Source organism: Haliaeetus leucocephalus, unplaced genomic scaffold (genome assembly GCF_000737465.1).
Source record: "Haliaeetus leucocephalus isolate CR32 unplaced genomic scaffold, Haliaeetus_leucocephalus-4.0 Scaffold536, whole genome shotgun sequence".
NCBI lineage: Eukaryota > Metazoa > Chordata > Aves > Accipitriformes > Accipitridae > Haliaeetus > Haliaeetus leucocephalus.
The window spans coordinates 4,676,362-4,820,540 of record NW_010972972.1 but is presented as its reverse complement, the minus strand read 5'-3'; the positions used below and the strand labels follow the sequence as shown (position 1 = coordinate 4,820,540).

The following is a 144,179-nucleotide window of genomic DNA, read 5'->3' as shown; positions in this document are numbered from 1 at the left end:
GGGTCACGATTTTTCTCGTAGGCTCCTGACCGCTGTTGAAATGTCCTAAGACCACCAAACGCAGGCCAATGAACCACGTCCAGATGATAATACCATTTTCTTACCACTGGCTTTCTCGTAAAACCCACAGCTCGTAGCACTGGTAGAGCTAGGTGTTATTTGGGTTCAGTCTCTGGAGTTGATACCATTTGTCCCAAGTCTCAGATCCATGGGGTTTTGTCAAATTCCCATTTCTCCTGCCAGGAGCAGTCCAGCTGCTCCACCGCTGATTTGAACTCAGAAGTGCAGCAGTAACTGTGGGAAGGAAAAGTAACACAAAAGATAAATGGCAGGATATTTTGGGTCAGGTTTTCCACTCACGGCGTTTCAAGCTTCCATGCTTTGTGCAACATATTGTAGGATGTGAGGGCACTTGCATCACCTGTATGCCTCGTACACAAAGCATGAGCCTGATCCCCCACAGATCCCCCAGAGTTTTCATTGTGGCTGGCAATCCTATTGCAGCAGAAAGTTGCTACATATCCTGTAGTCCACAATGTATTGACTTCCTGTTGCTACAGAGATTTAAAAATGACAAATAACGGGGTCTGAGTCAGATAAAGTAGTCAGCCCTTAGACCAGAGTGCTGTATATATATATATTGACATATATATTTTATTTTATTTTATTTTATTTTATTTTATTTTGGTTTGGGTTTTCTTGTTTTGTTTTTATTTTATTTTGTTTTCATTTATGTTAGTTAAAGAAATGTCATTTTGAAACGAGCTTCAGACTTTGCTGCAATAGCTAAATGACTGTCAGGTCTTGGACAAGCCACAGAAGATGTGAGTCCTCACACACGTCTTCAGTTGCATGTTGTGTCGATGTCTATACAGGGTCGAGTCAACCGTGATGCCCTTTACAGTCAGTAGAGAGAAGTGGGCACTTTTAGGTTGCGATTCATCTGACTTGTTCTAGACATCTGCTTCCCAAGAAGGTGAATCGCACCCCGGGAGTTACAAGGAGAGACCAGGGCGACTCAAACCCTAGGATGCTTTTGGTCAGACTGATCCCAGCCTTGTCTCTGCCTCTATTTCCCATCTTTAAAATGGGTCCACCTTGCCCCCCAGGTCAATGCGGTCAGCTGGTTGATGTCCACAGTCCTTGAATGCAAGGAGTGACTTACAAGTGACAACTGCTGTTTTTCACTAACAAGGCCCTGGGGTGTTCAGAAGTGGTATGTAATGTGTCAGGTATGGTTATTTATTAGTAAATTTGTGGTAGTGCTTAAGAAGCCAGAAGGATGAACTATGAAACCATAGGAACGTACATCTGAGAGGTTCCAGTGGTACTTGAACTCTGATATCCACCTTAATCATTTCAAATGGGGATGGAGAGAGATTTAGGGAGCCCCATTTTTCAAGTTTCTTTCAATAAACATGCCCTCAGGTTTCTCCAGAGAGCCTGTCTTGCTGTCCTTACACTTGTTGAGCTGCAGATATAGAAACGAAGACCAAAGATCAGGCATTGGACTATCTGCAGTTCACTATTGATAACTTATTTCCTGCAGTGTTTCCCAGGACAATTTGCTGGGATTTATTTAAACCATTTAAAGCCTTTCTTCCTATGGAGTAAGACATGTCGAGGCTCGATAGCACTCTATTGGTGAAATTTCTCTCTCAGGCTGATAGAAGTGTGGGTTAATCATGGGTAAATCCAAAGCCCACCTGAACCGGGAACCTGTCTAGCTGAAAGGCGATCATTACATCAGGAGGTTTTGAACCGTGTCCTACCAATACTGACCCAGGGTGGAGTGGTGGTGGCGGGGAAATCTTGTCCTTTTTCTGCTCCCAGCAAAAATATACCTCGTCATGCCACTGGAAAGGTAAAGTCGATACAGGCTAACTCTGTGCAGAGGAGAATCACTGCATGTGAAGTGCTGACTTCAGACTAAAACGATGACAAATCATTAAAAAAAAGGTTTAGCAGGCGTTTACTTGTAGAACGCTCAGAAAAGAAAAAAAAAAGATGTTGAGATATTGCTGTGCTCATTCACTCCCCAGGAATTTCCCTTCATGTGGTGTTAGATTCATGACTAAGACTTCTTTTCCGACTCGTCTGTGCTGTAATGGAGTAAATGAAAACAATCTTGACTGTGTGGGGCAATAATTGTTTGCACCAAGGCTTTTTTTTTTTTTCCCAGAACATGAAGATGATCTGATTATGAGTGGAAAAAAAAATTATGTAAGTAAAAAAAAGTACAAATACACATACTCCCAAAATATCCCCAGGCTCAGAATTACTAACTGTTCCTGTTGAATAGTTGGAGAGGATATGAAAAACACTTACACATCTGCAGTGTGTCCAGACTGCTATTGGCAATACCTTTTTCTGTTGCTCAGGGGATCTTGATCTCTTCCAGTGAACTTTAGAGCAAAGGACCTCAGGAGTCTGATGTCCTCTGCTCCAGACCCATACAACAGCAAGAAGAGGCCTCCACTATTTCCTATAGGTTACCTACCATAACCTACAGACTTTCAGTATTTCTGAAGATATTTTTGCACTCAAATAGCTCACGTCATTGGGAACTCCTCATTGATATTCTAGAATTTATTTTCCCTAAAATGTCATTTTTGTTTAGGTCCTGCTAGTGTCTGAAGGCTTCATCTATGATCAGGGCTTTGCTATGTGAGATGTTCTACAAACATGGACTAAACAGGCATAACTGACATGAGTGGTTAAAAATAGTAGGCAAAAAGGATTATTCTTCTGTATACGGTGTGGGAACTGAAGTACAGAGCAAAATCTCACAAGAAGGACATAGCCAGGAACTGAACCATGTCTTCCAGGTCCATGTATATTGATTTGCTTAGAGGTCAAGGCCATAATAAATACATCAGTTGTAGGTAGGATCTGAACTTTTAGACCCAAAACAAAAAAGACAGGGCAAGCATAACTTGAAAAGAAACCTGAGGTAAGAAAACCAGCTTGGTTTTGATTATAAGCCAAAAAAGAGAAGCCAATGTTAGTGTATAAAGTTGGGAGAGATGGTTAAAATGATTTTAAATGATTTAATAAGTGGCAAGACATCTTTGTTTTGTATTTGTCAGAGTGAGAGTAAAGGAAGTTGCAATAACTGAAGCACCAAGATGTTGAGAACACGGTACCTGTAAGGACGGTTAGGAGAGGCATGAACGTGTGTAACAGAAAGAATGTGCAAAATGACCTATAGCCTAGATGGAAAAACTCAGAGAAAGTTTGAAACTGAAGAAGACACTATAGGAAGATGATGATATCTTCCAGGCTTTCAGGTCATCCTGACCTCATCCTTTTTACAGCCTCAAAAATCTCTTTTGCGTTTAATGGAATTTAAGCGTTTTATGCCTTTTGGCCACAGTCCTGGGCTGGTGGGTAGATGGATGATCTCGCTTATTTGGTTGCAGAACCTCAGAGCAAGGTAGGCAGGTGGGTTGTGCTCCCCATCCTGCGTTGGGTGCCCCAGTCTGTGCTGGTGGGTGCCCTCAGGACGTCTCTTTGTGTGTTCGTTCACGAGCTGCTTATCTGTAAAGGATGGATGATAAGGATTTTTTTCCTTTTTTTCCCCAGGTTTTTGGAGATTTGCTGATGCAAAATGCAGGTTCCACATTTGTGCGTTTTCTTGCTCCTCCTGCTCCTGTGATGCTGCTGCCTCAGGAGGCTGCAGCCTGGAGAGCAGGTTGTTGGCATCTCCCTTCTTCCTTGCAGGCTCTAGCAAGTGGTATCAGACCACACAATGAGCAGCCTCTTCCATGGGCCTTGGCCCCTTAACTAAAGTAAATAGCATCTGAATATGTGGAAATTAACAACATGTGTGTCCCATGCTAATGCTTACTTAGCCATTCCCAATATGTTTTTCTAATCTGGGTTCACTAAAGGGACAAATATTTCTTGGTTTATTCTCACAGCCTATACTCTGAATAATGTACCTATCTGATGACTTAGGTCAGCAGTGGCACAAACCATAATCAAGAAGAGAAAGCGCAAAATCTGAGCTGTGACCCGCTCCACAGAACGTGCAACCAGCTGGAAATATACCGTCTGTCATTCTCCAACGTGGGTACTGGATAATGCTTGGATGAGGAGGCCTCCAATCTGTTGCTACAATAAATGCCAGTCCTGAGCCAGGGCTATAATATAAGGTTTTTCTCCAGTAGCAGGCTTCCTCCAATGCTCACACCAATACTTTTAACTGAACTGTTGCGAAGAAAAAAGTTTTGCCATTAGGCAGAAGTTGGCAACTCCTCCTCTTTTGCTGCCACTTCACTCCTGGACGTCTGAATAATAGATCACCCGTTCGGCATCCGCTTCTGTGGTAAAGCATGATACCCACGCCTAGTTAGGTGATCATATTCGTGTGTGGTTTTCTATCATTGATGAATTTATTTAATTGTCTGCTCATATGAAAGTAATAACATTAACCATGAGATGGTGATAAATGTTGTGACAAGAGAAATACTGCTGATAAATACAGATCCTGCACTACCTGGAGCTCTTGTTCCCTCAAACAGACACTGTTGCTGGAGCAAAGGCTAGAAAATCAAGCACTTGGTTACTGTCCTAATAGCTCACCTTTTTTTCTGACTCAAACAAATTTGTTATATGATACTAAGTATTGAATTTTTCATAAATCAATGAGATAAATCTGTGGTGGTGCTATGTTCAGACAATAAACTTTGAAGTCTTAATTAATATTCTGAGTACTTCATAGACCTCAGTTGGTCCATTAGTAAAAGAAAAGGAAATAGAGCCAGCAGCAAGAAATATGACAGTCACATTTGGCTCGAAACCACAGGAATAAGCATCTGGATTGGTATGCCTGAAATTAATTAGTCACCACTTGAGCAGACCCCCAGAAGTTTTTTCTCATTAAAGTCACCAAAACACTAAGTACGTACTCAGTGTTTCAGATTTAGCAAAGCAGGGAGGCACATGTTAAATCCCCTGCACTTCAAATGGAAGTTAAGCTCTTTGCTTACTAAAAATGGGCTCTTCAGACAGGATGTGCTCTACAAGCCACGGAGCAGATGATCAGAAAGCATATAAAATATTCCCTCCTGGCTTGAGCTTCTCCTTGAAGATCCCAGCACCCTTTTCCTAATGAGGGCATCAACCACAGCCCACATTGCGTGGTCACATTTCTAACTGCACTAGAGAAAAGCCATTTCCTCCACGACATCCTCTGGGGACCATCCAGTACATCCACTGCACAATGGCAAAGCTCTTCCGAGAAGTTATTTCTCTGGTTATAAGACCCTTTGGAGCGAGGCGGTGCCCTCTCACCCTGGCCAAGTATTCATGTCTTCACACAGAAGACATTCCAGAAGCTGCCCACAGCGTAAGCCAAATATTTATCCAGTGGTCTGAAATTTGAAATACAGAGGATCATAAAGGCATGATGTTGTACTGGCCTTTCCAAATTCCCAGCAAACCGTCTTCATAGACTACAGAGATGGTGCACATTTGCTCCGTAACACATTCAGTTACCGGTCTGAACATGAGAAAAAGTATGGTGTGTGAGTGAATAGGCATACGTGGTGATCTTCTAGGAAGGAGATGTGCAACTCCCAGAAGGGTTCCTTGTCCACAGTGAGACCAGATGCTGAAGGATGTCATTTCTTGGTCCAAATGTTCAGACAAATTTGGGATATTCTCAGTTCTTTTGCCAAGATGGGCAAACCAGCCAGGCTGTGAGCTGCTGGCTCCTGGAAATTTTAGCAAACTTGGACACTGGATATCCAGCCTGGGGTTGAAAAGGGGCAGTAATAAAGGACTTGGGTGGGCTTTTGGCATGCAAGGCTTCTGGAGATATAACTAGATGTCGACACACTTTCAAAATTCTAGCCTACCTTGTGCCATACCTTTCTCTCTGACTGCAGGAGACAGGGGGATTGTCAATATAATCGCATAACTTAGCTCCCTGAATCATTCCCAGTCCTGCCTCCCTGATCATCCAGACTAAAGAAAAGCTAATTTATCCTTAGGAATGAGCCAACTCTATAGCTTTGCACCCTTCACTCCACACAGTCCTCCAGCACTGCCCGAGAAACCTTGGACCCACGGTCACGTCCAGCACACCCCATGTGCGCCCGAAGATGGACACATCTCCTTGCCACCACAGTGTAAAACACCATTCTGGGGCTGCAACACAGAGCTGGTGAATTCAAACACTTTGTATGAGAAGACACAAACACAAAATACACATATATGGTGCCAAAAGCTATGCATTTGAAATACAGAAATAAGATGCACCGTGCCCCACCCCGAGGCCTTTCTCCTTGGGGTAAACGCCTTTAGTAAAGTAGTTGTGGCTTTTGATGCCTGCTAAGGGCTTTAGTGGTCAGGCAAATGGCCTTCTTGATCCTGAGACCCACTTTCAAAGACAACTCGATGGCATGATCATGTTCGTGTGAGTTTGTGTCTTGTTTCTCAAGTTTCTGTAGCAGAAAGCTAAAAATGTGGCTAGTCCTTATCCCCAGAACGGAACATGACTTTAATGCAATGGGAATGTGTGTATCTGAGAATGAAAACACATAATATCAGCCACGAGGGGTTCATCAGGATCAGTGGTGGAAAAGGCAGCTGGACTGTGGTCCACCGAACAGCAACTGCCGCAAGTTTAATAAAATGCTGACATTTGAGCGGTTGATTCAAACCATGTATTTCTAACTGGATAATGGCAGCAGGAGGAAGATCAGGGTAGGAATGTCTCTCTAGGAACACAAAGCATTTCCTTGGCTGCTTGCACGTTGCACACTCTTTCAAGATCTGTTTATTATTTGATACTGCCAGGGAATCTTTCTGCACACAAGATGCTTGAGATAAGCTCATCCCAAGACCTATCTGTCACGGCAGCTGCAAAGTGGAGAATTTTTTGTCTCGGGAGGACATGGTGAAAAAAAAACCTTTGCAATGAATTACGCTCTTCCCCGGGAGAGAAAGGAATGCATGGAATGATTTAGCTGAGCTGTGTATAGCCCAAGGCTGTGTGCCAAGAGACGAGGGAAGATAGTCAGATCCCTTTTATAGCTTAGCCCCACCCGGCTGGAAAGACACAGAGCAGAGTGGCTGAAATAGCACAGACAGAAAATGCCGAGTGGGACAGCAAGAACCGGGAGAGCATCTGAAACAGTGTTTGTGAGGAGGTTTGCTCCCCACAGAAGGCAAAAGGTGCTCTGAGTTCCCGCAGCAGACAGGTTTGGACAAGTGGGAGTACAGGCTGGGGGTCCCCGAGACAGGAGCCTGCAAGGGCATGGAGCAGCAGCGTGCACGATTTGTGCTTCAAAGTCTCTATTTCTGCAAAGGCATGAAGGCTTGGGAGACAGGAGGAATATCAGCTGTCCCTGCTGGTTGCTGATCTTTGTCTGTAGTTGATTTAACTCTTGGGGGAAGGAGGGATTTGAAGAGGGCCTGGTGGGAAGTCATAGAAAAGGTTATCACGATGCTTGTTCCTCATGGAGGGGCAGCAAATGCAACGGCGAACATGATGACAGTCACCAGGGCAGTGACAAAAAGTTGTGTTGCTATCAGTAGGACTGACAGAAGGTGTTTAGATTAAACACTAAGTAACAAAGCCTGTGGCTCTTTGTAAGGATGCAATACCTAAGGGCTTGGGGTAGTGAAAAGCAGGTAAAGCGCAGATTCCAGTGTCGAACCCGCACCAAGACAGAGATGGCCATTTCACTGGCCATAACTTTCAGGTTCTTCAGATCTCTGTGGTGCTCCCTGTTTTGCTTGAGCTTCTTTCTACCTACCAACATCCCATGGCCAACCCTGCTTAATTTAGGGGATCTGTTGGTCCCTAGCCAGGAACAACAACTCCCCAGCCATCCCGCAGCCCTTTGGTGCTCAGGTTGCCGTGTTTCTGGAATGCTTACCTCTTCTGCAGACAGCGGAGACACATTGTGTGAGGGACCAGCATGTTCATGGCCTTATCGCTGAAGCCCCTGAAGTATTGACTTGTTCCTCATGTCTTGGAAAACTTTTGCTGTAATCTAATGGCATAAAACCCTACTTGGATGAAATCCCCAGTACCATGGTTTAACTGAATAGATTTATTACTGTACTTAAAATTCCCATCTCACGATCTTTGTAATTAATGAACACCCAAAGAACATATTTTACAGAGACTTAGATCAGGAGAGGCTTTAAGGACCATGAATCTGCTTTTTGTTCACTGCAATAAGCATTTGGAAGGGGTTTTTTTTTTCCTTATGACCAGCAACAAATTAGGTATGAAAAATACAGTAGAGTTCATGAAAAGGGGGAGTAGATAACACAACAAAACATATTGGTGTGGTTAAAGCACTAGACTGAACCTCAAAGGGTCAGATTTTGATTCCAGCTCTGTCACAGAGTCGTCTGTGATCTTGGCTAAGATGCTTTGCCAGATCTGGACTAGTTACATTAGTAATTGTCTGTCACTGTTGTGGTGGACATGGCAGACAAAACTGCTACTCAACCACTGTCTAGACCTGAGGATGCGACATTTCTGCTGGCTGGCACCAACATGTTAATATCTCCTGCAGCCAACAATTTGATTAGACTTTATGCCAAAGCCCTAAAGAGGAGCCTGATGTTGGTCCCTTCTGCTACCTGATCCTACAGAAAAGCTCTGAGCCTGAGCTGAATACATCCTGCACAAGACACAGCCAGGTGACAATGTGCATGTTTGCATAGGTCCTTCTTCACGCAGGTGACCCAGGACCTCATTCTTGCTCCACTGGGTATGAAGAAGACGCTTGACTTCAATTCCCTGCATATCCAAGGCTTCTATCACTCTTCCCTAGAACACAAGCTGCCAAGCTCCTTACTATCATGGGATGGGAAATGTTCTCTGAACAGAAATATTGGGCAATTGAATCTAGCAGCAAGGATACAAAGACTGGTGCTGAAGCAGAAGGAGGGTCATGTCTTGGCTAGATGTGCTTAAGCCATGTTCCCTTTTTCCAACCTGGCTAGCGGAGGAAGGTCTCTGTTCCCCTGCATTTGGAGATCTTGTCTCTGCATATACTATCTCTAGAAAGGAGGCACCTTGCACCCTGCAGACCTGAGGATTTCATCATCTGGCAAGGGGCAAAAAAAGCCATAGTCTACAACAGTCACCAAATTCTTTTGCAAGCAGAGCATGAAGTCCTCAGAAGTACATAGCTAACCAGGTCCTATTAATTTCCATAGGATTTGGGTCCCCTTATGCCACATTAAACTTTCTATGGTCTTCAGCTGTAAGGTGGAGGTGACAACACATGCCTCCTTTGGCTGGCGTATATGGGACGCTCTTTGGGAAAGGTGAATCTCTTACCAAATGTTTACTCAGTGTTTGGAGCAGGCTACTGTAGTACCACCTCGCACCTCTTGGTAATGCAGCTGATGATGCTGCCAGGAGTCTGTGTGAGTGCCACAAGCCCTTAGAGAGCTGCCAGAGCAATCAGAGGTGCTTTGTGAAGGGCTTGTCTGGGTGACTCCCATATCACTGTCATCTTTCCCCTTATTGTCATCTCTCCCCTTCAGATTTTTAAGGAGTATGCTTGTCCTGAGAGCTATCTGGATGTAAATTTGGGGTCTTCACTTGCCTTGAAGCTTTCACTGTGTGTGAGGGTCTGCAGGGTCAGGGGCAGGAGGAGGGGTTTTTCCCTAACAGCAACTTTCACACACACCATGATGAGTATTTCTGGGGAGCCGTCACAAACATTCCCGGACCACAGAAAAATATGATCATTTGGCAGCTCCAGAGATGACTGTAGGATATAAAAGGAGAAAGGGTGGGGCTGGGGGAGATCCCAGAGGACAGACAGTAGCCTGTTCCCACACAAGGACTGGAGGGTGTGATGCCAATCCCAGCCATTTGCTCAGGGTAAACCAAGGGCATGTTAACAGAAGTCAATGACATGAATTAAACTGGGTGGTTGGGAGGAGAGCCATTTCCAGAGATGGCATCAGTCGCAGATGAAGTCCTAAAGGGACCAATATGCTGAGAACTTTGTAGACAGCAAATCCCATACCAGTGATCCAAGTGCTGGGGTAGAGTACAAAAATCCACCAAAATCAGAAGCTGAAGCATTAGTCATCATCTGTAGAAATGAAAGCTGACAAGGCAGCAGCTGCCTTGGTCAGAGCTGTTTCCTATTTGAATGGCCCCATATAGAGAAATTTTGAATCAGAAATCCAGTGAAGCCAAGAGGGAATGAGACATTAAGCCACCACAAGGGATAAAAGGGAGAATATTTCAAGATGTAAATAATCAGAAATCTCCCGGGTAGCAGAGATGAATATTAACTTAGAGCAAGAGGGCAATGGCCAGCGATGACACAGAGTCAGAGGGGTCGAAGCAGAATTAGATTCACTGTCTGCTCTAGGTTTTACATGCAAGTGCATTGGAAGGTCAATGAATAGGCATTTCCTGGCTGAATCCTCATTGTTCAGCCACTCCTGGTTTTAGTTTAGTGTAGAATCAGCATTAATTACTTGCAGAGCACACAGATGTATCATAGAGCTGCAGACAGCAAGGCATGGGATCAAAACTTGCGAAACTGGCACCAAACTCCTTCCTGTACTGTTCCACCTTGTAAGGTTTTTGGCCAGACTGCTCAACTGGGTCTGGGACTTTGCTCCTCTACAACAGAGACGAAAATCTGCCCCGACCTGGCTTGTTTGCTAAGATATCGGCACTTTGTGCCAACATTATTGAAGGAGTGCCTTGGGTTCCCCCAGCTTTCCAACCTTCCTGGGAAGCAGTTGAGTTTGCAAGGTGCAGAAAGAAAGCAGAGGTTTGCGTCCCTGAGCAGATGATTCTGCTGACTTGGAGTTGGCCAGAGACCTTTCCAAGCTGTTTTACAAGCATGTAAGGGCATAAAAGTGACTGTGCTGTGTCAGACCAGGTCTATAGCCTTTCCCCATCCCTCCTGGGGTGGAAGCTTAGGAAAGGAGCATACAAACAACATCAGAGGGTAGCGATACTGCCCCGATACCTCCTCTGTGCCTACAAAGCTACAGCTTAGGGACTTGCCAAGGCACAGGTTGTACATTTGTGTTGAAGAGCCTCTGATGAACATTTCTTCCCTTAGCTATGCAATTGCCTTTGGGATATGTATAAATGTTTGGTATTCATAATACCTGCTGACAAGGAGGTCCATAACTGAACCCCAGACTTTGTGAAAAGGAAGAATCTTGCAGTTTTTTTCTAAGCCTACTGCCCAATAACATCATTTGATGACCCTAATTCTGCTATTATTAGAAAAAAAAGAATAATTATTCTCTATGCCATTGTGTGCCTGTAGAGATATTTATCGTGTCTCTCTTGTATAATCTCTTATGAGGCTGAACAGTCATATTTTATACACTTCTTGTGAAAAACATTTTACACCTCCAATCCTTTTAAAACTTTTCTAATTCTGCTATATCCTTGTTCAGAAGCAAAGCTCAGAGAGCAAAAGAGCTTTCAAGACTTGGGTACTCTGTGGTTTCTTAAGTGACGTCATCCTGTAGTTTTCTATCCCTTCCCAAGTAATGACTTCCCTATAATAGCTTTTCCTAAATGTCATTTAGCTACAACTGAGTGTTCAGTTAACATTTTCATAGAACTCACTCTTATGACATCAACATTTCTTCACTGAGTGCTGAAGGGTGGTTCAGAGACCGTCTCTTTGTAGGAAAATAAAAGTTGTTTATGTTAATCTGTGAAACGTAGCATTTGCTGCCTTTGACTTTTATCCCTCAACCACTCTTTCCACAACTTTTCACAGTTATTTTCCTCTTTAGGATTCCTAATAACTGAGTGTCCTTCACATACAATGTCCTCTCACTTTTCACTCCCTTTTTAAGATGATTTATGGATGTACCGCATAGTGCAGACTGTATCCTAGATCCTGTGGATGTCCCCCGGTGATATACCTCCATTATGGAAACAAGTCATTTATTTCTACTCCTCAAGAGATATCAAACCCTTAGACTTGTCTTGTTTCATGAACTTCTTCATCCAAAACTAGTATCAAGCTAAAGGTTTGTATGAATTAAAATCTTCTATTATTTCCCCCCTTCCCACCTTCTCAAGAAAAGACACCAGAAAAAATATTATACAGTCTTTCTGATCCAGCCCGAAATCCCATTAGACCCAATGTAGCCATCATGGGAGTTATGTACAATTTAGATACACCTGAGCAAACACTTAGTTGAGCACAATCTTCAAGTCTTTGTAGATGCCATGAGGGGTCTTTTCAGGTCTTCTGTTGATGCAGCTGTGTTTGGCCATTTCTGTGGTCAAATGCCTGTTGATGGGAAGTGACATTTTGATACCAGTCTAGTCATGGAATTCTACATGTATGCAGTACCAGACAACACTAGATTTTTTTGGGCTTGGTATGGCTGCTATATGAGCAAACCACATTGGTCTTGTGACCCTTTCTAAGCAATCATTGGCACACTGGCCAAAACTTGCTGTTCTTCCAGGCTTTCTTATGCCTCTGTCTTGCTACCTCGTCCAAAACTGGGGAGCTAATACTTGCCTAGCTCTCTTTCCAGCAGAAGGGAGAAAGAGGGTCCAGAAATGGGGCTGTGGTCCTTCTCGCTGCCTCTGCTTGGCAATGCCTCAGCTCTGGCAACACTGCTCCCTCTGCCCAGCAGCCTCAGAGCCGAGCAGAGCTAACGCGCCTCTGGAGATACTTCTCCTGGAAGGGAGAATCCAACAGTGTTTCCCATCTCTTCCCTGTTCTGCTGGGAGTGGCAGACCTCTGGTTTAGTCCTAGCTCTTGCCTTGTGCCCTCTTTCTTATTGGGCCATAAAGAGTCTTCCTTCCATGATCCAGGTTGGGCACCAGGGGCCAAACTCCATACACACCTGCAGCGCTGCAAACCTTCAGTCTTTCCACTGAAACATCATCAAAATCATTCTACATTTTCACCAGCAAGAACATGGGTGACTTCACTCCACTGGTACCAGCACTAAGACCGTTTCACCTTCCTCCACTGCCACAGCGTATTGGCACGCAGAAGAAAAAACTAAAGAGTGCCTGAATTTCTTTACCTGTACATTATCTCTCCTAAAGTATGTAAAAGTGGAGGTTCATTACAAACTTTCTATCTGCTCCTGTTGTAGTCAGTAGTCTTCTAGGTCTTTACGATTCACTTCTTCTACTTCTTTTAGGGCATTTTTCATCAAGGACCAGTCATCTGCCTTTGAAGTCTCCTACTGACTTCAAGTTTTCTCTTCTGTGTTAGAGGAAAATTAATCCCTGACTGTAAAATCAGCTTTATTCCTCATGGACTATGAGAACACAATTTCAAGCTCTTTGTACAGCGATGCACAAAACGTTGATGAGGAATGCACATTGCACTGTATTTTTCTCACTGAACTTACTGTCCCCTTTACATGTCAGTCTGTAAAGTATCCCTCTGGAGTTTTCATTTCTAGTCATCTTTGTGCAATGCAAAATGAAACATGCATTGGAATTATTTATACCATAAGACGACTCAAAATTTTTCTACAAGAGACACTAGATTTTGAAGTAGCAGATGATGAATACAGTAAATTAAGGGCATATTGAAGGATATTGTATCAGAGCCAAGGGCAGCAGGCAAGATGTTGGAAGGCCCCTAATTTGCATTAATAGATCTGCAGCCTTCAAATATGAAATTAACCCAAGGTTAGATTCAGTCATCCTGCCTGGAAAAAAACCTGTGTTACAGGGATTTTATATGGCTTCTGTGAACTTCGATTTGGAGGCACTGTAAAAAGGGCACAATATCTCTGTAGTCATCAGTGTTTCTGGGTCTATACTTTAAAGAAAGAAAAGGTGGTGAATTTTGTTGGTAACTGGATAGATCCAATCCAGGTTTGTGGCCGTTTCCTTTAGTTAGTAGAAATCCCATTTTATGTGATACCTGACAGTCCCTCTATTGCATTTTCCTGCCTCTGGCAGTGGTCAGCAGTGAATGCTTAGAGAAGGGGAGTGTAAGGGATTTCTTCCCCAGCAAACTCTTCTCTGCCAGCAAGAGCTGGCTTGGCAAGCGGATGAGCAGGTACTGGGACTAGGGCAATTCCACAATTGTAATGAAGTGAAGCAGAGGCACAGCACTTTCTAATCATGCTTTTCTGTCCTGCCCAGGACTTAATCCGCCTTTTCTTCGCATGCATCAGAAGAAATCTCATCCCCTTTATGACTACTATGAACCATGGCCCTCCAGGTGAATCACAAAGAAAGCTCTTACCAGCAGGCGGGGAGCCTGATCATTTCTTAACTGCATCTCTGGGAAGAGTTCAATTATAACCGTTTCCTAAGTGTGGAAATAAACACTTTGCGTGGGTTGCTCCAGCGGTGAAGAACCTCCTACCATGTCCTGACTTACAGACCAAGAAAATTGTCTTCCTGCTAGGTAGGATTAAAACAAAAAATGTGTCTTGTTTTAGCCCTCCTAAACCTGAAAGCTTCTTAAAAGTCTCAGAAAAACAAGAAAAAAAAAAAACCAAAACAGCCATCCAAATCTATTCCTCTGTCTCCTCTCATCCATGCTCCTATGTGGAACAGCTGGGAGCAGCTTGTTAGGAGACACCAACTTATGGTCAGCCCATCCTCATTCACAGAGAGTGAATAGCAGCTGAAAACAAGAGTGCTTCCGACGACAGCCGCCATATAAACAGACAGCTAACAAGGGGAACACTGGATAAGAAAGCTGCTTCCCTCTCTGTTCTTCATAGAAACTCTCACTACCTAAATGGAGCTGGTAAACCTCATTCTAGGTATCTTGACAGGTTAATTTATTACTGTTCTTCTTCTACCAGAAGGGCTCAAAGCGGAAAAAAAAAAAAAAAATTGGGGGGTTTGGCTTGAAGTATATATCCAGGGATCCAGGGCCATTTATCATTCCCATCCTCTTTCCAGTGTGTATGATATGGATATCTCACTTCCAGTTGAATTTTGGAGCAATAAGCTTTATTCGCCATAATCACAGGAGCTGCTTCATCAACATGGAGCTTGACTTGAGCTGCCTTAAAGCACATCATTCAAGTCATGTCAAGGGCCTGATAATATTTTCCTGCACCAGGGCTCCTCTTTGAACTTTGTGGGATGCCAGTCACCCCAGAGCAGTGGGGTGGGCTGTGTTAGGACATGGGGAGAACTGACCCCCCCCATCCCTTCGGAGGCATGGGCTTTCTCATGAACCCCAGAAGATACCAGGACCTGACTGCCCCCATCCTGATACAAAGTCCAACAGGCGGCTGGATTTTGTAGGTTGTACAACCCAAGGGAGGCAAAGCTCTGGCTGCGGGAGGGCTGTCTCAGAGTAGCTGGAAGCGATATCAGAGGTGAAGAACATAAACCAGCCCCAAATCTGCCTCCTGAATGACTAATCGGGCTGAGTCTTGACTGAACATCAGATGGTGTCTCATCTACAGCCAGACTCTGCTATCACGCTCCACCAATGCTAAAGATGAATAGTGTGATAATCGCCTCTCTGGGGGAGAAATGGTTTGCAGTGTAAAAGGTGCGTCTCAAACTTTTTGAAACCCCAGGAGTTCTGCAAACACTAGAAATGATAAAGCCCAGTTTCCTACTGAGCTGTGGCTCTTGACTGATTGCCTTCAGTGCCTGAAAAGCCCGTGAGCTCTAACTTATATTTTTCTTGCTGTGGGGTCATTTATAATCTCAATCTCTCTCTTATTCTCTCCCCCCATGTGAGTTCTCACATGAGCATTTGTAGGATCTCCATCTCCTGCCCAGCTGATGGGAACGCAACACAGCTGAGACATGGGATAGACACAAGCACCCACTCACGACCCACAAAAGCCTTCTTTTGGGGGATTATACATAGACAAAATGGCTTACACCCAAATACAAATGAATTAGAGAAAGTTAATAATTTCCAAGGCTTTGGGGCTAGACAGGACCTTTGAGATAATCTTATCTGGCTTGTACAACTCAGGCCAAACAACTGCACTAAATGGCTTCTGCGTAAAGCCCTTATCTTTTTTTTTTTTAGCTGACAGGCATCATCTTTCTTATAGAAGAAACAGTAAACTGGGATTCGAGAGATCAGCATTCAGTATCTAATCTCCTGTTTCACTTTGTGTTGCTTAATTAATTCTGTGCTTCAATTCCCTCTGGGCAAAATATAAACAACAATACTTCACTGTTTCACAAAATTATTGTAGCTGTTAAATGTTTGTAAAGTCATTCAGATACCACAGTGGTGAGAGCCATGGAAAAAATCTATACATAAATCAGAGCTGTTTATATTTCTGCTGATAGCAGAGATATCACAGAGTTTTTCTCGTATGGGGTTTTTTTTTTTTAATCCCCAAGTGTGGAGAAGATGTCATATTACACACTGAAAAAAATTAAGCTCATCAACATCATAGTACAAAAAAGAGGAATAAATACTTCTTAGCAGCAGTGTCGTACTTCACATCTTCAAAGCACTTTGCAAATATCTGCCAGGAAGCTGACTTTCCACTCTGATGTTCAGATTCCCAGGGTATTGTTTCTATTTTGGTGAAATGTTTGTTATGACAGCATGACCTTCCTGAAAGAATAGCTTCAACATTTGAGAACCCATCCCTGGCAGAACTACATGTCAAACTCCATTTTTAAGTGGCTCTTCTAAAATATATCTAAAAGCATGTATCAATAATCCCATTCTTTCTTATGAATTGGTGGGGAGTTGTCCGTACAGGGGACAATGAACCAAGCCTTTCTCCTGCAATGTGTAATAAGGAGGTTGGAGGGCTGCCTTCATGGGGGGAGTTGGGATTTAACATCATAAACATAGTTTTGGGGGAAAAAAGATGAAAATTGAAATGGCATGTGCTAGGGAGACCATCATCCTGCCATTCCCCTCTTCAGAGGTGAGGAAGGGCACAGAGAGCTGTGGGGCTGCTCCTGGGACAGTGAATTGCAAGCAGACAGCAGAGCTTTGGATGAGGTGCTCTGGAGGACCTGGCCCCAATCCTGGGTAATTAAGGTCAGTGGTCGTAGGAAGGAGTCCTCTGTACATCATTGCTCCTGGAGAGCTCAGAAACGGAGTTGCCTGAGCAACTGAGACCCCAGAATTCATGGTAAGGACCTCACAGGATGGCTCCTCCAAGCTCAGGGGTGGGAATGCCCGCTCTTCGCTGTAAGGGAGCAACGCAGCATGGTCACCCTTGGGTTTTGGGCTGTTTTCTAGGGCAGCGTGGCTCTGTGAGTTGGCATCTATGTGCGGTAGGAAGGGTCTGCTTGCCAGACCCTTCTTTATAAACCCAATAGTGAAAGGCATCCAGAGGGCTTTAAGACAGTGTCATGAAAATGGACTGCTCGGAGAAAGTCCTGAGGGAAAAGCTGTAGCATGAGCCCAGGCTTTCTTTGATGGCAGGAATCACCTGCATAACCTTACTCTGGAGGAGACCATGGGCTTCTTTTGTTTTGAATCCCAGATTCAAGGTAGAATTTGCTCACTGGGAAGGAGGGAGTAGAGTAGAAGAGAAGAGTCTGCTCACCAGAGAGATTTCAACCTTGATGTTTTGCAGTGGTTTTTTGGCTTCCCTCTCCCCACCTAATCATTAAACTGCACTTTTTCTTGCGAGCAAAGGCAGCCAAGACTTCCAGCTGCAGCACGGGCACTGGGATCCACCACGTTGCAGAGCAGGCTTGCTGCAGCCTCCTGTCACTCTGGCATGATGCAGAGCAGCAACAAGCAGGGTAAACAGATCAGCCTGGAGAAATAAACATTAGGCTAAAGATTATTTAATGACTGTTTTTAATTAAGTAATTTACTGACTAAGGTCGGCGGCATGGGGTCCTGCCTCCCATGAAGACCTTGAGGATTGTGGTCTGCAAGAGGTGTAAATCAGGGGAATTTCTTTGAAGTGCAGTGGTTGTGCCAATTTACACCCAGATAAGGATCTGACCCTCTGAGTTTTCCACTTGCTTTGGTTGGAATAAGGGCAGGCCCAGGTTTTGCAAGACTAAAAAAGATCAAAGAGGTGCAGTTTCTTGGAAACAGCGGAGGCGGGAAAGCCAGTCTCTAAAGATTTCCTGCTCCTTCTGTAGGAGAAATGAACAAACAGCCAAACAGAAAAAGCAAGCAACAGGGTTCCTGGTATAACCAAGCCTCCTTTTAAACATTTTTCTCCATCTGGGATATGTATAATTGCTATCTTCCGGTTCAAGCCACAAATAAAAGGCACTGTAAACATTTTAGAAGGGCCTGGATTCATCCTACCTAAATATAGGCAATGAGCTGTGCTTTCCGGGTTACAAGCACGTCACTCTAGGCTCCCTCTATAATTAATAGAAAGTGTATACTTTCTACGCCACTGAGCCAGAGGGACAGTGACTGAGACCTGGTCTAAGGCTGATATTCATTGCTTAGGGTTCTCACTCTCTAGAGTCAACAGTTTGCACTGAATTTACACAGCCTTGACTCTGCTCTGGACTCGGTGGCTCCAAGACCTAAAGAGCCCAGAAAGCCAATTGCATCCTGGGCTGCATCAAAAGAAGTGTGGCCAGCAGGTCGAAGGAGGGGATTCTCTGCTCTGCTCTCCTGAGACCCCACTTGGAGCACTGTGTCCCGCTCTGGGGTCCTCAGTATAGGAAAGACATGGACCTGCTCGAGTGGGTCCAGCAGAGGGACACGAAAATGATCGGAGGGCTGGAGCACCTCTCCTGTGAAGACAGGCTGAGAGAGTTGGGGTTGTTCAGCCTGGAGAAGAGAAGGCTCCGGGGAGACCTTATAGCAGCCTTCCAGTAACTAAAGAGGGCCTACAGGAAAGATGGAGAGGGACTTTTTAACAGGGAGTGTAGTGATAGGATGAGGGGTAATGGTTTTAACTGAAAGAGGGCAGGTTTAGATTAGATGTAAGGAGGAAATTCTTAACTACGAACATGGTGAGACACTGGCACAGGTTGCCCGGAGAGGTTGTGGCTGCCCCATCCCTGGCAGTGTTCAAGGCCAGGTTGGATGGGGCTTTGGGCAACCTGGTCTAGTGGAAGGTGTCCCTGCCCATGGCAGGGGGTTGGAACGAGATGGTCTTCAAGGTCCCTTCCAACCCAAACCATTCTGTGATTCTATGTGTGTTTCCATTCAAAGTATCTGAAATAATGTAGGCAGTGCTGATCCCACCAGCACAGTGTGGCGATGGGATGAAACCACAAAGTGTTGAACGCTCTTGGGTGGTGAATCAGGGCATTTGGGGGATGTTTGAAGGTGCAATGCTTGCTGAACCAGTATTGGAGAACTGCATGACTGGTTCTTCTCCTGGGTCAAGCTCAGGCCTGAACAGAGCCAGGGAGGCAGGGAAAAATGAACAAGGATGGACAAGCCAGAGTTGAGGTCTTAAGCCTGTCTCTGACATACTTTTGTTCAGCACAGTATGTAGTACACATTTATTTAGGAGTGCATCGATACACACAGATAGATGCTTTAAGATCTGATGTCCAAGGACATCTGTTCATATTCATAGCTATGATGGCACAAAAGATACACATGATTTAGTGATTATTTTCCTACATATTAGCATAGTGTCTGTCATCAGCTCATCTCATCCCCTTCTGATGACTCACATGGTCACCATCCCAGCACAAGTGTGGCATAGAGAAGGTCTTACATCCTCTTAGGACAGTATGGCAAAAGGATGCTGGTTGCTGTGTCCCAGGAGAAGAGGAGCACTCATATGGGATCCTCATAGGAGCTAAACGTGTGCTCATACTCCTTTCTCATACACTTGTTTATAAGTTTTGTTCCTCATCACTTCAAATTCTTACATGATTTCTTGCATTAGGCTTCAATAAACTCATCCTGGTGTGGTTAGCCTGCCCTGTTGGACTCGCCAAGCGTAAGAAAGGAAATAATTCTTTATCCCTGACAGAAAATAACGAGCCATGTTTTAATGTCATGTTCATAGAGACAAAAACTGGATGATAGAAATTAAGATTAATTGGAGAAAACTAGTCAAAGAAGATAACATATTGGTGGATCATGCTCTAGACCTGGCAGTTCTGATGGGCTGGACTTCTTGTCAAGCAGCCTGCTGATTCATGATCTGCACTCCTTGGGGGTTATGTTTGTGATTGTACCCAGATGTTCACCAATGGGAATGAACACTGTCATGTCTGTGATAAAAATGGAGAAACTGTTGGTAGCTCTGTCAGCCGCAGCAGAAAAGTGAAAGGGCTCTTGCAGCATTTACACACCAGGGTGAGTTCTTGGGAAAAATGACTAAAAGGTGATGTGGCCTGTCTGGTTTCTTGGTGTTTGTTTCCTAGAGACCTACTCAGTCTTTTGGGGAAACATTTGGATTAACAAGAATTTTGCCTGTGGGCCAAAGTGCTCTACGTTACCCCCTCTGTATGCTGGCAAGCCAGGAGTTTGATCCTGCAAACCTCCAGAGGGACATGAGACATCTCCTTTAGATCATCTTTGTTTAGAAATTTGGAGTTACTTGTTATTTAGTGTGATGTTCTTCTACCTGAGACTTCACCATACACATAAATGGTGCTGCTGAGGAGGTTAGGAAACAGGAGAGCCACCTCTTCAAGCTAGAGGAGCATTCAGGTTTATTTTAGGACAGCATATTTACCGCAAGTGAAAGGAGATGATCTGATGTGGCATACAGCACTTTTGTACCAACACAAATCTCAATGGTAGTTATTACATCGGTTTGTTTTTTTGGAAAAGAAAATTGCCCTCTAAACCAAAACAACAATAATGGTAAGAAATTTGAAGATAGTCCAACCCTAGACCAACAGACGTATTTCAGCATCACAAGTTGCCATGCAAGGGCGTGCAGGGAGTGGAATAGGTGGGACACACATCGTCAAAATAGCAACAGCAGCAAGCCTTATTAGATAGGCTGAATATGGGAAAAATATGTGACTTTCTCCCCTCACAGTGGTTGTCAAAGGGAATGCGTGTTGAACCAGATCCTAAATGTCTCACAATGTTTTTAGGCACCTGTAGCATTAACCCAGAGTAAAGATCCCCCTCCTCACCAAACTGCAAGGAGCTGCACCCTGAAAAAACCCACAAGCTAAAAATTCAAAAAACTCTCCCAGATATTTGTTGTGACTACGACTGTCAAAATCCCATCACTGTTATTTGAGCAGAGGGGTAGCTGCGAACCCAAATGTAGCTTCTTGTTGCCTGGAAAATTGTGGACCCTGGGAGCTTGAGAAATCTTATTGAGGGGGATTTCTTCTCCAAAACCCCACAGGGCTGAATGAGACAACTTCAAAATAACTGACGCCTCTGCTTGTATTTCTTTGAGCAAGGTTGACCTCACATAGGGGCACAGAAAAAAAGTAGTAATTCTTACCTAAAATGTCTCAAGCAGTGAAGCCTGCAGAAATTCCGAGGAATCAGGCTGAGTTAAAGGAGAAATGAATAATACTCAACTAATGGAGCCAGAAAGGTTAGGCTGGTCAACAGAAAATAGTTTTAAATCAGTGAAGATCGTTACTCCCTCCACATTTTTGTCTTGAAGAGGTGTGTAGAGGGAGCTGTCGGTTTAATGTAAGCAACTGCAGATAAATGCCATCAGACACCGATGCTCTGGAGGAAAGATCAGCTTTATTTCATGAAGCAAAACCAAACAGCAGTGACAACAAAACTGCCAGGGACAGGACCTCAGCCACACTGAGGAAAGCTCTGCCAGGTCCTCAATCTGTCATCCACGAGGATGGAGGTTTCCTCCAACCTTTGCTTTGAGGGAATTTATTTTGTCGGGGGGGGGGCAATACCTCCTGGGTCTTGGACTGGGAGGATGCTGTGGTACCACATTTGTTTCCCTACCTGACATTTGGTCTTGTCAAAGGCTTACGTTGCTAACCTGGGTGGATCTGCTACAAGTCATCTGTTTATTGTCCGGTTAATGCCATTACTTGGTTGTTCAAGTCCCAGTTCTGCTTTGCTTATCTCATTGCACCAGGCAGAGGGAGAGACAGGCTGGGTCGCTGAGCAGGACAGCAGCAGTACTCACTCCCAGCAATTAGTAGATAGCTAATTGTCTGATAGCTTTTTGTCTCTAAAAATCCTTTTTGTTGCCATTGTCCAGGTCAGAAGAGAAGGCAAAGTAGGGTGTTACTTTTGACATGTTATTTTTTCACTATTGTGGTCTCCAGGTCAGAGAAGTGTCATACTTTTCCAGGCTTCAGTGGGGACTCCATTAGGAGAAAGATATCCCCTTGCTTAGAAACTACAGGTTTTTTCCCCTTCACTCTTCCGCTGCATATTCTCATGGGGTTAGCTGATCACCCCATGGGTGTGGTAGGAGAAGCAAGACTGATAATTATGCATACCAGGACACATATTCAGAAAAATATTCTAATATTTGGGGCAGATGAATTGGAAACATATGTATCTCCACAGAACTGAAAGCCAAAACAGAGCTGTTTATCTGCTGGATTTTATGTACTACTACTGGCAAAGAAATCAATGATGAATATACACTCTTGAAAAAATGAAGTGCTACTTCAGGATTGTTCTTAAAAATGCCCTTTCTTCTCCAATGCAATTATCTGAATGGCACCGACCTCTGAGCAGGCAGATGGTGAGATTGCTTTATTCATGCAGCTGGGTGATGGTCCCAAGAGTTTGTGAAAGGCTCGGTGGGAAACGCTGATTTCAGATGCCACAAGCTTTAAGCACCTGGACAGAGATATTGTCCACAGGAAGAGCCTAGCTGTCACCTTCAAAGCAAGAATTTATCATGCTTGAGACTGGGCACTCCCCGTCAGAGGCAGCTTGGTTGCCCATTTGAAATCCTTGGCCCAGAGAGCTGGAAAGGCAGGTCTGGGATTAAAGGAAAGATCATAGGTTCTGCATGAGAAATTGTGACATGTTTGACGTGCATCCATGGTCATCAGCTCACACTTGGAGAGCAGGTCTCAGTGCTCCCTGTGTCCCAACCTTGAGCCATGACCTGACCCAATGTGGAGCAGCCAAAGCAGAGAGAAAAACAACACGCAGGTGATTTTTCATAAATGCTCCCATTTTCTTCAGTTAGTTCCTCAGAGGATAATAAATGGGATAATAAGTGGTGTCAGGACATTTGGATTTTGTGTCCCATTCCTCTTTTTATGTGAAGCTATGTCTCTTCACTGAGTCGAACACTCTGTTATGAAGACAGCATTTTTCAATTCAGCAGCCTAGGGAAAGGGTCTGGTCCCAGGGCAGGCTTGGGAAAAGGTTAAGCCATCACCAGCACTTGTGTAACACAAACATCACACCTACAGAGATAAACCCTGAAGAAGGTGATTGCAATGGTGGTGGTGGCAGTTGGCCAACTGACATTATATATATATATATATGAAGTATAATTGAATTCAGAATCAACAATATAAAGTATATGTGATATACATGCATATAAAAATTTAAGTGCCATATGTGCCACCAGCAATATCTCCTTGCCAGTGTTTGTTTTCAATTCTGTCTTCTGATTTGATTCCCCTTCCTCATTTTTATTGTCAACCATGTCTGGACATTTTTGTCAAAGTTTCTAAGACCTGAAAGCTTTTTCTTCCAAGCACTAAGTTCACAGACTGTCCTCCTGATAAAGCAGATGATAAACATCTGAAGCAAAGAGGCGTCTACTTGAAAACAGCCCAGCCAGCCTGGGGACCTCTGAGACCAACTTAGCTGGATACAGCTGGAAAGTCTGGGAGAAAGGGACAGTCTTAGTTCAGATAAGATTTTTTAACCCTCTGAAACAAATCTTCAGCTGGAACATACAATCTAAACTTGACATCTTTTGGGGATGGAAAATGTACAGCTATGACTAATTGCATGACTATCTCATTTTTCCTCCTTACTGATTCTATTTGGGTGTTTTTTTCAGAGAGAACCTGTGAGAAACTGAGGTCCTGTTCTCAGTGAAGTGTTGAGATCACAGGGCATGTGATTTTTTTTTTCCTTTTTTTTTTCTTTTCTTCTGGTCTCGAAGCAGAGAGAGAAGACAAGCGGCAAAGGGGGAGGTTAGTAATGAAGTTATTTTGCACACATGCAAACACACACTTTAGATCTCAGTGATGCAAACCAGATGTTCACTGTCTGACTCTTAGGAATATTCTAATTTAACTCATCCTGAGTTGTAGAAAATATGGAGGCTTCTATCAAAGTGCTGCCAAAAGAGGATTTAGCTGTTTCTAGTAGGAACTATGCACTTATTTCAAATATAGTTGTTACAAATTAATCCTTGATTGGTTGAAGTGTTGTTCCTTAATCAGTTGAAATTTCTGAGACTCCATTATTATTTGTAAGAAAACAGTTTCACTGAAAAATTTTTGTTCTGTGGCAAGAGTTCCCAATTTCTCCTCATGTGGCTCCACTTCTGAAATTTAACTCCTTTTTAATCAGCTTGATGTCCTCAGTTAAAAAATAATTGAATTTCCACCAGTCTCATAACCCCGTTCATAACTTCATTGACCTCTCAGTTGGGAGCTGCTGCTGGATGCTTAGTTGGTTTTGTGCTGTTCATTCCGGTCTGTACTGTCTTCTGCTTCTGTTTTTGGTTTTTTTTTTTTTTTTTTACATATACCTCATATGGTATCATTTAAGCTCCCTGGTTGCACACAACTTAAATAGGAGGATGACGGCTCCAAAATACAGTTTCAGTGATAATTTTTAAGTCAATAAATGTTACAGTTCATTTCAGGATTCCCAAACTTCCTCTCATAATCCTCCAATAACCAATAAGAAGACCTTGCCAGTCAAAGTGAACCAAAAGCTGGGTTTTAATTTAAGAGCATATTTACCTTACAGCTCTGGTTCAAGGTTAACATTCTGCTCTCTGGTTACCAATTGCTATCACACTGCTCTTCAGAAACAGACCACTGTTTAGTTAGTCTTTTAATGTTGCTGCAGCATTTTAGGTGAAATTCATCTCCCCTAATTTTGATGCGTATGTAGTGGAGGCATCCCCAGGAGTTCTGGCTGCCTGGATTCCTTTTATAGTCAATGAAGAGAAATAGGCACTTTGGAGACTCATCTGCCTTATTTTACATATATTCGTGAGGAAGAGGTGGTTTTTTCCCTATCACTGTGTAAGTCTCTTTAGATGAGTATTATCAGCTCAGCTGATAACTCAGATATCTGCATTGGGTCAACTGAATCTTGCCCTTTCTGTCTCTATGGAAAATTCAATTCACATTCAATGCCAAGTTCAAATGCATTAATTCAGGAGTAAGTGGTGTTGTCTCCTCTCTTTGAATACCATGTAGTGGTCCCTCATTAGTCCTCTCACTCCTTGTCCACTCTAGCTAAAGGATCTACTCTGTTTTAAACAATTGCAACCACCATCTTGAAGTACGACTACCCTACCTGAAGGCAGAGGTACAACCTTCATGCCACTACTGTTCTGAAACAGCTCTAAAATCTGCTTGAAACTTCAAGGGAAGTTCGTCCAAAAGACATCGGTCTGTTCCAGCCTCTGAAAGGTGGCTGGAAGGAGGCCTTTCAGATGTCCTTCATGCTTCGTGTGGTCCGTGGTGGGACTGGATGAAGACAGTTTAAGCAGAGCTTTACTTGCGCCCCTTTCCCAAGCTGCAGGTACAGCTGTGCTCCACAGCTGTGGTGGGTCTCCACGTGTCATTCATTTCTGGGAACCCTGTTCCTGGATAGCTAGAGATGTGTGAGAAAGGATTAAAGAGGTTGATACGTAAAGCTTGGCACGGAGATAACTGAGGAGGACCGTAGGGTAGGAGTCAGCTGAGATGTGAAGGCTGTGAACATAAAAGGAAGTGAGGGATTATTTACTGAGCTTTACGAGGGGAAATAGCACAAATGGGACGAGGCCCAAAAGAAAACGTCAGCGTGGCTTTCGGGAAACTGGATGCATTTTTAGGATGCCCGGAGTGAGGATTAAATAAGCAGTGCGTTATCAGATAAGATGCTGAATCATGTGGGATAATCGTGATAAAACATGGAAGAGAGCCCTAGCCTGGCAGCTGGGAGCCAGGGTCCTCTCCCTGGCTTTTTCATCTGTTTGCCAACCTTGGGAAACCTGCTTCTTGCCTTCACTTGTCTCATTAATCTGTAATCACTTTGGGAAAAGACTTTTGGGGCTTGTTTTGAGTTTCTTTTACAACACCTGCCCCGAGGGAACTATTTTCTGGGTGCTATTTTAATAGCATCATAAGTAGTCTTCAGCAGGGTCAGACTTCCAGGGAGGATTGCTCAGTGTAGTGGTGTTTTAGGTGCCTAACCTCTCCTGGGCAGCTCATGCTGGACTTGGATTTACCATAAAATGTTGTGCACCAAGGACAAGGTTTATGCTGCTGAGCAGAGAGCTACCTAAGATAGCAAACAGAAAATGTAATGGGAGGACAGGGCTTTGTCTTCAGCCTCCAAAGAGGACCAGTCCTCTCAGCGCAGACCTGGTGGAAGGAACTTCTCGGGATTCATCAGCTTGCTTCTTGTGCTACCTAAATCCTTTCTCATACAATATGTTGAAGGAATAAAGCTTCTCCCTTTTAACTCAAGGTCACCTTGAAGTGATCCATGACACCCTGGATCCAAGTTCTTCCTCTTCCTCAGGAGACTTGAAGACAAAGCTCCTTCGCCAAAATAAGAATGTATTTGCAGGATGGTAAAGGACATCCCAGTGCCACATTTCCCGCTGTTGTTTTGTGGGGCAGGTCAACATCTGGATGTCTTTACCAGACCAGACTGTGAAGAGGAGACAGAGAAACATCTGGTTTATGAGCTCCATTGGATTTTAGGAGAAAGCTGGGTATTGAAAAGTTGATGCCAGGACTTAGGCAGTCCTTTTCATACCACCAAAAGACTATCGTAGACTTCTATGGCGTGCTACTACTAGGAACACAGACAAATGGGATTTAGGGATCTTTAGGGTTAGAGGGCAGCTACTTGAAGGGTTTTAGCATTACACTGGTGCCAGAAGTAACAACTAGATGCTAAGTCTTTTGGTGGAATTTAGCATTTAAGCTTTGAAAGCTGCTTCTTCCAATTTCTTGAGACCTAACAGGGTAATGACCTTCCAGCATGTTAAAAGAAAATTCCCAGTGAATTGAGAAATTTTAGAAACAAATCAAAACTGAAACAAGAGCAGGATGTGATAGTAGCAATAAATACAACAGTGCTTTCTTTTCCTCTCACAGCAATAGTCCTATGCTGGGAACTTTGCCTTCAAAATGCCTGCTGGGAGGTTCCCTGGCAGAGACTGAGCAGGTGAAGTGCTTCCAAGCTAATGAGCTCCAACAGATAAGAGCAGGAACTTGTCTGGTGAAGACATGAATCCTTTCTTTTTTCTTCCAAAGGAGCTTTCAGAGTAGCATTGTTGGGTAACCACAATTCACATAAAATATTTGCTCTTTGGGAAATGAAGCTGAGATAGTCTCGAGTCTGGCAGAAAATCCCCATAATCCCCAGAGAATATGGAACGTGAAGGGGAAATACCACTGGCTCCGCAGTTCAAAGCAGAGATAAAAACTCCCCAAACTCTGATTTTTCTTCTAAACATATTTGTGGGCTTTAATGTAAACTCTTTGCGTGCAGTCTCCTTGCTCTGAATTTCTCCCCCACACATGCTGTTCCTGTCTTTTTGCAGCCCTTCAGTGGCAGAGAGGACAGAAGGTCACGTTCCCTTTGCTGGGTGCATGCATGTGTGTGTAACCTGCTGGCAGAGCTGCAATAACATCGGCCACCGCATTGTATAGACGTGTATTGAAACTGGATCCTGTAGGTGCTGTGGAAAGATGTAAGCAGTGGCATTCTTTCTTCAACAAGGTTACAAATGATATAACAGATGGATGAGACAGATAAATATTATGGGGTGAGAGGAGACAAGATGATCAACAAATATAATAGGGTATGTTATATCATATCATCTGCTGAAAGGCCCTTCAAGGCTAAATGTGGTTCTTGGCGGTCTGTAAGAGAGCTGTGCCTTAGACCTAATATTGGAAACCAGACTCCAAGTCCTGAGCTCGGGTCCTGCTGGCACGCCATGGGTGGAGTTCTTATTATGCACTGCAAGCACTGAAATGGGGAAACTAATATTATCAATAATTCTAAGCACCAGACAAAATTATTTTGTTCATCTCCAAACCTACCCTGCATTTTAGCAGAATTTGCCAAATAGTTTCAGCGGGAAGCTTTGGGGCAGGGGATGAAGGTAAGGATGAGGAGGCAGTACAGCAACAGCCCTGCCCAGGACTGTCCAGTAGTTTAGGCTGGATGTGAAAATAGAGACTCAATCTGTGCTTTGACCAAGGGCATCAGACCCCCTCAAGCTCTTCTGACACAGCAACACAGCAGCTTTTTTGCCAGCGCTGTCGCTGGGTGCTCCAGACTTGCAATGGTATATCCCCCCCTAATTCCTGAACTTCATTGTGGCAGATTTATGATTTTTTTTACCCTTTCATGGCTGTTAGAATTATAGCATGTTCACCTCCAGATGAAATACATGATATAAAGTACTAAGGAAATGTTTGAAGCTAATAAAAGCAGCACAAAGCCCTCCCAATTCCTCTATCCTGCTGACTTAAAAATACACTGGTTGGCTCACATTGACCTAAGAATGACTGCTGGGACAGGCAAATGTATGGGATATGCAATATTTCCGGGAATAGCTGCTAAGATGCAAGCCAAACATCTTATATTGGGAATCACATTCATAAATCAGGAAAGGGGAATTGGGAACCCATTCTGATACTCACTCCTGATCCTGGAGGAAGGTCACCACAAACTCAAGGATGATACGGACCAGTGTGTCCTTGCTTCTGAAATTCTTGAATTCTCTAGTGTTTCAAACAGGATAAACATTTTGGCCCAGATCATGAGCTAGCAGCATGTTTTTCCCCAGAAGGAACAAACTGTAAGTTGTAATCTTAGATCTGAACATTCCTTATTAACCCTTTTTTTTTTTTTATCAGTGATAGCACTAATTAAAGTACACATTGCTAACAGCATGCGGGAAAAAACATATCTATTGTAACATGTTTAATCGAAAATTGAATGTTTTTCTTTCAAATACTCTTTTGTGCAAATAGAAACTTGCCCAAAGATGCCTGTTCCCTGCATTATACAGGCAATCATGCTGAAAAATCAAACTGATCCACTCTGGTCTTATAACCTGGGAATCAAACTCGATTTTCTTAGTGTGAGAAAGAAGTCATTTCTGGACAGCAAGCACCACCAGGCCATAAACAGATATCTGTCCTTTTCTGCAGCCCATTAGACTAGTCCTCTTGGACAAGTAGGCAGAGACAACCCCTTCCAAGCAAAGTAGAGGTGGACCAGTTACTTTCAACCATTGCTTAACATAGCTAATAAAATATTCACAAAAAATAGGGCAATGATTCAAAGGTGAAATCCTGTAGAAACCTCAATTCCTGGCATTGCCAGGGAAGTCCATGGTCTAACAGTGGGTGTTTTCCAAATATAATTTCCCCAGGAACCCATCATCCTATAAGGAACAGAGAACAATCTGTGATAGCGAAGACAAGTAGATCTGAGGAAGAGCACTACACAATGGGCTTCCTCTTGGCATTAAGCACAGCATCTGGGATTTCAAGGAACTGAAGAGGCAGATGAGTCAGATGGGTCTGGGCTGTAGGCGTCAGTTATGCTCAACACCTCCATTTCTGGCAAGCCCATGGAGGAGCTTCTGGAGGGTCCTTCTGACCTCTTGGGGTTGAACTAGTATAAATGAGAGTAAAATTTGACCTGCACGTGTCTTAGATGTCTCTCCTTGTAATGAGGAAAATCAGGAATTAAAGCCAAGAATAATTAAATATTCTGAATCAAGTTCTACAACCGTCTGGTTTCCAAATGCAAAAACACTGCCTCCACTTTGGCTCACAAAAGCAATTCACATGCTAGACCCTCAGGGCCACCATTCAAGCTCCCTGTAATATTTTTTTCAGCTGGGAACTGCCTTTAAGTTTTTATCAGAACTCAGCTATCTGCCTGCGTTATTTATATGTATACACATGTGTACCAGATCCTCGGTTAACTGATTTATAGCCACTGAGGAATGCAAAGAGCAGCATACCACTATTTGTAATTCGAGCTGATTTTTTTTAACAAAGTTTGTCCTTTTTTGAGACCTGTGACATTGTTCTCAAATTAAGCGCGCGCGCGTGTGTGTGTGTGTGTATTTCAGGGAGGCTGGTAATTTTGGTTCTGTTCTCCTTCATTGCTGGGTCAGACACCAGACTCAGAGTATGAAAATCTTTGTTTTGGGACATTCTCACGTGATTGTCTGCTTGAAGGGGCTGACATTAGTTGTCTCTTCAATGCCCAAGCCAGTGGGTTGGTTTTGAGGTCAAAGCTAAGTGTGTGCAAGAGGGCTTTGTGATAAGCCAACTCATATAAAAATCTCTAGTGGTTTGGGATCAAAGAAAGTGGTGGTGTTTGTACTAATGTGGAGAAAGATCTGTGCACAACATTTGCTGGAAATGAGCTTGTGAGGAATATGAGGGTCCTGCATTTGACATACTCCATGTTTTTTGTTGGTTTTTTTTTTTTTCCTTGCTTCTAATCAATGCTGTAAGTGTTAATGGCTTGCTTTGTGCTAGCTGAACTTGATAAACTCTTTAAAGAAGGCTGCGGGATGATAAAGTATGAGTCAGGTCCCATAGCAGAAGGAGAGGTCCTTGTTTTGCTTTGGGTGGAGCTAACAGCTGCTGGCATGGTTGATGGTTGAAAGGGGAGTGAAGTAGATCTGGGACCTTAGCAATCACCTAAACGCTTCAGAGACCTGGAGAAGGCCTGGATTCTGCTTCCAAGTGGCCAAGACCCCGGAGGAGGGGGTTATGCATCCAAAAGGCTGCCTCCTTCCACCGCTGATGGGGTGCTAAAGCTGTGTGTCCAGCTGGGGCAGTGTGGACCAAGGTTATCGGTGGGGCTGTTGGGTCTGCAGCTCGAGGACTTTGCTCGGGAGCCTGCAGTATCATTCCCACGATGCCTGTGCTCCTGGGAACACACCCCCTTGGTGAATATCCTCTTGAGTTTCCAGATGACAAGTCTGGTTTAGGCAACCTCAGGCTCATGCCCAACTTCAGATCAGCTCACAAATTCCTCTCCAGCTGAGGAGAGATCCAGAATCAGCAAGGAATGAAGGGGCAGCACTGTACTGTCTCCAACACCTCTGCACAGCCAGCAGAAGAGCTGAACTGAGTGGACAAGAAAAGAACTCTGTGGTTAAGAAAAACCACAGGACTAGGGACAACCCTTGTGCAAAGAGGGGACTGTGAACAAACCGTTGGGCTTTTGCCCAGAGAAGGAAACATGTCATGTTTCAAGTGGTGATCTATCCAAGCCTGAAATAAGGTATCCTTGATGCAAGCTTGATGTGGAAAGGTAATGACACCAGACAGCACTTATGTTCCATGTAACACAAAGTTAAACAAAGAACCTGCGTGTGCATTTGAAGAATAGCATCAGTTTCCAGAGACAGTATTCATAAATAGGTAGGCTTAATAGAAGCAAGCCTTTCCATATTCTGCTACTTCTGTTCTCATTCCATGCTCATTTCCTTAGTGAACACCAGGTCCTGGGGGGAGATGTTCTTGACTGCATGCAGTTTGATAGCCCCATCAAAACCCTGGTGTCACTAAAAATCATAATCAGTTATTTTCAGATGACACAAACACTGGGAAAAAGGCAAAGGGTAACGGGGAAAAATTATGACATAAGAAAACATAAAATCTTATATACAGGATCAAAACTGAAAGGCACACTTACAAGATGAAGAAGATTATGGAAAGCAGCAAGGCTGGAAGAGACTGGGGAGGATGCTGCTCAGGTGAACATAATCATCTGATGGCATCTCAGAGTGCGTAAGTGTGGGAACTGTGAGCTTTGTTCTGTTTCCATTCAGCAATGACTGTCTCCAGAATGAGGGCTCATAGTCAGTGTCTATTTGAAAAAAACAAACAACAAAAAAATACCAACAAAAAAACAAACCAAACAACCAAGCTTGGAAACATTCAGGCAAGAGAACCAAGGATAATTAAGGTGCTGAAAAATTTGCCTTGTAGTAGAAGTCTGCGTAGCTGTCAAAGCTAGAGGAAAAAAAGTGTCTTGATCAGATTCTTACAGTACTTACTTTGATTTAGGACAATTTTCAGTCTTAGACACAAAAGTAGAATGAGACCTAAAGGCTGGAGGTTGGACCTAGACAAACTGGGATTTAAAATAAAGGCGTGTAACAAGTCATTGGAACAGCTTGGAACAGGGAATGTGGTTGAATTTCCATTGCTAGCAATTCTCTAAATCACCACAGTACATTTTTCTCCATTTCAAGCATGAATTAACTGCCAGAAGCCTAATGGCCTCTTACGCAAGAAGTCAGACAAGACGATCACCATGGTCTCCTCTGAACCTACAGCCTATGACTAATGTGTCATGTGTTTGTTCTCTCATTCTCTCTGGGGGAGAAGGAGATGCAGTGGGCTGTTTTGTTTTGAACGGATTATTAGGAGTTTCTAGTGTGCTGTACTTACTTTAGAGGAGGGAGGACAGAAATGTGTGTTGTAGTTGGAATAGAGAGTTGCAATGTTTGTGGGGGTTCTTTGTGGGGAGCTTGTCCCATCCTGGCCCCTGAGAATGCGTTGTATTTCATCCCTCTTCTATTAGATAGTGTTGCAGTGCCGGAGGATTGAGATGTTCCCAGTCCTGGAGCTGTGGATGATCTTTTGCCAACGCCACTGAACCCTTAAGGAGTGGGGTTATGACTCTGAGCTGTAGGAAACTACTGTGCACAGGAGAGTCATTGCATGCTTCCATGTCTGATTCAACTTGCTCTGGTGTTTTGGACCCCACGGAAAGATAACCCGCTGCTGATTCAGAAGACCTGTGTTGCTCCTCTCCTCATGCGCAGCCTTCCTTCATAGCAAATGAGCGATGTACAGCGCAGCAATACTTGCCAAAGGGTTAGCGTTGGCCCTCTGAACTATGTCAAAGGTTCAAAGATGAGTGTCAGGGCTTCTGAGTCACTTTTCAAATATTAAGATAGGTCATAATATCACTTGCAATCAGCCAAAGATAACTGTCTCGCTCTCATATATCCAAGCTGTGACTAATCAAAATTATTTTTAAGGGAAAAAAATATTTATCCGGGACAACAGCTTTTACTCTGATTAAAAAATGTCATTGCTTTACAGTGTTTAATGAAGCATGCAGTATCAGCCTTGCTGTTAGTGTCTTCTGCAACAAGAAACTGTGCTGTATATACACTATATACTATACTCAATTCAAGAAACACTGAAGAAGGGGGGAAGGCCAAGTTTTGTAAATATACAGCAAATCTTTAGTATTGAGCAAAACATTATCATCACTCTATAAGACAGCATTACAGACCACTGAACTAAGGAGAGAGTTGTTATCTTACATGTAAAGAGAAGAGGGACTATGGACCAAATGCACAGAAGGAGTCAGGTGCCTCAGTCCTCTGAAGCAACAGGGACTTTGGTTTCTAAGAGCCTTTTTTAGGTCTGACCACAACTAACTGGTCCAAAGCCACAGACAAAAGAATATAATCCCTGTTCATTCATCCCAGCCTGTAAATAATAACTGCTGAACTATTTTGGTTAATAAGACCTCAGCTTTCTGTTATGGAGGCTTTGTAATTTATCCAAACCAGAGCACAAGAGCTAACAAACCTGAATTTGAAGTAAGTTTGGATTCTTATTTTAGATTTGAGCTTCTTATTTTGGTGGCCAACAGTAGAAATAGGTAGGCAGTGAGCATCATTGGTAGCATTTGCAATTCAAGGCATAGGATTTAATCTGCAACCTCTTGCTGAACAATCCAACCCTCAAAGCTTTGATGAACAGGCAGAAGTTAACCACCAGGTTGAGCCCTGGTTCACTATTTCTATAACGAAATCATCATTTGCCTCCAGGCACATACATACAATAAGACTTTCTCTGAAAATCTCACACCCTGTGTTAGTAACGAATATAGAGGCTGAGAACATAGGGTGAAATTAATTGTTCAATAAGAGCAGCGGAAATCAGGATTAGAAACAAGATCTTTTGAGCTTTATCATTGTGAGACTGCTCAAGGAAGAGGAAATCCTGTTCCCTTCATTTCAACAGCAAAGTACCAACCTCTTCCTGGAGGTTACACACTCATGAACTCATTCTTGACAGGTACTTTTACCCTCCTCACCAGAACTTTTCAGCTCTCGAAGCAAGGGGTTTTTTTTTAAGAACGCTCAATGAGAAAGTGCAGGTTCCTACTTATATATGGCAATTTGTTAAGATGTTGGTTTGGGGCTGAACCCTGTGGGATCTCCCATATGTCTCAATCCTGCTGCAGCCAACTGCAGTTGGGGTGCTGAGCTCTATTTTGTGGGGTTTTGAGAGTGCTCAGCCATTCATGATTTTGCAGCTTTGAGGAAGGAGAGAGAGAACTGGTCCTGGTAAGTCTGAGTGGAAATCTAAACCAAGAGACCAGATCCAAGCTCAGAGCATCACGTGCTCGTGTTCAGTTAGATGTGACGCTTAGAGCATCACATCCTCTTGGGCAGTTCAGACCAAGGTAAGACCTTCCCGAGACCCATTATGAGTGTTTTGGAGCAATATTTTTTTTTTGTATCTCCCATGCTTTGCAATGCTCTTTTATAGACATGTTATGAGATTGATCCTGACACAGACTGGTGTGCGCTCCCTGATAGTGCCAAGAACTCTAAGTGTTTTTCATTTTCTTCCTCCCAGAGCACTCCTGTGTTTCTGACGAATGAGCTATTGTAATTCACATGACTCAGGTTTATTCAGCACGCTGTCAGACCTGGAGTGCTGTCAGATATGTTTGTTGGTTTTATGTTCTTCCAGGCCTTTTATAGGAAATCACAGAAAGCTGCTATTTCACCCTGTACACCTCTCGCATCAACAAACCGCTGACTAACACAGTCCTCCTTCCTCTGCATGATAGCTTGTCCTATAAAAATTCACAGGGCTTACTCTCATTTCTGAAGCTAACTGGTTTTACCCGCACAGATGAAGTAGACCCAGACAAGCTGACACATTTTTGTAACACGTCTTACATTCAGATTTGATAGTTCGCATACCATTTCTCAATTTTGGGACTGCAGAGAGGCAACAAAAAAGTGATTTATAAAGAAAACGTTCTTAAAATGCCTCTTTTAGATTTTTTCCAGCTAGTCAAGAGTCACTGTGTTTGGGGCAAATGCTTCTGAGCAATGTCAGTAATCACTTCGGCTGTGCAAATCTGTTGAGTGTTGCTCCTTCTCGAAAGAGACAGTGTTGAAATAAAGTAAAGATTTACTTTTCAAGGGGGGTTACAGGACCTTTCCCCAAACTTACAGCAAGATTTGGGCAGCTCCCTGAGCTAAAAGGGAAACACACTCCTCACCCCCTGCACAACCCCTCCTATCACTTGCAGGAATGACCTTTGAAAAGTGGGTTTGAAGAAGGGTGGCTCAGAGGTTTGGCAGCACATCTCTGCTGACCTTTACCAAAACGCTGCTCGCTGTTGAGCTGCCCTCACTGTGCATGTTCCTGCTTTCAGTCTACCTCGGCTGCGTAGCAAAACGCTCGCGCTTAAATCTCTCCTCCACCTCTCGTGTCGAAGCGGAGTTGTGCTCTTGCACATTAAGAACGTGCATAAACCAAGTACTAGAGCTGAGCTGACAAGCTGTAACTTCTTAACCACCCACTTGATTATATATAACTGTTTGCTTAAGGGCTTTCTTTTACTTTTCGACCCCCCGTGCTGATAGTATTTATACACATATTTAACTTTATGTACACAAGTGTCTGATGTCAATTAGCCCACTCTGATAAATGAAGCGTAGCACATATGTAAATGTTTGCAAGAAGGAAGCTTTGATCCTGTTTATATCTTTCATATCTCTAAAGGAAAATAATCTATGGTCTGTAAATCCAGTGTCTATAAAAAACTCATCTTGTCACATCATTTTGCTATTGGCCAACACTATTACTACTGCTGTGGGACACGAGCACTGCTAGAGGACGCTGTCTGAGGGCTTGAGCCAGCCAGTCCTAAGTAAAGCTCCTTCCAAACCCTTTAAATCTAGATCAAAAATGTCCGGAGTGAGGGAGAGGTGTCCAGAGTTCAGACATTGGGGGAAACTTTTGCCACATTCAAATCAAAACCCTTACCCTTACTGATGCCAGAATTTTACCACTGGCATTTGGCTTTGAGCTTGTTAGAAAAAAATATAAGTCAAGTTGCCAACTTCTACTACAGAGTAGAGTTAACATGGCATCCAACTTTGACGTGAGGTGGAATAAGGGCTATATTTCTGTTGAACTACATTGAAGCGTAGTGAAGTTCTGCTGTTCCCAGAAATGGCTGGGATTTGTAACCCAAGAGGTACCATCCACCCGAAACTGTGCAAATGGTCACCTGATTTCTGATGAGACTGATCTATCCCATCCCTGCTCCTGTTGGAGAGGCCCATTTAGCATAACACTGCAGAGGACAGAGAGAGAAGAGGATCGATGTCTGCATTAATTCCTGATTTGGCATTTTGATGAATGGGTAGTCAGGATTTTAACTCCCTTTCCATGCACATAGGAAGAAATCTTTGCCTTCTCCAAAGACTAATTCTATGAATTGCTTTGACTATTATATGCTGCACTCATTTATCCATTCAACTTGATTGTAACAATATGGTAAAAGGAGATCTTCAGTTAATTTTTTGAATTCATACTACCTTGAAATGCAAATACATTTGCTTTCATCCCACCAGTTAACTCCTGCTTGTTCAAAGCCAGACTGTAACTATTCTCACTCCTATAAATGTTCATTTTGATGGAGGACGTACGTGGAATTTGGCTCCTGATGTAGTTTGAAGAAGCCCACCGTGATTTATAGTCACATAAGATTCTGGAGAATGTACAATTTTCAGTTCTACATTATAATCCTGTCCTCAAACCTTCCGCCTACTCAGTGCTCATCATCTTCTTGCTGAAACATCTGGTCTTTAGACAACTAGAAAGTGTACTGAATTATAAACTGTGAGGTTGCTCTTCAACCTCACACATTATCACTCAATAGCAGATATCAGAGACGCTTTACTTCTAATAAACATCATATGCAGTGCAATGGCTTTGGAGATCTTTCTCCTTTGCTAGTAAGTAGGAGATACCCAGCTGCACTATCAAAACTGCAAATATTTGAGACTAAATTGCACAAGATGTGCTTTGTATTTGAACCATATTGGTAGGATTTGCTAGATTAAACATAGACGTATGTGATGTAGATGTTTGTGTCTGAGCTCCCTTTTTTGCCAGCGGAGAGATGGAGGCACTGTTAGAGACTGATTGTAGAAGAATCTTATCCAGCAACTGGTCTTGATTCCATACAGTCTTACAGAAATACAGGTTGGGAAGGTCCTGAAGAGGTCACCTGTGTCCCCACTCAGTCTCCTAGGGTGGATCAAACACTTCTGGACCTTCCCCAGCAAGTGTTTGTCTGCGCTGTTTCTAATAAAATGGAAAGACCAGGTACCGTGTTGACTTCCATAGAAAAGACATGCACAGATGGCTTAATCCTACCCTAATTGATGAAGCGTTAATGGTTTGATCTGACACTTTTTATTTCAGGTTCTGAAACGTTGTGTACCTGCTCTAAGTTACTGTTCTACTAGGCTGTGGAGAGAGAAAAGAATCTCTGAAAAACATCCTTTCTTCCCCAAAATATGTAAAATCACTTCTTGGTGATGTGATTCCTGTGGAGGTACCTCTGTCTCTCTGTGGGCTATAGACCAACACCTCAAATTATCTGCCCAGCTTTAAGTGTGATGGATTGAGATGGGATGAATCTGACAATCATCAGGCCAGCAGTCAGAGCCCAGGCCTGAAAAAAGATTTTCGTGAGATGATCTTGAAGGTGTTTTGATTCCAGACCAAACTAGTGCCAGGTTAAAAAAAAAAAAAAAAGAAAAAAAGAAAAAGAAAAAAAAAAAGAAAGCCTCTACTAAAATGAAGATTTAATAGGCCTTTAAAGCATGTTTCTGAAAAATGTGAGCCCATAGAGCTTAGCTGGAAGAGATTAGCTATATATATATAACAAAAATATCTGCCAGTGACAATCTGACCTCCTTAAATGCTTAATTTGATTCAAAGGTGACATGAATATTATTGCAAAGCTGATACCAAATAGGAAGAGCTAAATGACCAGAAGACCATCAGTCTTCTTTCCCACCTGCTGTTACTATCCTTTTATCAAGGCCTGACGAATGAATTACATCTTAAAAATTCAGCACTGCACTCTGATGGCAATAGGAGTAGTGCTTCTGTCATTTGCAGTTGACACCAGGATATTTTCTAGATGCTCAAGCTTATAAGTGCTGCTACTGTCATATCACAACATTTAATGGGCATTTAAAGGGACTACTTGGGTAAGTTGAATTTACATTTGAAAAGCATTTTTAAGTTCTGGTAAAAATATGATATTCGGGGGGGGTGGAACCAACAAAAACCAATTTTCTACATAGTGAAGTGAAAGGCACTTCCTAGAAATTGTTGTAGTTCTTTTCTCAGTCCCAGTGCCATAAATGGCCTGTTCTGATTCTTTCAGAGCTCCCAGGTCAAACCACACGTCTTTTTTACACAATTTTTCAATAATAGAGGTCCACGTACAGTCCAAAACTTCAAAGTTATGTCACTAACTTTGCAAAGTGCATAAGAAAGTAGGAAAGTAAATATTGTGGAAAGGAATAAGAGGACAACCATTACGTGAATAAAGGAATTACTTAAGTGTCTAAGAAAGGATTTCAGATGACTGTTAATCATTACATGATTATGCAATTTCTATATATCATTAACAGTCTCCCTTTGTAATCTGCATATTTTTCTAATATAAGGTTTCTTTGATGATAGTCCATTTTATTACGCTTGGTGATGTTTCTAATTACCAGTGTCAGTGCTTCATTACTTTTGCTGTTATTGCACTCATTAATGATCTATGAAGTTTCTTCCTTTTTGATGTTTTTCCCAGCTCAACACATCATGAAACAGGCAACACTTTGCTGTAATGGGAAGTATAATTTTGAGAATCAAACTAATTTTCCCAATAACTTTTTTCTGATACTTTCCCATTTTCTGTCGAAGTCCGAACACATGTTTGTAATCTCTTTTGGTGTCAGAATGCTGTCTACATGTTCTGGAAACTCTGAGACCTCAACTGCACATTTTCCAATAGCAATGATGCAATGATTTATACTGGATCCTTTTAAGACTGACTCTTAGTGCTTTTGATGTGCTCAACCAGTTGTACTTAAGCTTTATCTGGACTTATGTGGGTCCCAGATCTCCTTCCAATCTCAAGTAGTGCTATAGAAGTAAATTAAATATTTCAAGTGTAAAATCTGAGGCTGGAATCCCCAACTAGAACGTAATAAATCTGAAGTAATTCAGCAAGATATCAGAGACTTATTTGCTAGGAGTCAAAACTGGGAACAAACATTTCTAAACACAGACAATAGGCCAAATATAGGGAGGAGATTATAATGAACAATGAGTAGGTTTTTTTACATTGTTTTTAAGAAAACAAATGCCAAATACGTGTTGGATAACTCCTTTAAGAAAGGAGCGCAAACCAAGTTTGGAAGCGCAGATCCACTCTCAGTTCGGTCTCTGAAATACAGATCAAAGTTGTCTGCGCCACGGAGGCGTCAGTCAGCTCTGCTCTGTTTCTGCTCCTTGAAGGCATCTGCTTTGTATTTCATCAGGACTACTGCAAAATTGCTTTCAGCTATAAATTTACAGTGACTTTTTTTCCTGAAAATGAAAGACATAAGTGGCAGCTTACTAGCAAACGAACAGTTCCTGGGCCTGGCCAAGGCTGAGTGTGCTACTCTGATGGGTGACTGCCTCTGTCTAGAATAGAGCTGGTGGAGTTACGGTTGATGAAGATTAAACCCATCATACATATTGCTGGTTCAGTTACCAAACAAGAAACTAAACAGATAGGTTGGATCAAGTTGAAATGAAAATTTCAAGCCATTTTCTATTGGGGTGGTTAAATAAACAGTTGGGTTGAGCTATACAATTTGATGTATTTAGACCAAAAGTCAGAAGAAACCAAGGCTAGGTTTATGTGCCATTCACGAAATGGAAGATTAGGAACAGCTCAATATCAATCCCAGGGACAAAGAGTGTCCCTGGAATAGAGATCAAGGATTCAAATCTCTTCTAATGAAGGGAGCCCCACTACAAAGTTTTGGGGATGTCCTCAGCGGTAAGTGCCATTCACTGTGCTGAGCTGAGTGGAGGACCCCAGCAGCATCACAACCTCTTCCCCATTGGATAGCCACTGTTAAGAAGTTCATAGGTTAGGTGTCTCTGGAATACGAGTACAGCTCCAAATTTTGCTTTAATTTTTTTAAATATTATTTGGGACAGGGAAGCCTGTTTCTCTGGACCAGGCTTTCCCATGACAGCACCTCCATCAGTGGCATCAGAGGAGCTGTCACGTGTGTCATCATCAGTCATCAGTGATGTCAGCAGCTTCATGCTGGCTTTCTATGGTTATTCATGCAAATTTTCATGTTGAAATTTGGCAGGACATAGAGCCCAGGTGCAGCCATGTTTTCAGGTCAGCCTGATGTGTTTTTTCAGAGAAAAGAAATAAGATCTCCTCAGCCTTGTTAGAGCCATGTGTCTGTGCAGTGAGGCCTCTCGAGTCCACAAGGGTGTGTGATCAAAGCTCCGCTCCGCTTCCTCTTGTCCCAGCTGAATAGGATAACCAACAGTCACCCTTCCCTTGAATTTGCTGAGTGAGAGGAGATGGAGCTACGTATGTGGTTCTGGGATCGTTTTGGCACATATATGGGGTTGAGTTAAGTCAGTAGGCCTCATGACTGAGGCTGTTATTTCTCCTCATTTCCATGGTAACCTCTCACAAACTGATGATAACTTACCCACATGCAAGATGCTCAATGAAGGCCATATGCAACTCCATTGTATATGACATCTTGTTCAAAAACCTTCTATACAACAACCATGGTTGTCCCACCAAGAACTACTTTCTGCAGTTGGAGTTCAGGCTGAGAATCTTTGGAAACTGGATTTTTCTCTCTCAGTTGGTATGGGCTAAAAAAACCCGTCTGTATTCCCTGGTCCCCGTAGCAGCTTGTCATATATTTTCATGCCATAGCAGCATGAGTGGCTTAAGAGATCTTAAGTAAATACTGTGTATGTACAGCACTGTTTTTTTTTCCTTCTGCATGAACAGGGTCCTATTGTGTGGTTTTAATTTGTAGTTCCCCTCGTGCTCCTTTAGCTTCCTCAACGGGTTCTCAAATTTCCCGTCTGACTTGGCAGTGGTGCCCTGGCTGGAGTCTTGCTGTCCTCTGTTTGGATATACAACCAAAACCCCAAGTGGCCCTTTTTTGGTTATGCCATCAATTAACCTTACTGTGAAGAGCAACCTCTCTAACATGCACAACCTCTCATACTTGGGATGTCGGGTAACTTATTTATGTGTATTGGTTAGTCTTTAGGGTATTTATTTCTCTGATGTTAATTCTAGATTGTTGTTTATTTCTACTGGGCTGGCTAAAGCTGCCAGTTTTCAGAAATCCGAGCTCTGCAAACAGTACAAGCAATGCAAACAATACAGGGATACGAGCGAGTGACTGTGAGTCACAGCTTCTACATTCAATTTCCACCTACACTTCTACACTCAATTAACTCCTCCAAGGCTCAGTTTCAATACTTTACAAGAGTCCAGTAATTACATAGGAGTGCAGTGGTTTGGGCAACCTTAGATGAAAGGGGTGTAGATAGTCAAAACCTGATAATTAATTTAAGTGCTGTAAATCAATGAATAATAATGATTAATTGGCTGTGATTTCCATTATTACCTAATGATGACAGCTACTTGCTCTCCTCCAGACCTCTGCCCTCCCAGTAATACAAGTCATGTGAACTGTGGTTCAAACCAGAATTTATGGGAAAATTGAACAACAGAGATCCCGCTAGCTCTGCAGCAAGTGAGAGCCACCTGAACGGGGAGCGAGTACACAGCCAAAGGGAAGCTATGCCAGAAGGAAGGCTGTTTGTTTTGCCTTGCAATCACCGTCGATAATAGGGTAGAGAAAAAACAGTGACAACAGAAAAAACAGTGAAAACCACTGTCCTGCACCTTATGTCCACATGCACCCCAGACTGGCCAGATTGTCCCTGCGCTACCTGGCACTTTGCAAGTAGAGGCTGAAGACCTAAAAGTACCCCAGGAAAAGAGTGTCTGCTACCTTGCACGACCTCTGCTTGCACCTCGGCTGATTTCTCATGCCCCTTTGGGTATTTTCCAAGACTCCCCAATAGGGAAAATCCTCCCACTGTGAGAAAAATGTAATATTTGGCTCGTTAAATTGACTGTCACTTCTGCAGCTGATAATCAGGGAACTGCTTATCTGTTAAACAACCCCAGTCAAGAGCGGGCAGCCAGAGAGTCTGCATGAGTAACGTTGCTGAATCAGCCAAAAAACCCTTCCCTGGGCTGTTATACAGCCTCTCTGCACCCCTCCCAGCCTATCTCCCCTCTCCAGGAGACAGTGAGCAAAGGGCTGTGGTCTGCTCCCAGGGAGCACTTGAGCCTCAGCCCTGTCCCATCTACCTCTTTGCTTTGCTGGACTGTGACCATAATATTGCAGAAGCAACAAAAGCCTGGCGAGGTCTGGGTCACTCTTCCTCACTGGGAAGGAATGGACCGCACCCAATGCAGTCCTTAGGCGGGACACGCACTGATTTATGTGAATTGACTCCAAAACTGGTTCCATCATTACTTGCTCCTTCATCCACAGGCACCAAACCTAATTCTTCTCCAGAGCATTGCTATCCTGCAAGTGCCACAGTTTTCTCTAGGAAGCTTGAGGGAACTGGCGCTGTTTGTGTTGACTAATCATGCATGATACATAGCAAAGACTCATCCCTCACATCCCAGCTGCCCATCGGACCAGCTATCCTGGGTTTGTGATGTTAGCAACGATCCTTGGACCGTTCCACAATTGGATGTGGTGAGCCATGCTAGCACACCGCGCTTCCCTTTCTGGGTTTCTCACATCGGATAAAAGCAGCACTAAAAATCAGAGCGATCTATCTGGCTCCTGAGTCATCGCTGCCAGCCCAAGTGGACCGAGGGATTGGCTGGTTCCAGTTTTATTAGGAGTTTTTCCTAATTTAATAGTGGGGAGTGCTGTAGGACAGCTATGTCACCTCCTGGCTCTTCAGCCTTTGACTTCACTCCGGGCTTCTCAACGTAGAGAGACATCGGTAGGGCATGAGCCGACCCTGTCTGGGGCTGTGTGCCCAGGAAAGCTCGGTGGTGGAAGCTGTGAGCTCAGACCCATGAAGCCATGCAGATCCCAGCCAGAGCTGGCTTGAAGCCCACCAGCTCAACACTTGGGTGGAGCAAATATACATCTGTCTGCGCCCGTCCACGGAGACGTACCCTTGGGAGGGTCAAAGAGAAGGACGGAGCTTCTGGGGAGGGTTGTCCGATGCCTTTCCCCAGAAGCATTTTCCCTGGCACAGGGCTTGTCTAGAGCAACCCTCCTCAGGGGGCTGTTTCCTTAATGGAGGAATGTACTCATAGCCTGACATAGTGTTGAGTTATAAAGACATGATTTGTGACACGTTACTCCGTGAAAGGAAAACGGTAGCACCAAGTAGCCTGGGTCTCGGGAAAGCATGATTTATTCCCTACTGCTGTATCCAAGAGCATCCTGGAGAGGCAACAAGTCTGCTGCCAAGACCCCTGGGGTTGTTTTCTCTGCCTCATCCCTCCAATTGCAATGAGGAGATGCTCTTCAGTGTTATTCAAGTATTGCTAAACAACAGACAGGTGCTCTCTCTCACAACATCCTAGGGGTCCAGCTCCCTTTTGGGAGCCACACATGGCTTTTACCAACCCAAGCGAGGGAGGAAGGCAGTCATCTGGCCAGCAGAACAATAGAGGGATGCCCCATTCAGCTCAGCTTTGGCCGAGGAGCAGATTGGTCTGGTGGCTAAACTGGAAGCCTCAAGTTCAGCTCCTACCCCAGGTCATCTGGAGAGATGGGGAATGGCCATTGCAAGGAAATTCAGCAAAGATGTCTATGTCTTGGGGTTAGTGCAGAGCCCCTGCCTTGTGCACATTTTCGCCCTTGGCCAATGCAAAATGCATTTGGAAATATGGGGTGTGAGCTACCAACACACACTGCGGGGTGAGAACTAGCTGCAAGCACATATTTACTGGATAAGGCTGCTCCAAATGGTGTCACCTTGTGTAGTTTCTTTGTGTGCTTGGAGGGACTTATGCAGGTCTTCCCCATCTATGGAAGGAGCCAGACTGGGCTTCTCTCCACCCATTTTTGGATGAGCTTGTCTGGAAGCTCTTCAGACATGTTTTGATACACACCTAACTCAGGGCAGTCCTGATCCCTACAAGACTCTCAGTGTGCCTGTAATGTGGACAAGTTCTCACCTGAGCAATGCAAAAAAAATTGTTCTTTCTCCACCTCGATCCAAAGAGTGCATTGATTTTTAAGTGAAATTTATGTAGGTTCAGATGAAAAATCTAGCTTAAAAGGAACTTTCTAAGTTTATAAGTTATCAGTTGCTGCTTTGAAGTCTTCTGCATGTGCTATGGATAACACAGTCCACAAGCTGATGGATGAAACAAATACTTTAAGTTATGCTTGGTGATCCAGACCCTAACATGGTGGAAATCAACAGATTCAGGAGAATTAAAAAAATAATTCTCCCATGAAGATTTGACCTTCTACTTTTTCAATAGGACTATGATGGGTTTTTTTATGCCTATACTATGAACAGTCAAGACTAGACACCATTTCCCCTTGGTCTGCATCCTGTTTTTGAGAACAATAGCTGCATTTTTGACACAGTGCCAGCCCATAATTCATGCTTGCCTGCATCCTTTAGAGCACAGACTTGGCTGATATTATAATATTTTGGTGCACCGAAATGACTGTTTCAATTAGAGCAGATTTTTTTCTAATAAATTATATTATTTCTAAAAATTTAAATGTTTTAGGAATAATAAAGAAGGAAAAGAGGTCTCATCTCTCGATGAAATACGGGTGCATAAATTCCCTTGACCTAATCTCCAGTCCACTAAAAAATACAGTTCAAAAGTTCAGCTTGGGATCAAACTTCATTGAGTTTATGTCCTGTTTGGGACAGACAACTTGAAACAAATTAGAGGAATCCAGTGAAGAACAGAGGGAGAGGAAGGTGGTGGTCAGGATGAAGTAAACAGAACAGCTGGGGAAGAAAAAGCAAGAAATACATTAAAAGGATGAAAACTCTGTACAAAGCCTCACTTTTGATGGTATCACCAGCTTTCACCTAGGTTGTCCTCTGAGCACAGTCCAAAAAGTTGCTGGATGCATGAAACCTGCTGAGCATCACCTAATGTCATTGCCAGTCCCATATATGTTGTTGGTGCCATTTGTAGCGCAAAAGCGAGTGCCAACAGCAGCAGCATCTTCACTGGTGTGAATGAAACAATCCCACCTAAGGGTTGCTCCCAAGCAGGAGCTTGGATATGCTGGTTGAATTGTCCTGTGAGAAACAAGCACATTTTTCATTTGTGGAACAAGAAGGATTCAAGCACTCAGGATGATCTGAAAACCCTCCGGGATAATTAGAGTTGTCTCGGAAGTCCTGAATAATTCACATTCCAACATCTGTGAGTCCAAACTGATGGGAAGGCATCTGCTCCCTTCCCCATGCATAAAGCTTCTTCCAGGAGGCAGTCTCTGCTGGGTCCCCCGGGTTCAGGATTGATCCCAAAATACGTTTACATCTATGCCACCACCAAGACTGTAAAAATCCACCCAACATTTGACTTACATTTTCTCTGTGTTTCTTCTTTCTTCCCTGCTGATTCAGAATGTTTAAAACATCCCTTTCTGTTTATATTCTTTAATTCTCCCCCTTCCACTGTGAACCAATTCTCATAACCTTTCTGCAAAGGTCCCATTTTTCACACCTTTCCCAGTTGCTGCTGCATCCCCTCTGAACTCTCTCACAGTGTCTGGCTGGAAAACTTTGCCAGGTTTTGTAACCTCATTCTTGGGAGAAAGTACCAGGGATCTTGAGGAGAGCATTTGGGAGCTCTGCAAAGCAGGACAGCAGAAGGGGGATAGGAGCAGCTGCCATGGAGTTGGGTCTCATGACTTAATAAATTATCCCTAGACAGGATGTAAATGATACTGGACATAGTCTTAGCCTGTCCCATTTGTCAAGTAAAACACAAAGATGGTTTAAACTACTTCACAAGCAAGGAGAAGTGTAGAGAGTTGTGAGGGCTTGGCTGGCGAACAGATTGTAACTTGACCTCATTCATTTACAGCTGAGATGTCTTCAAAAACTGCACTGACTCAACCAGAAAAATGATTGCCATACCTTCCCAATGTGGATAGTATGTTGTGTCTTTATTTCTGATTTGTGGCTGTATCTGAAACTGTGCAGTGAAAAAGCAAGGGAGTTTTGGGTGTTAGTATGCAAAACTTAGCTGCGTCTTAGCTATGTCTTTTAGGCCTTTATTAATTGAATAAAGTTTTTTTTGTTATTGTTGAGGGGGAAAGTTAGGGAGATCTAGTCATTTTATTTGACCCAAATAAAGCAAGATCTTTCTTTGAGATAAGATTTTATTCCCATAACAACCCTTGCACAAGACGCAAATCCCAAGAGGCGAGTTGTGAAATAAGAAGTGGTAAGAAAAAAAAACATTTGGGCCATGAGATGCTGAAAGCATTGCTCCACAGACCGCAGTAAGTGGTTTGTTTAACTGTGCAGCACTCAGGTACTCTGCTAGGGGACATCTGAGAATATTTTGTGTGGGTGAGTCCAGAGGTCTACTGAAGAGCAGTAGGAAGTGCCCGATGCAAACCGAATGAAGTGACACATTCTGTAGCGCACAAACACGTGATGTCATTGCACTTTTATTGCCTTTACTCGAAAGCCTCCTCGTGAGCCGTCTAAGGAAGCAGAAGTTGGAAAAGCAATTACACTGTGGGAAAAGAAAAACAGATAACATGACGTTGGATGTGCACAGGCAGAGAGTTGTGCAAAACCTTCCTGGTTGAAAGCTGGTCTTGATTTCTGGTTTTGATTACTGTTTAAGAGGGTAAACTGACATTAGACTCCAGAGAACAGATCTAACATAACCAGTTAAAGCAAAGCACTCAGAGCACCTGTTTTTCAAACTAATTCTGATTTATCCAACAGTGGGTTTGACTGGATGCCCACAAACTGGTGTTCAGTTGCCTTTGAGATACCCTGGCGTATCTTGCCTGGCCTCCAGCTGATGCTGAAGAACAGCCGTTTCCCCTCTATCCTGTATCATACCTGCAAACTCTGTATTGGTGTAGCCCAAACCCCAGGAACATCCCAAACGGCACTATTTTCTTGCCATAGACAAACCAGCTGCCTATGTTTAGGCAATTGACTCAATCAAAACTTTAGCTCTGGGTTAAGATTAAGCTCTGGCTTGTATCAGAAATAACATGGGCAGCAGGACTAGGGCAGTGATCGTCCCCCTGTACTTGGCACTGGTGAGGCTGCACCTCAAATACTGTGTTCAGTTTTGGGCCCCTCACTACAAGAAAGACGTTGAGGTGCTGGAGCGTGTCCAGAGAAGGGCAACGAAGCTGGTGAAAGGGTTGTCAAGCATTAGAACAGGCTGCCCAGGGACATGGTAGAGGTATTGAAAAGACGTGTAGATGTGGCGCTTAGGGACGTGGTTTAGTGGCGGACTTGGCAGTGTTAGGTTAACAGTTGGACTTGATGATCTTAAGGGTCTTTTCCAACCTAAATGATTCTCTGATTCTAAGATACTTAAATGTAAATGGCTAGATGTAGACATCACCATGTGAGCTGGTGGTCGATGCTTCTTTTGCAACTAGTGGAGATCTAGTCAATACAGTTGATGGAGGCTGAAGGGAGGTTCAGCTCACTGTGGAGCAGGACTGTGGGTCTCCCAGAAGACCGGAGTCACAGCCTCCAGGCCATGTAGATGCAGATGCCCTAAGGAAATTTAGATGTCTGTCAGGGGGCTCATATGTCATAATCCTTCATGGTGACACCTGAATTTTAACCTCCCCTGTGACTTAAATGCCTTAATCTGGGCTATAGAGGGAGATGGCACTGGCTACTGGTGGTTCACATCCCTAGACCTTCCTCATGAAGCACAGTGACTGGATGTTGTGGTTGCTTTTCTTTTTCTTTTCTCCTATAGCATAGTATTTAGAGCACCTTGTAGAGTATGGCACACTGTCACTCAGTTTTCTCCTCTGCAAGAAGGGTATTGCTTTAATCAGTACATCCAGCAATATGGGAGCATGGTACTTCCCAAGTGTCTCATTCAGGCTCTTCCCCTCTGTCTGCTGCGTCCCAGTGGCCAATCTGTTGTGTTGATGGCACAGTTCCCTCCTCCAGGGATTACTTAAGTGCTCCTTAAGGGGCACAACATTCTAAAAATTTAGGAGAATCTGATAGGGTCCACCTAGAATTCCCCTTGGACTAGCAAGGAGGGCACTGATGAGGAGCAGAAAACACCCGTCTGGGTAGGAAAGGGAATGGAACCAGCAGTCTAGGCATGGAGTTATCATGGCAGCTCTATTTCCAGCTGCACTTTGTACAGAGCTTTATCTAGCAGTGATGCTTCAGCAATATATAGTCACTTAGGAGGCTTGGCAGAGGGATGCTCAACATAAGAGCCCTGTTGGGGCTTACCCAGATATGAACAGTTTTCTGCTGTCTGCAGCGTTTCTGAATATGCCAAAGAGCAGACTATTAAATGCGTAAGGAATTTTAACATCAGACACAGTCCTCTACAGACTTTAGGCACCGGATGGAAGAATCAGCAGCTGAACAAGGATTGTAAAGATTTAAGTTTTGGACTTAAATACCAGAAGTGGCAATTAAAGCACTTAAATCCTTTTCTGGACCTTCCCCTCACTGGGCATCATTCTTCCCAAACAGGAAAGGAGCTCCACTTAAGGGTCATGCGTCCAGTTCAGCAATGCAATAACTTGCCTGATGTCTGTGGTGAAACACGAGGGACAGATTAGAGGAAACATACGGTCTTGAATCACATATGTAAGGCAAGAAACATATGCTAAGGTCTGTTACAAAGAGCTTTTTCCAAGAGTAAGCAGCAATTAATGAAGCTGGGGTTTTGAAACTCTTCAATCGACAACTCTTGCCAGAATTTTTTGTTACAACATTTTAAAGTGAAAGGCAGTGGAGCCATAAAACTTGTAAATATTATTAAAAAGCACCAATTACAAAATAAGTACTCATGATAGAAGGCAGCTTTACAATAAAAAACATTTTTGAATGAAAATCTTACCTCATAGGTCTCTTCTGGAATTTCAAAAGTTTACTGCCATTATTTTATTTTATATTCTTCCTGTGTCCCAGCACTACTTGATGTGTTAAAACATGAAAAGATTTATATAGTTTCAACAGTCTAATTTTTTTTTTTTTGCTTTGCTTTGTTTTGTTTTAGTGATAACTGGGGGGGATGTTATTTAGCATTGGCCAATTGAAACATTTCCTTATATTCTCTAGAACAAAGATAATAAAAGCAAACTGAATGTTGCAATGATTTTTTTTTTTTTAATTGTATGAGAATGTGCTTGCTGCAGTAGGAATAACTGGATTCAAACTGAAGGTCTGGCCTTACAAAGCAAACATTTCCCAACTTCATGGAAAATTTTGAAAACTTTAATTTTAATTTTGAGTTATAAAAAAGAAAAAAAAAGAAAAAGAAACATTATGTGAACTCAGACTTCCACAATCTGACTAAGTCTGCTCACATCTGACATCATCAGCCACTTTTGCCATCTCTCTGGACACTTCTACTGCCAAATCCCTACCATAGCTTCAGTGCAGGGAGTAGATACCACTAACAGGCTCTGTTGCTCAGAAGTTTCTCTGCTACGCTATTCCTCACCTAAGTGCATGACCTGTTCTTTTTTTGCAACATTTTGGATAATAGTTCAGGTTGAAAAGGGCCTCTGGAGAGCTCCAATCTAGCTCCCTGATCAAAGCAGGGCCAACTTCAATGCCAGAAGTGGTTGCTCAGGGCCTTGCCCTGATAAGTTTTGAAAATCTCCAAGGATTTTCCAGAGTTTGACCTCTCTCGTTATGAAGAATTTTTTCCTTATGTTCAGTCTGAACTTCCACAATTACAACTCTCAGCGGTTGCATCTTGTCCTTTAACTGAATATTCCTGGAAGGAGCTGATGCTGTCTTCTTTGTAACTGCCTTTCCAGTACTGATAAAAGATTTCCCCCCAAGACTTTCTCTTCTCCAGGCTCAACAAGCCTAGTTCCCTCCATCTCTTTCTCAGATATCATATCCTCCAGCCCCCTGACCATCCTGGTGGCCTCTGCTGGACTCACTCCAGTTTGTCAGTCTCTCACTTGCACTGGGAGGCCCACAGCTGGACACAGTAACCAGATGTGGCGTTAGATGTGCCAAAGAGAGGGGAGCAACAGCACCTCTTGACTTTCTAACTAAGCTTTTGCAAATACAGCTCAGTTTGCAGCTGGATTTTGTTGTCACTAGGCATGATGTTGATTCACGGACAACTCGTTGTCCACCCAGACCCTCAGGTCCTCTTTTGCAAAGCTACTTTCCAGTCGTCTTGTCCCTAGGCCGGAGTATTGCATGAGCTTGTTGTTGCCCAAGGTGCAGGTCTTTGCTGAACATCATGAAGGTTCTGTTGGACCATTGCTCTGACGTGGAAATTCCCTCTGAATTGCAGCTCTGCCCCCAACTTATCAATCACTGCTCCATTCGGTGTCATCCACAAACATGGTAAAGGCTCTGTCCCACCAGCTTAAATACAGAAATGTAGCTTAAAGCAGTGGGCAGCCTTCCTTTCCTTTGTATCTGCCCTGTAATGCTGCACTCTCTGATTCTGCTTCTGATTTCATCCTGACCATTCCTCCCCCACTTGTCTTCCAAATTTCTGTGCTTACTGCCTTTCTGTTCTCCCCGCCCCATGCCTCCTGCCCAGTTGTTGCCTGTCCCAAACCTTCTTCTCCTTGGTGGGTTTCCTGCCTAAAAATTGCTTTCTTTCCTTCTCTGGTCTTGTCTCTGGGTCCCTGGAGTCCCCTCTCCACTCCATTTTCTGGGAAAGTCAGAAAAAGTAGAGAGGAATCTCTTCTGTTGTCACCTTCCAGAACATTTCTTCATAAAGAGTATTGCTTATGAACTGGAAAATGTGTGTCTTTGATGCAATGACTGCTAAAATGGACAGGAGGAGGAAATCTGCGGAACTAACTTGGCTCTGCAATGCGACAGAACAGCCATGATCAATAGCTTGGGAGAAAAGTGACTCTCCCAGTGTTGCAGGACTGTTCCCTTATATTTGCCAAAGTTTTGTTTAGCATCATGTTGCGTCAGCCTCCAAATGTCTTTGCTTGTGAAAGAATGTTGCGCAGCCCGATGGGCCCTCCTCAGAAAGTTCTTCTGTTCTTATTCAGTCTCTTCTCCCTCCCATTTCGGTTTCCCCCTGTTTCCCTGTGTATACTATATACTTCTTTGTGTACTGTGACCCCTCGTGAGCTGATGCCCTCCTCTGTTGACATGTGTCACATATTTGCCGGCAGCTAACATGTCCCCTAGCCAGGGTACCCGTGTCTCGCCCTGCTCTGCACAGCTCAGCTCTGACTCCCTCTTTGCCAAGTTTTTCCCACCCCTCTTTCTTGGATGTTCTTCAGTTTCCAGTTACACTTCTTGGTTACCCATCATGAAGAGCTGAATTGTACTAAAACCCTCTTCTCTACTCCATTTCCCTTCCATCTTTCACTTCTTCTATCATCCTACATTTCTGCTCCTCTCTTATCTGTCTCCTAGGCTCTCTTCTCACTTTTCCACTACAAGAGGTGGGCTGAAGCTTCACAGATCCCCTCTAATCTCTTGGCCTGGCAAGATGTGGGTAGGTACCTATTACTGCCTGTTCCTCTGGAGTATTTTCAGCTCTCCACTGCTTGGAGGGAATTACACCAACATTTGGTTTTCTCCTTTTCCCATCACTCAGCCTGAGCTCTCTGATGGCTCTCAACAGTTCTCATCCCCCTTTTCCTTTTGTTTCTTGGCAAGATCTATTTGGACCCTCACCAATCTATGACCCATGAGACCAAAATATCCTCTGGCTGGATAGTTGCAGCATTGTCAGAAAGCTGCAGACACTAGATTTAATTTTTGTTCTTTCTTTATGGATAATTTTCCTCTTTCACTCAAGTTAAGCCACAACAGCAGGTGAATGTTTGGTCTGTGAGTGAGGAGATATTAACTTGGTCCTTCTGAGAGCAGACTACAGGGCAGAGGAGGTGTTGGTGGGTAGCTTTGCTGTATTTCAGCTCTTCAGATGCTCAACACAGCTCTGACAGGACAGGCAACTATCATTAGAAAGCAGTAAGTGAAAGAATTATATACTCATCTGGACAATCTCATTTTTTTCCTGGGGCTTGTGTGAGGCATACTACAGAGCCTTGGTTTTGAGAGGAGGTGGTCCCAGTTTTCTGGAAAATCAGACTTGTTTCAAGATTGGTGAGATGCCAGCTGCAAATATAGGCATCTGAAATAAATCATTGGTTGCTTTTGAAAATCTTGATCAAATTGCTTCACATGGACAGGCATGAAATATGAATCCACAGGCACCAGCACCATGGGCTGTTTGTTATTATAGAAGATCATTTAGTACAGGCTGTTCTAATTTATGTTAAAAAAGCTAATCCCGAAGCGATGTATTTCTTATACTAGCCTGCGTGCATCTGTGCCTTTGCACATGTGTGCACAAACAGAATAGGCAATTGTTTATGGAAAATAATAGATATGGCCAGAGAACACCTTGCCATACAAAGTAAGACATGTTTCTGTCTCTTGTGGAGATATAGGGGATTCAGATTGTGGATTTGGTTTGTTTCTCCCCAGGCAAGTAACATGGTACTGAATGGCAGGGGGAATAGATAGGAACAGGAAAGCAAATGCTCTGGGCTCCCAAAATATTAGGAGGTGCTTACCGGGTTTTATACTAATCCACCATGGCTAGTTCAGGACTGAGCAGGGTCCCTGCAGAGAAGTCTGTAGCCAGAGGCTCTGGTACTCTGCTAGGGCATTGTTTTGTCTTGGCTTTGCAGGAAATGCCAATGCCTTTGGAAACTGAGACTTGACTTTCCGTGGATGGCCAACATGAGTCATGGCTTGCTGAACTTTCAGGGACTCTCTCTGGGAGTCTTTGTAGTGCTTCCAGTACTTATATCTACTTGATCCCACTGCAGAGGATCATTCTGGGGAACAAACCACAGCAAACTGTGGTAGGAAATATTTGAAGGAGATCTATTGTCCTGCCCCATGCAAACAGCTCCGGAGAGGAAGCCACTTGTTGCATGCAACAATTTAAAAAAAAAAGTTTGCATTGGCTGCATAAATCCCACATGTTCTATTACATATTCCAGAATCCCAGAAGGATATTCCTTGGCTTAGCAGCATGAGCTCTCTTTGCATCAAAGAGGACTTTATGAAAAAGCAATGAATGAGTGTAAAATTTAGTTGCAAAACAGCCTGTATCATGCCAACCTATTAGGACAATGGGGCTGACTGGTGGAGAGATGTGTAATGGGTGAGTAATGGCTACGTCTGATGCAGGATCAGGTACTTTGGGGTTTGGGCTTCTTGCAGGCACAGGAGCAGACAGGGAGGGCAAAAGTTTGGGCTGTCACCTGCGTACCCCCATTTTGAGGAATAATATCACACAGAGCTCCCATTTCTCCCTGTTTTCCCTCTCTTTGCTCTTGTATTCATATTTTCTTTCCTTCATGCTCCTCATCCCATCCAGAATAACAGAATTGGCTGGAGTGGGCTCATGTCACTTCTCAGTTCCTTGTGACACTAACAGAGAAATCCAAATGAGCCATACTGCACTTTATTGTGAGGCTCATTCCTCAAGAAAGCTGTTTCTGCTCCCAGGGAAGTCAGTGGAAGTCTAATTAGTCCCAGACGTTTAGTAATAACAAGCACTTCCTTTTGGTAGAGCCAAACAAAAGCAGTGTTAAAACCGTTAATTAAATGGGTTTGGCTCTGTCATCAGGTTATTAACTAATTCCAGTCATGGCAGCCAAGCTAATACTGGCTCTTAGAAAGAGATATAATCTTGCCATGCTCAACATGAACTCAGTGTGTGGCTAACTTAGCCCACGTCTGGGCTTGCTGCTTGTGCCAACTTTCTCCCACAAGAATAAGAGCTTGAGCCAATGGCTAGCATTGGCTTTCATCGGTGTTAGATCAGGCCCTATCGCTGCTGACTCTTTGTGCAAATGCTTGCCTGCATCTTCAGTAGATCTCCTTGCTCTCCATTGGTTGTACTCGAAGATGTGGAGCAGCTGTCCCTGCTTCAGTACCAGAAGGTAAAGGTCTAAGGTGGAGTCTGAACACCATAGAAAAATAGGAAGACATAGCTTTTAATCCGTGGAGCATTCCAAGCTGGTGCTTTAATATATTCACAACCCTGTGCTTTTTACAAAATTCAAAGGTGTTTTTATTGTACAAAATTCCACAATGAAAACTACCAGCCAGTTTCTTACATAACTGCTTTAAAAATAGAATTATACACCCTTTTGTAGTGTGTTAATTTTGACATTCACTAGCTGGAAGAAACAGAAATGGAGCAGCAATTTGACTTTGAGTTATTTACCTGGACAGGTTTTGGTTTGACCTCTATTTATGTGCCTTAATGTACAGTTCCTGTCATTAACAGCAAACCTGATATAGCTCATTTCGAAGCCATCGAACCCTGTTAGTAGGTCAGGCTCCCACTGTCGATGAGCTGCTTTTCACTTCAAAAGTGTGAATTAGCTGTCAGAGTACGGGACATAACATATGTCAGTGTCAGCTTTTAGCAACACAACAGGTTGGCCATGTTAAACCCATCACAGAATGAGGACCCACATAACTTTTCTTGCAGCCAGTCCTCTAGACCATAATATCTTTTTAGGGAGACACAGTGGACATCTGATCTGAATAATGGCCCAGGACTAGTTTCCCTGTGTATTGTTTCACACCGGTATCTTTACAACACCTTTTTGCTGTCTAACCTCCTGTGACCTTTAAAAAAAGATATATTATTTATTTGCATTGAAATGCAACTGTATGCAGTGAGTTCCCAACAGTTTTCCTTAGAAATATAAACATTTCAGTCCAATGTTAGCTGGTTGAAAATCATTCTCCAAGATTTTTCTTTTAAAAAGCGTTCACCCCAGAGATGAATTTCTTCACATTAAACCCAGTTAAATATGTATTGCACACGAGGGGCAAATTTCTTCTCTTTGAGTTGAACTGTGGACCTGTGACCTTCTGAGCAGATCTGGGTAATGTATAGTGCAGCTGTTTCACGCCTGAGATTTCTCTTACATCCCTTGTGGGTATTAAGTGCCAAGACTAGTTGACCTCATCAACCTCTCATGTCTTGCCCCAGTGGCTGGAGCAACATACTACAAGCAAAGGGAGGTATCCGAAGAAGGTTCCTCCCACCAAAGTCTTTTTGTTCCCATGGTCAGCCACGAATTTTCTAAATGGCAGCCATAAGCGCAATGGATGCAAACTGCAATTTCCTTTTTTAGCCAAATTCTCATTGGTATGGAACTCATGGGAGATTTGCAACCAACTTCAAGGAGTGAAAGATTGTATTTTGGCCCACACTGGCGTAGGTTTGTATGATTTCAGTTTAAGAAGGGTTAGGAGCTAACCAGTTAGGAAAAAGCAAAGCTCAGACCAAATAAAAATATCTCACGGATATACATAACTTCGAGAAGGGCTTTCCTACTCAGTTGATGTCATCAATGACTGTCATAAAGTGACTTAGTTACAATGCCTAATTTGCATAAAGTCTTTCTGTGAAGGTGACATCACAAAGTATCTCTGAGCTTAGTAAAAAGTCTCAAGACCTTAGAGGGCTTTTTCTTTTGGTCTGGTTTAAATTACATATCCCTCAAAACAACAGCAGGACTTTACAGCGGCCTCTTCTACCACTGTATAAACTTTTTCAAGCAGATCTGCTTGTGAATGAAGCAAGTGCAAAACATGGGAAATTCTCCTTTCAGTCCCTGCAACCCAGAGCACTATAGTGGTGCAGTTCAGGGGCACTTTGAAACCGTCTTAAAATCCACAGTTAAAAATCAAAGAGGAGAATTTTACCCTTCATTTCTACACACTGGCAGTGTAGCACCTGATTTCTTCGGTTTTCAAGGCATTTTGTGTTCCTATGCTTTAAACTGATGGCTAAAGTTTTGCCTGCGGAAGCAAAAGAATGAACCCACGCCAATGATGATCACGGATAAAACCAACACAAATGTTAATATAATAAGGAAGTTGATTTTCTTCAGATCCTCTTTTTCACAGTCTTCTGGTCTAATGTTCCCGATGTAGATTTCTTCCTGGTACCCGAAGTTCTGAGTGTACTGGCACGTTAAGTGCTCCACGTTGGGGATCTGGACATTTTTGTTCTGGATCATTGATGAGAGCCAGATGTTTCCACAGCAGTTGAGTGGGTTCCCAGTGAGATACAAGTTTTTAAGGGAATTTTCTAATGCTAAAATATTGCTGTTCTGTAATGTACTAAACCTATTGTTCCGTAGGTCCAGAACTTCCAGTGGAGAGTCACTACCCCACTTAGGCAGCCAGTTCAGCTGATTTTCAGAGAGGTTTAAATGTTTAAGGTGACTAAAACAAGGCAAGTCAATATTTAAATCTATCAGGCTATTGCCATGTAAATACAAATATTCCAGAGACTTTTCCAGTCCCGATAATGCTTTAACTTCTATTTTCAGTCCGGGGTTCATGGAGAGATCCAAGACAATCAGAGAAGTCTTGTAGAAAGTGTATGCTGGTAGGATGTTCAGCATGTTGTCAGCTATGTACAAGTACTGAAGAGTAGGAGAATCGACAAATGATACACAGCCACTTTGCTCTCCAGCAAGTCTTTGCTTTGCTAAGCCTGAGTACATGCTGCAAAGGCTGATATTATTGCTCTGTAGATTAAGCAGTCTGAGGCTAGGAAGACTTGAGAAGATATCAAATTGTAGGGTCTGAAGATGGTTGTTCTGAATGTAGAGCTCCTTCAAATTTGACAACGTGCCAGCATCTAGGAGAAGGTTCTGCAAAGCATTGTAGCTCAAGTCGAGGACAGTTAGGGAGATCAATGCACTGTCGTAAGTTACTGCAAATGCCTGAAGACAGTTTTTGCTGAGATTAAGGGTGTGAAGGGACAACATTGATTCAAAGAACTCATCCGGAATAGATTTGATTTCGTTATAACTTAAGTCTAAATATACAAGCTGGGATAGATAAAGAGAACTTTTGTTTCTACTTTGCTTCTGATCAAGAAGATGAAAAGAAGCATCTAGCCATTCGTTTTCCATATAGTCCATTTTATTATGAGAGGATTCAGCATTGAGCTGGATTAAATTCTTTGATAAATTCAGAGTTACCAGTTTATTGACCTGGGGAAAGACTGGAAAGTGAAGCAGTTTGTTTTCACTCAGATCCAAACATCTTAAGCTATATTCATCGTCTGACTCTGCGGTGTGGAAGGTCTCAATGCTATTCCTGCTAAGGTCAAGTATCTCCAGCTGCCTGAGGTTGAAATCAGAGATGCAAGTAATTGAATTCATGGAGAGATTGAGTTTGGAAAGGTTCACTAGAGTCTCAAAAGCACCTTCTTCTATTTCCATGATGATATTACTCTGAAGATCTATCTCCACAAGATTGGGAGATCCCTGAAACATCTTGTGTGATATCATTATAATACTGTTGTCTGCCAAGGAAAGATACCGCAGTGCTGGAGCTTGTTTAATGAAATACTCAGCCATCCCATTGTACAGACTGTTGTGGGACAAGTCCAGTACTTCCACCTTGGGTAAAAGTCCAATCCCTTCTGTCCCATTCTGAGCAAGCTCATATAAGTGATTGTTGGCTAAATTTATTTCCAGCAAACTCGTCATGTGTGCAAAGACTCCAGGCGTGATGAAGCTTATCTGGTTAGAGCTTAAATCCAGGCACTGGAGGGAAGTGTAAAATGATAACGGCATTTCAGGGATGCTTTGAATCAGATTTCCAGACAGATCTATTTTGTTTACATTCGGCTGGAGCTCACGAGGGATTTGGTGGAGGTCTTTGTTGTGGCAAAATGCCTGTGAGTTTGCCTGCCAGAAAAAGAGAGAAAAGGGGTTGTCATGTGACAAATGGAAAACATATTTGCATGAAATATAAAGAAAATAACATTCAGCATCCAGGCAGATCCTTCTTCTGAAACACTGATCACACTTCTTTCTCTGAGCATTCAGACAGCAAGAACAACAATCCTAATGCTTCTTTGCAGCTAACAGCACTCATTTCATTTTAAAGACATTTCTGACTTACAACAGTAGAGAGTTTTATCTGCATGTGGTAACTACTAAATGTTCTCCTTTTTGTACATTTCTCCCAGGCTCATTTTAATAGTTCCAAGTGAAAGAGTTGTGCCCTCTTTCCATTGCAGTCAAGCACCATTTCCTCACTTTTGTTCTGACGTTAATTTTCTCAGCTCCATCACCGTATTAGATTTTGCAAACTCTACTTGCAACAGTAAGTAGTATGTAGAAAAGCTTTACTCTGTTGGCAGCATAGGTCCCAAAGCAAGAAGGTGGAGAAATGTATAAGGATCCTATAACACAAACTCCATCTCTCTCCTTCTTAGTGACACCCTCAGATATTTGATCGTGTCTTCCTTTAGCCATGGCTTAGTTAAGCAATACATCTTTAACCAAATGGGTCATTCAACAACTGAGACATTTCTGATGCAAATCTCCAAACTCTTCCTGCTTTTACCGTCCATGTTTATCCTTTTGTTAAAGCAACAGTTCCCTTCTTGTGTGGGGAGCACACCTTATGAAACCACCCCCACAAGACACCCATGATACAACATGGAAAAGACAAATTATGTAAAGCCAGCTTTTGAGAGGAAAAAAGCTGTAATGTGCAGTGAGGGTCCTGCCTTTCCAGTCCAATTCTCAGCAGCAGGGTAGAGAAAAAACCCAAGTGTGAAAGTTAAATTAATCTTCTAGACGCATGTCTGTTTAATTGCAGCTAGGACTGAATCTGTGTCCAGAGCAGAATTTGGAGTGTGTGTTCATAAGGAACATTGGAAACATGAACATGATCATCCTTGCATAAATGTCAGGCTGTACTTTGTTATTAAGGAGAACATACAGCAGCAGGAGGAAGTGGAATGTGAAAGGCTTAGGCAGCATTTAATTTACTGGAGGAAAACTCTTGTTATGAATGTATTCAGGGGACTGCATCATGTACTGTTTGTAGAAAGATCAGAAAGAAAGAAAAAAATCTGTTGAATCTCAACTTCTGTGGAGAAGCAGAATCCAGATTCCATGACGCAAAGCTTTTCAGATATTAAAGAAACATTAAAAGTAAAAAATGCTAAGCCCCATTTGTTTCATGTGAACTTCTAGGTGAATGAAGTGGCAGGTCTGTTTAGGAGAAGTGGGGCAATAGTCAGCACTTTGTGAATCTCTTCTGCATCATGTGAGTTTTGGAGACTGCACAAAAATGTGCCAGGGAAGTGTAAGTGCTCATCCAAACTCTAGATACACACAGGCTGCTCCACAGTCCTTCCCATGATACATCTTTCCCAAAGACCCCAAGTAAATGGCCTATTAAAACCTGAACCCCTTCCTTTTTTCCCTCCAACTCACTCAAATCTCCCCCAGCTAAACAAATTAGGAAAAAAGAGAAGGGGATTTTCTGGCTACTCCCTGACATTATTTCTTTTCTGCAAAGCCACTGTAGAATTGATCATTTTGAGCTAAAATGTGCACAGAGTTGGGCTTAGCTCCGAGGCCCAGATAACAGGACAGGAATTCTCTTCTAGCTTGGTTTGTGGAAGAGGGAGAAGCCAGAAGGATACAAAAAGTCAGGGTGAAAAAGCAGCAGCCGCTTTGCAGCCTAAGGCAAATGCCAGGTTTCTTCCCACACTTTGAGCCAGATCTCAACAAGTGTTGAGCACCCTCCACTCCCTCTGGGCACCCAGCATCTTAGCAAAGTCCCCATCCAACTCCCATTGATGCCAGACGGCTGGTTTTCACTGAAGTCGATGGGGGAGAGGTCAGTCCCAGTTCACCACGTAACTTGCAGGATTGGGCCTTTAATCTGCATCCACTGAACCCCCCTAGTGATAAAAGGGACTGATAAAATCTATACCTCCCACTGTCTGCCATTTGTTCCTATAACATTTCTCCTCCCATTTTTTTTTTAACTTTCATTCCTTTTCACTGACTATTTTGATCCTTACTGAATTTCTTGTCTAGTCTGTTCTGCACCATCTTTTCTCCCCCGAGGCTCAAACTGCTTGATGCAAGGTAAGATACAATTTGCCAAAACCCCTTCCCTTCTATAATTTATTTGAAAGCTCCTCCTTTGCCAGTTAACATGAATTAGCAGAAGTATCTTTCTTTGGGAGGTAAAACACGAACTACTTGAAGCCCCTCTCCTTGGAAGGCAATGTGAGTTAGGAAGAACCTCCTGACATTTAAGCTGTGCCTTGTGGTCTCGCAAACAGGTAGATGTGCAGTAACTTGTATAATCAGAACAGCTCACTCCGATGTCAGGGGTCTGGCAGGGACTGTTTCCTTCCTAAAACCTCTTTCATGAGACTTTGGTGCAACGACGGGAGCACCAGCACTGAGTCAGAGAGGGGCACGGGTTTCTGATTCGTGCCTCTTCCATGAGATCTGGGATGAAAGTTTCCATTTCTGAGCCTTTGCTATTCTAAAGGTGTTGCCACAGGGAAAGTACCGTGTAAAACAGCAAGGCTGTGATGAAAAATAATCATGTGAAGTAAGAAGGACTCTCAGTGGACCCATCAGCTAATCCAGTAGCTCCCTCTTTCTTTAAGCTGTGTTTGGATTTACACCTTCCTCCTTCCATTGAACCAAACGCCCAGCAAAGGAAGACGATCAACATCGACATTAGCGATGCTGAGCTGTTAATTTATACCAGATGAGCGTCCCAGCCCCCGACTGCAGCGTGTTTTCTGTTGGGGCTGAATTTATCCCAGCTTAGTTGCGTAGAGCCTTGGGTTATTGGCTTGATGAAAGCAGTTTACAGTGGAGTGGTAGAAACAAGCATGTGTTTACTTCTCAGCAATCAGCCCGATCTGTGACCCATCAAGGAATGGGATGGAACGTATCTGCTTGGATTATTGCGTGTCTCGCCCAGCCTTCATGTGACTATGATACACGAGACCCAAGCTGTCATGTTTACAGTGGCTTCATCAGTCTTCCCTCTCCAGCCAATGAATTGAGCTACCCAGTCACCTTCCCAAGATCTTTTTATATATACTAGGTCTTAATTTCTCTGGAATTCAGGAAGTGCAGCAATACGGCAGGGTGGGCAGGAATGGAATGAGTCCCATAAGGGAGATGTGTACAGCTAGCAAATTATTTTTTTCCCTATTTTGGAAATTCTTGAGGATTTGTGCTGAACAGCTTCAACGTTCAGAAAAAAAAAAAAAAGATAAGTATTTTTAAATGGCCTGTTACAGTCAAAAGCACTTGGATAGGGAAGGGAGAGAGTTCAGCTGTGAATAACGTTTATAATATTGTACCAGGTGCTTGCAAAAATTCGGGGAGCAAATTTTGTACTGGAGCGAGAGACTTTGTCACTTCTTTTACCTCTAGCAGAAGTCAGGTACAACTCCCCTGGCAGCAATGCTGTGTCAGGGCAGAGGAGGTCAGTCTCCCTGTTATTACAAAAGGGCTGGTATAGATGTATTTCACAGAAAATGCTTTATTTAAAGCACAAAGAATTTAGGCCTGATATAAAGGAGTTGATTTGAGGTCTAAGTTCTTTCTCTGTCTCAGCCACAGAATCCCTGTACAGTCTTGGGGAAATCAGGTCAAATTTCTTTTAACCAGCTCCCCCTTAGAAAAAAACCAGAGATAATGACACTTCTTCCTCCCCTTTTCACATCCTGTCACTACAACAAGGACAGAGCCTGAGAACAGCCTGCTGAGCATCCACTAACCCAGCAAAGCCCACCTCTGCCGTCACCGAGAGCCTGGTCCTGGGCGAGGGTTCCCTTCTCAGAGACCAAAGCTATTGGTGCAGTGGCTGTAACAAGGGGCTCCCAACCTCATCTGGGGTCTCAAGGGGCCTGAGTAGGGAGATTACCTTACCATTTCGCAGGACATCCCCTCTGTGGGCTGATTGTTAGAGGTCCCTCTGTTCACCACTGCCAGGAAGAAGAGGACGTACAGTTTCATGGTTCTGCAGGTAAAAGTAATTACGGTTAGATTTCAAATGTGACACAGTGGTTGACGCATGCGAAAGCTGGCACCAGATCATCGTCTAACGTGGAGAAGCACAAGTGCGGTGCAATAAACTAACCCATCTCCGAGCCTACAGCACTTACGACCTACCTATGTACCTTTGCATCCCTTTGAGCGTGGTGGGAAAAAGAGAGATTTATATGAGGACTTGAAAGGAAGGTCCAAGGCATTTCATGGGATTGCCCCAGTGTGATTTCAGCTGCTACCCAGATGATCTCCAGGTCACCCAGTGAAATCCAGGTGCTCAAGCTGGGCAGTGTGACTGGCATCATGGAGAAAGACAACCCATGAAGACCGAGTTACCTTCACTCTCCCCACAGAGGCAGCTCAGGTACTTTCAGCTGGGCTGGTGTTTTGGGGTGCCAAGTCCTGAGTAAAGCGAACGGGTGCCACTCAGAAACAACAAGCATTGGGAACGGTTTCCATTTCCATCCACAACATTTTCATTTCCTCTTATCCCAGAGTGTCAAAGAGCTTTTACACACTCATCCAGATTTGTTGAGTTAATATAAACAGCTTAAAGGATGGACTGAGAACTTTTGTTCAATGTAAGTTTTCCATTTTATACAACCCAGGTATGGCCAGGCTTTTAAATACATTTGAAAGCAAATACCCTACAAAGAGACAGATATAAAATGGAATGGATTTGCGTGAAATGAAGGATTCATCAGAATTTAACTGTTTGGAAAGCACTCCAGAAAAGAGCATAGAAATAACTGCAAAAGGAGCAAACAACACTGGGAGGCCTGTCATGGGGCAATGGGAGAAAAATGCAAATGAAGCCAAGGGAAAGCATTCATCCTTCAGATGGCTTGTTTCTAGATGGACACTGATGAGGTCTCTGGCTGTGGTCACCACTGATGTGAGCTCCAGATATCACTTCTTTATGACAGCCTCTGTTGCAAACATGCCAAATCTATTTGTATTTGTATGGCTTCTTGCAGTCAAATCTGAGCTGGTCCTGCCTGCATCCAGAGCTGGTGAGACACGCGCCAGCTCCCAACTGGAAGCCGTGCAGCAGTGCTTAGCTAGCACTGCTCTTAAGTCTTTCCAGGAGCAAGCATGCATCTGGCAAGCTCCAAACGCACGCCAACCCTGTGCACATGTGCCGCCAAAACCTGGCATCAACGTATCGTTACTCAGCGGCTTCCACCCACAGAGCATCAGGAGGCTGGAAACAAAAGATCATTCCCAGCTGGTGGAGATCCCTCCACTTAGTCACTGTTTGAGGGATGCCGCTGATGGCCATGCTTCCGCGCAGCGATGGCAGTTGTTGAACAGCAATGCCAACAGGTTCACTATGGAAACCTTCCGCTTCCCAACCAGAGAAAAGAGTTGTGTACTAGGAAGAGAGAAACTGGGGAGGCTTAGACCACAGCTACTCTATTTTCAGATTGCACATTCCTTCCAGTTCAGGGAAACAACTAATGATGGATGGTGATCTGGGACCCCAAGGTGAAAGAGCTTGGAGTTTGTCTTTGGGGCCCAGCAGCAGGATCAGAAGTCTGTTCCCCCCCTCTAAAACAAGACCAAGGATGTTCATTCTTGACCCTTTTAATTCATATTTGTAAAATACACTGAAATCATCCTATGGAAGGAGGAATTGCTGATACCACCATCTATAATGTCTCTGTCGTTCCCCCTCTACTCCTCATTCCCCAGGCTTAGAGGAGTGGGTGCCACCTCTAAGGAGGAGAAAATGAGTTTTATCGTTTGGGTATTAGTTTGCTGGAATTGAGAGAAAAGACAAACATACCGATGATTACAAGGCTTTACTCAGAGCCCTAAAATGGAAATTGTTTCTGTTTAGACCCAATGAATTAAGCTGAGGAAATCTCCATGGATATTACCCACAACAGGGCACCACCCTGATGGACAACGTGCGTCCCGTGCGCTCTGCAATGTCTTCTGTCACCACACTGCCAGTGCAAAAAATGGTCTCTTTTCTTCTTAAATAATTAACCTGACACAATCCACGGTCTTAACATGCTTTGAAACTTCCTAAATTGTAAGTTTATAAAGCAACTGGGAAATTGATGTATTTGAACACAAAAATGTGATTTAATTCCTTGCTGTGTAAGACGGATCTATAGTAAGGAAGGATGCTCTCCCTCAAGGTGTTTCTAAGGTGGCTGTCACACCCTGAAGCACTAGAAGGCGGTGGTCTCTTCCAACATGAGACCACGTGGACTCCGTCCAGAGGAGGATAAGCTTCTCCTCACGGTACAGCACAACCTCCTTGCTCGTGGAGATTCCCTTCCCGAGGTGGTTTTCACTTCAGCTGTCCAGCTGAGGAGCTTTTCCTGCCCAGGTTTTCTCTGGACAACCTTTAGACCCTCCTCAGCAGCACCTAAGGTGACCCAGCACTGCGTCCTCTCTGCCCTGCGGGCAGGTCTCAGCCCTCCACCACCTTCTCCCAGTACAGAGCTCAGGGCTCACAGGACCCCCATTGCCCTGGTGTCAGAAAGCATCACTGCCAAAACCTGCCTGCTGGCACTGATGTCCCAAACCACAGCCTACAAAAAACTCTCTAGGAGCAGCAGTAGCAACAACTTGACCTAAAAGAGCTTTTATTGCTCTGAGGCTTTCCCAGAGTTGAAGCAGCTTCGTGCTTAGTGCCAGTTTACTCCCGCTGGCAGCTGTGATAGAAATCCCAGCATACCTCAGAGCAGGATTGAGCTCTGAACCTCAATTTCACAGCTTTCCACCACTACTTCAGAATCACCCATCCCCATCCACAGCTGAAAAATACAGGTGATTTTAGTGAGTAACACATCCAAGGAGTCTTATTAAGTGGGTCAAATAATAATTTAGCATCTAGAAAAAGCACTGTACCCAAACCACGTCAGCATATCCACTTAACAGATGGGAGGGCAAAGGCAGAGAAGAGCAATGATTTGCCCCAGGACATACTTGAAACCATGGAATAATCAGGGTTTAATCCCAGTTTGCCCAATTCTCACTCTAGAACAACATTTGCCTCCATCTCTATTCCAATATTAACCCTGAAACCACTTCATAGATGTTGCTTGTAGCTAACAACAGCAGGACCTTCTAAATTTCCCTCGAAGGTAATTTTTGTTACTGCTTAGACAATTAACAGAGACATTCTCCTGTGCCAAAGAGAGGTTAAATACAAGAGAATACACAAAACACAAACCAGACTCCCCAGGTTCTGATCCTTTTTCACACAGGACTCTTTGCTGCTAAATTAGAGCCTTCAGGGTTAAAAAGAGTGAGTATTTCACATTTACCTTGTTTCAAGGGTTTCTCGCATCCCCAAACACTGCTTATCATGCCTTTAAAAAGCATATCCAGCTTTTCAAAACCGGTTCAGTCCTGGTACCGATGAAATTGTTCTTCAGCTTCACGTTCACCCATTCAGGACACCAAGAGGCTCACTCGTAACTTCAGAATGAAGGCATTTTCAGGGAAATAACCTTATTTGGGACAGTGTCTGCTTTAAATTATGTTGCTTGTCTTCCTCCGGACTCCTCTCCAGGCTCTTGCTCGGTCCTAGCCACCGCTGTGCTCCGGACAGAGTCAGCTACTGTGCGACATCCTGAAGCCCTTGCTCAGGGCAGGCGTTGAGAAATAAGGGGGATTTTTGCCAGAGAAACTGTCAGGATCAGGCCATGGGTTTGCTCAGGGGAATAAGAGACTTATCGTTGCCGATGCCATTGTTTGGCTGCGTGCGTGGTGCAAGGCGGTGTGTGTTTACTTTAAGGTTTTGTGTCCGCCAGTTACATTCCTGGAGGGTTGCAGCCTCCTACCCCTGCACCTAAATCACTCTCTGCATCATTAGGAAAACAGCGCTCGAGGATTAAAGGTTTCAAATTCACGGCTGGTAAATAGAAAGCCCAGAATCTGGAAACCTGGAAGAAATAACTCTTTCTCTTTGCGATGGTCACACTAATCAGAGTGTGATAGCAGCCGGCTGGCAGGATGGGGGTTCGGTGGCAGCTACAATGCACCTGACTTGAAGGGTTTTCATGGCACAAGGCAGGAATTAGGGAGACTGATAAAGTCGGGGGGGGGGTCCGAACATCCAGGTGAGTTGCTGAATTTTCAGCAGCGAGTATATAGTGCTCAATCTACCGGACAAGCTAGTAAAAACTTCCCATTGGTGAAAAGGTTGCTTTTGTCATGCAGAAGATTATTTCAGATTGCCTGTAAGTTCAGCTTTTTATTTATTATTTTGTGCTGCCCTCTAGGGCTGGAGCAGCTGTCTAATTGCTGGTTTCCTCTCTTCCTTTTGCTAATTAAGTCCTGCTTCTGGAAAACCCACCTTTACATAGATTTCCCCATTGCTTTCTCCCAACTTCACAAGCCTGAACTGTTGCAATGCACTTTTCCCATGGTTGAAATAATATGCCGAAGAGCCAGGCTCTTAGCATCTCGTTTGCTTTGCAATGCACCCTGAAATGAGAAGCATAAATGCTATGAAGAGGCAGCAGTATGCTTGCAGGCAGGGGAGGGCATGATTAGGTGCAATGAATAGAAAAATCCACGTTTAGCTCTCAGGAGAACAGACTGCCGGCGAGATTATCACAACCCTGGACAGGTTCCCCTTGACTGGGGTCTCATCAGACTAGTTTTGATCACCTTCCCCCAAGCACATAGTGTCTGAGCTTCCCTTGGTCGGAGCTGGCTGCCACACTGTTTTTCACTTGATCCCTTTGGCACGCTCCCCAGAGTCAAGCCCCCCGCCTGCAGTTCCCTTGGGGTAAGGAGGAAACTCATGTTGAAGCTGGGGACCTCTGCGGTATCCACAGGATTAAACACCTTTTGGATGCTCTGGGTTTAGAGCTCGCCTTGTCAGCAGCGTGCAGTAACACTTGCAACGCGCTTTTGCAAGGAAAACCTCAAATATTTGAGGTCTTAAAGAAAAGAAAAATAAAATACTCTTTCTTTTTTTTTTGGAATGGGATCTTTTGATTTGATTTGGAGATGGAATACAAATATCCTACCTGTAATGAAGAGTAGCAAGCGCCCTGGTTGATTGCCGCATCACATTTTTCTACACCTGGATGTTCAGAGCACTTTGGGAAGTTTGGATTTGCGGGGTAAAAATAGCAGGGTTTTTGTTGGTTGTGCTTTTTAAAAAACCAGCTCTGTTCCTCAAGCTGTTTTACCGACTGGCCAAGCAGCTGTGCCAGCTGAACTGTGAAGAAGAGCCTGGACAGAAACAAATGCTAAAGCAAGAGGGAAGGGCATGCACTGATTCTGCTGCTCAGGACTTTGCTTCATTAAAAACACAACCTTAGAGGACACCAACTGCGCTGGGAAAGATCAGCACTGTCCTTATCATCTCTGCCCTTTCCTAAAGGGGATCTGACAGCAGATAGTTTCAGAGACCCCAAAGCATTTGGCTGACCTCTCATTTTCAGTATTTCTGTGCTTTGGGCTACCCAGCAGTTTACACCTTAAAGTGTTGTTGAAACGTTAGCGTGGCATGTGCGTCTGTAGCCACGTCTGCAGAGCAAGGGTCTTCTCCATCGCACAGGTTGGGTCATCTCCATCGCACAGGTTGGGTCATCTCCATCGGGCAGATTGGAGGATCAAGCTCTTTCGCCCACCCGCACAAAAAAGCAAGGGCTCTCCCATCCCGCTGACGCCGAAGTGTTTGCACCTGAAATCAGGCCCTTCCTGATTTTCCTGTGTTCTCCTCAGCGATCGCTGCCTGCTCGGTTTCTGCCAACGTCAGCTGGATTTCACCCTACGTCACCCAAAGCCGGGGGCACCTCATCAGACCTCTCCTCTCCTCCGAACCCTCTTCCCAGCATGGCCCAGAGCGAGAAGGAAAAGCAAATCCCAGCCGCTGGCTCTCACGAGCCAGTCTGCAATCTGCTGCGGGTTCCCAAGGGTTTCAGATAAACAAGAATATGCCTTGACGATTATGTGCCTTGAACCTCCAGACCTTTTGGAGTCTGTCCATCCGTAACGCCGCTGCTTTCTAAGGCACTGCTTTTGGGTTGAGCCCTGTGTCGAGCCGTATGAATCAAACTCTCCGGAGAAGTAAACAAAACAAGCTCCCGCCTCAGAAAATGGGTCTGAAATGCAAGGGCAGGAGTGGAACAAATCTCGCTCCCTTTTGACTGGAATAGCTCCCTGGTGAGTCAGCCCACCAGGGAGCTGGAGACAACATTAACATTAACCCTATTAAAAAAATAAATAGCCCATGCCATCCTAAGCCACAGCTTTTGTGAAGGAGGAACAGCTCCAGCTCCTGAGACCCTACAACATCTCCGGGAGCCGCTTCTCCTGGTTTTCTTTGCCCTTGCCATCTGCCCTGGGCTCAATCTCTCATGGGCAGATGCAGCCTCCTGCCACTCTGGTGTCAAGTCCACACATCAAAGTAAGGACTCCTACATCTCCTGTAATCCCAACATGGCTTTTCTCCTGTCTTTTGAAGCTGCTGCCTTCCTTCTTTCCCTCTCTGTCCTCTCTCCACATGCACCTCTATCAGGTGTTCGGCCAACAGCATTTCCCCACCAAAAATTAACGTTTCCAATTAATTGGACACACAGGGTTTAGCCAGTTTCCCTACTTTATTCACCTTTTTATCTACTCCTGTCTCCGGGAGAGAAAATGTAAGTGGATGAGAATTGCACGAAACCCACCAGCCTGGAGACTTTGTGAGCGAGGCACTGGGCAAGGGGACAGCAGCACATGGGAAAATAAAAACACTTCCATCCACAAAAAGTGACATGTACTGGCATTTGCAGATTAAACTATCTGAACATGAAATATTCTCCCTGGAGAACAAAATTCCTGGAGAAACTCAACTTCAGGAACCAAAACAGGATCTTTTCTCACCAGCTTTAATCTAAGTGCATCAAAAAGAGAGAAAAATTGGCTTTTAATTCAGCAATTTTTCTTTTACTGACAGTGGAGTCAGTGTTTGAGAAAAGGTGTACTCAATTTATATGCTCCAACAGGAGATAAAATGAAGTGAGGAAAATTATTTCTGATAGATTTGACTTGCATGATATTGATACCCCCCTGAATCCATCCATCATTGTATTAGTAAAAGGCCAAGCACTGATATAGTCACTGAGCTGTAACCATCTGCTTTAAAAAGAGATGACTGATTGTGAATTTTTGTTATTGAAAACTGAAAGATTTCAGCATTTTAGAATAATAAGATGATTTTAAAGTTGAAATGATTATGTCTTAATAAAAAAACAAATTTCCACTGTTGTGGAAAGCTGAACTTCAGCTTCTATTTAAGGGAAACATATTTGTACTTTTATCAAAAATACAACAGGGTTTGGCTTCCGAAAATTATCAGAGACTTTTATATAAACTAGGATTTTCTAAAACTTTACTATTTCCAAATATTATCTAAACATTAATTCCTCATGATAACAATCCAGATGCAGCAAAACACTATCAGTAAGTCATCATTCACCCAAGGTGACATTCAAGCTGTCAGGATCTTAAGAGTAGAAAAATAACCCTGCCAACTCACACCTCGTGCTCCAACAGGGAGAGTTCAATGACAGTGCTGATCGTAAGAAGAGCAGACGAGCTAAGCAGCATTTTGCCCATTTTACCTGGGGACTATGTGATTTGCCCAAGGCTATATTCGGATTCAGTGTCGGAGAGCTGGGCGAGCAGCATTTAATCAGCGTACAATGCTGATCTCTGCAGCACTCCTGGTTTGGAGTGCTATAATGCAGTAACACCATAAATAGACTAAAGTCCTGTGAAGAAAGGAAAAAAAAAAAAAATCTCCCCATCTTCCATTACTGTAAACACAGAGAATAATAACAAAGCAGACATATGACAACTGCATTGTTATAAACTAACCAGTGCCTCCTTAACGTAAAGGATCTAACTCGCTGCAGTGCGAGTCCCTGATGGATTAAATATACAGCTGTGTGGATAGAGCCATCTACACAGTGTGTTTAGTCAGTTCCTCAGCCTATTCATAAACACAGTATATTTTATTTATACAGTACCTTCCTCATCTGTGTTATTTTTAAAGGCTGCAGCTCTAAGTCACCAGAGCCCCCATCTCTCCCGCAGTCGAAAGCTCAACTTTCCAGCCGGCTCCCGGTCTCGCACGCGTCTCCACGTACCTGCTCTGTGGCTGGAGGAGGAGGAGGAGGAAGAGGTTTCGCCTCTGCTTGCAGCCTTCTGCCTCCCGGACTCTCCCAGCAGCCTTTCCAGTGCAAGCCGAGGAAGAGTTTCCTTGGGGAAGTCGTACCTCTGTTGCATGCCAGCTGACTAAAACTCTGCGAGCTCCGAGAGAAGTTTGAAGTCACAGGGAAAAAAAATACTCCCCATAGACTGGTCCTTGAGTTCATTCCTTCGCAGTCATGAGCTCTTATATATTCCCAGGCTCCCACGAGCACGTGAATACATACCTCCGTAATAGATTTAAAATGTGTGTGTCCTCTGCGCTTCTCTTTATTTTCCATTTCGTTCATTCAACCTTGGCTTATTTCCTGCAGTTTCTCAGCTGGTAATTATGCTCCTCTCGTATTGACACATGAAACAGTCTGTGAATACCACAAAAAATCCCCTCCGCAGGCTTCGGGGACACGTGCTTGCCTCTGAAGTTCGCCGTGCCTGTCCCACAGATGCGAGCATCTGCTTTCAGCCACACGGACCTGCAGGTTCTCGGGGGCAGCGCTCGCCGGGGCTGGGGTAAATCACGGGGACTGAGCGGGCTGCAAACCCTGAAATCCCAAGTCCGTGCAGGATGGGGTGGGTAGGAAAAGGGTACCTCGGAGGGAAGCATCGCAGTAGGGCAAACGCATCGCCTTTGGTGTCCCGACAGCTCAGGTGTGTCTCTGTGGCACAGCAGCGGGATGGCCGAACGCACCCTTGGGGGAAAGGGTAAATTCGATTTAATGCTTGAATGGGTAATAACTACAAAGGGCAATGAGATGGCTTTTTATTTCTTTTCCTTGAGTGTGAAACTCCCTTTTATTTCAGATGCAATGCTCTCGTGTAAATCAGTGGGAGACCTGCACGTTGCCCGTGTTGTCGTCTTCTGCTTAGAAGTGTCCTGGTACCTTGGCAGGTGTCCACTGGCTCCACGTGTTAGTTTGCAGGAGTACAAACCTCTGACAGGGTTTTGCCAGCTCCTGAGCGGGTGTCTTAGGACCAAACCGAGTCTTGGCTTCACCAGCTGGGACCCGATCCCCCTCCGGCCACCCCACAGGCACCGGGGACCACTGCAAACCTCCCACCTTCTCCCCATGGTGCATGAGGAGCACCTCCACCGCGTGACCTCCCGCTCGAAGGAGAGGTTTGGCTTCAGGATCCTGTGTTTTCCCCCCTTTGCACCGAGGTGTGCAACGATGGCCAATGATGTTCACCAAAAAAAATGGGGTGCTGACTCCCTTCTCCTGGACAGCATCAATTCTGTCCTGCTTTCCTGGATCTGCGTATTAAAATCAGATGAAAGCCATGTCCTTTTATACCATGTACCGAGTAGTTTTGTGGATTCTGCTAAACATATGCCGGCTCCTAGCCTTTGCTTCTTCACAACAGGTTACTGTTCATTTACTGTAGCACACCAGCTCCCGTGAGTCAGAGTAACTTCAGGTCTGCAGTGTACTGGGAGACTCAAGATGAAAACATCTGCAGATGTGAAAGATGTGGTTTGCTAAATATCGCAGTAAATATTTTTTCACATGTTGTTGCAATAAATATGTAACAGGGAAACGTGTACCCAATGATAAAGTAAACAATAATGATTTTATTACTGCAATAGCTATTGCCTGTGTAAATGTGTAGCTGTATAGGTATATTTTGTAAAGGCCAAACGGCTTAACAATTAGTAAGTGAACGATTTCTCATTTACTTGTCTTGGCAACAGAAGCAGATCTTATGGAGAAGCTTGCTTGTGTACAGCAGTCCCAGAACCTTATTGATGTCCTCAGAATAGCACTTTCATGGGACATAGGTGGTCCCAAGAATACGGGGCAGTACCAAGGAGTGAGCTCATGGTCTGAAAGCCGTATGGCCGCAACAATCTCATGCAACGCCTAAAACTAACTGTCCACTATCACTCCGCATTGTGGCATCGTGTCTAGTGGATATAGCTGCACTGCGTGGTTTGGCATGAGCTCGACATTGATGTGGTGATATACACCTCCTACCCAAGCCAAAACTTGCCTCTTGGTCCGTGCTGGCTTATTTTTTGGGGACTGACCCACAAAGAGAGTTCACTGAGGCACAAGGACATCGCCAGGCCAACCTGATGGCCAACCTGCTGTCACAGCAGCCAAGCCTGGAGGATAGCTGTGGACCTGCTGCTTAGAGACGGGGGTCCCGTTGTATTTCCCAAGTGGTGCGTGGCTAGCTAAAAGGAAAATGACCTATCACAGAAAGATTAAGAAGTCTCCTGACAATAAATTTCAGACTCATATGGAAGCAGAAGGAATTATTCCCACAGATCGTGCTGTTGTTAGACCTCCGCCTCTGGCGTGTGGGCTGCAGAAGACTTGGGTCAACCTATGGCTGATTCCCAGTGACGCCTGAGCGCTGATGCTTCTCCAGTTACATCTCTCCCACTAAAGATGTCTCTCCCTGGGAGCCGTCCCTGGCCTGATTCACACAGACCTGGCCCTTCTCTAGAGCAAGTGGGCTATGTCCAGGTACGTAGCACTTGGATATCTAGCTCTGGATGGTGTCCCCACAGCCCTGAGGTCGTTGTTTCACTGTTAGTTTCTTTCGGAGTGCCTTGAATAATGTGGGGACAGCGTGCAAAGCCCTCTGGGATAGTGTAGGAGGACTGCGCGGAGCAGAAGCTGTCAAACCTGATGCAGGCCCTGAAGGAAAGCCCAGAACTACACCCAGCTTGGAGGGAACAAGCTGGTTTGGTGGGGAAGGGTGCCCATGAAAGAGCTAACCCTGAATGTGGTTGACTGTGGGGAGCCAGGTTATCTGACAGTGTCGATGTATCTGTGCATACCCCACGAAAGAACTGGAGGACACTAGGAGGGATGCCGCACCCTGAAGACTTGTCGCATCATGCCTCCAAAACTGCTTACCAACACCAATCCTGCAATGATTTCTGCTGGTACCTGCCATGCACAAATCCTGCACGCCTCCACGCTAGGGCAGCAGGATGTGGCAACCGGCAAATCCCACTTCAAAAAAAGGGCTACAGGTCGGTGTTGGTCACACAAAGTCAACACTGGGCTGTGTCCTGCCATGGGCTCAACCCCTCCAAGTCTCATGAGGTTCCCACTCCTCCATGGGAGAGGTGAGCAGGCTTGGTTGGTGGGGCTGGCATGGAGACAAGCAGAAGTGCATGAACAGAAAGCAAAACTCCCAGCTACTGAGATGCTCCAAGACATCACTGCCAGTATAAGCATCATTATCTTGAGCTGACGTTAGCCCAGTTGCTTTTTAGAAATTACACTAAAAAAAAAAGGAAAGAAAAGAAACCAGCCAAGAAGAGAAGTAATAGCAGTTTTTAATCACTTGTAAAAGATTAGAGGTTGACCACGTGCTCACCTCACGCTTAAAATAGGTTGTATCATGTCAACAGGATGCCCATCTCTAATTATAAATGATATTTCCCCAGACTAAACAAAGTTTGATATTTATGCTCCATTTCCTCCGGCTCTGATTATAGCCTGTTCTTTTAAAAAAAATACATGAGGAACAAGAGGACCAAGAGCTTTGCTCTGGCCATTCTTTTTCTGTTCCTGCTGCTGTTCGGGGAATTTTGTTGCTGGGAGCGTGATGAAGCTTTACATGCTTGCCTTGGTGCTGGTGCAGAACGGAGGGCATTGTCCTGGTCACCAGGTCAGCTGTGGTTCCTGTCCCATCTCAGCCTCATCATATGGTGCCTGCAGGTCTCAGGCACTATGTCTTTAGCTGAACTCAAGGAAGATGCTGCTCTTGGCATCTCCCCGGACTAGACCTGGCTTAGTTCTCTCTGTTACCAACCATAACCTTCACAGGTTCACCTGGCCTTGGGCCATGAAGGCATTGCCATTGCAAGATGCAGACAGCTCCACTTATAACTGCAAAGGAGACACACGTTAGCTAGCTACAAATCAGCTACCAGTAACCCCAGTAGCTGTAAAATTCATCTGAAAAGCAGGGTAGAAAATGCATGTCTGGTTCTCCCGGGACACTCCACACCCGCCCAGCCAGACGTGACTAGCTACGAAGGGCTTAGCTGTGCCCACGTTATGATGCAGTGATTTGTAGGATGGGCATGGTCCTGGCTCGTCTCGTTACTCTTGGGTGGCTGCCTGTCCCCAGGCACTGCATGACGCTTAGGCAGGCAGTGCTAGAAAATTCAACAAGAAAGCAAAATGCACATAACGGTGCTTGAGACATTCGTGGAGTGCTTGAGGGATGTTGTACATCACTTGGAGTGGCAGATATTGTTGAAACTCCTGGGGTGAGCAGGTACCACTGCAGGATATAGAGGAGATGACTTTGGTGATAAGGGTCTTCTGCGGAGTGAGAGACCACAGAAGATAACACAAATATAGCTGGGGAGGAAACGATGGCCAGATGTGGGGGTTGCTGGGACATGGGGCAGTGAGACAGTAAGAGAAAAATGAGGGGGAAAACATGTGTGCAAAATTCCCAGGCAAGAAAAAGCGTATCGCAGGAGCTGCAGAGTCCCATCATTTTGGGGGTTTGAAATGGGGCAAATGGAATTTGTGTTTGGATTGGGGGGTGGGGGTGGGGGTGCAAAACTGTCTCCAGGGTCCTCTGGTTTTATTTTCTGATGTCTGTGGGCCTCAGACTTGCACCATTTCCCAGTGAGACTTCAAGACTTTGCAAGCAAAGTTGCCAGGTGAACATCTCGAGAAGACAGAAATAAAGGCAGAGACCTTCTGTCTTGCACTTGCCCTGCCAGTTCTGATGGTCGGAGGCAGTCTGCATCCAACACAGATTTTTCAAGTGGGTCTGGGCTTTGTCTGCCCCCCCTACCATCCCCAGGGACATCTTCTAGCCTGTGCTTGAAATGTCCCAAGCTTTATCAACAGGTTCAGGAAACTGTGCTTCATGTGACAAATCTGGTTTATCTTGAAATGCAAACCAGACAACACTGATGTGGTTTCTCTTGCAAATATTTCTCATATCTCTGCCTGCCACTGCAATAGCAGGAGGATCTATGAATCAGGTGGTGCCAAACAAGCTGCAGAACAGTTTGCTCTGTCATCTGTGCTAATGGGGCTAAAGATCATGTTTCTCTCTTTAGATCTCAATTCAAAGTGTGAAATATCATCCATTCTTCTTCCTTCTTTCTTTTCAGCTAGTCTCTCCCCCTGGTGTTTTCAATCCCTGCTATTGACTCAGACCTTGCAAAAATTACTTTAAGCTATCAACCACCATTGAAATAATCAATTTTCCCTTTTTGTTGTCCCTTCTCTTTCCACCTCTTCACCGTGTTTACTTTGGGTAGGTGGTGTCTTACTGCAGGGAAGTTATAGTGAAGGGATTACTGGCATTGCATCTGCAAGGCCTTGAGGCTGAAAATGAAACAGGTAATTTTCAGCTCTTGTGGAAAAGGGTTTCACCACAGTTGGTTGAGAGTGTGATCTGCCCTGTCTTTTGCTCCTTCTATGCTGTTTAGGCAAATACTGAAAAAAAAGGGAGGTTGCAATCATAATCCTAGGGAGAGAAGAATTGTGTTAGAAATGCTCTATTTTTGTCATGTTCCTTAAACCCTTTGATCCTTCCCATAGCCCCTTGATCCACCACTACGTCATAACTTATTGAAAGCATTTTTTTTTATAGCCCACAGCTGGATTCTGGGTTATTTCCAAAATGTTTTTGCTTCCTGTGCAGTGTGTTGGCTTTTCTTGAATAATCTAACAACTCCCGCCCCCAATGATGTATTTTGGGTTTTTTTTTTCCATGAAGGAAATATATTGAAACCCTGGCTTAATCCCTGAGCATGCTCCTTGCTGTGCTGATACAGTACATCATGGCAGTCCCTGTGTACAGTGCTTCAGGTGGAACATACTCCTGGAGGAGAAAGGTACCTGCACCATCTAACAACCCCTCTGGACCAAATAATGAAGGACAGGGTACATTGGGAGATATGGGGGAATGTTAAAATTATTTCAATGGAGACATAGGGCAACAACCTGAAGGAAGCAATGCCTTTTTAGTCCTGCTCATCAGTCTCTGATTTTTCCGAACACTGAAAATTTAATTTGATGCTGAACATCTCTTTCTAGATTTCAGAGGTGGGATGCACTCGGCAAAAACTTTGGAGCCATTGCGCAGTCTACATTTCCACTAGGAAGTTTAGTGCACTGGAATGGTGAAATATGGAGAACACAGAAGCACAGATAATTATGCTCAAACATGTATCATCAGCCCCCTGTCAAGCACAGGTAGAAGAAGCTATGGCAGCAGCACTGAAGAGCTAGGTAAAGTCCTGGTCTCCTTTTCTTATACAAATTTGTAACCCCAGAATGGTGTTGTAGGTGAAAAAGATGAGATATCTCTGATCAAATGTAGACATCTGCAAGTTCAGCATCTATCAAATAAACCACTGATCTTGATATCCTTCACAGCTCATGGAGGGAAATGGAAGCCCTTCTTGCTCATGAATCATTTTATTCTCCGGCAGATGAGTCATGCACAAGGAGCTCCTACTTTCTCCTATGAACACGAAGAGAGTGGTGAGTGACTAACGCAGACACAGATTCAAAATTAAAGGAAATGAGTCCCTTTCACAGACAGGAAACGGAGAACTGGATTTTTTGTTGATTGTGAGTAAATCCCAGCTTTCCAGCCCAGGTTGGACTTTATAAGTGATTCCGCCATTCTGTTGTTGCTTTGCGGGTCTGACATCTGCCACCCCATTGAGCAAAGCCCCCAACAGGGTTCCTACCCAGAGAAGCCTCTGTACCCCTGTAAAGCATCTCCTTGTACACAAACACAAAGATCTTTGTTAGCAAATTGGAATGCAGCTTCTGGGGTTAGATTGTACATCCCTTTTCCTCCTCAGGTCAAAGGCACTGGGTTTTACACAATGATCCTTATCGATCTCATGACCCATCATATCTAGAAGGTCTGTCTGTGCCATATTAAAAGCACCTCCTAGTTGGAGGAGTGTGCTTCTTAGGATTTACTTTCTAGTGTCAAGACTGCTGTATTTTTATCCTCTCCATAGTATGAGTGAAAAGCAGAGCAGCTCTTCCTTGCTCATTATACCTTTCCAGAAGGTCCATGATCCTGCTAGCACACCTCACATCTTAATGGATGAAATAAGATGTTCCTAGGACTCAGGCCTATGAGAATGGCCACATTGCTTATTGGCTCATCTCAACATCACTAGATTTAGATCTCAGTTGGTTTTAGTTGTCACATAAGACAGTCTTGATAAATGTTTAACACACCCCAGAAGGGACCAGTCCTTTTACTGTACATCAGCTGGTATCCACTGATTGCAAAGGAATAAGAATAGCTTATGCCCAATGAAAAGTGGAGGCATACAGCTCCCACTGACCTTCCCCTTTCTCCACACACACATTTGCCACTGAGGAAGCCTCTCACCTTTTACGTGACACTCCCCGTGGTTACCCCATGGTGGACCGCTCCCAGCTCAGCCCATTTCATCCTTGAAAAATGCAAAGCATTTCTAGACAAACAAAGAAACAAAAAATAGACAGCGCATTGCGCACTATGAGGTTGTTGTAAGGCTCGAGATTTGGGATAAGAAAGTCATTGGACATGGTCAAAGAAACCATTGGTGCCACCTCTCTGGCCACTGAACGATTCGCTCATTGACATGTGCAGGGAACACAAGACAACTGATTTACGTATACTTTGCCTGCCCTCTGGTGGTGAATGGCTGCTCATTAATTGTATGCATACGTATATATTTATATACACATATGCATATGTACATTTATATGCATGCACATATGCATATGCATTGACATATATGGCAGAAAATGCTTTCATCTGAATTGTACCTTGAATCTGAATGTCACAGATGTGAGTAGTAGTTAATTATTGTCATTGGCTGTAGTTGGTCTTTTTAATGCTGAAGATTTTCCACCTTATTGCGATTGTGTTAAAATTTATTTCAGTTAAAATAATTCAGCATGAAAATTATAGGAGTATAGCTAAATATTTGTTCCAGCTTGGAGAGACGAGTGAGCTCTTCATGTGTCCTTTTCCTTTCTATAAATAAACTCCACTGAAACTGGGTGAGCTATACAAAATCAAGAGCAAAATGTTTTTCCAGGACCAGTTCTTATAGGAAATACAGGACAGCATAAAAATAACTGCCGCAGCATGGATGTGCTTTTCCCTACACAATGCCAGTCTGGGTTAGCAGGAGGGCACAGCGAGAAAGGTGGCCCTGGGCTGAAACCTTAGAGGAGATATATTCCTTCAGCCCCTCAGTGGGGTTTATTTGCAGTTCAGCAAGGGTTCAACATGATATTTCCACTCATCTCCCCTTGTAGCTGCAAAAAGCAGAGGGAATTGCCATGCAGCCCTCTACACCTCCTACAAATGTGTCCAGCACCTGGGCATAAGGCAGTGAGGATGTGTGTGTTCAACATTGCAGCTCTCAGGACTTCTATAAATATAAGAGGTATTGCCTAAACACGGTGTTCCCAGCCTTTTCCCTTTGGATGAGCTCTTACAGTAGGAAGGGCAGCAAAAGTGGCTTCCCAGGCTGTAGTTATGTCGATGGGGTTTGTCTATGTCTAGAGGGACGTGAACCAGAGAAACTTCTCATTTCAACACCTTCATTCACCACTCAGCATTTCCAAGTGAAACTACAAGTCTTTCCCCTTTGAGAAAACAGCCTTCAGCCCTTGGAGCCCTTGAGATCTGCAAACCCTTCTATAGATTATTATCCTGATTTCATATTTGCCTTGGATTGTGTTTTGAAGCTGTGTACAGGGATGAGCACACCATGTCCCTGGATTTATGTAGCCTTAGGCAACATGGAGGTGATGTCCATAGTGTCCAAATCCACCATTTATAACACATTGCCCAGTGACTGTGGCAGTACTTGTCTGCCTTTGGGTGTTTGAGAGGGGAAGGCAGTTTATTAGCTGGCTCTAGTGCCAGGGAAGAGTGTCAGGCACGTGTCATTTAATCATGCAGGTATCTCCATTGCTTTTCTGAGGAGCATCTGTTTGTGCTTTTCCTTTTCTAAGTCCACAGAAGCACCATGCTGGGTTGGTTTCTCTCAATGCTCAGGGCCTCCTGTTGTTCCAGACATGAGGAATGATTTGCTGGAGACCTCTCAGGATGTGAAACCTACTGTCCCACCACAGGCAGAGGACTCCCCACTGGAGAAGATTCTTCTCTCAGTTCCTTTCCACCTGCCCATCTTCTGCTGGCTGGGCACACATGGACAGCAGTGTCTGAACGTACAACCGAGGCAGATTCATCCCACCTAAATGAAGACCTTTTTGTCTTCTCACCTGGTCAGGAGGTTATTATTCTCATGTCTCCTGTCCTCCACACACACCAGTGTTGGACAGTCTGCACTCTTCCCAGTGCTCAGCCACCCGGACAAAGCTCCAGCAGCAGGGGTAGAGAGGAGAATGTTTTCAGGGTGATTCCTCCTCTCCATAGTGTGAGAAACAGCGTTCACTGGGTGACCCTGCAGACTGGACCTGAGGCTAGGTCCCACCATGATTATCGGGTCATATTTCCCTCTTGTCCTGACTGTGTTGCAGTCCTGACAGGTGCAGTCAACCAGAGCAACCTCGATGACATCTCTCCACGAATAAACTTTGGCACCTTGTTTGGATAACAACCTCTGATTATTCCCTCCGGCGCTTTCTAAGTGACAATGGTGGTTGGGGAGCTAGAGTTACAGATTTGGCCGGGCAGACAATCACCTCCGCAGGGAGCCCACACAAGTAGGTTAAACAAAAGCTTTATTTCCACACAGTGTTCTCGGGACACCGTGCCAAAATTTCGCAGACGGCTCAAAACAAGGATTGGCAAGGAATGCTCTGCTCCTGTGATGCTTTCTTATTGCAAACAGCCCTGAGTCACAAAACGCATGTTCAGAGCCAAGCCTGAACATCCTTTAAAATCAGAAGTGTTCAGATGAACAATTTTCAGGTTTGTTCTTTAAAGTAATAATGTACCAGTGCAGTGGTCACATGCGGAGGAGTGTAAGCAATTTCTATAGCACCAGACCTTCAATCCATGGTTAAAGCCCTCTGGTACTACAGGAGAAGAACTATTCAATAAGCCATGGTTATTAAAGCAGTTAATTGCAGTACATCTGCCATCAGATATTATTCTGTGCTACACGGGGTTCGGACAGTGCACTGCTCATGGTGGGCAAAGACCTCGAGACTGGAGCTTCACCCGTGCAGAGTCTCTTTGGTGCCTTCTCTTCCTGCCCACAGTTTTCTGACTAGAGTGGAGAAAGGTCAGTTGGTTTCCTGCAGGATTTCAATATTTTGAAATGCTATTTCAGTTCCAGCTCTTGAATGCAAAAATAAATAAAGAAGGAAATTGGATGTGGAGGTTGGATCTGAGACATCTGCCTCCAGGGTTGCTTTGCAGCAAAAGTCTGGAGTCGGTGACTGAGATAGCCCAGCAGACGGGCAGCTGAGGTGTCTGGCAAACAAACTGTTAGAAAACCAGACCATTTTCCATTTGAAAACTGCAGAACATTTGCAACTTGGCAAATTCTAACAACAATAGTAAAAAAAGCTTCAACGCTAATAAATGCCTTCTGTTCAAGACCAACTGGAATTTCATGCATCGTATTGTAGTTTTCATTTGGACATCAGGCCTATGTAGATATAACATATTTCGGCATTGGTCCTTGGCCCTATATCAACTTTCCCTAAGCTTCTCGGCATATGTTAATGAAAAATGTTTCAGAAATCTAGCTTTGTGAAAATTAATGTATTTATTTTCTGAGTCTGTTGTACAGTTTTTTTAACTGTGCCTGCAGTCTGTACTATCTAGTTTGGCTCCTGGTCAGCCCCAAGTTGAGAAGAGATAATGGCAAAAGGGGGATTTAGTTCCGTTTAAAAAAATAATTTTAATGTGTCAATGAAAGCAGTCAATAAAAGAGAGCCAGCTGATAAATTTTTCCTTGACTTTCAGGAGATCTTAAACAGGTCCTATGCAGGAAAGGAGACTGTATTGCACCAAGTAATGACAAAGTGGAGGGCAAATGTCATGGATCAAGACTGATGTGGAGGCAAGAAGCAAAGAGGAGAATTGCACGACCAGAATTCATTGTGCAACAACTTTTGTGGGTGGTCCTCGTAGTCCCCCGCTGGGTCCTGAGCTGTTTAGCAGAATTTAGTGGTGCTCAGAGACTTTGGTCAGGGAAGGAAGGACAATACTGACATCTGCAGATATCATGAAGTCAGGCTTGGGGAGGACTGTGAGGAGCTCTAATGAACGAGGAAAAAGATGATGAATGAAATTTAATACCAACAGCTGTAAAGTAACCAGCATAGGAGGAAAGTGTTAGGTGCTTCTTACACTGCACAGAACATGGAGCTGGTTTCATCAGCTCAGGGAACCCTCTCCAGTGGCCATTGCAAAAAGATTGGGGGAGGACCCTGGTGTGGGACAAATACTGAAAAGCTTCATCTGCTTGCCTTTTTCAGCAGTCGCTAGCCCAGGAACACAGCGCGCTGCTGCTCACCCTCCAGCTGCAGGAGGCTGGAGGAGAGGATTGCAATGACCCGGGGTCTGGAAATCATCCTGAATGCAATGGCTCTCAGTGCATTTTGGGAGGTCTGGTCCAACTCTGTGTGCTAACCCAACCTCCCCTTACATCGAGCTCTCTGGATCCTACAGCACTGTCCCCACAAGCTGACCTAGCAATCCTATAGCTCTTCGTCAGGCTGAGCTTTGCCTGCAAGAGCTTTATCTAAGGCCAGCATTTCACACGGCTTCAGTTTGAGTATGCAGAGCTGTAGTTCCTCTGCCTTCTCCCACTTATTCTTTTATTCAAATGATTATTTGAATAAGGTCAGTGATGAGTGTCACACTAGGGCTGTCAGGCATGACTGAAGTGGAATGCAAGGATGTCTGGCTACGGCGGTAGGAAATCCTTAGCCCACCTTCACCAGTGATGCCCATGGACTTGCACCCAGCTGATGAGCACTGTTATTGTGTGTGAGTGGGTAGGTGAAGCGGGGAAAGGGTCTACCTGTGCAGAGGACCTTGCCAGACCATGTTCTCAATTGCATGGATAGAAAGGAGCAGGTTGCCCCGACATCCATCCACGCTGTGGCTGCTCCACACCTTCCTTGGGTTCTTCTGCAACTCCTCATACCTCCTCTGCCTGACTGTCCTGCTGCTGGCTTGCATATTTTGAGACCTGCCTCTAAATTATTGAATAATGGAGTGAACATCTGAACAGGGGTCTCCACGGGTGCCTTATCTGCACAGAGAGCTGAAAAGTAAGGTAAGAAGTAAGCTGAAGGTAAATATACAAACAAGGACAAGACTTTCAGGTGGAGGAATAGGTCTCCAAGGATCTTTATTGGCATTTGGTTTTAATTCACTGTTAAAAATACTGTATGAAACATGAACTATATTCAGACAGGGTATGTTGTGCATAAATACATCTTCTACAGCTCTCAGCGGGTTTGCATGATTACAATAAAATTCACCCTATAACATTAGTGGTAAAACCTCTGGCAATCACATGGTAGGTTCTTGTTGATAGTGGTTTCTAGAGTGTGTGCTTCACTATCTAAGAAATCCACCAAATGACTTGTCCGTAATCACCTGAGAAGTCTGCTGTGGAGCTACAAAACTTATATTTGCTGCTTCCAGCCCGCATCTTCCTCATTACAACGCCCAAACACCAGTTTTAGGAGCAAAATAACAAGAAAAGAGCATGATACAGTAATCACAGTTAGTATGGGAAGAAATCTCATGAGTAAACCTAAACCTGTCTAAACAGAACAATGCCAGGAAAATATAAATATATTTTATGGCTTTCTAACAGTAGAGGTTATCACACTCAGGGATGCGTCCCTGGCCTCTTCCTGTTGAAATGAAGAGGAAAAAAATACCACTAGCTTCAAAGAGAATTAAGAATTATCCTGGGATTACTAAAGTCATCAGTGATTAGAACTTTGCTTCTCTGCTACCCTTTCCCACAGATTTACTATTTTATTTTTTTAAATAAATTCAAAGAATGTTGTTTATTTTACAAGACTACAGGCTGAAGAAAGAATCCAAAACCTGTGTGCAGAAGGGTGGATTGAAATCCTCTTGTTTAAATCGTCTTCAGCTGGAAAATTCAGGTTTTGGCTACCCAATATTTTCTTAAAAATGTCTTTTCTTAGACTAACAAAAACACACATGCCAAAGACTATTTCTTAGTGGGTAAGTATGACATAAAAAACTGGGTACCCCAAAACTGAAATATATATGTATCTGTATGTATGTGTAGATTTTGAAAAGGAGAATATATGCATAGTGGTAGACTGAAGAGGAGAGTTGTGGCTTTTTTTTCTCATGCATTTACGAATGTTTAATTTGATATATAGCAGAAACGGAAGGTCACTGTCCCTCCTGCTCACTGTCACATTACCAGCTAAATGGATTTGTGGGAAGTTTTTCAGAGGGCAAGTCGCTTCACAAATTTTATGTTTTCTGCTCATATGTATCTTCCTTTACATCCATTTTGCCTGTGTACTGGGAAAAACAAGTGTTTCAGAGAGGGTTAGCACTTCTAGACAAGCCAAGTGTCAGAATTTCCAGACTCAGGGAAAAGATTAGGGAGTCCAGCACCTCCTCTGACCCAGTGATGATAACTACATGGGAGTGAGGTTCATCCAGCTTGACTTTATTCATCCTTGATGTAGGTTTCTCCACCTGAGCTGATCAGTGCAGCTCCTGTTAGAGTCGATGACAAGCACTTTTAGGGCATGGTTCATCCATCTGAGTACAGATATCCAGGATGGGATTAATTTTCAGGGTAAGACACCCAACTTTAAAGGTGTATCTCATTAAACATACCTGTCTAGTATTATTTTGGATCTTAGTGTCTGCTGTCTGGCCTCCAGCTGCCATTGCAAAAGGCTCTGGTGCTGTCTTATTTATCAGCTCTGTCTGGATTTGCAGGTACTCCAGGGCATCCTAAACGTTATTAAGCACCTGTGTTTCAGCAGCTGAACTGCATCACAGGTATGTCCATTTGGGTATATCTGCATGCACCAGGCTCCCATTGCTTGAATGGAGACATTCCAATAGTCAGTGAAGTTTAGGGGTGACTGTGCTAGCCAGATGTAGTCACCCATTTTAGGTTCAGCTGAGTCATTAGGGTCCTTGGACTTCTGGACTTGATCTCCATTACATGTAATGGGAACTGAGACACCCAGCACACACAGAGGTATCCACATGTAGGAGCCTAAGAAACCCCCCTGGGAAGTGCCTGCTCCCCTTCTCTGACTGTTAGGGGACCTGTCTCGCTGACTGTCTCACTGGACCTTACAGGGCTATATTTAGCCAGATGATTCTCCTTTTGCACATCATTGTGGGTACTTCTTTTCATTTGGAGGCCGGCCTTGACTACACGTAGGCCTTTCCAAGCAAAACCCATTGATGTAACGCTCACTTGCATGGAAATGCCACACCAAGAGCAGAGGGAGAGATCATCTGTCCTCCATAGAGAGGATGTGCTTTCTGCCTGCCGCACCTTGCAATTCTCTCTGCCAACATGTAAGGTCAGGTTGGTGGAACCCACACCACTACATAGCAGAACAGCAGTGATCATAGAATCACAGAATGGCTTGTGTTGGAAGGGACCTTAAAGACCTTCTCGTTCCAACCCCCCTGCCATGGGCAGGGACACCTTCCACTAGACCAGGTTGCTCACAGCCCCATCCAACCTGGCCTTGAACACTGCCAGGGATGGGGCAGATGCAACTTCTCTGGGCAACCTGTCCCAGTGCCTCACCACCCTCACAATGAAGAATTTCTTCCTTATATCTAACCTAAATCTACCCTCTTTCAGTTTAAAACTTTTACCCCTTGTCCTATCACTACATGCCCTTGTACAAAATCCTTCTCTGGCTTTCTTACAAGCCTTGTTTAAGTACTGGAAGGCTGCAATAAGGTCTCCCCGGAGCCTTTTCTTCTCCAGGCTGAACAACCCCAACTCTCTCTCAGCCTGTCCTCATAGCAGAGGTGTTCCAAGCCTCTGATCATTTTTGTGTCCCCCCTCTGGACCCGCTCCAACAGGTCCCTGTCTCTCCTGTGCTGAGGACCCCAGAGCTGGACGCAGAACTGCAGGTGGGGTCTCACCCGATCGGAGCAGAGGGGCAGAATCCCCTCCCTCGACCTGCTGGCCACACTGCTGGTGATGCAGCCCAGGACACGGTTGGCTTTCTGGGCTGCGAGCGCACATTGCCGGGTCATGCTGAGCTTCTCATCAACCAACACCCCCAAGTCCTTCTCTGCAGGGCTGCTCTCAATCCACCCATCTCCCAGCCTGTATTTGTGCTTGATCAATGTTTTAAACATGGGAAAATAATGGAAAAGACATGAATTACTCAGAAACTATTTGTTTAAATTCATGTTTGCACAGACCAATCCACATAATGTCCCTGGAACCGTAGATTGAGGTATATTGTGTCAGAATTGCCTGGCCCATGTCTCTTGCATAGGACTTTATTCCTGAATGGATCTGCAAACGGAGGGTGAGCACAGTGCAGAAGGTGAAAGCTTTCCTAAGCCCTCTTTGACAGCTCAAGTGTCGTATGAGCCTTTCGACATATGTCTTTCAAGGGCCAACTTCTCCCACCCGGAATATCAACTCACATCACTAAATAGGCAAAAGCTTCTTTCACAAAACAAGGTGCCACAGAGTAAAATCTCATTATTAAAGAACATTAACAAATTTCCCTTCCATTTTCACTTTTCAGATGTTTATACTGCAAACAGCTCTTTACTTTGACAGTTCATGTGTTTTATACTTGCTACAGTGAATGAGTTGTGAAAATAATATCTTCCTTAGCTTTGTGGAGTCTTGCTTGCCTTGTTTCATAAAGGCAATTGTTTGCAATAACTAAAGAAGGTTTGGCAAGTGGTTGTTGACTCTTATTTATCATCTGAATGATAAAAATCTGCTCTGGTTGCTCTGATGAGAAGAGTTCAAACTGAGCTTGAGAAAAGTCTCCATGTTTTCAATGAGCACCTTCTGGTGGTAATACCGATTAAATTACTATATCTGCTGTTCTCTTCAGCCTTGCAGAAGAGAGAACAACAATTCCCAGCAGATTGTTAGAAGCCAGATGTTGAACGGGAGTAAAAAATCTGGAAGAAGAAGTGGCCAACAACAAAATTATTTGACCTTGATGAAGTGTGCTCTGTGAGAAGTGCCTACAAGCCAAGTGCTGGCCCTTTGCAGAAAGGTATTTTTACCCGCTGGGACGCTTACTTTGAAGACAAGTGCCTTTGAGACCACTTGGAGACTGGGAAGGAAAAAAAGCGATATGTTTTAGGCTTTGCGCTGCTTAAGTGATGTACTTTTCATTCCCTCAGCTCCAGTTTTACAGGAAAGAAAATTCATATCTCATTAGTGTTACTCAGCTGAAGGAACTGCAGAATGTCATTCTCTGCATCTCAGTTTTCCAATATCTTGGCTTTCCATTTTCATCCTGCTTTGGGATGAAAAGTGTAAAATGTTTTAGATATGCTATATGTATGTGTGTATAAAGTGAAACAAAATGTTCTTCCAGTTCAGATCTCGAATTGCAGAGATGACATATTTTGACATTTTGAGCAGAATCACATTTTGGCATTTGGAAACAAATATTGATTCATACCAAACTGTTTCATTTCAAAACTGTCATTTCAGTTTGAAAATAGCATTAAAATGGCATTTGCAGCTGAAATGTCAATTTAAAAGAAAATGTTTCAGCTTAAATTGACATATAGGAACAAAACATTTTGATTCAAAATTTCCCCTTGTGGGGGAGTGAAAAATATTTTTTGCTGTTGTCAAACCCACTTTCTTCTAAATTGCACTGATTTTCATGAAACCAGAGTTTCCTACAACAACAAGAAAAATCTATATAATGCAAAACAGTTAAACCATTTTAGCAGTTGGCATTATTGTTCAAATCCAGGCTCAAGTGCAGCCAGACATGTTTGTGCTGCCATGCAGACCGAGCTAAAATATTCTTTGGGCTCATCCTTGTGACAGTTGCTGATGAAGAGCTGGCACTACCATCACCACCACCATCACTTTCCTCCCCAATGGACCCCTGCCAAAAACGCACACATACAGCTCTGAGTTGGTGCCCAGTTTCCCAAGAGATGATGGTCAGGATTCATCTGCCTGCTCAGGTTCACCCTCTGCAAGAGCTAAGAGGCTTCATCAATTATACTGCTTTTGGCTGGAAGGGAATTAAATGGAGGGTGTGAGCTCCTCTGCTGTGTTGGCTTCAAGGTGTCCATCCTGATCTTACTAGTTTTTTGCTGTGCTCTTCTCAGATTTCATCCTCGTCAGTACTTATTCCGGCCTCCTTCATGCTCCCCAGCTCTTTAAAGGTTGCTTTTGCCAGTGTCCTCTTTGTGCCCCTCAGGACAGATTTGAGTTTCCTGGTCAGGACATCTGGCCAGTTGTGGCTGTAAAACAGAGAAGAGAGCAGGAGTTAGGAACCCTGCTCACTAAGGAATAGCCTTTCTTTTTGCATCACTTTGTGTCAGACAAAGCAGAAACAATAGATGTTCTCAAAGCCATCAAGAAGCATCGGGCAAGGAGGGATGCTGGTAGAGAACTGCAGGGATGTGGTGGTCCTAATAAACCATACAACCACTGGAGCTGTTCCACGGGTTAATGGGATACACAGAGATTTCATCCAAGGATACCCACTTCACAAATGTAAATTACATTTACATAAAAACAACCAGAGGGCTTCAGCTGCTCCTGAAAAACGTTCCTAACTGCATCACAAGCCTCATAAAGCCCTTAGCTGGTAATAAATCAGCTGGGCTCCTCCAAGTTTAAGGTCTTTCATTGCCACCAGTGAGAAATCTGAAGGTCCAGCTGCTCTGACAGCCCCATGATCTCACCAAGCCCAAGACAGGATGAGCAGAGAACCAGAAAGCCCTGACGTCCATCTCAGATCCAGGCGGGGTTTTGCTGCCTTAGCCTGGCACTGTTCCCGACAGAATGAGCTCTGCTGAGTACCAGGACTCAAGAGCTGGGCTGAGAGACTATATCTAGAGCCAGGCTAGTAAACTGATGTGATGGAGCTGAAGAGGATCATTTGTTATGATGCTCCAAGTGTTCATGATGCCCAGGTTCTACCATCTGTCAATGGGCACAGATTTATTACAACATAATGGGTGTTTCAGAGACAAAACAAACATCAAGGACTTGTAGAAGGCCAGAAGCTGAGTGAATGGCAGGGCTTTAGGTAAGTGTCAACTCTGCAGCTGTCCTGTCCTACATAAAGTATCATATAAAATCAAATTTACTGTGCATAATAGAAGAAAATATAATTCCAGCTGTTGTAAACCAAAAAGAACCTAATGCCAACCCATACCAATATCCCTATTGTGATTATATAGATATTAAAAAGAAATATCTGAGAAATTGTTGTGATTATACATAGATATATATATATGGTTTTAAATTGTACACACCATTGTTGTGTACAATGAACAAGCAATTACTTCAGAATAGAAATATATGTAAAACTGACTATATGAAGCAGGGATCCCGTAGCAATAGGACAAGGGTTAATGGTTTTAAACTGAAAGAGGGGAGATTCAGACTAGATATAAGGAAGAATTTTTTTACGCCGAGGGTGGTGAAGCACTGTCCCAGGTTGCCCAGAGAGGTGGTCGATGCCCCATCCCTGGAACATTCAAGGTCAGGTTAGACGGGGCTCTGAGCAACCTGATCTGGTTGAAGATGTCCCTGCCCATGGCAGGGGGGTTGGACGAGATGACCTTGAAAGGTCCCTTCCAACCCAAACCGTTCTGTGATTCTATGATTCCATATCAAGAGTGTGAGATATGAGATCTTGAAAGGAGGGGAATGAATATTATTAGGCCCAAGGACTATTCACACTAATGACCAATTATTAGTATAGAATTGTTAAGCAGCCTAATGAAGCTGCCCTTAATGACAGCACAGGGTGGGCTGTCTTTAAAGTATCTATTAAATATCTATACAGTATATAAATATAATTTAAAATATATATATCAGACTATAGCAAAGTCAACTAATAGCACTGGCACCAGAACCAGGTGTGCAGGCTTGACCACTCTGACACCCTGTATTGTAGCACTACATATCTAATGCTTTTTTGTTATCATTCAAGGGAATCGTATTTTATTATTTGACCTAAGGTTCTGAAGATGGTGTTTGATGGTCTAGTTACCTGTGCCTGAGGACTGGCTATTAAATCTGGATAAAACAAGAGAAGAGCCAGGACCTCCAAACTCAGCACACATCATGTTCCCTTCACTCTCACACTCAGTGGGAGACCAAGGGCAGCCAAGGACAACCAAGGGCAAAAAACAGGAAAGAGATCTAAAGGCAAATTTCTGAATCTTAAGAAATCACCCAAATGTATCAACCCAATGGGACTTAGGATCCACCCTGAAAATTCATTCATTGAACTTTATGAGAAATTGCTGATGCCCTTGTCAAAGGTAATCCCAAATGTTTTGCAACTACTAAGGAAATGAAATTTCTTTTTTTTTCTTAGGCCTTTCTGGTGTTGGATGAAGAAGATATGCCTTCCAGTTTGTTGCCCTGCATACCAAGAGAGAAGTAGCTGATAGAGTGGAAGAATGGGGTCAGAAAAAGATATGATGGGAAAAAGATCAATGGAAATCAGTGTTTGGTTTCTGCAGTTCTGGTTTTAATCTTTGGAGACATCATGCAGGCAAAATCACTTGAGATTATCCCTGCAGTGAGGCTGAAGGACTATGCTGTAATTGTGTGGGTTTCTGTGTAGGCGTGGGTTTCACCTTTGAGGACAGAGAGAATCTTTATCAAAAACCCCATCCTGAATGAGCTTTCAGATCTTAACTGCTGGTCAGTCACACCTTGCTAGTCTATGGCTTGGCCAGCAAGATGCAATGATTTGGGTGTTTACTGTATTTCTTGAACAAGAAAGAACCTCGAGGGATCTCCTGTCACTAAGCTGAGTTCATGGGACGAGAGGTCAGACTAGAGGGAGAGGCAAAGTCTTGAGGGGAAAGAAAAAGGAAGAGAACTTAAAAAACTGAGCCTCAGTACTTTTAGGTGATCCCAGACTGGTCCTTTGTCCACGCAGGACACACTACCCGTATGCTTATATATCTGAAGGTCAGCAAAGAGCAATACATGTGGCACAAAGATTTATACACCATGGATCCCTCCCTAAATACAGCAGCTACCAGTCACATTGGGGTGAAATCTTGCCCCTTTGAACTCCACAGTGAACTCTGACAGACTTGCATGGAGTCCAAGTCTCATCTCCAAAGCGAGCTCAACCTAGGGACCACAGGGAATCATTGACCTCTCTGTGGGACCATTCTCTGCTGGGCCTTGAAGGAGACAACTCCCTTTCTCCATATCAGAAGCACTGTAAGATGCTAGAGGTGGGATTCAGCTGCCTGAGGATACTGTCTAGCAGTATTTGGGATGCCACGGTTTATCCTACGTGGTCTTCAGCTGCTGTTTCATCTGCCAGCCTTGCACAAGTGTCTCTGAAAACCACGGTGCTCGGGGCTGAATCCCACTTGCATGAGTGGGTTAGTAGGTCCATGTTAAGATCATAGATCCTACTGCAGGACAAAGTATAAGGATCACTAGTGGTATAGCCGAGAGGTTTTTCTTCAGATAACTGGAGGTGCACTTTGGTGTTCATCATGCTTTGCCGCACATTTTTATCAAGATTCGGACAGAACCATCACTTCTCTTCGAAAACAGGTGTCCACCAAGGACAACAGAGTCCACAGTCACTCTTTCAAGGTTAAAGGATTCACTTCGTGAGCATGAGGAGCAGAGTCTTGGCCTTCCTTTAGACTCCAGGCCAGATGTATACTCCAAAATATACAAATACTCCGAGATGGGGATCCCTATCTTATCCTAACAAAGACCTTGTAAGACTGTTAAGAGTTTACAGTCCCAGACTAATGGGGCTGTAAACTGGGTGACTAGACTATAGACCACTACATCTGAAATCCTTGTATAGCATTCCTTCATTGCTATCAAAGAGAACCAAGGTTATTTATGGCATATTCCCTTTCATCATATATGTCTAAAATAGGTTAGCTGGAAACATCACTAAATCACCAAGTGGGCATGTGGGAACAAGTGGATGTTGAGGACATAATTGCCTCCATTGAAAGCTTCGTGCACACACGAAGGATTGAACTAGGACTGTTGAAATGCTCCAGGTATAAATGCCTTATTGATTTTTCTGCTATTTCCCATGAATTGAGCCAAGTGGACTAATGAGGACCTTCTGTTCTCTATAATGTACTGCTAATCAGCCTTGCTTCAGTGCAGAAGTCTATGTCTGTGGGTGATATAAGTACTAAATGTTTTTGTATTAGTATATGTGCAGTTTTTTTCAAGCAGCGCTAACTAAAGAGAGGGATCTTCTTTGTCTCTGGCCTTGGAGGAATAGCTTGTGCTCATAGGTGTAGATCAACAGGGCTGTCTTCTGTGCCTTGGAGCTTATGTTTAGCAGTGAGTGTTCACATATGGTAGTGCTTACGCAGGTCTCTGCACAGTGTGTCCCATATTTAAATCTTTTATTTTAATGAAGAATTTCTGCCCAGCTTGTAGAATAGGGAGAGCCTCAAACAAAAATTTAAAAATCTCTTAAGGGAGACAAAACAGCCTAGTAACAGCCCCTGAATCTTTAAGAGTTGTGGTTGGGAAAGAGGAACACAGCCAAAAGTTGTCTGCTGTGTTTTATCCTTGTAAGAAAATTGGATGGAGCTTTAGTCTTTAGAGTAATCTATCAGCTTGATATGGTGTATCTTAGGGGTTTGTAACCAGCCTATATCTAGGCACTCTGGGCTTTCATCCACCTCTGCCTTTTTCTAAGAAAATGGAAATTAAGTAAAAGTTAGTTCAGAGGCACTGAGCAGAAGCATTATTGCTGCTTTCAGAGATATTAATGAAACCAACCATACAGCATTTTCACGGGACATCAGACCCTCTATGTGCATGTGTGGGTGTGCATGCTTATATGCCAGCCTTGCTCCTGTAGCACCTATTTGATCAGGCAGCTCAGGTCATGCTGTTATACTCCATGTAACTTCTGAATTCCAACCAAATCATCCTAAATCCACATTTCTTTCTTGTACCAGTAGGTACCATAGTGATGAATAACAGAGCTGCATCCTGTTTCCTGTCATGAGACATGGAATTACACTAGGCAGGAGATACACATTACAGGAAAGCAACAACAGGCAATTTGGATTCTTCCAGGTTTGAACTCCAGCTTTATCTCTGTGTTTACCATGTACTGGGCTCTTCCTGGCACAGTGCACATCGACATCCAGTGGATCGATAATCCACTGCAGGTAAACACATTAATACTGTATGTCTTTCAGGAACGAATGTGATAATAGGTCATAAATTTGGTAGGAAATCGCCCAACAAGGTTACTACTATCTTTAGACAGCTTTGCTGCTCTTCTGAGCACCTTTGAATGAGACACTTTAAAAGAATAATACATATTTTTGACAAAAAAAAAAAAAAGGACATGACACTAAAACCAGCAAAGTGCAGACAAATAACACATAAGCAGACACTAAATAGCAGAGCTACATTGGGACTGTCCTACAGCTACTACCTCAGATCTAGGCCCTTTTGCCAAGGAGTTTTTCAGCTTTCCTCCTTTTGAACTCTGCAATTTCTTCCGTGGGTAACCCATGAGCTCTACACCTGCAGTGAACACGTAGGCCATTAGAGAAAGAACCAGTTCAGTTTCATCTGCAATAAAGAATAGACCATAACGGAGACCGAGTGAAAGGTAAGTGTCTTCTGATGCAAAAAAGGAAAACAAATATTGGGCCTGGTTCTGATTTTATTTATTCCCCTCTTTAATTACTTCGGCTCGACTTACTTACTGCAAAGAGTGAGGTTAGCTACTTTAATTTTAAGTGTCCTGAAATTAAGTGCCTGCTCTGAGACAGGCATCTTTTGCAATCTGTAAAACCAGGCACATCCAGAGGGCTCTTGGCACATCTTAGACACTTCTCCCAGGATGAGAGGAATGACTTTATTGATTGAGAAACACAAACATTATATCTATCAATCATGTCTGTATCCAGAATCTATTAGAAAAGATTAATCCCAGGAGAATTATTCCATTATTCCTCTGATTCTCCCCCTCATTCATTAAAGGGAAGAGCACAACAAAACTGCTGTGAAGATCTTGCCTTCAGTTAGTCCAGCCCTGCCTCAGTGCCTTTTGGTCTTCTTTGCTTTCAGAAACTTCCAGCTCTCAAAGCTATGGGCACATTTCCAAATGGAAATCCTATTTAACTGTCCCTAGAGGCAGCCAGTTTTCCCTGAAAGCTTAGTACAAATTTAACAGCCTTTCCCGAGGGAGATCGGAGTCAAGTTTCAGCTCTTTTGCCAATTCTGTCCTACAAATGGAAACGTCTAACCAAGCTGTCCTTCCATGCCTTACCTAAATCCTCAGATCTGGGAACATCTTTCCTTTTTATAGAAGCATTGATCCCTGTCTATAAACTCTCCATCAGTGCTGGAGACTTTAGGGCTGGGTCCCAAGGACAGGGAAGCCAGGAGGATATAATCCTGATGGGCTGAATGAGGAATGGTTTCTTCTGGGAATCTACAACTCAAGTGGGATTCATGTCCCTGAAATTTAGCTATCATCTGCAACACAGATGTCTCCATCTGAGCCAAATATCTTGGGCTCTCTTCTGAGGCAGTGGAGAGAAACAGGCACAGCTTTGGGCTTTATCTCAAAGTAGATGTCCTCTGCGGGGCAGAAGAGATGTACCTAGAAGTGCCTGTTTCTCCGCATTGACTCTAAAAGATGTGTAAAGTGACCAGCTCAGATGGAGGTGTCTATGCTAAATAACTTTTAATAAGATTAAATCCTACCAGTTGGAGGGGGAAGAGGAATACTTCGTCTCCAGCCCCTTTATGCAAGCAGTAGCAAAATTCAGCCACACATGGATAAGCGTGAGGGGCTTGTTCTTTGAGTCCACCCAGCAGGACTTCATCCACAGGGGAGTGGAGGAGTTTGCTGCTTATTTCTGCACAATAGTGCAGCAGGTTGTGACCCACAGAAGGTGAAGACCTGACCAGGGTATTCGGGGATCAAGCACAGTATCAGGTTGCCTGAGCTCTACCTCCAAACACTGCTCACACAAGTATCAAGTAACTGTTTGATAACGACTTAACCTTCACCCAGGGCACAATAACAAGAAAAAAGATCCAGTGCAAACAGCACTGACACATCTCCTGAACTCAGTAATGTCTGAGCAACTGGAGAGGGCTGATTCTGTACCCTCCATCCCGACCTCTCGCAAAACCCCTCTGTCTGAAGTCAGCTGTTCTTTTACCAAGGGAATCTCTTCCCACCACTTTGTTTCCAAAGCCAGCAGGAGAAACTGTAAGGTCCTGCACCCCAGCTCCCTGAATGGTTAAGGAATTTGCCTTCTCTTTTCTGAATGTGGTGTGTTACAATGATTTTTTTCTGAGCACTGAAAACACAAGCCCCTGGCTCAAACCTTAGGCAGCCAGCACAACTTCTAGTTCCCAGTTACAGGGGGAAAAACTCAGACCCATAGACAGAGCATCTTTATGGCTTGGCCACTCCGTACCCTTTGGTGAGAACGACTGCCACTCAAATTGCCTCGAGACCTAGGTCATACAGATGCAGACATAGTCTCCTCTGCTCTCCTTTCTCTTTCTCTTATCCCTGCTTTGCATAAACCCATATGCTGGAGCAATGTGTACCCTGTTGCAAGACGCAGGTATCCTGGGCAGCCAGTTACATCTCAGCTCTGTGGTCCTGCTCCAGCCAGCCCTGGACCCCTTTCATTGACTGCTTCCCACACACCTTTGTCTTTAAACCAGTCAGGATTGTCTCTGAGGTTACTCGTTTCTGAGGCAGTTTATTTTATTTTAACCCATGTTTCATCATACTCCGGTTTTTCTTACTTTAAATGGCTGGTAGCTTTGTAGAAGCAGTTGGCGGGGGAGCAGAGGAGGCTAAAAGCAGCTCTGAGACGGTTTGTCCTCGGTACTCTTCCCTCTTGTCCCTCAGCACTGTTGTTCATATAAGAGCTTTTGGGCTGCTATGTAGCAAGAAAGCCTGTTTAGACGGCACGAGGGAGAGACGTGTACCCTGATCAGATAGAACTCTCACTTGGCCAGCCCACGCAGCGGGTGCAACACCCTAAAAATGTTCCTAGGCACAAGCTGACTCCTGTTCAGACAGCTCAGATCACTCGCCACTGGGTTTCCCTCTGCTTCTCTTCTCAAGGGAAGTGTGGGCACATCCAGGGAGAAACACCCTCAGGTGAACCCCTGCAGCCAGGACCTACCCTAGACAGCCTGTCCTGCTGTCGAGGTGCTGGTTGTTGCTCTCTCTGTCCCTCTGCAAAAAACATCCTTCAAAGGGACCTTCACCTCCCACTTCACCTCCCAGTCTGTCTGGGTGAGACGGGAGAAACTACTGGGCACATCCAGGCACATCTGGGCACACCTCAGCCATGCCTGAGGCCATACCCCAGAATACGATCCACAAAGCCAGCCAGGTCCTGAGCACGGTGTCAGAACTACCTTTCCCTAAATCTGCAGAAATATCCATGGGAGAAAAGGTAATGCATTTAATCACGTCTTCCAGCCAAACAATACCACTGCCTGATTTTGCTTCCTTTCTGAACACCGCATTTAGGGTTCCTTGCTATCAGCAGTAATTCTCTAATCTAGTATTCCAGCCAATTCTCCCAGAAACCTCAGCTTGCTCAAAAAGAGCTTGTTTAAATATATCAGCTGGAGCAACCACATTCTAAGTCAGACAGCCTTGTTCAAAGGGAGATGAGTCACTGGCTTTCATTCCCTTTCTCCCCTCAATCAGATTTCAGAAAAAAATTCTTCTTTCTCACCTGCATTATGCCATAGCCATGACCAGAGTATTCTTTTCTCTTCATTTTGCTGTTGTGTTAGAGGTTCAGAAATAATTTGAAAAGAAAGCATTGATTGTGAAGCAAAAAGCATCTGTCCTGACACTGGGTGATCAAACCTATGAGCCAGAGGGTGCTTTGATTTCCTCAAATAACTCTGTTATATGTTATATAAAGTTTATTTATGAAATGTTGTGAAGCTGTTGTGTAATTCCAGCTATGTAAGGACAACAAAAGTTTTTCAATGCTGTTTGCTCCACAAGGTCCTTTATTTCTGATTTTCAAGTGCATTGGGTGAAAAACTTCAAATAGGAGCCTGAACAGAAATCTTTTTGCTTATCCCTCCAGAAAGACACATCAGCAGCAACAGCAACAGCAGAGACTCTCTACGGATCATCTCCCATCCTGCCAGGATGCCTCAACATAGGCAAAGCAATAAGAGCCTTGTATTGGGTAGAAGAAAAAGCCATGTTGTCTTAATGGGTGTCTTTTTCCTTGCTCGTAAAAAGATATTTCTCATCTGGTGTTGAGAGATTGATTCTCTGACCATCTTTCACTGCTTCTCGCCCATTTCATTTTAAAACAAGGATTTCAGTGCTTTCTCCAGGGTTGATCCTCATGTATGTGTACATGGGAGACCCCCAAACTCTCTCCTATCTCTGGCTGCATCTTCAGTTTTTAGTGATTTCTCATATCAGGTTGTATTTATCATTGTGGATGGTGGTGGGCTCGATGATTTATCAGCCTTTCTGGACTTAAGAGCTATTGCATGATTTCATACAAGAGAAGAGATCTGGGTCTGATGATAAAAATCCAAAACTCTCATACATTCTTTACCTGGGCACCGGGTTCATGGTTAAAAGCCCTTGAGAGAACCTATGATCTGTATCTTTCTTCGCTGAATTGTATTCTTTTTTTTTTTCCCTCCAGTTAACTTTCTATAGCTAATATAAAATAATGTTAGGAAGGGGAAGTTTCTAGATAAAACTCCCTCCTGGGATAGAGGGCTCCTGCTGCTTGAAAGCACTGTATTCAGTACCAGAGCAAAGGATTTCTGAAACAGGATGGTAAAAGTTGGGAAGTCAAAAGACTGAGTATGTCACTCATCTCCTTGGAACTGCAAATGAATGTGATCCTGGCTCTTGGGTTTTTTTCTGAATTTCATTAGCTATTGAATTTTTCCTAGTGCTAGATATTTTTTCAGTGCTTTGCCAAATGCATCTGTGATTTAGTCCAGGTCAGGCTTGTATCTGCTAGATTTGTATAACCTCATATCTTTTCTGCTGTTTTGGACAAAAGGAGTGCTCCACCAGTGCTGACAAAGTGCTGCCTGTCCCAGAGCATCGCAGAATGCCAACTTCTAATATCCCACACTTATAGATTAGCAGCTTTCTGCTTTTTCCATGGCTGATCTTCAGCCCCAAAACTAGTCTCCTGGTGTACCCTCAAAGAAACCTCACAGCCTTCCTTTAAACCTACCTGACTGTGAAATCTCAAAAAAAATATCTATCCTACAGGTAGGCTGCTGCTCGACTGCTCAGCATGCTTGGTTTTGCTATCTTATCATTTTGTGACACCTTCTCTTATGTCCACCCCAATCTGCTATTATTTCCAGTGGCACTATCAGGCTTTTGTGGAGAGCTTTTTTCTTTGCCTTTTGTGGCTATTACATGATGGATCCCCAGCCCACAAGATCCTGAGATGCAGCAATACAAATCCTAACAAGCTGCAAGGAAGAAGGAGAAATAATATTCATCACAAGGCAAACATCTGCCAGAAAATGTGTAGAAATTTGCCTTGGAGCAATGAAAGGATGAAGGAGCCTATTGAACTGCCTGCCCTGTTCTATGTGATACAAAATTAATGCAAAGCAGGTAAAATTGAGGTTTGACCAAACCCAGAAAAAAGGAGGTTATCCTTCAAAACGGAAAATTCTCTGGGGCAGGAGCCAGCACTGCAATCTGGACATTAAACTTGCACTTTCCCTGTGTCCTGGGTCTACTACTGAACCTCCACCCTGTCCCATAAAAAGAGCGTGTTGAAGGGTTTCTTGCTTGATTTCCACTAATCTTTTTACTTCTGAAAACAGATACACAGACCCTGAGCAGCTTCACATAAGGTTAATTTTAAGAATAGCCTTTTAGTTCATTTGACTTTATGCATGGTTTGAAGAAAGTAGGGGTGGTAAGAAGCATATTAGGTCTTTTCATTGAACTACCTTTCTTCTTAATTAAAATGCTTTGTATCCTGTGTGAGCCATGTCACCCACAGCACCTGGGTTTTAAGAGTAAAGTACATTTATCTAAATGTCCTTACACAACTGTAAATGTATGAAAGCCTGGTGCAGACAATAAAAGTCAATAAGAATGTTCCAACTAATGCCTCCAATAAGTCTGTAATTGGGATTAAACAGAGAGGTTGGTGCATATCAATTAAATTCAAATTGTTCCTTTGTTAGTCATTTGGTGGTGGCTTGAGATTTTTTACTAGGCAATCAGATGTATTGTCTCAGCAATTTCAGCAATACCAGAACGGGTTGTTATCACAGGATTTTACTGGACCATTAGTATTAATGCAATCACATAATTGAATATTCTTCCATATTTTTAAGTTTGCTGAAGCTTGGTTTCTAACCTGCATATAAACTCACCTTTGAAAGGTCAAGGACCATTCTCCAGGTCTGGGGTGCCAAGACTACTGCAAGCACAGTAGGATGATCAAGCTTGATTTGTCCCTAGACATCTATGAACAGCTCCATGAGCTACTTGGTCATAGATCTTCTCATGACTGGTTTTCCATACCCGAGCTGGAAAATTGCCTTCACATGTCAAGAAATCCTCCTGCCAAGGACTGTGATTACAGCTTTGATTGGCTGATGGGGTTTACGTCATGGGAAATAATAGGAAGTTAGCACTTTTTTTATGTTATCTGCTGTCTTTTCCACAAAGCACTGCAAGTGAAGGCCTGAAATACTCCGTATCTCATGGGCTATGACTTGTCACAGCAGTAAGAAACATGGAAGCTGAAGATTACGTCAGGGAAGCAAATTCCCTTTCCTGGTTCTTTAATACTTAATGAGTGTGATTCCCTGTAACGGTCTAAGTCAAGAGCTCAGGCAGCAAGCCAAACTATGGACTGAAATTCTCCAGCACACCTCTCAGAGGAGGTCGCTACCTTCGATGAGCCACAGGGAATTAAGTGATGAGGAATGTGTGGAATCAAGTGATGACGAATGTGTCCCTTGCTCTTATGAATAGGAGGAGAAAATCTGCTGCTGCCCACTGATCTCACCAGATATGAGGGACTGGGTTGTTCAAGACCTCATGGAAAAGAAAGACCTAAACAGAAGATGAGTTGCTTCAGGACAGAGTGAAAAGATGAGTAAAAGAGGACTTTGTTCAGCACCTCCTTCCTCAGCACAAATCCTGCAGATGAGGAAATTCCTATGGAAGTGTATCAAGCAGTGTCTTCAAACTGCTGTATTGGCCAACATATAGACATAACAGAAAAACAATTTTCAGCCTCTCATGAACTGACATAAAATTGAACCATCAAGATAAGACCGGAAAAATAGGATGCCATGTCTGACACCTCTCTGATAATAGCACAGCCTGTGCATGAGGAAGTTCTCCAAATATTTGCTTTGCTTGAACCTCCAGTTACTTCTTTCTGCCATTTGACTTCTATGGGGCATAGCTTTCATTTTGACCCTTCACTGGGACAGATTCAGTTTCATATAATTTTGCTTTTTTCTCTGATTACTTTCACATTCATTTAACTGCTGTATGATGCTCTATGGGGACAGAAAAACTGCAAGGGGACAGTGAAGATCAGGGGCAAGAGCAGAAGATCACCTTCCTCTTTGCAGTGCTACTGGTGGAGTCTTCTGAGGTTGCACAAGGATGCTCAAGATCCCCTGATCCCGCTCTTACTGTCCCCCCTGGACCTGATGTATTTTCTGTCATTTACAATCCACGTTTAGAAACACCTCGGGCCTGCATAAGTCTGACTTTGGCACACATGACCGGAGGACAGGCTTTTTGAGGATTATGGAAGGAAACTCAACAGTCAACAGAGGCCCAACACGTGACTTTTAGACGGTAAAACCAGGATGAGAAGAACCTTCTCTCAAGGTAGAAGTCTTGGTACTTCTTTGGTTGCATGGTAAGCCAGCCCACCTTGCTAATCTGGCAAAGCTCCTCCAAGTTTCGTATCTCCCATGAATAATGCAACATTGATAGCAACACACATTACTCAATAGCTCATTTCCATCAAGTATTAACAATAAAATGCCTCCAAGCCTAAGAAATATTGTCCCTCAAAATTATGTTCCAGTAACCTTCTATCTTCCACCCTGATTGACACCCATATAACTTAAAAATTATGGCCCAAAATACTGTTAATTTCATACTACTCCAAGAAGGCTCCAGGAGGGCCCTGAGCACATGGACTGCCCTATATGCAACCGCCCAAGTAGTTTACCATTATGTGCAAAGAGAGATAAAAGCCTTCTTCATTTTACTAAGAACAAATGAGGCAAAACTTAGAACAAGCTTGCTCAGGGGAAGTCAGAGTCAAAATAAAAACAGACCTTGTTTGCTGTCAGACATCAATCTCTGAGCTAGTCACTGTAGGACTTCTCTACAGTCAAAAAACCAGGCATCTTGCAAGGGCAATTCATCTTCTAATGCAGACTTCCAAGCAGGCCAGTCGAATCAGACCCCTGAGCATGTATTTCTTTGTTGACTATAAAGGGAGTCAAGGTTGACTAGCTTTATTGTGGGTGACTACACTGTTCTTGTCAAAAAAATCCCACTCCTGGTTTTTATGTCCTGCCAACAACATCCTTTCCAGGCATACAGCATGTGACAGCTGAACAGGGAGTACTCCCTTTGCAAAGTCAGGCATTGCAGAGCTACAAAATGGCTTAATGAATTTCAAGTGCTCAATCGTTGCTCACCGCCGCTTGTATGGAGGCAACATCATTAAGTCTTTAATTACCTAACGGTGCCATATTTTTACAACACAAAGCCTCCTTATTGTTCTGTTTGAATGGGCAGTGCTACAGGGAAGAAACATGTTTATATGCTGAATGAGGCTGGTGTTTCCTGCAGGAGTTTGATGGAAAGAGAGAAAAATCTGAGTATCGCCCATATACTGATGACACCAGCGAGCTGAAAATGCCTCTACCTGTGTGTCTCCCATACACACAGAGAGTAGGAAGGAGATTCAGGAAGGAAATCCCTGGTGCTCCGTCTCCAAGGGACTATAGGGCAGGAAGCAACAAGTTTCCATGCCACTTCTTGGGAACTATCATTAAGGAGAGGAGTTGAAGAAACTGCATCACTTCTGAGTCCCAGCACTTTGCCTGAAAATTAAGTCACCTAAGGAAAATGATGTAGACTTTGCAAACAGATAACATGGAAGGGCAGCTATTCAGCCTGTGAACTCCAACAAGGACTTTTAATGAATGTGTTGAACAGCGATGAAGTCACACTTACCCTGGCTTTATTTCAGGAGGTTTAGGTAAGGGCTTCAGAAAGCCTTTTTTGCCAACTAGCCAATATGTGTCTTCTACTCCTTTACCCTAAAATAAAAACAAAAATCCAGATAAAGAGCAGCTTTCAGACCACCCTCTGTTCAATGTGTAATTTTCCCACTGGCTTTCTGAGGGCTTCATATATATCCAGAGACAGACAATGGCTGGAAATCATGGGCTCTCCTTCACAATGGTTCAGGGATGGTTTGAATTTTACTATCCTAAAAGAAGAGACCTTACTCAAACTGACACCTACAAATGACCCGCATGAGCTGGGTCATTGAAACTACACAGCTTAACAGAAATGGGAGACTACAGGGTCTCTAATCATCTTACTTGGCAGCACTAGCATCATTAATTGAGAGATTTTACAACTGTTGCTGGGCTGAATATCAGAATAAAACTTCCTCTCCCACCACTGATGATTTAGCTTTTAAGGTGAGATGCACCTGATGAACTGTAGGCATCTGTATTAGAGTCAGTCAGCCTTGACTGGAGAAGTGGAGGAAAATAGACACTTCTAGGGCAACATTCATCTTCACATAAACTGGACCCTGAAAGTAAGTCAGGTTAATAATTTCCTAAAGTGCCAATTTATCTCCACTATGTAAAGGTTTCTTTCCATTGACTAAATCTGGAATAATTACGCCAGATCTCCACCTGCAGACATATACACTTGGGTGAGATGATTCCATTTGTCATGAAAGATTGTTAAGGGACCTGGGGCCATATTCAGACCTCTTACTGAAGGTGTTTAAGGCAAGCAAAACTCCTACTTCTGTCTATTGACTATGTAAGGGGGGAAGTGATGTTTTTAATTATTTGGTGTTGTCTTATTTGGACACAGTGAAAAGTAGCAGCTTCTGTCAAGGGTGGACTAAATAGAGTCCTAAATAAATACTTAGATCCAGCACATACAGGTGATTGCTCGATCCTATGGTCCTTCAGTAATTACCTCATGTACTGAAACAACTGATGGGAAAAATTTGGGAAGGAACCGGCAGAAGAGTGGTGGATGAAGGCCAAACAAGAGCTCCATATGAAAATTCCTTAAGCAAGGAGATTCCCCTGCGAAGCATTTCACACAGCCCTGGCCTTCTTACCTTCAGTTCTGTTTTTCCCCTAGGTACGATTTCATAGCCTTCATTTAGACTCCGAAGCGTATCCACTGTACTTTGGCTGACATGAATTCTGTAAGCTGGGAACAGAAAGCAAAACAGCTGGATCACTGTACTGCACACACACTGCGAATTCCCCACTGCTTCATACCGACAAGGAAAAATGCTTCAAAGCATGCAGGCATGTAGCTGTGTGGTGCTCTTCTACGTAGAGTTTGATGCTGATGGATGGATCCTTCCAGGTAGGGCTGTAATGAGCACAGGATGAGAGGAGATCTACACTGGGGGCTTCCTGGAGAAGGATGCCAAACACACCAAGTGTAGAAGTCCGGCTCTAAATAAAGTTGGTAAGTGTTTTTTCAGCAACATTGTCAGCTGGAATCAAAAATGCCATTTTTATCTATTGCCACAGCATAACTAGGGAGCAAGAAAGAAAAGAAAGATAACCAACTGTCCTGCTACAGCCATCCAACATCATTTGAAAGTTGGGATGAAGAGCAGAGAGATGGAGTTTGCAAGGGGACATAATGAAAATGTGGCTGTGCATCTAGATCCATGTGGATTTTTCGGTAATTCAGAAATGCCATTAACAGTCCATGCACAAAAAGGACAAAGGTGGAGATCGGTCTCTTCTCCCAAATAACAAGCGATAGGACAGGAGGAAATGGCCTCAAGTTGCGCCTGGGGAGGTTTAGAATAGATATTAGGACATTAGGAAAAATTTCTTCACCAAAAGGGTTGTCAAGCATTGGAACAGGCTGCCCAGGGAAGTGGTGGAGTTGCCATCCCTGGAGGTGTTGAAAAGACGTGTAGATGTGATGCTTAGGGACATGGTTTAATGGTGGACTTGGCAGCTCTAGGTTAATGGTTGGACTCCATGATCTTAAAGGTCTTTTCCAACCTAAATGATTCTATGATTCTATCTTTATTAAATTCCCATCTCCCCCAGTTTGTTTTACCACCATTGCTGGAACTCACTGAAATTTGTTGTTGTTCTGCTGGTATGAACAAACTAGGGAATGTTTCTAAAACATTTTCCCCTGAAATAGTTTTCTTTGTTGTTGTTTCTGTGAAGTTTTTATTTCAAATGTGTCAATCACATTCCCTTTCCCCTTGAAGGATAGGGGATGAACCAGTTAAATTTTTTTTCAGAATAATCAGAAAGAACATCAGTTCAACTATTCAGAGGAAGACCACACAGCTTTGAGCTATGCTAACCTACAATCTTCCTATTACCGTGTATCTATATACTTTTCTATAATGATGCTCTTGTATCTGCTGTGCTCCTGTTGTCTCCAGTCTCAGTGGGACTTTCCACTTCCAAGGGTCTAAACCTTGAGATTCTTCAAATATCTGTCTTGCCATTAGAAATCTGCTATCAAAGTATTTCCTCCTTTCCACTGCTTTCCAAATGCAATGCATGCCTCTTAAAATAAGCCAGCCATAATCACAAGAAAGGCAATTTTCCTTAATTAATGATTAGCCTAATTGTTAGTCTTAATTAGTCTAATCAAAATCACTGGAGCTAGAAATGTGAGGATTGTATGAAAGAGTGAAAAAGTTCCAATGCGGCGTATATACAGCAGCATATTTCTAGCCTGGCATGACCTCAAGATTTTAATACTAAATATCACAGACTTCATGTATAATAAGTAATTTCTTAGACCTGTTGAAAATATCAGAAGGGAGATCAGAGATCAAGGATTAAAACGTATGAGACATTGCCTTTGGAAACCAACTTGTACTGACAGCTTGAACATCAAAAGCAAATTCAAAACACATCCTGGGCTCTGACACTGCTGTCCCTCACTGTCCACTGTGTCATCCCCAGCTCAACCACTATGGTTTGCATATCCATGTCTTAGCCAAGGACAGCAACAAACAGCAGATCTGCGTACACACATGACTGAAAAGCAGGTAAATGTTTCTTTCCTACCAGCTCTTTTTACATGTCTAGATCCAACCCATGTAGGAGAAATCTAGGGCAAGATTCATGTTGATTTTGGTTCATGGGATCCAAATCAGAGGACTGGAGCTGGAAGGCAGGGTGTTAAATGCTGACCTACGATCGCAAAGCTAATGCCCTCCCCTTCAGGCTGCTTTGAATTTTGTCGTTTGACATGCCCCTTTCTTTAGAGCTGATTCAATTGCAATGCTTATAATGAAAGATGCGCATTTCTTCATCCCTCTTGAGAAGTTTGTTCAACCACCCACCCCAGGGACTGTCCCAAATACTCACGCAAGCCCGTGGACTCCATTCGTGATGCCGTGTTCACCGTGTCTCCAAAAAGGCAGTACCGTGGCATGGTAAGCCCCACCACACCTGCCACGCAAGGCCCTGAAAGACACGTCATCTGTATAACCCAGATGGTACTGCACAAATCATGGGGTTCACTGGCAAACAAATCGCATCCTCTCCTCTGATATTCAGAAACCACTTGGGAATAGAGGAGAAAGTATTTTAAAGCTCTCATTGGCCTTGGTGCTTTCTACAAGTGATCAAAATTTAAGAATTCCTCTGGATGGCACATTGGTGTTTTATGCCAACCAGAGGGACCTTGACAGCCTTGAGAGGTGGGCCCATGCGAGCCTCATGAAGTTCAACAAGGCCAAGCACAAGGTCCTGCACCTCGGTCGGGGCAATCCCAAGCACAAGTACAGGCTGGACGATGAGTGGATTGAGCACAGCCCTGCAGAGAAGGACTTGGGGGTGTTGGTTGATGAGAAGCTCAGCATGACCCGGCAATGTGCGCTCGCAGCCCAGGAATCCAGTCATCTCCTGGGCTGCATCACCAGCAGCGTGGCCAGCAGGTCGAGGGAGGGGATTCTGCCCCTCTGCTCCGATCGGGTGAGACCCCACCTGCAGTTCTGCGTCCAGCTCTGGGGTCCTCAGCACAGGAGAGACAGGGACCTGTTGGAGCGGGTCCAGAGGAGGGACACAAAAACGATCAGAGGGCTGGAACACCTCTGCTATGAGGAAAGGCTGAGAGAGAGTTGGGGTTGTTTAGCCTGGAGAAGAGAAGGCTCCGGGGGCACCTTGTTGCAGCCTGTCAATACTTAAAGGGGGCCTGTAGGAAAGGTGGGGAGAGACTCTTTAACAGCGAGTATAGTGATAGGACAAGGGGTAAAAGTTTTAAACTGAAAGAGGGTAGATTTAGATCAGATGCAAGGAAGACGTTCTTTAGTGTGAGGGTGGTGAGACACTGGCACAGGTTGCCCAGAGAAGTTGCGGCTGCCCCATCCCTGGCAGTGTTCAAGGCCAGGTTGGATGGGGCTTGGAGCAACCGGTCTAGTGGAAAGTGTCCCTGCCCATGGTAGAGGGGTTGGAACTAAATTATCTTTAAGGTCCCTTCCAATCCAAACCTGTGGTTGGGTTGACCTTGGCTGGATGCCAAGGTGCCCACCAAAGCTGCTCTATCATGCCCCTCCTCAACTGGACAGTGGAGAGAAAATATAATGAAAGGCTTGTGGGTCAAGGTAAGGACAGTTTAATAGAGCAAAAGCAAAGATTGTGCACAAAAGCAAAGGTTGTGCACGAAAGCAAAGGAAAACAAAAGATTTATTCTCTACTTCCCATCAGCAGGTGATGTCTGGCCACTTCCTGGGAAGCAGGGCTCCAGTGCTCATAGCAGTTGCTCCAGAAGACAAACGTAAATAACAAATTTTCCCCCTTCCATCTCCCTTTACTTAGCTTTTATAGCTGAGCTGATGTCCTATGGTATGGAATATCTGTTTGGTCAGTTTGGGTCAGCTGTCCTGGCTGTGTCCCCTCCCAAGCTCTTGCCCACCCCCAGCCTGCCAGTGAGGGTGGTGGGGAAATGTTGGAAAGACAGCCTTGATGCTGTGCGAGCACTGCTTAGCAGTAGCCAAAACACCACTGTGTTTTCGACACCTTTCTAGCTACCAGTACAGAGCACAGCACTACGAGGGCTGCTATGGGGACAATTAACTCCATCTCAGCCAGACCCAATTCTATGATTCTATGATTCTATGCCTGAGAAAGGTCTTGTGTAGTAGGACCTCAGTTCACCATCATGTTGGAGAAATTTGTTCAGAGTTCATGGAAGCTCAAGTACTATTGCAATTTCATTTTGAAAAGACCTTCTCCATCTGAGAAGACTAAAGTTCAGATCCTGTGACATGCCCTGTGTCTCAGTGAAACAGGATTGAAAATCAGCTTTGGAAGTCCAGAGATGCTGGCAGCCCGCTGGACCACCCTGTGTCCTCTCCTTGGAAACAAAGACATCATTAGCTCGCCTGTCTAGCCAAAAACTGTTTATTTTTCCTTTTTCTCATTCTTTAGACGAGATCCACTCCCTTCCAAAGTAGCTCCCGAAGAACTGGTGCCAAGTTCTCAGGAAGCTGTATGTGCGCAGGATTCACACAAATATGCACACACACGGAGATAAAATGTGTAACAGCCAAACAGCACAGACAATTGTTATCTGGGGCACTTGGCTTAGCTAATGTTTGGACTGTGCTCTGAAGGACGAGATGCTAAATTTCATCACCCACAATTTAATATATCAGGCTTGCAAAATAAATGCAAAAAAAAAAAAGAGAATGGTCTCAACAATGTAAGGAGGTGTGGGGCTTCCTGCAGAGAAAAGACAAAAAGACAGGCCTCTGTATTTTCCATTGGATGCATTTATGTCAGATTTCTTTTCAGGCTCTGCCTGCCTTTTCAGTTTCATGATCATTCTGGGTTAAGATTTACCAAAACTGACATCTAGGAAGTCTTTTCCCATGCAAGGTTACAAGAGATGTGAATGTAGTACATCATCAACAGTATCTGAAATGATGTTATAGATAAGGTCTTTCATGATATAAAAAGTTGTAGGTTAAAATGTTGTTATGTTGTTTTTACAGTAATAATAATAATAGCCTAATTTAGATGGACAACGTAATTTTACTGTGATTTTAGCCTTCCTAGTTACAAAACCTAAGTCTTCATATAGTTTTCAGATACATTTTAAGGACAATGAAACTCCATAGCTGAAAGCTATGGGCAACTTTGCAAGAACCCCTCTTGCTGTGACCTCTGAAAAGTTGTTGCTGCAGAGTCAAAGTAACAGGATTTTAATATAATATACAGAGGATGCAAACTGAGAGGTAAGACAGATTTTAACTCCTGCCTGATGAAGCATCACTTACTTAAAGATTTAAAAAAAAAAGAGAGGCGGAATGGTTCATACCAAAAATGTTACAAGGACTTAAACGCATGTCTGGATCACACACAGCATGCAGGGACTGCTGGAGATCAGTAGAACCTGATTTAATGGTAGGTTTTTTACTTCCAATGTGCTGTGCAACCTTGGATAAGACACTGCTCCTCAGAACTTCTTCTAATTTAATTTTCGTCCTTATCAGTACTCACCAATTTGGTTCAAGCTCTTCAGGAGAGGAGCTATACCCGCTAGAGGAAGTTTTTTCAGGGTCTAGTCTATAGGCACTTTTATAGCACAAGTGTAAAGGCACTGTTGATACTACTGGGTCAAGGACCTAACGCTTGCCTAATTGGTCCTTAATGTGTGCACACTAATGTGACATAAGCATAAAAAAGGGTCTTGTTGGAGACTTTTTAATTCATGCTTCAGTAAGAACTTTCCCTGAGAAAACACTAACTCACATAGCATCACCTCTCTTCATCTTGTGGCGATGACATGACAGCGGCACTCAGAAATCTCGGTAAGGATCAAAGCTCCTTCTGTAATAGTTGTTGTAAGGACACACAAAAAAATGGCTCCTCAAAGAACAGCCCTCACTGAGGAGGATTTGATTCCGTTTTAAGAAGCAGAAATATAGGCAGCTGAGCTCCTACCGTAGTCGGTGGAGGCCGAGTCGATGCAGTCAACTGAGCGGTGAGAGCCGCTCCACCCCTGCACCTGAACAGCTCTCCAGGGTCCACTGACGTGCCCACCAGATCTCCACCGACCACAAAATGAGCGCAGGCTCCCTAACACTCCTGGAAACACCTCCACGTGGGTGCCTAAATTCAGGTTTTCTACTCAGCGCAATCATCCAAAGCATTTCTGCAACGCTCGCACCCTAAGATAGGCAAGATTTTTAGGGAGAGGTACTAGCTTTCTAGAGTACTGCTTTAAGCCTGTCCTCCTGTTGCAGAAAGTTACTAGTTCAAAACCGACCCTACAGTGTAAGCATGCCCAAAGGACTTCTCCGTGTTGAAAACATACAGGACTTAATTCACTCGCTGCCTTCGCTGCCTGTGTGTGTTCCCCCTTGTCTAGACAGCTTCAGCAAAGGGCTAACGAAAACTTCCAGCAATAAATCTCCCACAGTAACAAGTTTCAGAGGAAACCAGATACCCTGTGATGAGAACGTTATGGCCTAGTTGTTTAATTATACACATTCGCTGGTTTGTTTTGAAATGGCTCTTTGCCAGGGCTTGCAGGGTCAGCTAATGAGCCGTGCTGGCTAAGAGTCTGCAACAATCATCAGCGGTGATGCAGAGGTTAATAAGCTCGATCGAAGTGCAGGAGTGCCTGCCAGAGAGCCTGACCAATAAACAGATCCTCTTCAGCCTCCGTGGAAAAACTTGTCTTCTCACCACCGCTCCCCCCCCACTGTCCAGTTCCAGCCCAGACATGGATGGTGTGGAAACAGCTGAGTCAGCTGAGTTTTTCTGGACATGCAGTCAAGTCAAGAGAGGAGAGCCAAGACTCAAGGGTGCATTTAAAGCAGGGGAGAAACTGCAGACCAAACACTGGTCTTCTTGTCCTCTTCTCCTTACCCCTGCATTGCCACAAGCAGACCATGGGCATGGGCTGGCAGAAGTTCCCAGAGGCGCAGCTCTCCGTTGGGATTGGAGGGACATGGTCAGCCCGTGCTCAAATGGCATTGCCTACTTTTTCAGAGAAGGGATCATGAGCTCTTCTTGGCACCAGTTTCCAGAGAGCAGTTGGCCCACAAAACTGGTGGTCACACCCGTTCTCCATCCTTTCCAGGACAGTGAAAGTGTTAGCCAAGCCCTCCTCTCTCCCAAGCGCTTCCTCAATGCTTTCATGATGCTGGAGATTCCCTCTTCATGCCTCTTTCCTCAGAAGAAACAGGGTCTAGGGTTAATCAAACTCTGCTGTCAGCTCAGTGGCTCAGAGAGCTGGTTTGCTTTGGAGCATGCATTTCTCGCTGCTCTCATGACACTATCACATTGCCAGATCTGTGCAAAACAAGATCTGGCTTCTGGTTCTTTAGAAAGAAAACACAAATTCCTCCCCCTCTTCCTTTCACACTCTACACAACAGCTCACAACACTGCTTTCCAGATACCCAGAGTTCATAAAAACAAGCAAAAATGTAACTACCCCCTGTACACGTCAACTAGGGATAGATTTTTGGCTGGGTGCATGGAAGATGTGCTGCAGAACTGCTGTCAACAGGCAGCAGCAGATGTTGCACACCAAATTCCCTTCGTTCCATGTTGAAAATGTGCTGCTGGTGCTCCAGAGACTCCTGCTCTCAGCAAGGCGAGCTGGGGCCATAGTCTCACCTAATTTCTGCCAGACTATAACACTCACAGTGCTCCTGCAATCACTCCTTAACACTTTAGACTTCTGTGAAGGGCTAAGATGAAATATTGTTTTTAGCTCTGCTCAAGTCACAGCTTTGTTCTTGTGATATTTGGGGTGAAATACTTCCTTTCCTCTGCTCTTGTTTCCCAATGTGTACAACAGGGACCAGGATATTGACTTCTGTAAAACACTTGTATGCCAAAGCTGCAAAAATGTGGGCATTATCAGACAGGCAGAAGGATAAAACCCCCTGTAATACTGGGTCAGACTCCTGGACAATCTTATTCATTGTTTGGCTTCCCGCAATGGGCAGTACCTGGTACCTTAGAGGAAGATGCAAGAAGTCTGGTGACAAACAGCTGGGAAAAATTTATTAATGGATGACTATGGTATAAAATTATGAAGGTTCATATCTCTTCTAAAAATATTGATTCTATGATGACAGCAGATGTCTTTTCCTCCATTTAAAATCCCAGTCATACATTCACTTATACAACTGCAGTTGTACTGGGGTTTTTTGTTTTATTTTGGAGTTTAATTATACTTTATAAAAAAAAAACCCTTTCCTCTTCTTTTTAAACAAGCCACTTTTCTGTTAATTGAATAGATTATGACTTCTACATTAGAGATAATTTACTTTCTTTATAACATAACTTTTTCTTAATAGCTGTATCACATATTCTTCCAGTTATGTCCTACCTGTAAAAAATCTCCCCAACCTTTTCCTTCTTTCACTCTATATGCCTGTTTTTCTGTGCTTTTTCATTTCAGAACAGAGTTACAAAAACATCACGGGATGTCTCCATATCACACCGGTGAAGATCCTATGGCACATCAAAGAGCCACCCTTACAACAAAACCCTTATGACTAACATGTCTGATTTAGTTCTTTACTGTGACAAAATATACAATTTCTCCCCAAATGATACCGAGCCACTTTCCTTCTTGGGATTTGTGTTTCCATTTTAATGCACTTGCTGCTATGGACGATTTTAAAGCATCTTCTAAGGTTGCTTGTTTTGGGCCAGGCAGGGAGAAAGCATTCGAAGCTGGAAATACAATTGCAAAGGAGTTCTTTGATGTTCAGGCACAGGCGAGTGCCGCTGCCTACCTGTGTGCAGCCCGATTCGTATCCTGAGGGGGATGTCTGGCATGTGTCTCATTTTGAATGTTCCCACCGAGCTGAGGATGTCCAGGGACATGTTGGCTATCTCAGCTGCGTGCTTGTTTCCGTTCCGTTTTGGGAGCCCTGAAGCGACCATGTAGGCATCACCAATTGTCTCCACCTAGCAAATACCATTATAGTAAAAATTAAATAAATAAATTGAAAAAGATGGAAAAGAGACTAAAACTACAGGAGTGTTTGACCCACAGACAGTTTGATCCTCATGCCCAGGTACACCTCACCTTGTAAACATCATGGTTTCCAAGAACAGCATCAAACAGCGTGTAAAGGTCATTCAGAAGGTCAACTACTTCAATGGGTTCACTGAGGGCTGAAATGGTTGTGAAGCCCACGATGTCACTGAAGTAGATGGTCACCTGGTCAAAATACTCCGGCTCCACAGTGCCACCAGTCTTGAGGGCTTCTGCCACTGATCTGAAATAACAACGCAAGCAAAGATGACAGGGCACAAACCCTTTTGTAGAATATGCCCAAGAGCTCAGACACTCTTGTCTTACTGTGCTCAGAAGATCTTCCACTAAATAGAAGGTTCTATATGGCTGTAAAAAGCATTAGTTAAAGTTTCTTACTTTGATTGCAAGAAGATTGCCAAAATTGGAGGTCAGCTCTGCAGTCTTTCTCACTTCTGGGGAACAGTTTTGTCCAGTCTAGCTATGGGTTGTATTTTTTTTTTACCATCTAAAGTACCAGTACTTACGGCGGGAGCATTTGTGACAGTAGTTTTTCTGTCTTCTGTTTTTCAATCTCTAGCTCTTCAGTCCGCTCCCTGATTAAATCCTCCAAGTTGCTTGAATACTGCTCAAGCATCCTGAGCATTGAGTCAATGATATTGGTCTTCTTCTCTTTGTTGATGGTTTTGAACTGGAAAATCAAACTGGAGAGTTAGTTCTCTATCGCATTACACCATTGTAGCACTCTAAGTTTGGAAAGGAACAAAAAGCAAACACTTATTTTAAAGGGACAATGCTAAAGACTGACTTTGTCAGCGGCAAGAGTTCAACAATAAAGGAAAAAGGCAAACTAGAGGGTGAATTTGCAACGATAACTATGGAAGATGGCCAGCAGCACGTTGCTCCTCTTTGAACTTTCAGGAAGGGTTAAGTGAAACACTACCTTCCATGAGATGACAAGACGTATGTGAGTTGTTATGGAGTCTTATCATGCTGCAAATTTGCACACTCATTTATCCCATGACTAATCTTTAGGGTACCTTGCAGCCATTTGCATTCAGTGGTGCAAATTTCAGGGCATTAGCAACACTTGCAAACTGCTTATGTATTACTGGTCTTAAATCCACCTTTGCACACTGGCATGTATGTGTACTGCCACCTCCCATCCCCGACTCCTCATTGAGTTGTGCTTTCTCCTCCTGACCTGAAGCTGAGCCTCTGGACCATTTGGATAATCTGTGGCTTCAGAAGCTGCCTTAGACTCAACAGTGGAGTCACAAGGGTGTAAAAATATTCATAGTTTCATAGAACTGAAAGGTAAAAATTATGGGTATTGGTTTATCTAGTTTGACCCTGTAAGAACTTAGCAACACTACTGCTGGATCAGACAAGAGGTTTATTTTGCCGGTACCTGTCCATGACACTGGCCAGTAACAGACGCCTGGGAAAGTTGTTCAACCAGGGCTCAGGTACAGTCATATTTCCCTGGGATATGCTCCCAGCCTCCACCAATGTGCAGTTCAGAGACCTCCTGTGCCAAACGTTGTATCTTTCTGTTTAACAGCCTTTGATGAATTTTTCTTTTAAATTAATCACCTTTTAAATACTTTAGAAGATCAAAAACCATACTGATCTGAAGATGCTATCATAATTTACAGATCTTTGATCTTCGTAAGACCTTCTGTGCAGGTACACTGCAAATGTGAAGACACCCAGCCCATGTCCCACCTGCTTCACACCCCATGGGGTGATACCATGGCAGCCCAAGTTCAGGACAAGGTGTAAGCCAGACACCACAACCCACAAAATAACCCAATAACAAAGGCAAGACTAGAGCTCTGCGACTTCTTTAATCATTATTTAAGGGCTCACTTAAAGAAAAAAAATGCACTTTACTGCCAAGTACAAACAAAGGATTGCACTTGCTGCTCTACTCACCGACCTTATGAAATACCTCCTCAAAGGTTGGACGTCGTTCAGGGGCTTCACTCCAGCACTGCTTCATTACTTGGATGCACTCCAGGGGGGCCAGCTCAGGGGCTATGTTTGGGCGGCACAGGGGAGGGGGTTTCTTCACTTTCTTTATAATTTCTGTGACAAAGAGAGGAATGGGAAGCATGTTGTGAGATGGAGGGTCTTGGTGGGGACAAAGGACATAGACATTTTCATCTGTCCCTTGCTCGCTCCTTCAGCCATCACTGTTATTCCTCAGCACCCAATGGCTGTGTCAAACGAAGCTGGGGGCTTCTGCTTTCCTCTGCCAGGAGTCTCTTGGAGGATTTAAAAGATAGGAGATTCATCTGCCTTCTTGTCCCTGGAGAACCTTGTTATGAGAAATAAAGTGGCTGGATGGGGGAAGGTTGTGTGACAAATGGATGCGTGAGCCTGCAGACCTGTATTTAATGAAATTGCTTCTGACTCCCTCCATTAGGATCTGCAGTCCTCTAAGGGAGCAGAGGGTTATGGTTGAGTCCAGACAAGAAGGATACCAGCCTCTGATGCTTCATTGTTAACTGGGAACCAGTGTGTGGGAGGTTGATGGGAATGGAGACAGTGGGAAGTATTTTAAGGGGGGGAGTTTGGGTTCAAAACAACGTCTGGGAAGTACTCCCTATCTAGAGATGAAATAAGACTAATAAGGAGCTGGGCTTGGGCTTTCAGACCCTGAGAAATCAGTCCTTGAATCTGCAGGTTTTAGATAAAACTGCACTACAGCGAAGGAGCGGAGCTGCAGGTTTTGTTGAAAGCTGAAGCACGGATGGGGAAGTGTGATGTCTGAACCCAACCCTGACTTCAATTTAGGTATTTCTTGGTAAGAATATCCTGGAGGAAATGTGGGTTTTGTAAGGTAGAACTGTATCTTCTTGCTTAAAAAAAAACCCAAAGCGATTGTACTTGAAGGTTTCATTTTGTGTAGTGGAGAGCAGTCAAATGGAGCGAAAACCACCCACTTTCTGGCAGGAGCCCTGCATTTCCACAGCTGTTACTGTGAGTACCCAAAGGTTTTCAGTGTTGACAGTTTACTTTAAAGCTCTTTGGCTCATCCCACCAGTCTCCACCAAATCAACTAAACAAAGCACCTGGCCCAAATATTTCCAGGGGCAGCCAAGGGGAAATGCCTTCCCCAGATGGTTTGAAAGTTGACGCCACAAGTGAAAGTTCCCTGAGGACTAGGACACAATGAGTAGAAATTCATCATTTTATCAGGTCAGGAGACTGGAGCGCACTACGTGCAACATTTGCTGGAGGTTCCCCATGGGGACTAGGTGGGGGGACACCTGCTAATTACATCATAGGCTACATCATGGGTCCAGCTCTGAATTACAGAGCAGGTTACATCACAACCATCATTGTCATTGCATTGCTGCAGCAGCTTGGGGGGCAGCAAGGTCAGGGCCCTATTTTTCCGGGTGCTGAACAGGCAGATACTAAATGGCCATACCCCGCTTGGTGACTGTCCAGCTTAAAACTTGAGAATGGTCCTTCACTGAAATCAGCTCTTTTTTGACTGTTCTCACCCCCTCCCTGTTCAAGTGCTTGTGACCTGACCCTGACTGCCATGTGTTTGCTCTACCTGTGCATGGACAACACGGTTTGAACTAATGAGAGTTGCACCATGAGCAGTTCCTAAGGAGTTCACCTATTTGCTGTTTCTGCTACAAGCCACCTTATATATGTCAGTTGGGTCATGATGTGTCACTTTGATCTCTGCTGAAGAGAGAACTTCTTTAAATGGGGAAGTAGTTAAGGAAAAATAGATGGGCAGATGCACAAACAGGATGCTAGCAAAGGGTCCAGCTCAAAAACCTCAACCCCATGACGTACATAAAAGGGCTGATGAGTGGGAATCAAAGGAGTTTGCAAGCTATGGGAAATTCTGCCACCAGATTTCACTCCACACCATGATGAAAAGTCAAAGTTTTGACAGGGAACTGGAGGTGCTGCAGGGATCTGACTGCTGGCCAGCTCTGAATCGTCTTGGGGGTACCCTGAACTCCGACCCCACTGATAGCAGTGCTGACTCATGTACCGCCACTGAGATCAGAACCACACATTTTGATGTTTATTATGGATGTTTTGTTGAAAACAGCCTTTTGTCACTGAGAAAGGTCATGAGATTGGGACATTATTTCCATACTAATGTTTTACTCAAGGGGCTTGGCCAGACGTCTTTTGAGCGCTCTGTGTGAAGCCTTAAAAATGTACTGAAATAGTTGCCTACCTTCAGCGGAGAGTTCTGACATGCAGTATGGTGGACCCCGAACAACCACTTCTTGTAGGATGATTGCAAAGCTGTAAATGTCCCCTTTGAATGTGCCTTTTCTGAGCGTATCTGGGTCCCTCAGTAACTCAGGAGCTGTCCACAGCAATTCTAAAAAAATCAAGAGCATCGCGTTTCTTACACTTGAGCTCAGACTGTTGCAAATTAAGTGCTTAAATGAACACTTCATTTCAGTCATTTGAGGAAAGCTTGGAACATAGTTCATTATTTACTGGATCAAGTCTTTTATTCCTTGTGATGTGCTAGAAATATTAAACTTCCGTGCTGACAAAAAATTGAATTTTCCAACTTTCACTCTACCTTTAAAAAAATATTTGCCATACTAACAATTTACATGCTAAAACACCAGCCTTAAACATCTACATAAGAAGTCTTTGCACCATTGCCAAAAGCGTTAACACCTTTTTTCTGTTTGAAAATATCACTCAGACAAAATGCTGGCACTGAAGCCTGGATTTCTTGTTACTGTTTCTGCTCTTTTACAAAGCAACAGTTAATAAAATATAATAAAATAGATTCTGTAGTTCTTCTTAGATGAAAATAGTTTCTGTAAAAGCAGCTTGTGGCAGTTTGAAGTACAATCAGTCTTTATAATCCAAGTTACCCTGGTAACTGTGCATTCTGAGTAATGGGAATAAGGAACGTTTCAGCTACTGCAATATATATAACTTTTGTAAGAGAGGAGAAAAGGTCTTCTGGCAACAGCCCTATCTGAGACACTGGAAATGTGTAGGAAACAAATCCTGTGACAGAGGGATCAAAATACTACATACTGCTTGAAACCAGGTTTCAAGAATAAACTGAGATACAAAAGGAACCCCAAGGCAATGGCCAGGTGAAAGAAATCCTGTCAAAGTCTCCAAACCTGATCCCATGAGATGCTGTCCCTAAGTGGTAGGTATGTCATGTGGCAGCCTTTGGTAACTGGCATGTAGAGGACCTATTTCAAAGAGACCTGTATCATCTTGTGTTCCAGATGGCTTAGTTTTACAAAACAAGGCTCTTTGCATTTGGGTTAACCTAAAATTTCAAATATGGGGTTGGGGCTAAGGATGTGAAGCCGTTTCCACCAGTCACAGAAATTCAAGATTGATCAGATTTCAGGGGCACTTAAATCCTTCTCCAACTACGACAAGCTTAAGTTCTGTCACTGCTTACAATAAAATCTTTTCTTCCTTACCATGACACCCTGCTATTCACTTCACTTTCAGGAATTCTGAAAAAATGTTGCTTATCCTTTCCTGTAAGAATGCATTGTGTACAGATAACCAGATATCATGAGATTGAGCACATAAATCCTTATGTGGCCACTGGTCTGCAATTGCATTAGGACAAGCATCTGTTAAATCAATGGACAAATATTTAAAAAAAAAAATTTCCTTATGGCACCTACCTTCTGGGGGTGGCTGAATATATGGGCATTTCTGTGCTTCTAAGAGCTCGTTATAACCATAGTCAGTGATCTTCAGCACAAACCGGCCATCCACAACACAGTTACGAGACTTGAGACGTCCATGGGCAAAATCTCGGTGATGCAAATACCTAATTCCCTGTGAAACACAGAAAAGATTGAGGCTGTTCCTTAAGAATTATATTATCTGTCAGCATTCAGAGACATCAAGCCAAATTGTCACCTGGGATGGCATCAAATACAGCATTGAGTCTATGTCAAATGCAGTGCTGATCAGCCCATGAAACTGTGGGAAAAATTCAGAAATGGATTAGGAACAAGAATTGGGCTATCTGCACCCTAAAGGAATACTGGAAAGGACTGGCAGCTTTAGGAACAGTCCGATGTCTCCCTCTGTAGCCCTAGGACTCTTTGCACTCAGAAGTTGTTAAGGGTTAAGAAGGTGGACAGAAGTGGTACCCAATGGTTTGGTCAAGGGAAACCATTAAGAGCTAGCTGCCCTTACCCAGCACCCTCAAGGAGGATCAGAAGGTGGATCATGGGCTTCAAGAATGGTTCTGGCAGTCTACCCTCTGTAGGCCACCTGTCCCAGATTGGTAGTTCACTGTTAGGGGATGGAAACACATGGGACATGATTGGAAGTGTGTGAACACTCTTCTAAAGTGACCACATGTGTAGCCATCCTGTGACAGGAGATGACTATGGTTTGGTTTCATGCTGGAGGCATGTCTGATTTATGACAAGGAAGGGCCTTTGGAAAGTATGAATTTGTCACAAAATTCATTGTTCTAGGTGATCAGTTCTAGCCTGATGTGTAGTTTTAATCTCTCATCCTGCTGCATGGATGTAGTCCTATTACCCAAAACAGTGCTTCTCTCAGATTATAACAACAAGAATAAGAGGTGTCCATTAAAGACCCTGTATACCGGTGTAATTACATTTACATTGGTTTTCCCTGCATTACTATAAAAATCCCAAAGTCACGGATGAAATAGCTATGTCAATATAGAAGTTACATGCAGGTCATGCCTCAGCAGGAGCACTGGATTTACTTTAATTAGATCCATCATGAGAGAGGACTTGAACATCCAGTCCAGTTTCATATCCTCGTTTCTCAGCAAGTCCTCCAGGCTTCCTCGGGAGCAGTATTCTGTCACTATGGCAAAGATGCCACAGTCAGCGAAAAAGCCCAGGAACAGATTCACATTTTCATGACGCAGATCTTTCATCTGAAACAAGATGGTGAATCACAGCAAGACCAAGTCAGCCAGACATCTGCTCAGAAGCTTCTTTATATCATTAGATGTCCTTCTCGTTCTCTACTCCCAGTCTTTCACACAAGGATGGGGAAGCAAACCTCTCTGCTGCTTACTTTCAGCTATCCCACACTCTTTTAAGCTCTGCTTTTCTTAGCCTATCCATTAAGACGAAGAAAACAAGACAGCAAAAGCAAACTGAACAGAAATTTGTTTTTCTTTAGACAAGCTGGATTGGATCTTTCACTAGGACAAAATGGCTTCTCTGGGGTAAACTGAGTTCAGCATGTGGAAACTTGCACCAGCTCTGGTCTCATCTGGAAAGCAGGACCATGCCTGGAGGATCCAAAGTCATCCATCAATGGTGCCTTTGGAGGCATGCCCTGGTAAATTTGTTATATTTATATGCATAAAAATGCCACTCCTACGTTAGCAGTAGCTGCCAACAACTAATGGCCTTGAATTTGGAAAATAAATGCATTTGCTTGTCATTTAGTAATAATAATAAAATGGAAGACTAAAAGGAAACTTCTAACAGGCACCCTAGCTGTAGACACAAAGCAAATCCCAGAGAAATGCACAACCATGCCTGTGCCGCACTGTCAACAAATAACACATGAAAATAGCTACCAGTGCATCATCGTGCCCCGACACAGGCAGGCGTGATTTCCTCCAAACCACTCTGCCTTTGCAGACAAGGTCACTCAGGGGACTCGTTGTACATTCAGCGTTGCCCCAGCTTTGAAGCGGCAGGTCCAGGGTGGGGTTTTGCCAGCTGCTGACTCTGACACATGCGTCAGTTTGTCAGATTGCAATCGTGCATGATCCATTCCACCAGATTTCACCAGGCAAGACTCAACTGACAGCCACGACGCGTGATTCAATGGATAAACAGGAGACAAGGAGAATAAAAATACCCCGCAGCTGCAAAAGTCCCCGGAGCAACCTTCCCTCCACGTGCCCCATCATCCCCAGTTCCTACCTTCCTCAAGATGCTGGTGGAGCTTTGCCGCAGATTGTGAACTGCTCCCGTCTCAATTTTTTTCAGCCATACCCAGTCTCCCTGTCCACAATACAGGTGGGTGAATGATAGAGCAAGTGTCTGAGCAACAGCTAACATGGGGACCTAGGTGTGAATTCCAGATCCTTGACTTTGCAAGTGGCTGGGGATTTTCAATGTTCTTGGCAGCATGTTCTTTCTATACTGCACCCAAACAAGAATATACACAGCAAACCCTCAAAAAATGGGGTGAGGCAGGACCTTCACCTGGATCAGAACTTCATACCTGGAAGGTGTATTAGTATCTGATAAACAATGATAAATTGATTAAAAAGGAAAGTAACTCTGTCCAGAGCTCTTCTCTGGCATTAATAATCCAGTTTATTTTGCTCCTTTTCAGGAAAAATTGCCATGCCATTTTTTCAAAAAGCTGTGTTTTCAGGAAAGAACCGATGGATGGGCTGAGTTTTCTTGGCCATTGCCTCTGCTTAAGCTCCATACAGTCCTATTGGCACAAAGGGGAATTTGATAGCCTTTATTCTATGTATTTGGATCCTGTCTTGTAAGAAAGGTCCTTATTGGAGATGTCAGTACCTAAAGGCTGTCTTGTAAGAAAAGTTCTTCTTGGTGCCTTTAGGCGGTGACTTCTCTAACAGGGACCAGACCTGGCAATGCTATATATGAATGTCGAATACCACCACCCCACATGACTCCAAGTGTCAGGGTGAGGACTGGGGTAAAGTCACCTTAAACACAGGTAAGTCCATGCTTGGGAGTAACTTATTTTCACCCTTAGGGTCCGTCAGCAGTGTCCCCATCCTGGGACCTATAGTACTGCAGCCCAAGACTTCCCTCACTTGAGCAGCTCAGTGAACCGAAGGCTGCACAAGGTTCCTACCTACCTCATACAAAGCCACGTTGGAGGTTTCATGGGTGGCAGCTGTGCTTTTCAAGGAAAAGGAGCGGGTTATGGATTTCAAGCTTCGGCCGTCGGCTGCTACGCTGTTTGCATCAGTCAGACTGTCCAAGGTCAGCCTCTGGAAGGCAAGAAAAACAGGTACAAGAGAGTTACTGCCTTTGGGTATAAACCTCCACTCCAGCTCTGCCTTGGGCCATACATTTCACCCATGCTAGCAACCTCCCCATCCTCCCAAACTTCCCATCTCACCTCTCTGAATACCTCTAAAAGGCTGTTTAGGCCTGGAAACACTACAGCGACACTTTAGGCGATGGAAATGCCATGTCTTAGGGGAGACACCAAAGGAGGCAGGAGTCTCTCCGAGCAAGGCACAGGGAAGTGTCTCCTCTGGCATCGACAAGAAGTCTGTATCTGTGCCCCCAGGAGAGCCCCAGCCCTGGGCAGGAGCCAGCACAGGCCAGGAATGGTTCCCATTAGGTAGTTTGGATGCAGACACTTTATTTTAGAGGCTAAGATGGATGTGGACTATGCTTTGCCATCCAACCTCAAGAACAAAGAATGAGCCCTGGCTGTTAGAATAAACACAACCAAGGGTACAATTTTACATCAGCATAACAGCTCTGACACTGCATGTGCATCTCATCCAAGACTCAAAACCACTCAGCATATTGGAAATTTTCTGACATGCAGGGGCAAATGAGGCATGGTGAGGGAAATGACTTCCCAGACCTTCATGTGTATGCGAATACCATACAGCAAACCTGTCTTCGAGGGTCCCACCAGATTACTTTCACGAGTGGAAGGACTTACCTTTTTATGTAGCTCTGGGTTGATGAAGACGATGTCATCCAAGGTCAGTATTATCTTGTTAGGTCCCCTGAAGAGCTGGCTGTTCAAGATACTGTGCCTGGGAGATTTGGAGAGCCACAGTTATCATTTTTAGGTAGGTAACCAATTTAACCACCATTGAGTCCCCTACATCTGGCTTCCCTGTAGCAAAGGAAAGTGAAGCATGTGGTGTGGCAGCAGGGATGGACATGGGTGAAAGCAGTAGACAAACCATGATGTCCTGACTTGGACTGAAAACCCCTCAGTCAAACAGCAAGGGTTATCCAATTCACAGACAGCAAAAGCTATAATCTCAAAGGGTCTCATCACAAATAGACATCTTGAGTCAATCTGGTTACAAATATGAATTGGATGTGTATGTAATGCATACTTTGTTTTGCTTGGTTTTAGTTTTCATATTCCAAATCATTCTCCATTAGGACAGAATAATAGTTTTTATTAGACCAGCCAATCTGGCTGGTAAGCAAACAGCTCTCAGCCACACCAGCCTTTCTTAGGGCCTGAAACTGAACCACAGGTAATTTATAAAAGCTACCTGGATGCAAGTCACCATCAAAATGTGCTGGCTGAATCTCTATATTGTAGCATGGTGCAGTATGAAGCACACAGCCAGATACCTCCTTGTAATGACCTCAAGCTTGTACAGAGGGAAAAGCTACAGGGGATGAGCAGTTTGGTGTGTGTGGTGTAGTGCAATGCGGCGTGGAGGTCTTGGAAGCAATATTGCTGAACCAGGGCTGTTCTTCTTGGTCAGGAGTAATTAGATCAAGAAGACTGTGCTGATTCAGATCTACTTCCAGGACCTGAGCCAGATGGGATGTCTATCACGCACTGTATAATACAGGACAAAAGTGCTTCTGGCATCTCCACAGGATGCTGCTGCCTGTTTTCCAAGGGGTGACTCTCTGCACTCCTTGATAGTCTACCAGATTTGCAGAATTGCTTCGGGCAAGAGAGAAAATTCAGTATAGTCATCAGACCAGCAAAGACGCTATTTGTTGCTTGACTGCATCCTGCTATTCGCCCAGCTTCTCTTGAATTTGCAAGGCAGAAGAGACCACAACAAGAAATGGTGCACTGTCAAGGACTACGTGTTCATGCGATAGTTCAAACAGGCTTACGTCCACTTCATGCAAATCAATACGAAATATTCCAGAGTTTCATTGTTAGTTTTTAGCTGGGATACATCTGACACTGATACCCACCACATGGCCGTTTTAGGGACTCAGGAAAGAGGCAGAAGTCACACCCCATCATTTTGAACCCACTATTTCAACGGATGTCAAGGTCTAACACTGAGCATAAAGCACACTATATCTATTAGACAGCCAAAACCTCACCAAGCAGGAACAGACAAGGGAAAGGAAAGCTCCCCCATTGCCCTCAATGTCACTTTTTTTGTTTAAGGAACTTTGTTTACACTACAGCAGATGTCTGATCTGCACACTCCTAAGACTTTTCCTGATGAGGTGGGCAATAGGATGCCTTTTGCTAACTGTACTGTAGAAGGAATCCACTTTGCAGAATATCCATAGATCACCATGTACCACTCCAGGCATTTTAGAAGAGCACAGACAGCTTTTTGGAGTTCAGAGGGAGCCTTGGCCATACGGCCACAGGCATCACCTAGGGTGATTTTTTATAATCTTTCTCTAACTGCTTTGTCCCAAGCCACCCAACTCAGCTTCACGCAAAAAGCTTATTATTTAAGTACTTTTCACCTTGCTCAGTCAACCATGTCCTCTCCCCCAGGCATGGAGGAAAGCACCCCTCTGCTGAAAGCAAAGCACAGAGAGTAGAGTGACTCATTAATTAAAGTCATGCAGCATATCCCTGGCAGAGCTAAGACCAGAGCTCCCACATTTGAACTCAGACCATGCTGTGGTTTAAATTTAGTTCCAGACATGCCCTTCCCTAACATAAATTGTCTGAGTCATGTTAGAATATTTTTTTTTTCCCCTTGCAGATGGCCATACATCTTTACTCATGACTGAGCCTTCCCAAGCACAGTCTGGTACTTGTGGAACAGCTTACAAGTAGAGTAGGCAGAAAGATTGTCTTTTATTTACGTAATTGTAAAGGTTGGTGGCCAAGGGCTTTAAAGTGCCAGTGGATGGAGGCAACCTCCTCAGTGCCTGCAATTATAAGGTATCAGAAGCAGCTGTGTGTTATAAGTAGGGGAACTGTTTGGAGTGTTGCTTGCTGGGTGGCCTTATGTCATCTGGGTTTGGAGGGATGATTCAGTAGTGGAGAGAAAACATGTTTTGGGATGATTTGAGAGGCAGAGCTGGATGGGAAAATCCAGGAACCCTGCTCTGCTGAACTCATTGCTTTTAAGTAAATATGTCTTCTAATTTCAGTCAAATTTCACTCTAATTTCAGCCATGCACCATGTAGACATTAATAATGAGAGACAGATTACTCCAGGGGCCAGTTTGGAGCAGATTACCTTATCTTATGGCCATAGTGTCCTTGCCAAAGAGCAACCAACCCATAGCTCCTGGACCACCCAGTCCATGCTGCCTTGGGTCCACCTTGGATATAGAGTCGGGATGCAAGTGTGACCTATGCAATTGTTGGAAACTGTCATTTCCCCAGCAGACTACTTAGTTTGCCCCAAAGATCCCATGCCCAGACTAATATATACACAACATTAATGATCAGGGAGCTGGACTCTAGTTCAAAACAGGGAGTGAATCTGCTTGGTAATAAAGACGTATCCTAAGTAATTGCTCCGAACCCTCTCGCAGAGATATTCTCTCTCTCTCTCTTTAGTACATGGAGAAAGTAAAGAGGGTCAGCCTAGGTGCTTCATAGGAAACATGATTGTATCAGGGACAGAAATCCAGGGAAGAATGATCTGGAATAAGAAAAAAGACATTTAACATGGCAGCCCACTCAGTCTCCACTGTGATGTTTTTAAAGAAGATTCCTGTCATTGGTTTATACGGCACACTTTGCACTTCTAGAGTGATAATCAACTTCCTAATGTTTCAGAGCCATCATCCAGCTAGTCCTTCCAGCAACAGAGTGCAACGTTCTTCCAAACCTGGACTGGATTAAGGGTAAAATGGTTTCTCCTGAGACTGCAGACCCAATGCCTGCAGTGCTCAAGCCACTTAGTGAAGAGATATGTGGCTGGAGACCAAAGACCACAATCAAACCTGCTATGTGTTCACATGGTCTAAACCGCTGGCTAAAGTGCGAGTCTCCCACAGATGCTAAAAGTGGCACCAAATCTAATACGTACTCCAGTTCTCACCTGATGAGAGAAGCCAGGCCCACAGCACAAAGCACAAGGGCAAATATCAACATTGCTCCCAAAATCATGACTGTAGGTTCAATCCCTGTGCAGAGAGGGGAAAAGAATCAGTGAATTAGAAAATCCCTTTGATTTAGGCAATAATATTAAAAATATTGATATCAGACCATTAGATTACAAAGTGAAATATTCAGCCAGGAGAATGCTAGAAGGCAATTTTTATGAAATGTTAATTTGTCAATACACAAATACTTACTGACTTTATTTACATGAAACTGCAACTACTTTAATTATTTATTTCCTTGCACTTTTTTTTCTATACCAGACCCAGGGCCCTGGATCAGTGGAAAATTAGTTTTTCTTCAAGTAAATAAAGATTGGACTCACAGGGAAGTATTAATTTTTAGAGGCAGCTTTTGCAAAGTTCATAACTTTTGAACATTTGACCCTCATCTCTCCAGGAACTGAAACGCTGTAAAATCTTTATCATGTGGTACCAAACTGACGGCCAGCGTGAGTCACCAGCCCATCTGGGAATTTTCCTTCCCTGCTACAGATTTCTAATGCTGAGAAGAGCAGAAGACAAGAAGAAGGTGGTTGATGTTTTCCTCAACGGGCCCATCAACAGGAAGTACTGGAACCAGATACTTTGCTTATAAGTGTCTGCTAGAGAGCTAAGGAAAGCTGACATGAGTGGATAAGCTAAATTCCAGTGGGAACCATCTGCTGGCTCTGTCTCTTGTGTCTTCTGTTTTCTTCTAATTTATTCTCTCTGTATTCAGAGATCCTTAAACACAAACAAGCAGGGAGAAATTTAGGTTGTTAAAAGGTTCATAACTCTGTCATGCTTGCACCTAAATCACAGGCCTTTTTGCAAGCACTGAAACCTAGAGCTTCCCAGTGAAAGCTGCAGGCATTTTTGAAAATTGGTGTTCTTTTCAGGAAAAGACAAAGCATTTTAGCTGAGATTTTCCTGCTGGCTTTGGACTTCATTTCTGCTTCAGCCCAGGGCCCCAGTCCCTGATTGATCTTACAGATACCCTAGCACAGGTTGCCCAGAGAAGTTGTAGATGCTCCACCCCTGGAAGTGTTCAAGGTCAGGTTTGGCAGGGCTTTGAGCTACCTGGTCTAGTGGGGGGTTGGACTAGATGGCGGGGGTGGACTTGACGACCTTGAAAGGTTCCTTCCAACCCAAACTATTCTATGATTCTAGTGAAAGATGTCCCTGCCCATGGCAGGGGGCTTGGACTTGATCTTTGAAGATCCCTTCCAACCCAAACCATTCTGTGATTCTATGATACTACGATTCTGTATAAGAAGTCACTAGGCTTTCATGCTCCAGCCTGGAACTAGCCCTGTCCACCTCCATCTGAGAAGAAATACGGGCACAGTAGAGTGGATGCTTCACACCCATTTCTCCACCTCGCAGACAGTGTGGATGTAGACCAAGGTTTTACTTCACCAAAGTGCAATGGAGACACAGCCAGCTTTCTCCAGGAGGTGCTCACCTTGAAAACAGGAATGAGCAAGACCTCACCAAGCTGGCCTGGAGGACACGGTTTGTTCTTCACACATGGACAAAGTCAGAGTGTTGCGGTCTTCATAAGAGCAAATGACAGCAACCCAATGTTCATCCCTAGGGGGCAAGGGAGCTGCCAAACATGTGTTCTCCTCCAGAAGGACTGGTGTGAGTGTGGAGCCAGAACACATCCCATAAAGGTCTTGCACAATGCTAAATCCATGGAAAAGGAAGGACTGGATCAGCTTAGAAGCAGATTTGCAGGAGACCTAGTGCCCTGGGGCTGTGTTTGTTGCTATGAAACTTGTTATTAAAGACAGAATAAGCTTTAAATAGCCCTGTCACAGCGGCATGGGTTGGTTTTCTTGCTGGACAAATGAGAAAATGCCTCCTGGACAAACCAGAGATGAAGTGTAGGGGTATGAAAGTCCCATCTCACATCTCTGCATGGCCTTCTAACATTTTCAGAGAGAATCTGTAACCCAGACCACAATGTGCTAGGAATAATGTGGAGTTTGTTAATGCTCTGTTCTGTATTCAGTCAGGGGTTTTTTTTGCTGGTGCTGTCTCCTAAGCTTCCTCAGGTAGCCCCCAGAGACTCTGCTGTCTGAATAAATCTCCTTTGAGAAAGCACCTCAGAGAAATTCTTTTGCTTATTACCATTACATTTTATAACCCAAAACTGCTTGGCCATACTTCAGAGGACCCTAAGGTAATATGGTACTTGAAAGGGGGTGCAGAAAACCAAGGAACAGCAAAGGGTCTCTCCCTGATCATGTCCTTTGCTTGAAGTAGGGGCACAGTTACACATCACATGAGGACTCTTCCACAGGTGGAAAACATCCAAATCCAATTTCATTCACTGAAGCAGCATCTGATAAGCTGAGAGCAAGAGCTGGTCGGAGCACAAAATTCACTGGGGTGAACAAGAGACAGTAAAAAGACAAGAGAAGTAAAAAATTAACACCCAGATAAACAAACCCTAAGGAATAGGAGATAGGGAAAGCAATACCAAAGACCAGAGCACTCATGTCACTGATGGATGGGCCATTGCATGAAGGATGCAAAGCCTTGAGGAAGCTCAACCAGAACTTTATAACTAATCAGAAGTGAAAGCAAGGTTATCACGGACTCCTGGGAAAGGGCAAACTTATGGCATACTTGGGGGGACGTGGGATTGTGTTAAACTCATTAGTGGATGTTTTAATGGGACTGTGGGAGTATGTGAAACTTCTTATGGGACAAAAATGGGGAAAGGGAGGGATGGGGGTGGGGATGCTCGAGTATGGGATACTAGAGACGATGGAGATGCTGGTCACACATAAGCATGTTGTGCATTTTTCCAGCCAAATGCTGCACCTGATCATTGCAATCTGTCCTACCTTCTGCTTAGCCCCTATTCCTAATTTTTTTTTTCCTGGGTTAGTGTGCTCTCTGCCTGTGTGTGACATTTGTAGACTTCCCATCAACTTAACCAACACGTAAGATAAGAAGTCCTGGAGCCTGCAACCTATGAGAGACCACAAGTCTGGAGACGAGCTGCTGCAAAGACCAAAGGATTTGAGAGCTGGCTATGGGGGAATTACACATTTGGACCATCTACCAGAGGATGCATTTGTATGTGTGCAGGAGCTGGGGTTGTGAGATCTTACAGCAAGCTTGGAGCCTGATTAAGTGGTGCATAAGAACAGGATCAAGCCATTTGTGTTGTCCATGTCTCGGCAATGCTGGTTGTGGGTAACAGTGCCTGTAAATACATTGCTCTCCTGTGGGTGACTGGCTATGTCTGCAGTGTGTGTGTACGTGTACTGGGAATACCTGCTCAGCCCCACTCCTGGTGGACCTGGGGTCAGGCACCACAGCAGCCTGGCAGCTTCACATCCAACCCCACTCCAACCCTAACTTCATACAAAAGCCACGCTGAGGCCTGGATTTAATTCTAGTCATAAAATTCAGTCTCTGAAATATTAGTAATAATAATAAATTACCCCTTCACTGACAAGTGCCTAGAGCTTTATGCTTTTCTAAGGTGTGAACATAAAAAGTGATCGCTCTAAAAATCAGTGGGGTTTTTCCATAGACTGCAATGGGATGCTAAATTGCTACACCATTCCTAGTAGCAGTGCAAAATTAGATGTATGGTAGCATTATATTTGTCTCTTCTATAGCTTGCCAGCTGCTGTAAGATCAGTTTATCTCCAATTTCCATAGAGCGACACTGATTTAAACCAGGTATGGCTGAGCCAAGGGGAATGTTTTTCTCAGCTGCTGAATGAAATATTCTGTAGATGTGGTTAATTTTGTCTGTTTAAGTCATATCCTGGAGCAGTAGGAGTAAATGCTTGGTATTATAAGTAAATATGTCAAGTGGAGGCTAAGTATCCTGCCCGGAGATTTTGGTTTCCCTGCAGACTTTAAAACTGCACCACAGTTGCCTCAAATTAAAAATAATAAGTAAAACCAGCACCTAGTCTCGCAAACCCAGGAAGCAGTATAGATATCTCTGCCCCTAAGTCTTCAGTTACCACCTCTGTTGTCTACAGTAACGCAGATTATTTTGAGTAATGATTATCATCTTTTCTTGATGAGGTGAGCTCTGATGATCCTTAAAGCTGCACAGCTAACTGCATAGAGAAGCTGGGGTTAACCAGGAGAGAAGGTGAGAGCATCTGCTGCTGTGCAGCTCTCTCAGGCTGTCTTCAACGCAAATCCTCTTAGTGCCCTGTCCCTCAGAAGGACACGGACACGGTGCTGGCTGGAGCCTCTGGCATATATTGATTGCTATCACAATAGGCAGATGTTGAGTGTTAGACCAGGAAAACTCTTTCCAGCACACAACAGTGGCAACAACCTTATTGACCTAACAAGAAATAAAAAGAGTCTTGTGTATCAATAGTGGGATCTCTGTATAGGGCTCCCATTACAAAGAGCACCACGACTGGTCATATTTATAGGAATTTCTTGAGTTTAACGTTTTCTCTTTGGGGTGCTGTCCCCTGGAGTAAGAAAAAAGATGAAATAAATAAAAAGCATGAACCCAATGCCATTTGACCCTGTTTTTTTGTCTTTCTTACCTCCAGTGCAGAGAACATCTGGATCAAACCAACAGCTGGAGTCTGGTTTGGGTGGAGCTCCACTGGGAAAGTGGATGGCCCGGCCTAGGGCTTTCACAGAGTCTGAAGACATGTCCAGCAAGTGGGTCGGGAAGAGCTGGTTCCCACGACCGTCTGTGTCCAGTATCACGTAGTTGCTCAGCCCCTTCCCACAGTTGTCCGTCTCTACACGGTGACTAAATCCAGGGAAACTGAAGTTTTTTGTGTGCTCAGCTATGTTAGCTCCCAAGATTCTGACTCCTTTCCTTCGAGCACTGTCTATAGCCATTGCCATGAAGTAAATGGCATCATAGATTGTTCCAAAAAGTGGAGAAACCTAGAAATACAGGAGAAATTGAGGTCAGGATATACTGCTGTCAACCTCTGGTTGTCTGTCTAATGTCCCACTGGCTAAGCTGTAAACTCAAGAACTGAGACACTTGAGCATTAAGGCTCATGGGATAATGGGTTTGAAGAATCTTAGATCAAAGGTAGCTCTGGATTGATATGTGTGATCTTGAATATCTGTCTTTTCTTATGGTTGCTTCCCAAAATACAATTTCAAAATATTTTTAAAACCATGTAAAATTGCTTCAACATGGGAGGAGCCAAGACTCTGAGCCTGATGTTCAGCTGGCATTTTATCACAACCTGCCTCAAAGCACTGTGCTGAAACATCTACCAAAGATAGAACATCGAAGTCAGAGGCTTGCCTCCTTACCAGGTAGGAAAAGTGTCATGCCCAAAGGATCCATCCTTTTTGTCAGAACATTGTTTATTCCTAAGATGTAAAAGTCACAAAGCAGAGCCACAGCAAACTCATTCTTTGAGGCACCAGAGCCTTTTCTCCTTGCATTTCTCCCTTCTGTGCCTGACCTGATTTAGGAACCTATAACTTTCCCCTCCCCTAAAAACAGAGGTGGTGGCTTTTGCAATCACATGGTCATTCGCAGTTGGTAAATGAAGAGAGATTATACACTTGTGATAAAATGAGGAGTGCTGTTGGGAGCCATAGAATTTGACATCTGTGGTGGGATTCATTGATCAGATGTAGACACCTACAGTGAAGAACGCTACAGTCAATATAGTCAACCTGGGCTCTCATTACGGTGAAGGGAAAGAAATGAATGCTTTCAAGGCATGATTCACCTTCTAAAGTAGATATCCATGCAGATCAGATAAATCATGCCTTAAAAGTACTTATAATTTTTTGAAAGATCATAGTGAGATTTGAAGATTAGCTCAGCTGAATCCTGCATCTCTTCACCCGCATGACAGATTCCCCAGTTCTTCTTGTAATGTTTACAAGGTAGCAACTGATTTGTTTTTTTGTAGGCTACTGGTGACATTTAGATAACTGCGCCGACAAAGAATAACTTTGACTATAGTGCTAGGAAGAATGAGGCAGCAATGATTCTAAGCATTTCCTTCTAGAAGCATCCAGTATTTCATTTGTCTGTCGCATCCCCCCAGATTGTCAGGTGTGTGGACATCTTATTTTGGTGCCTTACAAACTCCGTGGACTTTAACCACCTTAGGAGACACCTTTTCAGCTTGGGCCTATTGCAGTTAGCACATGCAAACCAAATCTCAGAGCCTCAGAGACAACCCTTTTCTCTTGAATTCCCAGCATGGTCTTGCAGTTGAACAAACTGAATTAGATTGCCAGACATCCAGGAGAAATATTCTTTCCAAACGAATGCAGACTACATCCAACTTTCACCATAATTTCCTCAAAATAAAAGCATACAGTCTGGGTTGTCTCTCACCTGTACTTTCTTTATAACTATTTCTTGTCTCATGTCTCCCATTACCTGGTCCCAGAAAAGCCTGAGAGAAAGAATATTTACCTGGGTGTCTTCCAAATCCATGGTAATTTCACCTCTTTCTTTAGCTTCCCTGAATGATTCATAGAAAGTCCTTTCTCCAGACTCCAGTGTGACAGTCAACACAGCATCGTATGCTTCCTGGAGCTTGCTGTCATTATCAAAGATGTTGAATGAGTTGTTTTGGTAAGGAAGATTGTACAGTAAAGTGTCATATGGAACAAAGACGTATCTTCCATCTGCTAGTCCCATTTCCAGAGCTTTTGTGAGTAAGGTGGCTTGTTCCTCCCCGCCAATGAGCACAGAATGCATGCACAGGAGGATAACTGAAACACAAGGATGGCAGACAGTGTTGTTAATCCATTTGGGGGTTTCAACACAAAATAGCTCCCTCCTCCCCAATAAAAGACCTGTCTGAACTGCTGTATCAGGTCAGACACTAGTGGTCCCCTACCAATGTTATGTGCTGAGGAAGTTGGGAGCTACACCAATTTTGTTCAACCTCTGGAGGTCTGCAACATCTAGCAAAGGAAGCTGTAAACATTACCCATTCCTGCAGCCATACAGAAGGAGGAATGGAGAGAAATTTTGACAAAAGTGAGGCATGGGCTAACATGATGGGTAGTCACGGTCATTGCTGTCATTGACTGAGAGACATGAGCTTTCCCTTCGTGTGCCCTGTGCTGACAGACATCACACAGTCGTTAGCAGTGCCCAAGCTCCACCCATTCACCCTGTCACCATATATACAGATTTTATGTTGGGCACTGTGTTGTGTTTCAATATCTGGTCCATGCTTGGCCATCACAGAGTCTGTGTCTTTGCCTGCAAAATGCCATAGGGCCAATGTCCCCCTGTCTGGTGGGGAGATCTGAAATACAGGTATGTCTGTTTAGCAGGCTTTCCACAGCGCTCGCTGGCCCTTCGTGAAAGGAAGCACTCCTGATCTTTCATCCAAGACAGCATTTCAAAACTCAGTCAGTGAGAGGAGCAAAGTAGGGCAATGATGGGAAGGAAAATTGCAAAGAAAACCTGCATGCTACTAAATCAGGAGGGAGCAAGGTCTCTAGCATAGCTGTGTTTTCTCCTTGGGAGAAAGAGTATCCGTGGCAAAGTAGAAGCTGAAATGAACAAGATCATTTTCAGGTTGCTGAATTACACGAAAGAAATGGGTACTCCTAGGCAGTGATTCATCCCATACTATAACACGGAGCTTAAGCTGGTCAGATGAATGATGTTTGAAGAGGGACTGGTTCTCTCCATTGATTATGAAAGGAGCCCGTCATTTCTAACTCACATGGAGAGCTGTGATGGTGATGAAATGAACCCACCCAAGGTGGATTTGGTCACAAGCGTAGATTTGAGCACTGATAAAACTGGCAGTTAGAGAGCATCTTGCTACCCTTGTTAGTCTTTGGCATAAAAGTCAAAGTCTCAGCTACAATGCATCCTCATCTGGATTCACAGTGCTGACTGCAGAGGTGTACATCCAGGATCAGAGATCCATCACAGAATTCCTAACAAGGCTCTGAACCAGAAGAACATTACTTTTTTCCCACATTTTCTCAAGAGAAAAAAGATCATTCTTTACTACGTGCTGTACATCAGTAAGAGCCCTTCCACTGCTTTAGTATGTGGTGTATAACACTGGATTTCACTTCTGATACCTTCATGGAACACAGGTAGCAAGGGCACAGCATCAAAGCATGAGATTTTTGATAATCTATAATCCAAACCACCATAAATATAAAACCTTCCTATAAGCACCTCTTTACACTTGACAGGGTCGAGAACAGACACCCATCTACTAAATATTATTTTTTCAGACAAGCTGGACCCAATCTTTCATGTTGTAGAAGACTATTTTGTCCTATCTCCATCACATACAAAATGCACAGCATTCTTTTATGTGAAGCCCTGGCTCCATTAGGGTCAGAGATAATATTCTGCTTGACTTAAATTACTTCCAAATTTCATTCTCTATGTTATGCTTATTGGATAACAACGCAGTCCTACCCTGGAGAAAAGAAAAATAAAGGAATGAGACTCAAAGCACTTACTTCTGATGCCATCAACTTCTTTAATCTCATTCCAGGTGTCTTCAATGCCCTTTTCTCCTTTACGCATGGGTGTAACAATACCTACAGGAAGCCCCTGGTTCCTGAGTGCACTTGCTAACTTGTTGGCCGTGTCCATCCAAATATCCTCATTGGAAGCAATGATGCCAACATGAGCCCAGTTAAAATATTTCATTATTGTAAACAAAACTCGGGTTGGAGAGGGCAGAGTCCTTGCAAATGTAGGGTGGTAGATGGTGGAATCCAGTTTATAATTGATACACATCCATGAGAAGATGGCTTTATTCCAGTTTTCCCCTAAAAGTGTAGCCACCTCACAGAAGCCAGGGTTCAGAGGGCCTATGAAAGCTGAGGAAAGCTTTCCAAAGTTAATGAATCTAACCAGAGCTCTTGATGTCTCACATTCTTCTTGCAGGACCACATAATCCAGCCTCTGGCCAAGATCTAGTGAAGGATCTTTACTTATTCGTCCCACTGCTAACCTGGCAGCCACGTGGGGAAAGGCTTTGGAAAAGAAGGGGTCACAGTTCCAGGGTCCGAGCAGTCCAATTTTAAAAACAGAACAATATGCTGGAGAGCAAAGTAGGATTATTCCCAACAGCAGCCACCAGGGAGCCTGGAAAAATGTCTTGAATAAATTTCCAGTGTTGAACTGATGCAATCTAATGTGCCTTGACAGCACCCAGAACAAGCTGTTAGGACGCAGCAGGAGAAATGACATTGTTTTAGAGGTGGGTAGGTCTGCGCCGAGTTCTTCAGGAAGCCAGGCAGTGCATCACCAGCTGCTGGAAGAAAAGTAGATTACATTTGCCTTCCTGTATACGTATTTGTTCAGCACATGTAGCTCCAGCTGAGTCAGCCCAAATTACACAACGGTTCTCAAGGTGCAAGTGTATGAGGTGCCAAAACCCTGCACAGACACATGGACATGCACCACACAAGCCACTGCACCATGCAGACATGCATCCAGCCAGTGCCAGTTAGACATACCACAACCCTTTAATGCACACTGGTAAAAACTTTTTAAAATGCTTTGCAATATATTCTGAAACCAGGCAGTGAAGAGTGAGTCTGCTTTGTCTGCAGCAGTAAACGCAACCTATGGATACACTATGGTTTGGGTTCTTTGGAAGGGTAATTCCCAAATCACAGAGACAAACATGCATATAAGAAAATAAAAAGGTGAAATGCACTAAGCCAGCAACTTTTGCCATCCAAAATCCTCAGTGAGTTTTGAATATGAATCAGAGCCCATACAAACATAAATACACACACACATACATAGACCCATATATACATATACTTAGAGATACATATGTATGTGCATGTAATTTTAAAACTTTCTGAAAAGGTTTTTCAAGGACAACTTACAGTGGAGTCTCTTAAACCTGGCAAAATGAAAGCTGGATAAACAGGTAATCACAAAATGAGGGAAAAGGAGGATTATGATTTGAATTTAGATAAAGAACTGTTAAATAACTGTCATGGCAAAAGCTTTGTGTTCACCCTTGGCTTAAAATATTCTTGGTTAAAGCCTAGGAGCCATAGGCTTTTGGGGAATAACAAACTCACCCTTCCCAGCCAGCCACAGAAATCTCACCCCCACAACAGCCTCCCCACCATCTGCAGTGTCACCCTGTGGCTTAGAAAATTTGCTGATCCAAGCAGGTTTGTGCTCTAAAAATACCAGGCCCCTTACCAGCTTACCTATTCATTACTGGCGAAGTATTTTTATCCCGGATCCTCAGCCACCGAGACAGGTAACGCAGAGCGCCGCAATGCAGCGCGTACCGTAAATGCACCCGCAGGTCCTCTAGCCTGATGGAGAGAGACCTCCAGACGGAGCCATCCACCAGCGGAGCAGCTTCTCACCGCCAGCAGCGGTTATCCTCGGACGCGGGTCCCACCTCAAGGATAGGCGATGCATAGTCAGGCTCCCCTGCAAGGACGCGTGGGTGTCCACCTCCTTCAACGTCTTGCTTGGAGGGGCCACTCCAACTGGGTGGGTGCTCTGGGCCCCTCCGCGGTGTGTCAGAAGTTTCCTATGTCCCTTTTGGTGAGGGCCATCCTTCTCCTCCAGGGTTTCACGACTTGGGGTACCTCCTCCCGAGCCCTTAGTTCCTCGGTGAAGGTCTTGCAGAGCTCCAAGGCTGCCTCATTCTGAACTGCCTCAGTGCAGAGATGTACTCATATCTAACTCAGTGATTGTAGGGATGGCATCTTAAAGCTCTGCCCTTGGATTAGTGGGATTTAGCTCCTGGGATCTGCCCCTGCGGAACAGCTCCTTAAGTCTCTCTGCACCGCAGCAGGGATAGCTCCTCTTCTGCCATGTAAGCAGCAGAGACAAGAGCTATTTTAGGTTTGGGGTAAGCAGAATATTTGATTTTGGTCTCTAGCATCCTCCTGGGGTCTTCTGTTCCCCTTTTCCCCATTTCTTCCTTGTACCCATCATGACACACACAGAGATTTTTATATTTGTATCAAAATCTTCTTGGTTATTTCCCTGGGTCTTCCAGATATCTCCCTACAGCCAAGCCCTCCAATAACCCTCCCCACACTCCCATACACCTTCCTTCCCCAGTGGAGCTGGCAATAAAACCGTCTTCTTGGAAAGACCTTGAATGTCTCCATGCCTGTCCTAGCTAGGAAGTTCCTTCCAATAATTTAGCTGAGGTCACAGAACCGGCATCTGTGGTCTAGAGGGAAACATTTGTAATTCAACCTTTTAGCAGTATGAACTTCAAATACGTCATATAAATTATACACGTCTCATTGGTGTGTGTTCAGGAGCAGTTCTTTGTTCATGACTGATGATTATGGGCAGCCACAAAGTCTTTCAGATGCAGTGGGGAAAGCAGCTCTCTCCCTTCATTTCATGCGTTTCCTTCCATTCATTGAATTTCTTACACGGCCCAGAACCAGAAAGGCTCCTGGACACATGCTTCATTGAAGACTGGTACAACTGAAGATGGTTATCAGGAATTACCAAATTACTTTGCATTTGAAAAGTGCTTAAAACACACGCTAATGTCAAGCCTAAACTGAGAACGCAGCTTTGTGTGCTACTAGTGCATTAGGTTTTGACACTGGGGTTTGATCAAAGCATGAAATTAAATGAAGTTTTTGCAGCCAGGAGTCTGATTTTTTGAACTGAACTTAAAAGTTTGATTTCCATATACAAATACACCTACATCTCTATCCATATATCATAGGCTCACTGCTGTCTCATTTCTTTCTGTATGGACAACAGTACTGCAGTTTAATTTCAGTCAGGGTCAACAGTTTCAAAGTCTCTTGGAGTAGCTGCAAAACCTCAGTGATTCCTTTCTAGGGGATGTTTATAGCCTTAAAATCTCCTGTGTTGAAAAAAAATGTGGGTCAGTCACCCAGCAAAGATTAAAAGATTAAAAAGTAATCGACTTGGAGGGCTATTTATTAGCATAATTACTCTGACCCTTAACAATCCATATTTTTTCATAGCCAAGTGGGTTGAAACTTTTATCACTTTCTCCCTTTTATTCTGCTTCTTGTTTGCCAGTGAAAGAAAAGACCCTCCTGCAATCAAGTAATAACAGTGGCAGGAATCCACCCTCCATAGGAAAAGCTGGTTATCCCAAATAGCTCTGCCACATCTGTCCCACGCTTAGGGTATCCAGGGCTGGGGATAACACTCCTACTTTTGCAAAACAAGCTCAGGTCCTGGCACTGCCTGATTTGCCTCGCTAATAAACAAGCAAGGTAAATTAAGCAGCCGAGGCAAAAAAAAAAAAAAAAGTGTTATTAAGGTAATTCATCTGGCTGGAATTAACATTAAAGTTTAAAACCTTGCTTATGCCTCCAAACCTTGCTTTTTTCTCACACCTTAAGCTCATCATTACTGCAACAACCACATCACAGAGCGAAGATTCCTTTGTAATGCTGTGTTATTTGCCTGCCATCAGATCAATTCCCAACACTCTTCTGTCCTCACTGAAGTGAGCGAGGGATGCACGCTTTCCCGCAGCCATAACCTTTCCCATGGGAAGGTTGAGCCACAGCTGTATCGCTTTGCTTTAAATTTTCAGAGCAGAAGAGGGTGCTCTAATCTCTCAGTCTGACCTCCCACATCAGCCTGCCCAAACAGCCTCCCAGGAGCTGCTGCTGCTCTCAGCTCTTCGAGAGTCCTAGAAATAAAATGCGTTCTGTAATGAATTCTACCAGAGGGTACCGCTGAATAAAGCTGATTTCTCTGGAAACCCTCTGCAGCCAGCAGAGAAGACAGGGGAAAGGTTTGGCTCCTCTTCTGACTCTCCCTGCAGAAAAATCTCATATCTCCACTGATTATAGGGAAAATCAAGGGAGAGCAGCATGGCAATGCTCACGTTAGCCTTTCTTCAAGTCCTCTGAGCCTTAATTAAAAGCTCCAGCCTTGGAGGATCTACCAGGTTCCCACGTCTATTATTCCAACTGTTAATTACCGTCAACATTAAAAATACCCACTTAACATCTAGTGTGTCTGGCTTCAGCTTCCTGAAACCGGCTCTCACTCCACCTTTGCCTGGGAAACAAAAAACCAGGAAGCACAATAAATATCACCTCCCTGTAGACATTTGCACACCGTAATTCCCTCACACCCTAGTCATCCTCTGAGTAAAACAAAGAGCTCCTTAAGGCTTTTGCCATAGAGCGTGCTTTCAGGATCTCATCCTTGCAACGCTCTTGACATTCATTTTTAATTTTCCTTCTCTTTGCTAAATTAAAACCAGTATCCATTAGTGAGCCTTACTCCTTAATGTTGAATATAGGGGTGACAGCATCTTTTATCACCTATTTGATTTTTCTCCACTTTAAATCTATAGCTCAGATGAACACAGTTTCAGCATCACTGCTTTCAAGCCCATCTCTGCTTTCCTTAATGCAAACCTCTGCCTTGGAAGTGTAGTATGAATTCTTTGTTCCCAGATGTATACAAACCCGTCTGGTTTTAGTTTAGTGGATACGTTTCAAATATGTCCATTTAATGAGAGGTCCAAACCAATCTGAAAGTTTTATGAATAATGATTTTTCTGTTTCTTCCAGAAAATGTGATACAGTTATTGAACAGCACTGGAAAAAATGACATCCCAGAGGCTCCACTGGAAAACACTACCAAAGGAGGCTCCTCATCTACTATTTTATTTCAAAACATCAATTAATCATTTTTTTATTTTCTTTATGACGTGGACACACTGACTATGTAGCACTAACTTTCTCTCTCAATATCACCTCTCAGTAGGATGACAACTTGTAGGCATTTAAGAAGACAACATCACCACTTGCCTTTACATGCCAGACTTGTGACTCAATCACAAAAATTATGTAAAGCCAGACTGACAAGATTTATTATCGCTCCAGCCTCACTGCCTGTCATTAGCTAACCTCCATCCTTTGATTCTTTGCAAGTTCCTCTCCATTTTGTCCTTTCCCTGACTTTGAGTTCGCTTGATGTCAACCCGATCTGACATCAGTTTCTTGACCACACAGCACAGAAGGGTTTGATGTCCCATGGTTTTGGTGGGGCTGTGGTTTTCTGGAGGGAGTGTCTTTCTCTGCCATATTATCCTGTGTTCAAGTTGCAGTCCGGTGTGTGGAATCCCTTTTTCTCCAGATTGTGTGGTTTGCATCAGAGCAGTTATATGTCAGCCCTGAAGAGTCCTGTAGAGTCAAGTTCAAGTGAGTCCACTTCTTTCCCAAAATGGCTAGATTTATTTGATTTTCTTGGAAGCTGATTTTGTAGCCTGTGAGATCTGAAGTCTCTGGCACTGGCATTAGTGGAATATATGACGTGCAGGTAGTTTGGATAGTCAATATTAGAGCTGGCAGGAAACAGTCTCATAACACCGGATGAGGTATTTATAAGTATATTTATTTAGGCGTCAAAACCTGAGTGTTTAATTTGACAGTCTCATCTCCAGAAACTTGTTATATAGCAATACATAGAGAAATGCTCCTCTTCCACGGGACAGTTCCAGACCTCTTAGAATCCAGCTATGATTCGACCTGAGAAGTGGCTACTGTTTATCATTTTCTTTACATGAGTCTTATCAAGGCTGGACCTTTAATAAGCAAGTTAAAGCCAGGTACTAGAGGCATATGGAGTGTTTCATGTGGTGTTAACTGAAAAAGCACTTGCCCAACTTGTTTAAAATGTTTTTCTTTAAATGTGTCAAAATGTGATTCAAAAAAATAAAAATGTCTGGCTCTATGTCTGGAGAACTTAGAAATCGCCAGGTGTCTTACCTGGGAATAAAGATATCAAGCAGGTCTGTCTTATGGCCAGGGAAGCTGAAAGCAGGTGAATGTTTGGTATATGTATGCAAGCCTGGCCAGCACGGAGAAGCCTGGAAACCAGCCACAGCAGCTCAGCGACAACGACGATTTCACTGATGGCCCCTTAACAGAAAACCTGAGGGGAACAGCAAACCCACCCTGCACTTGAAGAGCTCAGGAAGCTTGCAGTTCCTTGGATATTTAAAAAATAAATTGCTTCATTGCAGCGCGGCCAAAAAAAAAAAAAAAATCACACTAAATCTTCTGGCAGACAAAGAATGATGGGTTTTGGCCAACCCTGTTCACGGCGAATGGTAACAAGACTTCTAACTGCGTCAGTTGACTTATGAATGGCTGGCTGACGTTTTGCATGATGACTTACCCTATACTATGTTGCAAACCTTCCCGCAACACCATAACCTCACTGGAGCATTCATCAGATCCTGCCAGATCTGATAAATGGCATTGCTCCCTACAATAAAGCTTGAACATGACACTGAGTTGCATTTCCTTTATACTAAGGCTTTACAAACCCCATGGAGGAAATAATCCCAGAACATCTTCTGTCCCAATAGGTCTCTCCTAGCCACTGGCATCTTTGGCAGCTTGAAGAAAATAGCCAGTTTCACAACCTTATCTAAATGTCTGAGCTTTCAAATATTTGCTGGAGAAACTTTAACTTGGATACTGAACTACAGTACTGGCATTATATCTTCCTCCAGCTCTCACCTTGCCTATAACAATATGTACCTGTTATCAGGCTACCCAAACATCTAGCTAATATGTCATGGTAGAACAGCATCATTAGCATCATTTAAAGGTTTAGAAACTGAGGACTTATGAAGTTCAGCTATCTAGCCTAGGCTGCATAGGAAATGTCTGTACTAGACCCAAAGCTTTATGTTATTTTTAGTGTGGGATGAAACAAGGTCCAAGAGGTATGTTCTCGCTGTTGTAATTGTGGATTTCCACTGTGTAGGACTTAGGTCAGCATTTTTTAAGGCAAGGTCTCTGCATGGCCTGCCAGATGTTACACAGGAGATCATACAGGAGCAGAGAAAGAACCCACCCCAGGCTCTGAGCTGCATGTCCACGACATGTCTGACAGCACCTGGGCTGCCCGACACCCAACTTCTACTATGTAAGAGCTCTCCCGTTGCAACAGACTTTATTAATTTACCAGCAGCATATGCAATAATTTCTTATATGCCCATTTTCTAACACCACTTCATCCATAATGGGGAGTTACAGAAAATAAATACATAAATAAATAAATTAATATGGAACATGAGTTAGATATGAACTTTCCTGGGGAGGTGGAAGGTCTCAGCAGGCAGCAGCCTCCAGCAATCTGATGGCTTCATCTCTCTTGCTTCATGGAGAGCCCATGGTCTGCCATAGACTTCCCACTACTCCTCTCTGTGCCCACAGGGTTGGGTAAGTGCCTGCTCAGTTTAATGGGAATTAACTGGCCCTATTTTAGACTGGCAGAAAAGTTAATCTGTAGGAATTTCTACTGGCGTTCTTTTAAGACTGTATTTAAAACCTTTCTGAGGACTGTCTCTGAAGGAAATATTTTGATTTCACTTCATTTCCAGAGCCTGCATAAAAATTAACGAGGGTCAATGTACCTGGTTTCAGAGCACACGTACTTTTTAGTGCCCTTTAAATGTCATTCATAAAGACAACCCTTGAGATGACTACTTCCAAGGGACATTTGAACCACACAGACTGTTGCAGATGGCTATTTTGTAGTGCTGCTCAAACTTAGTTAACCCAGCTGGAGTGACACATCTGTTGAACACATGCTTTAACTCTTCAGTAAAGCTAAGACCAGAGATAGAGCAAAACACCCCCAATGTCTCTTTTTCTTTGCCTCCTGGGGGTATAGAAACGATCAGTCCTAACTGCCACCCAGCCATCAAATAACCAGCAATACCTGCAATTCAGCTGACCACAGAAGGGAGGGGTGGGGAATAAAATATTCAATTGCTCTTGTCCATCTTCATGTCAACCATGTGATTTTTATTTTTTTTAAAGGAATTATCGTTTAATGAAGATGTTGACAGAAGCAAGAAAAAGGATAAGTGTAAACATTGCCATATTTCAAACCCTGAGTCTGCAGGAGTCCCAAACAAGCCCCCAGGCATTAATTCCTTCACCTGAAACGGGCATCCAGGCGAACACCTCGCTAAGTCTCCATTATCTGTTGCCGCACAGCATGGTACACTACAGCAGGGCAAGTGCGGCATGCCCTCGGAGAGAGGGAGAGAAAAAACAGATCAAAACTACCAGTGAAAATAAGCACTGACCCAGAAGACAGCCAGGCATTTTTAAATAGCAGTAGCCTGCTGTGTCCTAGTACAGCTTTTCAGCGTGGCCATCACGAAGGGTGCCTTCCAGAGCCGTGAGAGAAATCAACAGCATATTCCTCACGGAAAAGGAAATCCTTCAGAAAAATTTAACTTTCAAAGTACATCTGTTGCTGAAGAGCCGGAGCATTAGAAGTTGGGCATCAGCACGGCATCGCTGCAGTTCATGGAGCAATTTATTTCAGCCGGGATGAACAGAGGAAGAGTCCCAAGAGCTGCAGCTCAGCTCTTCTGGTGCCCATTTAAGGGAATTGATAATATCTTTGTCTCTTTGGGTGTGAAAGTGTCTCTGCTGATTAAAATTCCCTGAAGACCTACATCTCCTAAGCTGATAATGATAAGCCTCTCAGGCTGACTGTGTGTTGCTCCATTACCTCCAGCGCTGCTGTGGATGGGTTGCCAACACGAGGCACAGGTAGTCGCTGCTGAGAGCTCTGCAAGCCAGAATGGAAATCTTGGATGCTCAAGAGCCGTGGGACAAAAAGGCAAGAGCAACATCCAGTTTTGGGGAATCAGCGAATCTGTTGCCCTAGGAACCGCCTGGCTTGCCTATGGCCAGATGAGGCTGGATGAATGTCTTCAGGGATCTGTAGAGAGAGCTGCAGGGAGATTTATCAGAGGGGGGTCAGGAAAGCTCCTTCCTAAACTGTCCTTGGCTCTGACGGGCTAGTCCTGACTTTCCATGGTTCCAGCGTCACTGGCCTTCACTCCCCATCGCAGATCAAGAAGTCCCACGTCTGATCTGAGCCCAGACTCCAACCCTGGACAGGCCAGTTCTCATTTGACCTTTCAAATCGATGTCAGAGTGTCTCTGTGAGACTTGCAGTGCTCAAAGACGGGCAAAACAGAGAGGTCTGGTGAGAAACCAATTCCCCAGGTTCTAGGACTGTGTCCTCCTTTGATGGATTCAGTAGGGGCAAGGCAACGAGGAGGGCAGCTTGCCTTTTTCTTCTAGCACTGCTGGCTTCATGCTGTGAAAAAGGGACACAGTCGTTGCCTCCTTTCTTCTATCATTTTACCTCCTGCAGCTGTCTCTAAAGCAGACCGCGTAGTCCTATACAATACGACACTGCAGCCTGGATTACCTTCTCCTGTGTTTTAAAGAGCATGAAACTCTTCCAAGCCTGCGTCTGGATCAGCATCGCTGTGAGTGACTGAAACACCAAGTAGCTAATGCAGCAGGTGCAGCAAAGAACTGCCACTTCTGCTTCTTCCCTAAGACCATAGACATATGTGCAAGCCATGTTTTACCCCATATTGAGCAATTTATGCTGTTTTTTCCTGAGCACTAGACTGTCTACATGAGGATCTGGTAAAAGATTTCATATCTGGCTGACTGGCAGGGAGGATCTCAAGGAGTAGCGTAAATATGCCGTCAGGTATTCAGCTGACAGAGTGAAGATGCTCATCCACAGCAGTATCAAACTCTGGTTCTGGTCCTATCCCAACCTCTGAGAATTATCCTTTAAGTTGAAAGGCCAAGGAAGAGTTTTCCTGGGCCAGGAGGAACCTCAATATAGTAAAGTACATAAGGATATGCTTAACTATAAGAAACAACATTTCACACATTAGCTCAGCGCCGTGTATTGGACCTGGGCTGGAAAAGGCTTCAGCTGTCTTCCTGGCATTTTCTGGTGGCAATTCTAGTTTCTGAAAGCTCCTGGGCCATGAGATGCAACAGAGATGGGTAGGTGGGTGTGATGCAAGCAGAGTAACTTGCATGTTATTCACAGTATACCAAGGCAGGTCCAAAGAGGTGGAGGGTACTCCAGGAGGTGGGAGAACTGGTTTCAGCATTTCCTGCTTTGTCACAGGCTTTTTGTAAGACCATAGGCAAAACATTTCACCCACACAGCAAAGATAAGAAGCATGACTGCAAGACTTTAAAAGGGGAGATATGAGTCAGCCTTGAGCAAACCATCATGTACCAATTAACAGGCTCTTCTTCCCATCCATCACCTGTGTTTCTTCTCCCTCCTTGTGTTCACCACCTTCTCACCACCATGGGTGGAAGAACACCCACGTGAAATTTCCTGGTCCTGCTGCCATCCTCAGGTGCTGGCT

At 43.9% G+C, this 144,179-nt stretch overlaps 2 protein-coding genes across 2 annotated transcripts; both read right to left on the bottom strand.

Moving 5' to 3' along the window:
* Positions 1–56,229: 56,229 nt before the first annotated feature.
* Positions 56,230–65,904, bottom strand: LRRC32 (leucine rich repeat containing 32). The gene is made up of 3 exons (XM_010576614.1): positions 65,604–65,904; positions 62,197–62,287; positions 56,230–58,170 (listed from the first exon to the last, which is right to left on the bottom strand). The coding sequence occupies exons 1-3, from the start codon at positions 65,624–65,626 to the stop codon at positions 56,230–56,232; spliced, it is 2,055 nt and encodes a 684-aa protein (XP_010574916.1). The 5' UTR covers positions 65,627–65,904.
* Positions 65,905–87,776: 21,872 nt separating this feature from the next.
* On the bottom strand, positions 87,777–134,176 carry GUCY2F (guanylate cyclase 2F, retinal). Its single transcript, XM_010576748.1, has 18 exons — positions 133,438–134,176; positions 131,402–131,703; positions 129,534–129,888; positions 124,941–125,025; positions 121,640–121,736; positions 120,813–120,947; positions 119,893–119,973; positions 118,707–118,883; positions 117,637–117,793; positions 116,184–116,333; positions 113,904–114,052; positions 112,489–112,652; positions 112,013–112,205; positions 111,717–111,891; positions 105,317–105,415; positions 103,063–103,157; positions 101,922–102,007; positions 87,777–87,915 (listed from the first exon to the last, which is right to left on the bottom strand). The coding sequence occupies exons 1-18, from the start codon at positions 134,174–134,176 to the stop codon at positions 87,777–87,779; spliced, it is 3,378 nt and encodes a 1,125-aa protein (XP_010575050.1).
* Between the last annotated feature and the right edge of the window lie 10,003 nt (positions 134,177–144,179).

Bases quoted from the DNA above. Each gene is read 5' to 3' on its own strand.
- GUCY2F (XM_010576748.1), bottom strand. From the start codon at position 134,176: ATGTCATTTCTCCTGCTGCGTCCTAACAGCTTGTTCTGGGTGCTGTCA. The intron at 112,206-112,488 runs GTAAGTACTGGT...TTGTTATTTCAG, and splicing joins CTGTCACAAATGCTCCCGCC to ATCAGTGGCAGAAGCCCTCA. The intron at 111,892-112,012 runs GTGAGGTGTACC...GGTATTTGCTAG, and splicing joins GAAACCATGATGTTTACAAG to GTGGAGACAATTGGTGATGC.
- LRRC32 (XM_010576614.1), bottom strand. From the start codon at position 65,626: ATGCGAGAAACCCTTGAAACAAG. The intron at 62,288-65,603 runs GTAAATGTGAAA...TTTTACCTGCAG, and splicing joins CGAGAAACCCTTGAAACAAG to AACCATGAAACTGTACGTCC. The intron at 58,171-62,196 runs GTAAGGTAATCT...TTTTTCTGGCAG, and splicing joins AGGGGATGTCCTGCGAAATG to GCAAACTCACAGGCATTTTG.